At 43.9% G+C, this 104,184-nt stretch overlaps 1 protein-coding gene across 1 annotated transcript; it reads left to right on the top strand.

The window, feature by feature from the left end:
• The first annotated feature begins 25,301 nt into the window (after positions 1-25,301).
• Positions 25,302-102,272, top strand: ALOX5 (arachidonate 5-lipoxygenase). Its single transcript, XM_043986151.1, has 14 exons — positions 25,302-25,452; positions 44,813-45,011; positions 46,240-46,321; positions 54,009-54,131; positions 77,825-77,931; positions 79,260-79,432; positions 83,878-84,024; positions 88,350-88,553; positions 90,271-90,357; positions 90,744-90,922; positions 91,290-91,411; positions 92,991-93,091; positions 99,136-99,306; positions 101,250-102,272. The coding sequence occupies exons 1-14, from the start codon at positions 25,303-25,305 to the stop codon at positions 101,427-101,429; spliced, it is 2,025 nt and encodes a 674-aa protein (XP_043842086.1). The 5' UTR covers position 25,302; the 3' UTR covers positions 101,430-102,272.
• Positions 102,273-104,184: the final 1,912 nt, after the last annotated feature.

Raw genomic sequence — 104,184 nt, 5'->3', positions numbered from 1 at the left:
TTCTGGGGGCAAAGATGTTCATTATCCATCCAATGTCAATGTGGTGCCTCGTCCATAACTAGCCTGGGCTAATGACATGTGCAGTTGCACCCTCCCCATCTTGGTAAGTGCTGCTGCAGCGTTCACTAGGCTACTAGGGAGTACAGGCGGATCCCCGCTGCGTCCCAGAGGCAGACATCATTTAAGACTGGCAATAACACTGGCCTAGAAAGTGATTGCAGCTCCCTTGAGGAGGCCCCTTCTGGGAGTGCAGTGTGCCATCAGCCAGGAGGGAAAGATCAGGGAAGGGCAGGCGTATTGCTTAGTGTTGCTAAAACACTTTTTCCCTTGAGGTCCAGAGGTAGGAGGATGGATGTGCTTGGAAATGACAGATGTAAAAACAAAAGGAACAAGTTCCACCTGGGGAAAAGAGAATTTAGTTCAGTCGCTGATCATTAAGCACCTACTATGTGCTAGGTACTGGGTAGAAAGAAGCATCCCCTGCCCTTGTGCTAATGTTCTCCTAGGGATACTCAGTGCATGATGCCAGCTTTAGGTAGAAATGATGTCTAATGATTTCTGAAGTTTTTAATCTAGGGAATGGTGTCATTTTCCCCAAAAACATTACTATTAGTGAGGAGAAGCTTTACATTCCTGGAGCTTTGACAAACACTAAAGATAGGGTTTTGTGACAGTATGCACAGGAAGTGTGTGTGTGTGTGTGTGTGTGTGTGTGCGCGCGCGCGTGCGCACATGCGTAAGGGGCGGGAGGGAGGGAGGGAAGGGACATTTACAAATAGACCTAGATGATATCTTCAGGGGTTTAGTGTGTTCTTGGAGACACAATGATAAACTAGCTACTGCTTTTTGGTTTTGGTTTGGTTTGGTTTGGTTTTTTGGTGAGGCAATTGGGGTTAAGTGACTTGCCCAGGGTCACACAGCTAGTAAGTGTGTCAAGTGTCTGAGGCCAGATTTGAATTCTGGTACTCCTGACTCCAGGGCCGGTGCTCTATCCACTGTGCCACCTAGCTGCCCCTGCTACTGCTTTTTTCCTGACTTTCCAGGCTTGGTTTCATGCCCTGGTGTGGTTTACAGAAGACTCCATCTAAGGATTCTGTACCTCCTGGGAATGAGAGTAATTTCTGGCTAAAAGTCATCCTGGCCCTCAGTTGGGGGTGAGCATTTCATTTCATTTTCAAGAATGTTCACAAGTGACGGCAGAGCTTTTCCCTTGTACCTGAAGGTTATCAGCTGGTTCTTTACCCACTAGGGAGAAACTCATTCTGAGTGTTGACTTGAGATAGCAATCCCTGAGGAGATGACATCCTGGAAGCAGTAGGTTGTGTTTGGGATTAATGTTGGTTTTAGGGGGCAGCTAGGTGGCGCAGTGGTTAGAGGGCCGGCCCTGGATTCAGGAGGACCTGAGTTCAAATCCTGCCTCAGACACTTAACACTTACTAGCTGTGTGACCCTGGGCAAGTCACTTAACCCCAATTGCCTCACTAAAAAAAAAAAAAAGTTGGTTTTAGTCTGGAGAGACTTGATCTTGGGCCCCAAATATGATGCTAAATTAACTGGACAGCCCTAGATAAATCTTAAACCTCAATTTCCTCATCTGTTAAAGGGGGCTTCGTATCTTACAGGATGGCTGTGAAGAAAGAAATGTGAGCTGTTATTACTCCAGGCTAAAAAGGCTCCAATTACCAAAAAAAGCAACTTTAGAAATTAGATCTCTAACTTAAGAACTCTGATCAACACAATGTCCAACCACAATTCCAAAGGACTTATGCTCCCTACCTCCAGATAGAGAACCAAGGAATTCAGAGTACACAGGGATGGAGTTCAAATTCAGCCTCAGACACTTGCTAGCTGTATGATCCAAGCTTAACCTCTTATTTGCCTGTTTCCTCAACTGTTAAATGGGGATTATAATAGCACCTACCTCCCAGGGTCGTTGTGAGGATCAAGTGAGATATTTGTAAAGCACTTCGTTCAGATACATAGTAAGCACTACGTAATATCTTCCCTTTTTTGGACAGGGCTAATGTCAAAATTTGTTGTGCATGACTATACACGTTTACAGTGTAATAATTTGTCATGTTTTTCTTACCTTCTCAAGGGTCGGAGGAAGGAAGAAGGATGGGAGGGGGAAGAATTTGGAAGTGAAAATAAAACTGAAATCTAAAAACAACTTGAAAAGCGAGAGTTCTAAAAGATTTTAACATTTTACATTTGAGTTGGCAATAGCCTTTGGGTTGGTCTCCTTGCCTCCAGTCTCTACTCACTCCAGGCCATCCTTTACTTAGTTAATAAATCCTAAAATACTCATCTTACTCTGTCACCCACCCCATTCAGTAAACTCCCATCAGTTCTCTGTAGGTTCAAACATAAAGTCATCTATTTGTGGTTTTTTGTTTTGTTTTGCAGGGCAATAGGGGTTAAGTGACTTGCCCATGGTCACACAGTAAGTGTCAAGCGTCTGAGGCTGGATTTGAACGGAGGTCCTCCTGAATCCAGGGCCGGTGCTTTATCCACTGCGCCACCTAGCCGCCCCTTTGGCTATTTGTTTTTAAAGCCTTATATCACCTGGCCTCTTTCCACCTCCCTGGCCTTCCAGTCACCATGGCATTCCCTCTCCTGACTCCATGCATGCATGAATACATTTGGGGGGGGGAGGCAACAATTGGAGTTGAGTGACGTGCCCAGGGTCACACAGCTAGTAAATGTCAAGTGTCTGAGGCAGTATTTGAACTCAGGTCCTCCTGACTCCAGGGCCAGTGCTCTATCCACTGCGCCACCTAACTGCCCCACATGCATGCATTTTTCCTAGTTGTCCTCCATACCTAGAATTCACTTCCTCATTTCTGATTCCTCAAGTCTCTGGCTTCCTGCAAGTCCCAACTAAAATCCCACATTTTACAGGAAGCCTTTCCCAAATCCCCCTTAATGCTAGTGCCTTCCCTCTGTCAATTATCCCCAATTTATCTTGTATAAGTCTTGTTTGTACATAGTCATTTGCATGTCATTTCCCTCACATTAGACTATAAGCTCCTTGATGATAGGGACTATTTTTGCCTTTCACTGCATACTCATCACTTAACACGGGGACTGGTGAGCAGATTCTTAATAAATGCTTGTTGGCTGGATTCTTTTTTTTTTTTTTTTTTTTTGGTGAGGCAACTGGGGTTAAGTGACTTGCCCAGGGTCACACAGCTAGTAAGTGTCAAGTGTCTGAGGCTGGATTTGAACTCAGGTCCTCCTGAATCCAGGGCCAGTCCTTTATCCACAGCGCCACCTAGCTGCCCCCTGGATTCTTACTTAGATCTTGAACTTAGCAGAGGTAAAAATAAATAGGAATTTTTAAATCCCCTCACGCACCAAGTGCAACATAATTGTAGAGATGAGTTGAATTGAATTGGATTCAATCAGCTGGCTCAATGTGCTTCCCGGTGGGCCTTATCGAAGGTCCTGAAACAGGGCAGCCAATAAAGGGTTTTGGCTACGTTCTGCTTTAGAAATGACCTAAGACTCAAACTCCTAGAAAAATGAAGCAATTTACCCCAAATCACTCAGGGTGCAATTAACAGCTAAGGTTTCATCCTGGGTCTCCTGACTCTAAACCCATACCTCTCCCTGTTGCTGGCACCTAGCCAGCCACGTAAGCTCATCTCACAGGTGATTGTCATCCAAATAGCAACCTCGGAGATCTCAAGAAATTTGCTTTGATTTGGTTGTAGTAATGGCACAAACGGGTTCCTTTCGGAGCTTTAAGGTTAGCCCTGTCAGCATGGAGGTCATTGATAGTCATACCCTTGGATGCCACCCCCCCCATCATTATTGGGACCCTGGACTTGGGCATAACCAATCAATCCTTTCAAGACCAACTTCCTAGATAGGTATAGACTCTTTGTTCCTACTGGTCTTGGGGATCTGTTTGAACAACACTCCATGATGATCCACACCCCTGAGTTTGAGTCACTTCACCCTCATTGCCCCACCAAAAAAAAAAGAAAATTTTTTAAAGGAGTAGAGAATTCCAACTCCAGAAGAGGCTAACTATTGGGTCCTTCATACCATTACTGCTGCCCGTGGCTCTGAGACAGTAGCAGCCCTTTGTTTCATCTTGAAGCTGGAACCATCAAGGGGATAGTGGGTTCAGATAGCTTAACGAACTTTCGTATTTCACAGTCCCAAGTAGATGTGCTCTAAGTCAGTGGGGAGCCAGAGATGGGAATAGCTAAGTATTCAGGTGCAGGAAATCCCACATCAGCAGGTGGCAACTGGCTGCTACTAATTACAGAACAGGGACCCTAGGGGAAGGATGACTCATTGATACAGTGCTTCTAAGTTGTACAGGACAAAGCGCTTGCCTCAAAGCAACCCTGTGAGCTAAGTATTGCAAGTATAATAATCATCCTTGTACTGACAAGGAATCCCAGGACAAAGAAGTCGTGACTTGCCCAAGATCACACAAGATTTGACAAAGTCAGTGCTACTTCTGCCATGCCATCCTGCCTGCCTTCAACCCAGAAAGGATGATAGAGACAAGAGGTTGCGGTTAAGGGATGCTTCTGGGCATCCTTGACCCATCGGATCATTTCTGAGGGCTGGGTGGAGTGCAAAACTGTCTGCTAGAGGTGATAGAGATGTTAGGAACACATAATGATGCTTTCCACTGTCTTCAGAGTACCAGGTTTCGACTGTTCATGTCCAAGCTCTTTGGGGGTCAGGGTGAGGTGATTCTCGATCAGCAGCAGTTAATCACTCCGTCATAATGGAGAAGAGGCAAGGGCCCATGCAAATGAAGGTAGGCGGATGTTCTGATTTTTCAAAAAAGAGAAAGGTGAATTCTTTAAAACTCTAGTGGATATGAGCTTGACTTCAGTTCTTGGCAAAATTCAGAAATGATTCGTTAAATGGGCTATGATTCCTAGGAAGGGGAAGTGTCAATCATTAAATATTAAGTTCATTAAATCAAGTCACATCCTGGGGCAGCTAGGTGGCGCAGTGGCTAAAGCACCGGCCCTGGAGTCAGGAGGACCTGAGTTCAAATCCGAACTCAGACACTTGAAACTAGTTGTGTGACCCTGGGCCTTAACCCTCATTGCCTCACCAAAAATGTCACATCCCATTTCTCTCTCTCTCTCTCTCTCTCTCTCTCTCTCTCTCTCTCCCCCCTCCCTTCCTTTCTTCTTGGACAGGATTAGTAGACCAGTAGATTAGGGGAATACTGGGATTCAGCAAAGGATTAAATAAAGTGTCAGCTGTAGCCTCATGGACGAGATATGGAGCTGTGAATATATTACCATACAACTATTGCTCAGTTAGACAGCTTTTCCTATCTCTTGTACTGGAGACCTAAGACACACATGTTGACTCTTCATTTAAATCTCGCTCTTCTATTTTTGTGGAAAATAAATAAATTTTGTGGCACGTAGGACCTCATTTGTCTTTGAAAAGGCTTTAAAATCCTGGATTAAATTCCTCAGATAGTGAGTTCTCTATCCCCTTTCATCTCAGGCCATTCGTAAGAGGGAAATCTAAAAGACGGATGAGAAATTCCCAGTCCCTCATCTTGCTGGGGTTTTCGTTGTTTCTCTGAAAAAGGAGCACTCCTTCCTTCGGTTACTTGTGTGACGGTGGCACCAGTTCCTGTGGACCTTCCCGCAAATTCCACACCATGAATCAGACGGGCAGTCACGAGACAGAAGAGAAGGAACTAACAGCTTCTCCCCAAGCCTTGATCTAACACATCCTGTCTGCTTTAACAACCACAAACAGCACCATGTTTTCCTGCCCAGTCACACGTTTCTTTCAAAGTCTTGTTTCTCTTGATAATGATATGAGTTTAAGTATAAAGACATAAAGCCCAAAGCAGATTAACCTTAAATTGGTCCTGAGAGAACATCCTATCAGTATCACCTAATCCAAAGTAGGCCCCCTGGCCCCACTTAAAGTATTCTTTGAGTAACAAGGTAACAAGGGAGTGTTCTTAGGACCTCAATCTGTGTCAGTCTAAATACGCCCCCTAACATTTATTCCTTGTCACCAATCATTTGATCCCAGGAATAATTGTGTGTATGTTTGGTTATTTTTTTTTTCCTTTGAGTGAGTCATACCCCACAGTTTTGGAATTAGCAGCATCTCTCTATTGTGCTGCCCTTAGGATGGTAGGGTCATAGATTTAGGGCTAGAAGGGGCTTAAGTGATCTAGTTAATTTTCATTTTATAGGTGAGGAAACAGAGGCCCAGATAGATAAGTGACTTACCCAAGACCACACAAATAATAAGTGAAAGAGCCAAGATCTGAACTCAGATCCTCTGACTCCAAATGTTTTCCATGGAAAGGAGGTACCTTTCCATGGTATTACGCTACCTCTTAGGAATTTGGAATCCCACTCTGATTCTCTTGGCCTTGGTGGAGGGGTCCTCTTCTTCTAGATCACAGAGGTTGGGCTACTTTAAAAGGAATTTACCAGTGACTTAAAGGGAAAAGGTAAACTAAGAGCACAGGCCTTCAGGAATTTGGCCATGAGCTCAGCCAAGCACTGAAGTTAACAGAGTAGTGGGAGAGAACTGTAGGGGATGTGATAGAAGGTGAGGTAGCAGGTATCTTGGATCAGGAAGAAGTGTGAGAGACAATAAAATAAATCAAAGCAGTCACCTCCACCAAGGTCTTAGCCAGAGCCAGCACTAGCAATTATAGTGCCCAGGGCAAGTAGCACGAAGCATGTTCTCAAATCAAATGTTTAAGACAAATTCATTTCAGGAGTAGAATAGAAACTTTTGAGGAGAGGGACTGTTTTATCTTGTTTTATCTTTTATATCCTCAGGACCTAGCATGGAATCTTGTATAAAGGAAGAGCTAAACAAATGTTTGTTTAATTAAATTGAATTGAAAGCTCTGTGTAGGAAGAGATTCTTAACACATCACCCCATGGTGAGAGCCCAGGAAGAAAGAAGCCTTGAGACATATGGAAGTCAAAGTTGTGGCGAAGCACCCCCACCCCCTCAGCTGAGTTAGGTAGAACTGCTACTGAAGAAAAGTACTATCTGGTAGCTTCTCATTTTATCTAATTATTCTTGCTACCTGTATATACCTGTATAAACACCTAGGGTATTTCTAGTACTATTGAAGGAGGGCAAGTGCTTTCTGAGTCCTTTAAATTTTAGTGACACAAGTCAAAAAGCCCCCATTGCATTGACCTAGTTACACCTTTAGGGCAGTAAGGTTGCTCAATGGATAGAACACCAGGCCTGGAGTCAGGAAGACTCATCTTCCTGAATTCAAATCTGACCTCAGACACTAACCAGCTCTGTGACCCTGGGCAAGTCACTTCACCCTGTTTGCCTCAGTTTCCTCATCTGTAAAATGAGTTGGAGAAGAAATGGCAAACTATTCTAGATCTTTGCCAAGAAAACCCTAAATGGGGTCAAAAGAGTCGGACGTGACTGAAACTATTGAACAACAAAATTCTATTAAGCAGCAAGAGACTATGGCATACTATTGGCCACCAGGTGGTGGTATCTGCGAGCCACCAGCCTAGTGTCTGCCGAAACCGTGACATTTCTGATTTTTTTCATCTCTGACTAGAGTGCTACAACCACACACACAAGTAACCAGCTCTGCTCCTGGCCTTGGGTTATATGGAAATGAAGGAATATCACCTGGGAAATGCTCAGAATTACCCAAATTATGGAAACCTCTTATTTCTACTCTTAAGCCCCCAGCCCACATTTTGGGATCTCCCCTTCTCATTCATAGAACTCAGACATCTTGCTTTTTAAGTGAATTGTCTAAATATAATAAAGTAACTTTAAAAAAGAAATACCTGGGCAGCTAGGTGGCGCCGTGGATAGCGTACTAGCTTTGGAGTCAGGAGTACCTGAGTTCAAATCCCGCCTCAGACACTTAACACTTACTAGCTGTGTGATCCTGGGCAAGTCACTTAACCCCAATTGCCTCACTTAAAAAAAAAAAGAAAAGAAAAGAAATACCGTGCCTAAACAAACTGTAAAGAGCTTTTGAACAAACAGCTGCAATGGAACTGCACGCAGAGTTGACTCGCCTTCTCCCCCTAATGTCTCTCAACTGATAAATGGTGGGGTTGAAAGTTTTGGTAACTTGTCATGAAACACTCTGAGAAAGTGGACTAGAGAGAGAAGGGGAAACACTGAGGTACCATCTCCCATTCATTGCCTTCCCTAACTAGTCTGATTCCATTGGTCAACAATTACATGACTCAACCCCCACAGTTTTCAAGAAATAAATCCAAGCTCTTGTATCCCAGCCAAAGCAGGTAGCAGTTTTTAGATCTTGAGTGACTCCCCACCCAAAAAGGTCTATTTGAGCACATATGCTGAGGGTTCTCTGTGGCCAGAATGACCAAGAAAGTGAGACACTATGCCTCTGCTATTCCCTGAATCTTGAAACTCATGGCAGGAAGTTTCTTCAAGGACAAAGGTGAACAGCAGCCGAAGGACTCTAGGAAATGTTTAACTACACACCTTTCCTGCCTTTGCCATGCTTTGCCAATCCATTATTCCCTGGTTCTTTGGGGAAGCATGAGAAATGCCTGTGGCCCATGATTTGTTTCTTCTGAGATGACTTTCCCTTTTTAAGGGGGAGTTATCATACAACTAGTGGGAAGTGGAGTATGCTTGCCTTATTTCAGGAGCATATGGTGTTAGAACTAAGGGAAACTAATCCCCAGATAATAAAAATGAAAGTATAAAAGGGAAATTTAAGGCATTTAGGGTATATTGTCATTGTTCAGTCGTTTTTCAGTCATATTGAACCCTTTATGACTCCATTTGGGGTTTTCTTGGCAGAGACACTGGAGGAGTTTGCTGTTTCCTTCTCCTGCTCATTTTACAGAGGAAGAAACTGAGGGAAACAGGGTTCAATGACTTCCCCAGGGTCACACAACTAGAAAGTATCTGAGGCCAGATTTGAACTCATGAAGATGAGTCTTCCTGACTGCAGGTATATGTCTACCACTTAATAATAGCTAATATAAAGCTCTTTAAGGTTTGCAAAATGCTTTACATATATTATGTTACTTGATCCCCACAATGACTTTGTGAAGTAGGTGCTATTATTATCCCCACTTTACAGATAAGGAGACTGAGATCAATGGACATTAAATGACTTTTATCAGTATGACCATTTCAGAAAGCAATGTGGAATTATGCAAATATAGGGACTAAAACCTCCATTCTTTAACCCAGAGATTATGTTACTGAGCATAAACCCTAAGGAAGTCATTGACAAGTTCCCATATACACCAAAATATTTATAAAAGTACTTTTTGTGGGGGTGGCTAGGTGGCACGGTGGATAAAGCACCGGCCCTGGATTCAGGAGTACCTGAGTTCAAATCAGGCCTCAGACACTTGACACTTACTAGCTGTGTGACCCTGGGCAAGTCACACAGCTTGTAAGTCTTAGGCTGGATTTGAACTCAAGTCTTCCTGACTCCAGGTCAGCCGCTCTATCTACTGTGCCACCTTGCTGCCCATACACAATTACAACAATGTAAATAAAAAGAATAATCAACACAAAGCAATAAAAAAGAATGCTACAAAATTACAAAAACCAAGTATAACCCTAAAGAAGAGACTAGAGAAAATCTCCCCTCTTCACTCCACTCCTTGGCAGAGGAGGAAGATCTATAGAGGTGGAATATGACATAATTTTCAGAATTTTTGGATGTATTGATTAGTTTTGCTGCTTTTTCTCATCCTCCTTTTTTTTGGGGGGGGGGGGGTTTGAGGCAATGAGGGTCAAGTGACTTGCCCAGGGTCACACAGTTAGTAAGTGTCAAGTGTCTGAGGTCACATTGGAACTCAAATCCTCCTGAATCCAGGGCCAGTGCTTTATCCACTGCGCCACCTAGCTGCCCCCTCTTCCTTTTATTTTCTTTAAAATAATTCTTTGTTATAATGACTCTTTGGGAGAGGAGTTACATTGGGAAATTTTGTGATATATCAAGATTTTGTTTAAAAACATTTATAATGACATGTTAGATTTCTGAGGCGGAATTCCACCTCAAGTTTTTCTGACTTTAAGGTGCAGCACAATGCCACCTCCCTGCTTCTGGTTACAACATAGAAGATTCAGTGCTTGTTTGGGTCCTTTCAATAAAAAATACAGCTGTTCCATGCTGTACATTAAGGGGATAACAGATATTCACAGGGGAAAAGTCTAAGTCTTGAATCAAAAGGATATCCAGAATACTGAGCAGGAATCAAGCCGGTTCAGACAAGAGCCATGTAATGGATGCCACCAACGCTAGAGGGTGCCGTGGGTATCAACCAGCCTGCCTAGTCTGGTCAGACTTTCAGAGCAAGGGTTGTCGAGCTTCTCTTAGCTCTGCTCCCTGACCAGGTGGTGCTATGACAGAACGCATAAGCCCCATGCAGAAATATAACATGCATATACATTAATAACACATGCATATCATCAACATATAAGCACACATACTGAAAAGCATAGCAGTAAAAGACATTGTGCAGTAAACACATAATTGCACAAACAACACATAAGACCATACAACCAAAGTACACATTACATATATTTCAACAATGGTCATCATTTGGTGACAGGTTTCTCATCTGTATTTTAGGAGATTGTGTTTGTGTCATTGTCAAGGCTCACTCTCCCAACCCCACCTCCTACCCACAACCGTTCTCACTTCATTATGTCTCTGGCATATACTTTACTGAATGACCTCTAGCAATTGAATTTACTTTAGAAAATCACTTAAGCAAAATGGTAGAATAAATATAGCCTTAATACCAAACCAATAGCCAAATAGATTACAAACCAAGAGCTTTTTTATTCTTGGTCTCTGAAAGTAGAGATCCTCTCTGCACTTGCCTTTATTTCTTCACCAAGTGGGGACTGAGTCACAGGATGGCAAGAATCTGTCTATAACCAGTTTAGCTCTCCAGTAAAACTAAAGCTGTGTACTTGTGATTGACTCACTGGCTTATTCTGCTATATAAACCTGGGTTATTTTTATAGGTTGCAGCCGCATCAGCAAATAGGAGAGCAGCAGCCTTGCTAGATGCCACAAGACCTGTCAGAGGGCTGGACTCCCCTGATTTCACTTTGTAGGAGATCAGATGTGGGCTTTCATCTGTACTACTGTCCCTTCAGCATGGGATATAAGTCTATTGGAGGGGCAGCTAGGTGGCTCAGTGGATAGAGCACCAGCCCTGGAGTCAGGAGGACCTGAGTTCAAATCCGGCCTCAGACCCTTGACACTTACTAGCTGTGTGACCCTGGGCAAGTCACTTAACCCCAATTGCCTCACCAAAAAAAAAAAAAAAAAAAGTCTGTTGGATTTCCCAACAGAGAGGAAGTTTCTGCTTGCTATCAGAGTACCTTCGAGTTCAAATAGAAAAATTTTTCATGCTGGAGCCATAAGCCCTCATGTCACCGTGTTCTGCAAGGCCATCAGCTGGGAGGGACTTAGCCTTATTTCTTCCTCCCATACATCCTCCTCCCAGCAGAGAATTTGTAGTCCCTGTGAATACATTGCAGTACACTTGAACATCTGCAAACACACCTCATGAGCATTTGTGCTCTGAATTGGTCCTCCTCTGTGCTGAAACCTTATGGGGAATATAAGTCTCTGCCTCCCACCCAGTCATTGTAGTTCAGTTGTGTCCAACTTTTCATGATCCCATTTGGGGTTTTCTTGGCAAAGATAGTAGAGTCATTTGCCATTTCCTTCTCTAGCTCATTTTACAGATGAGGAAATGGAAGCAAAAAGGATTAAGTGACTTGTCCAGGGTTACAGAGCTAGCAAGTGTCTGAGGCTGGATTTGAACTCAGGTCTTTCTGACTCCAAGCCCATGCTCTATCCACTGTGTTTGCTACCCACTCAATCACGTTGTATTTATTTATTTGAAGCATTTTTTATTTAATTTTGAATTCTAAATTCTATCCCTCCTTTCCTCTCCTCCTTTCTCCTTTTGTGAGGCGGTAAGCAGATATGGGTTATACATGTATAATTATGTAAAACATTTCCATATTAGTTATTGTGTATAAGACTCTAATAAAAGGAAAAAAATGAAAGAAAGTGAAAAATAGCATGCTTCCGCCTGTGTTCAATAAATATTAGTTCTCTTTTTTTGGAGGTGGATAGTATACTTTATCATTAGTCCTTTGGGATTGTCTTGAATCATTGTATTACTGAGAATAGCTAAGTCTTTCTCAGTTCCTCATCGGACAATATTGCTGTCACTGTGTAAAACGTTCTCCTGGTTCTGCTCACTTCACTATACATCAGTTCATGTAAATTTCCAGGTTTTTCTGAAATCATCCTGCTTGCCACTTCTTTTTTTTTTTCTGCTTGCCACTTCTTACAGCACAATAATATTCCATTGCAATCATATACTTTGTATTTACTTTGAACATATCCTGTACTTATGTGTAAATCTGTGTGTCCTTCCCTAATCACTAGATTGTAAATTCCTTGAGGGCAGACATGATCTTGCCTTTTTTTTTTCCTCTCTCTCTCTTTTTTTTTTTTTTTTTAGTGAGGCAATTGGGGTTAAGTGACTTGCCCGGGGTCACACAACTAGTAAATGCTAAGTGTCTGAGGCTGGATTTGAACTCAGGTCCTCCTGACTCCAGGGCTGGTGCTCTATCCACTGCGCCACCTAGCTGCCCCATGATCTTGCTTTTTTATTTGTATCCTTAGCCCCCAGCCCCAGGCTCTTAGTTTATGCTTGTTGATTAGTGACCTAATCGTAATTTAACATATAATATCGTCACAGGTAATCTTCTCAACCACCTAGTATAGGACCTATGCAATTCACATTAGAATAGCGTATAGCATGCTAACATTGTCTATAGCATATGAGCAGCATACTTTAACTAAATACACAGGTCCCATGCAGAAGTAGAATACATGTACACATCTCAATAGCATGTATATATCACTAATATATGAGCACATATAATGAAAAGTGTCGCATAAGAAAACTCATCAGTCATAAACAACACATAAGGCCATGTTATAGTTACATGCAAAACACACATTATGTGTCCTCAGCAATGAGTATCACTTGGTGACATAGCTAAAAATGTCCCCTGTTCAGGGGCAGCTAGGTGGCGCAGTGGATAGAGCACCGGCCCTGGAGTCAGGAGGACCTGAGTTCAAATCCAGCCTCAGACACTTGACACTACAATCACTAGCTGTGTGACCCTGAGCAAGTCACTTAACCCCAATTGCCTCACCCCCCAAAAATGTGTCCTGTTCTCTGGAAGCATCCTCATTTAGTCTGCTCCCTCATTTAGTAGCTCTTCTACAGTGACCTCCTAAGCTTGTGGGTGGCTCAGGATGGCTCTCTGGTATCTGTTGATACTCCGTTCCTTTGGGACCTCCACCACTGGGGGAGCAGGAGAGGAAAAGAGGACACTCTGGGTTCAGCCTTCCTGGCATTGGTGTTTGGGATCACAAGATGGTGGGAATCAGTATCGGTTCTAAACCATCCTGGCTCCAGAAAACTGCAGCTAGATCCTGGAATCTAACTCGTGACTGGAGCACTATGGAAATTGTGTTCTCCTAATCATTACTGAAAGGTCATACCACACAGCAAGGTCCTCCAGGGCACCCTGGCAGCAGCTATGCATCTCAACATCCTTGGCTCTGCATCAGCTTGTCCTGCTGTGGAGATCAGGTGCATGGATGCATCTTTCCCTCTGTCCTTTTAGGAGCAGAACAAATCCACCAAGTTTTTTTTCCATGAGAAGGAGCCATTGATCAGAGTCTTCCCGAAACACAGGAGAGGGACCAGGGAAATGAATTGTCACATGCTCGGTTGCCAATTTTTCCTTCCCAATGTCCTTGAGGTGTGGCAGGCTGCATGGTACAGTGGATAGAGAGCAAGCCTCAAAGCCAGGGAGACTTGGATAAGTTCCACCCCTGACCTTAGGAAAATCACTTAACTTCCCAGTGCTCTTGGAAGCTCTCTCTGACCAGAAGTGCTAACATACATTAGTAGAGGCAGTTTCCTCACACGGGAGTTCCCTGTACCAAAGGAGTCACTAGCCTAGTTCCTATCCTTATCCCCAATGTCCTTGAGAAGTGGACAGGTCAGAAATGTGAACCTTAGTAGACCAGCGTCTGACATAGAGTAGGTGCTTAATAAATGCTTCTTCACTTCATATGACCATGCCCAGTGAGTCTATCAGCTGGGGGTGAGGTTGGAGCCACACCTCCCAATCATCCATAAAGTTGAGGTTGTAGCAGTTCTCCAATGGCAGAGAAATGGAGTAGATCCTATAAGGCAATGGAGGAAACAGCATATGGTCTCTTGTCATAAACACCATTCTCACTCAAGGCTCCAAGCCGAGATGGCACCTCTCCCAGCAGGCAAACAAGAGCCACCTCTCCAGCTCACTTGTCCGTGTCAGCACCACTGTGGGTCTCAATAAGGTGCCTTTGTCTGAGACCACATCGTCAGAGGATATTTTTAATGGAAGGTTGTTTATTACCTCTATGCTGCCTGCTGTGCTCTCTCCTTGGGGCCAGAGCCATGTTTAGTTATGGGGTACTGCTACAGCTCTGTCAGGACCCAGGGGATCACATGTATTCCTGTCTATTTATGATCATCAATGGTAGATGGAGGCTCCATGGATCCAGTTCAGGGTTGAGCTAAGGCTGAGAGGGGGGTAGATACAGAGCAAGGAAGGGAGGCAGAAGGAGGGAGGGCTCACCACCTGTGCTGTAACCTCCATGAAGATGGAGACAGACTGGACTGTGTAGTGCAGCGAGAGTTCCTAAAGCCCTTGGTGTGTTTCTGTGAAAGCAGCCTGAAGGAAAGTTGAAGTCCCCATATCACCTGGGTGGGGGTTGTGAGTCAGAAAAATGAGAGGATCCCCAAATGAACCCAGGCCCTTTGTGTTAGGAGGGAGCCCGGGACCCTAGTACTAGATCTCAGTATTCAAAGGATGGGTGATTTTCTCCTTGACAGCACCCACTCTTTCTTTCTTTTTTTTTTTTTTTGCGGGGTAATGGGGGTTAAGTGACTTGCCCAGGGTCACACAGCTAGTAAGTGTCAAGTGTCTGAGGCTGGATTTGAACTCAGGTACTCCTGAATCCAGGGCCAGTGCTTTATCCACTGCGCCACCTAGCCACCCCAGCACCCCCTCTTTCAATGCAGATCACAACCCCGCCACCACACCTTAGCAGAGGATCTCCTTGGTCCCTCAATTAAAGTGTTAAAGTGCAGTGGACTCTGCACTCCTTGAAGTGAAGATGTCCCCCACTTCCCATAAAATAACCTCTCTCCAGTTTCACTTCTTGGATTTGGTCAACAAGTCTGTGTTCACCCTGTCAGTAGCCCTCATGATTTCACAGGGGAACTGGACCTTGAATGATGTCATAGCAGGTAAGGGTAAACGCCAAGAGGAAAACAAGCTCCCATTTCACAGAGAGCCCCTTCATGAATAAAGGAGGTTCAACAGAGGGTCCCATATTCCTGTGAATTTTTCTTTTTTTCTTCTATCACTGTTATCACCTCTGTTCTTTCTCCAGTTCATCTCCTCTTTTGTCTCAGAATCTTTCAGGATTCCTCAAAATCTTCACTCTCAAAGATACACTCATCCCTCTGGTATCAGGCTTTCATTCCACAAGGCCCCTGAAAGTCTCCCAGTTCCTGTAATTCTCAGCACATAATTATACTCCATCTTCAACTGCTGCATAAAAACATCACCTCAGGGACAGCTAGGTGGCTCAGTGGATAAAGCACTGGCCCTGGATTCAGGAGTTCCTGAGTTCAAATCTGGCCTCAGACACTTGACACATACTAGCTGTATGACCCTGGGCAAGTCACTTAGCCCCCATTGCCCTGCCAAAAACAAACAAAAAACATCACCTCTGTGGATCATGTCTATCCAGCTAAATCACAAGCTCTTTGAGAGCCAGACCTTCAGTAAGAGCCCCCATAGTGGCCAGTTCATGATTTGTCTAGTGGATGGTAAAAATGAAAACCCCTCTGGCCATGATGTCCCTACTAAGTCCTTTCTCTCATATCTGCACTGATTGGTCCGGTTGCTAGCATGAAGAGTCTTCTGATTTCTATTCTCTTCTTTTGTCTTTCCCATTTCCTCATTGACAAACATTCTCTTGTGCACAACCCTAGAGAAAGCTCAAGAGCCTTCACTTTTAGCCACAGAACTTTCTTTGAACTATTCTTTGTCTTCTGTCATAGAATTTTTAAAGTTCATAGAATTAATTTTTTTGGTTAAATCAATACTATGTGTAAGGCATTTTTCTAAGTACTTGGACAAATACAAAGGAAAATAACGTGTGTCCCCAACCTAAAGGAGCTTAAAGGAATCCAGTAGAGTCATAGAACCTTAGAATCTCAATATTGAAAGAGACCTTAGAGTCCCGTCTACCTCTCCATAGAGAACTCCCCTCTCCGGCATCCCTGATTAATGGTCATCTAGCTCTTGTTTGAGTATCACATAACTTCTTATATAGAGCCAGAATAAATGGGTGAATAAATGAATGTATAAACATTTTAGAAAGTTTACTATGTGTCAAGCAATATGCTAGATGCTAGGGATACAAAAATATGAGTAAGATAGTCCAAAATGTAAAAGTGAGATGGTCCCTGCTCTCACATTCTTTTTTTTTTTTTTTTTTTTGCAGGGCAAAGGGGGTTAAGTGACTTGCCCAGGGTCACACAGCTGGTGTCAAGTATCTGAGGCCGGATTTGAATTCAGGTACTCCTGAATTCAGGGCCGGTGCTTTATCCACTGAGCCACCTAGCTGCCCCCCACCTGCTCTCACATTCTAATGGAGTAGGAGTCTCTCTCTCTCTCCCTCTCTCTCTCTATCTCTCTCTCTCTCTTTCTCTCCTTTGTGTGTGTGTGTGTAAATGATGTCTGGGGAAGGGTGTTTTGGTTTGGGAAGTAATGAAGATGGTGAGTAAAATCATAGGGGAGTTGATGGACATGTCCTTTCTAATACCAATGGCAAATACTGATTTGATTACAGTTCCAGAGATGGAAAGAAGGGGTGAGGTAGGGAGGTCCCATACATTGGCAGGGCAGATGGTCAGAAGATAGCTATGTCAAACTTGAAGAGGGTTTGCTAGATATGATGGTCCACGTGATATACTCACCAATGACCTGACATAATAGGTACTTAATCGAATCACTTGTCGAAACACATTTAATACTCTTAAAAATTTTTTTTTAATTTTTGCAGGGCAATGAGGGGTATGTGACTTGCCCAGGGTCACACAGCTAGTAAGTGTCAAGTGTCTGAGGCTGGATTTGAACTCAGATCCTCCTGAATCCAGGGCCAGTGCTTTATCCACTGCACCACCTAGGTGCCCCCACATTTAATACTCTTAACAAGCCTGTGAGGTAGTTATTACAGGTATTGTTGACCCCACTTTACAGGTGAGGAAATAGAACTTCAAAGCTAGAGAAGCAGGATTCAAATTCAGGGATCTCCCAACTCCAAGTCTGCAGAGCACAACTTGTCCTTAATGTAGCTATTTATCTATATTTATATCTATATACATGTGTGTATATAGATATAGACATGACAAATCAGCTACCAAATAAAGACAGTATCTTCAAAGTCATGTGATATTGGGTTGTTCAAATGATAACACCAGACTGAGGATTTAATCGTCCAAAATTCTTCCAATTTATTTCCTGGGGCTTTTGTGATTTAAAGTATATTTGAAATAATGATTAAAAAGATATGATATGTGATATGATATTTTCATAATGTAAACACAATGGCCAAAGTAAAACAAATCATAATACAATGGGATGTTTTAAATGAAGCTAGTATGATCCACATCTCTCCACAGACTTTGGAAGTGCAAATGTCTGGTGGTGCCCAAAGCCTGGGCGTGTGTGCTATGTGGCCAGTCCAATGTCCACCATGGCTGCATTGCTTTTTGAGCTTGCTCAAGAGGATAAATCTCCCAGTTCCAAGAAACATGTTATGCTCATCTGTTACTAGCTCAGCCTCTGGATGTGACCTAGAATGTAGACTTGGAAGGACCTGAGAGTTCATCCAGTCCCACTCCCTCATTTTTGAGACTTAGAGCTATGTATCCTGTCATATGAATGGGCTTTGTTTCCTCATCTTGTTTGTAATTTCCTTTTTGGTAGAAGCCACCTTATGCTTTTCATCTTCCTCAGCGTCTGGTAGTAACACATGGTAGTAGATCTAGAAATGGCTACTCAAAAATAATATTATGTGGGGCAGCTCGGTGGCGCTGTGGATAGAGCACCGGCCCTGGAATCAGGAGGACCTGAGTTCAAATCCGGTCTCAGACACTTAACACACACTAGCTGTGTGACCCTGGGCAAGTCACTTAACCCCAATTGCCTCACTAAATATATATATATATATATATATATATATAGTGAGAAATGGGTAGTTGTCTCCTCTCAATGTGGATATAGCAGTCAGTCATACTCCCCCTGACCTATTTGTAGGACAAAGGTCTCAGATCCCCTCCTCCCCTCAGGTTAGCAAGGTCACATGGTTCAAGGAGCCCTGGTCTCAATAAGGTCCGCTCCAGAGTTGTGTCCATATAAGGAAGTATAAGGTCCACTCCTGAGTTATGCCCATACAAGGAAGAAGGGTGGGAATACTGCATTCTGATTAGCTAGTTTTTGCAGGTAGATTGTAACCCCACCAGTGATGAAAAAGGGGAGAGTCCATTCTCGTTAGGGACTAGGGTATAAAACAGGGCCTTCGAGCCCCCTTTCTGGGCACCCACTAGCTGCACACTAGGGTGCCTCCTTCTCATGAGAAGAAAATAAAGCCTTTGTCACTTCGCTGCTGAGTTCCTGAGAATTATTGAGAAGAGGATGGATTTTTCCCTCACAAATATCATACTCAAATATCTCTTATGAATTCACATGATAAGGTGTTGCAATCAGTACATGCAGATTTATCGCCTTCAACCTACCTTCTCTCACTTTATGCGGTACCCAATGAAAACTCAGATATTTGAATGGAATTATTTTAATGCATTGTAGAGGATGGTGTTCAGTTCCTGGCAGTACCATTTTTTAAAATACTATTTTATTTTTCCCTAGTTAAATGTGAAACGATTTTTAACATTTAGAAAAAGTATTGAATTCCAAATTTGATTCTGTCCTCCCTCCCCTCCTCCTTCCCCGAGCTGTAAGCGGTCTGAGAGCGGTTATACATGTAGGCAGCACCATTTTGAAAGGACTTTGATAAGATAGGAATGTACCCTAAGAAGGGGCTTTGAGATCATGCCACATGAGAACCAGTTGAAGCTTCTGAGGACATTTAGCTCAGAGGAGAGAACACTTAGGGCTACTGATAACTATCTTCCAGTCTTTGAAGAGCTATGACATGGGAGAAAAAAATGGACTTGTTTGGCTTAGCCTCAGAGGGCAGAATCAGGAGCAATGACTAGGCAAAAGTCACAGGGGCTTGATGTCAGGAAAAATTCCCTAGCAATTAGAGCAGTATAAAAGTAAACTGAGCTGCCGCAGGAGGTGGTGTGCTGCCCCTTCATTTGGGTCTTCAAACAGGAGCTAAAGGGCTCTTTATCAGGTATGTTTTAGATAAAAGGAGTCTTGGTTGAGTACAGAACAAAGTTAATCGTTCTTTACCACCCTTTCCAGCTCTGAGGTTCTGTGATAAAATTAGTAGCTCATTCTGTGCAATTTCTAATTGAGCTCATGTGAGACATAATTTCTCCTGTGATGTTAAAATCAATGAGTGAAGTTTCAACTAATATTTCACAAATAAGAAGACTGAACATAATTAAGACAAAATCAGCTTAACTTAGAAAAATAGTATAATTTACATCTGGGAAATTTTTTGTAAGAATAGTGTCATATTGTAGGTAGTGAAAATGTTTTATTCCATTTTCTAATAAGTCAACAAAGGTTTATTAAGCACTAACTGGAAACCAGGCACTGTGCTAAGTTCTTGGGGATACAAAAAAAGGCAAAAGACAAGTGCTTGCTCTCAAGGATCAGTCTAATGGGAGAGATGATGTGCAAACAAGTGCTTACAGATGAGCCAGATACAGAATAAATTTGGTTTAATCAACAGAGGCAAGGCACAAACATTAAACAGGACCAAAAGACAGATTAAATTGAACAGATATAGTGTATCAGGTGATATAGAGTTGGGTTTTTTTAAATTCCAATTGATTTTTTTATGAACTAGAAATTCATCAACAAATATCACATACACAAAGGTCTAGAAAATGGAGCTTGTCCATGAAATTGCAAACTCCACTCCATGGAGCTTATGTTTTAATATATTATATATACATATATATATAATATATAATATAGTTATATAATAATTAAATATAGCTTGTTTCCTTTTAATATATATGTTAAGTTTAATGTGGTAGTATAAATATCAAGGTGGGGATTTATTGATCTCTGATTGGCCAAACCCACTTAAAAGTATTTTTGTTAGGTGGCAAAGCATTAACTAGGAGCAAAGGAAGCTTGCTCCATATGAGTATGAGGACTTGGTCATCTTTTGAGAAATTTGTAGGAAAGCAAAAAGGAGCCAAAAATCAAGAGACATTTCCAGGGTCTGGCAGTGGAGAGAAAGGGGACATCAAGAGCTGAGCAAGAAAGGATAGGCAGTGAAGGAGAAACCAGCAGAATGGAGAAAGAGAAAGTAGGACTGGGGAAGCCAGATTGCACAGTGGATAAAGCACTGGCCCTAGATTCAGGAGGACCAGAGTTCAAATCTGGCCTCAGACACTTGACACTTACTAGCTGTGTGACCCTGGGCAAGTCACTTAACCTTCATTGCCCCGAAAAAGAGAGAGAGAGAGAGAGAGAGAGAGAGAGAGAGAGAGAGAGAGAGAGAGAGAGAGAGAGAGAAAAGGACTGAGCTGTGGCAGGGAAGGGAGATGTTTGGGAGGGCCATCAGTTCTACAGGCATCTGAGAGCAACAGATTCTAGCTGATGCCACCAGTTGTGCCAACTTCCTCAATAACAGAGGGTAGTTCTAGAGTAAGTCTGTTCTTTCTCCAATTTTCCCTTCCTTGTGCCTGATAATTAATAGACTCTGGAACAGATGTAAACACAGCTGTTTCTTTACCCAAATTTCCTTGGTAATCTGAATTTTGCCTTAACCATAAAGGAGCCAGGGGTTAGTCAAAGATAAGTATAAATGGAAATTAAGTTAGAGAGCCAAACTTCTGCTTAAATATTAGAAATTTTCCTGAGGACTTGGAGTGATGTTATTCCTAGCTTTTCATTTAACATAAACTCCCTAAAACAGCAGAAGGAGTAATTTACTCAGATCTGAGAAGTGGTCATATTTTCCATAGGCTTAAAAGAGCTAATTTTGGTATCAGTGGGTTACACTGACATTGTCCACTCGTGTGTGTCCCCTTCTGAAGCCCCATCTCATCTTCTTTGTGAGTTTCATTGACATTTCTTTTTTTATCATCACTTTTTTCCCCCACTGTACACTACCCCACTCTCAAACCCTCCCAACCTAAAAAACTGTCTCTTGTAACCAAAGTATAGTCAAGTGAAACAAAGTTGTCCTGAAATAGTTGTGTCCAGAAATGTGCATCTCATCCTGTTTTTGCCATTTTGCCTTAACTCTCCATCGAGTTCAGAGGCATGCTTTATTATCAGTCTTTCAAAGTTGCTTTCCTTTATGTTGTTATTATATCAATTATTCTGATTCTGCTCACTTTACTCTGTATCAGTTCATATAACTTTCCCTAGGTTTTTCTGCAATGCCTTTCATCATTTCTTTTTTTATTATTATTATTTCTTTATTTCTTTTCTTTTCTTTTTCATTTTTTGCAGGGCAATGAAGGTTAAGTGACTTGCCCAGGGTCACACAGCTAGTAAGTGTCAAGTGTCTGAGGCCAGATTTGAACTCAGGTCCTTCTGAATCTAGGGCCAGTGCTTTATCCACTGTGCCACCTAGCTGCCCCCCATTTCATCATTTCTTAATGGCACAATACTATTCTATTACATTCACATACAATTTTGTTCAGCCATTCTACAGTTGATGAGCAACGCACTTAGTTTTCAGTTCTTTGCTATGAAAAAAATCCTGCTACAAATATTTTATACATATTGTTAAGGGCTAAAATTCTAGCTAGTCTGTCTAAAATATCTAATGAGTGGTCGCCAATAAATTATAAGCTTTAGCAAGAGTTAGACTTTTAAGCATTTATTAAGGAGAATAAGAATTTGGTAAAGAGAGAGAAAAAGGCCTAAATTCCTAGCTATTAAAGGGAGAGCACATTTCTAGCTCCGCTCTCCACCAGAGTCCAAAGGAAAGAGAGCGAGACTGAGCGCCAGTCTCTTCCTTCCTCCTCCCACTAGCCCGCGTCACTTCCTGACTCCTGGTCTTGCCCTCAAAGACCTTCCCTTCATGGGCAGAACTCCTCTACAGTAAGTATCCAGCAGGTGGCGTCATTCCAATCGTTACAATATGGATCCTTTACCTCTGTCTTTGCCCTCTTTGGAATATATGTTTTGCATATGAGTGGATACTTATGGATATGCGTATGAGTGGATACCTAAGTTTTGCATGTGAATCAATCGGTGACACAGTGGATAGAGTTCAGGGCCTGGAGTTAGGAAGACTTGAGTGCAGATTCCACCTCAGACACCTACTAGCTCTGTGGCAAGTCATGTAACCTTAGTTTCCTCATCTGTAAAATGGGATAATAATAGCACCTACCTTTCAGGGATGTTGTGAGGATCAAATGAGCTAATAATTGTAAAGTGCATAGCATAGTGCCTAGTATATAATTAAGTACATATATAAATGTTAGCTATTATCTTTTTTTTTTCGGGGCAATGAGGGTTAAGTGACTTGCCCAGGGTCACACAGCTAGTAAGTGTCAAATGTCTGAGGTCAGATTTGAACTCAGGTCCTCCTGAATCCAGAGCCAGTGCTTTAGCCACTGTGCCACTTAGCTGCCCCTGTTAGCTATTATCTTATACTAGTCAGTAGTATTGCTGGGTCTGCATAGTTTAGTGACTTTTGGGGTGTCATTCCAAATTGTTTTCCAGAATGACTGGGCCAATTGACAGTTTCATGGACAATGCATGAGTGTTCCTGTTTCTCCACAGCCCCTCCAATAATCGTCATTTTCGCCACTCTAATGGGTGTGAAGTGGAACTTTAGAGCTGTTTTAATTTGCATTTCTTTTATTATGAATGATGGCATTTTTGTGGGGGGGCGGCAATGATGGTTAAGTGACTTGTCTAGGGTTACACAGCTAGTAAATGTCAAGTGTCTAATGCTGGATTTGAACTCAGGTTCTCCTGAATCCAGGGCTGGTGCTTTATCCACTGCACCACCTAGCTGCCCTGTGGAATATTTTTTATATGATTTATTGATAGCTTAGATTTCTTTCCTACAGAGCTGCCCATTCATATCATTGACTATACATCTTTTGAGGAATGACTCCTCTTCTTATAAATTTCCACAAATTCTCTCTGTATTTTGGATATCAGATGTTTATCAGAGAAATTTGCTGTGAATATTACACACACACACGCAGAGTTGATGGTTTCCACTTTAATTCTAACTGCCTTGCATCCATTTGGAAGTTATTGTGATATGCACTGCGATGATAACCGAAGTATAATTTCTCCCAGACTGCTTTCCAACTTTCTCAGCAGTTCTTGTTAAATTTTTGTTCAAAGTACTTACTTTGTAACAAATAATCTTAATAATCACATACATCTATATTTATTTCTGTAGAGAGGGTTTTGCAGTTACATTCCTATAATTCCTGTGGGCATCTTGGTAAAGTAAATTCACGGGAGAAGGTGTTGCAGTCAGTGTCTGGAATTATAATAATGTTCTATACATTCTGGAGTCATTTTAAATGGAATTTCTTATTCCATCGGTTTCAACTAGATTTTGTTGGTGATGTACGGTAAGGTAAAGGATTTTGCGCATTTATTTTTATATCCTGCTGCTTTATTGACATTATTAGTTTTGTTTTTCTGTTTTTCAGTTCTCTCCTTAAACCATCATATCATCTGCAATAAAACAACACTTTTATTTCTTTTTTGTTTATGCTTCAGTTTCTTTTCCTGTCTTATTGTTGTAGCCAGTATTTCTGAAACTATGTCAAATAATAATGGTGACAATGAACAACCCCTGATCTCAAGGGAAAGTCCTCTAGTGACTGATGCCCAGGGGCGCTCACAAGGTTAGTTACCCGTGGTCCTAAAACTGCCCTTCTCCTTTCCCTGTAGCCTGGTTAGATGACTAATTTTGTTTATTTACCCACTGACATGCCTTTCTCCTGCCTAGCGTGGAATGGGGGAGTCGTGTAATTTAGGGAGATGACAACATGAAACAGAACATTAGGACGCAGAATGAAGAACTCTGATGTATGTCGGACTTGATGTCTCCGACGCCCATTTGGAAATCGGCTCTGCAAGTCACTTGATCCTGGCCTTCCCTTTCCTCCTCTGCACAGTGAGGGGGATAGGACGGCTCTGAATCTTATGCAGGGTCTTCCTCTCCCTTTGTTTGTACCGTCTCGCTTTCCCATCATCTCCGAGTCTACTCTGTACATATCTTGTCTGCACGGAGTTGCAGGCAGGCAGGCAGTCGCCAAGATCAGAATGCAAGCTCTTTGAGGGCAGGGTTTGGGTTTTATTTATTTATTTTTTGTATCCCCGAACGTAACGAGCACTTAATAAAAACTTGTTGACTTATAGACGCCCTGGAGCTGTATGCAATCACAGCCCCGTGAATTGGAAGTTAAAAGTGTGTGTGTGTGTGTGTGTGTGTGTGTGTGACTGTAGTGGCGTATGAAGGGTGTCAAAGCTACGGGTGGGTTTTGGCTGGGGGAGTGGGGGTGTGGGGGGAGGAAGGAGATGGTTCCGATACGGTTCGCCATGAGGAATTTCCCGCAGTCGCTGGAGATCGAGGCTCCGGCTTCCTAGTCCTGCCTCTGACCCTTTCCCGGCTGTGCGCCTTCGGACAAATCGCTTAACCTCCCTGGGGCTCCGTTTTCCTCTTTGTAAACAGAAAGTCCGATTCCCTTCCAGCCCTAGCCCCTGGACCCTAATAGCCCCAGCTGCCCTGTGCACCCCTGGCTCCAGGCGATGGGAGTTCTTCCCCTGGTCCAAACCATGAGCAAGGTCGCCCCCGGGAGAAGAGGGGGGAGGTCCCGGGGTGGGGCCTCGTGTCTGGGTCTCCGCCCCCTCTCTTCTCCCCTCTCTGGGCTCCTTGTGGCCAGGGTGAGACCGCTGCAGCCCCAGTCCTGGCCAGCGTGCTCCTCCGCAGCCCTCTACCCGGCCATGCCTTCCTACACCGTGACCGTGGCCACCGGCAGCCAGTGGTTCGCCGGCACGGACGACTACATCTACCTGACCCTCGTGGGCTCGGTGCGCTGTAGCGAGAAGCACCTGCTGGACAAGCCGTTCTACAATGACTTCGAGAGGGGAGCGGTGAGTGCTTAGAGATCCCGGTGTCCCGCGCTGCAGAGAAGAGCCCTCTGGGGCACCCCCAGAGCCCTGGGAGCCTGGCTCCTGGACAGTAAGCCCCGAGCTGGAAAAGACCTCCGAGGTCATGGGGGGGGGGGGGAGGCTTAAGCACAAAGCTCCTCATCTTAGAGGGAGGGAAACGGAGGCCCATATGGGGTGACAGGACTCTCAGCATCACACAGGTAGCAAGTAGCACAGTCAGGATTCGAACCCTGGACCCCAGACTGGAGATCCAGCACTTCGACCCCTGGCACCACACTTTTGAGGATAAGGTTTCCCTTTCTCTTCACCATCATGACCACTTCTTTTTGGGGTAACCCTTTATATGCCACTTACAGAGAGGGCTTGGGTTCTAATCCCACTTCCACTGCTCACAGAGCATAGAGGATGGCCCATAAAGGTGGGGTGACTTATCCGGGGCGACAAGGTCTAATACACCCAAGAGCAGTATGGCTTAGTGGATAGAGGCCAGAGGACTCGGCTGGGTTCGAATCCTGACTCTGCTACTTAATACTTGAGTAATTCAAGATAATTTAACTCACTTTACTGTGCCTCATTTTCCTCATCTGGAAAATGAGGGGGTTGGTAGAGATGTTCTCTGAGAATCTTTTCAACTCTAATCCTAGGAGCACACGAGCCCCTGACACCCCCAGCTATTTATTCAGTATGTTCATTCTAGGACCAGATTGGCAGAGAGAGGCCAAGCTATGGAATTGAGCTATATCAGGGCTTCTTAAACTTTTTCCACTCACGACCCCTTTTCTACTGAGGAATTTTTACACTACCCTGGGTGTATAAGTATATAAAATAGGGATTAGCAGCCTTTTACTGTTGCCAAATTTTTCTTGACCTCCACATTCAGTTATGTGACTCCATATAGAGTTGAGATCTGCAGTTTAAGAAGGGGGGGGGGGCGCAGCTAGGTGGCATAGTGGATAGAGCATTGACCCTAGAGTCAGGAGTACCTGAGTTCAAATCCAGCCTCAGACACTTGACACTTACTAGCTGTGTGACCCTGGGCAAGTCACTTAACCCCAATTGCCTCACTTTAAAAAAAAAAAAAAAGAAGAAGCCAGGGTCTGGTTGACCTCCAAGGGACCTCCCAACTCTAAAATCTTGGGAAGGTGTCACCATGTAAAAGTCATTATCACCTTCACAGATATAGCAACATCTCATTGAAAACTCAGCTGTCCCTCCCTTGAGTATTTAGTAAATAGCCACCACCCCAGCCAGTGACCATAGGAAGGAAGAAGCAATAGTGATTGCCCCTTCCTGAGGATTGGCAGGTGGGTTGATGGCCTGCAGTGGACTGGATCCCACAAATGTCTTTGTCTTGCCTAAGCCACTCATGACAATGCAGAGGGCTGGATCTGAAGTGTAAAAATCTGGGTTTGGACTCTGCCTTGACATTTGCTTAGCTGTGTGACTACAGACAAATTATTTAACCTCTCTGAGCCTGCATTTCCTGGCTCATGAGGCTGCTGCAAGAAAGTGGGAGCGATCAACATAACCATGTAGATATTTCCTAACAGTTTTGGTCGGGGAGCAAGTGGAGTGTGGAGCAGCAGGCTGAAAGTGATTCAAAATGGACTTTAAAGAAGCCCAAAGCTCTCTCATGGGAGGACAGGGAGATCAAAGGCAGAGATGGGGCCACCGAATAGTACTCTTTCCTCCGATCTGCTAGGACAATGCTGTGGGGCAGGGGATAGAGAGCAGAAAATAAGTTCCTTGTTCCTGAAGGTTTTCAAGGAAAGGTGGCCTGGCTTCCTGTTGGATGTGCGGTAGGCAAGAGTCAGACTGGACAGCTTCAAGGTGCCTTGGGATTCCATGAATCTCACCCTGGAGGCAGAGGCTACCAACTAAATCCACCTCGCTAAGAAATCATTTCCTTTTTTTTTTTTTCCTTTTCCTTTTTTTTAGCAACAAACATTTATTTTATTTTCCATTTACATGTAAGGGTACTTTTCAACATTCATTTTCATAAGATTTAGAGTTCCAAATTTTTCTCCCTCCCTCCCTCCCTTTCCTCCCCCCTCCACAAGATCGCAATCAGGTTATATATGTACAATCCACAAGTGTTCTTTTTATCAGTTCTTTCTATGGGGGTGCATAGTAAGCTTCCTCATTAGTTCCTTGGGATTGTCTTGGATCATTGCACTGCTGAGAGTAGTTAAGTCATTCACAATTGCTCATTGAACAATACTGCTGTCACTACGCACAATGTCTTCTCAGCTCTGCTCATTTCACTATACATCGATGTTCATTAGTTTTTCAAGGGTTTTCGGGGATCATCCTGTTTGTCATTTCCTGTAGCACAAGTCCATTCCACTACAATCATATAGCACAGCTTTTTCCATCATTCCTCAATTGATGGACATTCCCTTGGTTCTCAATTATTAGCCTCCACCAAGAGTTGCTATAAATATTTTTTGTACAAAATTTCCCCATTATCATCTCCTTTTTTACAGCACATTCCACAGCAGCTCCCAGTCAAGGAGAGCTTTGGAAGTTATTCAAGTCCTTTTCTGCCAGTTCAAATCTGCAAATGTTTTGCAAGCATCCACTATGTGCAAGGGCTGGTTGTTGGGGGAAGAGATGAAATTAAATAAGAGACAGGAGGCCATAGCCCTGGCCCTCAAGAAGATTACAGGCTAAAACAGGGGAAGTCATAGCAGATCTTCTGATCTGCATAAAAGTGTCTCCAGATCTTGGCAGATGGTGGTACTGAAAAAATAATTGAATGAATGAATGAATGCCATCAAAGAAAGAGGTTTTTTCCCCTCCTAGCTTGAATCCTCTCATTTGTCTGTCTTAAGAGCATAAAATAACCCATGAAAATCCTCACTCTTCATTGAGCTGTTGTTTAGTGTTTCAGTCAAGTCTGACTCTTTGTGGCCCCATTTGGGGTTTTCTTGGCAGAGATACTAGAAGGGTTTGCCATTTCCTTCTCCAGCTCATTTTTACAGATAAGGAAACTGAGGCAAACAGGGTTAAGTGGCTTGCCCATGGTCTTGAAGCTAGTAAGTGTCTGAGACCAGATTTGAACTCACAAAGAGGAGTCTTCCTGACTTCAGGCTGAGCAATCTATCCCACTGAGCCACCTAGCTGCCCATCATTGTGCTAGATGGATAGAATTAGTTGATTTATTTTCTTTTCTAGTTATTGTTCCTCTTTTCTGGCTAAAGCTTTACAAGTTTGACTCTAAATGAAATACCTGGGGCAGCTAGGTGGTGTAGTGGATAAAGCACCAGCCCTGGATTCAGGAGGACCTGACTTCAAATCTGGCCTCAGACACTTGACACTTACTAGCTGTGTGACCCTGGGCAAGTCACTTAACCCTCATTGCCTCACCAAAAAAAAAAAAAAAATGAAATACCCAAAACATCACTGGAGCCTGGCATAGTACTGACAGGGATCAAACATCATTTTGCCACTGCCTCTCGGGCTCTTATCTGAGTGGGCTAAAGGACCCCCATTTCATGATGGGCTACTCCAAGCATGAGGCGATAGTGAGGCTTCTGGGTAGTATGAGATTGAGCCTTTAAAATGGTCCATTTTATTTATTCTTGAATTGATCTCCTTTGTTTTTTGATTTTTGTTTTTTGGGGTTTTTGCGGGACAATGGGGGTTAAGTGACTTGCCCAGGGTCACACAGCTAGTAAGTGTCAAGTGTCTGAGGCCGGATTTGAACTCAGGTACTCCTGAATCCAGGGCCGGTGCTTTATCCACTGCGCCACCTAGCCGCCCCGATCTCCTTTGTTTTTGACATCACCTTCATTTCTGAATGTATCACTCCCCTCTTTCCTGCTCTTCATAACAGAACCATATTTTATAACAGATTAAAAAAGAAAGAGAAAAAAGAAGAGCAAAATGAGCTCCAACCCCAACCAAGTCTGCCAGTACATGCCATTATATCATTCACTTTAGATGACCAGATCTTTAGAGTTGGAAGGACCCACCTCGGCCATCTAGTGGTCTCCCTCACTTTATAGATGAAGAAATTGAGGCCTAGAGAGAATTGACTTACCCAAGGTCACACACAGGTAAAAAGCAACAGAGCATATATTTAAGCCCAGATCCTCTGACTCCAAATCCAGTGTTCTAATCAATTAATCAATCAACAAACATTTTATTAAGCCTCTACTGAGTGCTTAGTACTATCCTGGGTCCTGGTTACAAGGACAAAAGTGAAGCAGTCACTCGTCTTAGGAAACTTACAGCCTATGAGGGGGAGAAAGGGGGAGGTTGAGGATGAAGATGAGAGTAATAATAACAGGTAGTATTTATATAGCACTTTAAGGTTTGCAAAGCCCTTTAAAATACCTCATTTAGTCCTCACAACAACCCTAAGATTTAGGTGCTATAATTATCTTCATTTTACAGATGAAGGAACTGAGGCAGACAGAAGTGAAGTGACTTGTCCAGAGTCACACAGCCAGTGTGTGTCCTGAAGCCACATTTGAATTCTAGTTTTCCTGACCCCCCAAGCCAGCACTCTATCCACTGCGCCACCTAGCTGTCAAATATTCAATTAAAAATATAAACTATATTTTAAAATGCCATAATTGTCAGGGGAGAGGGGAAGGGGAGGTGCACTAAAAGCCAGAGAAATCAGAAATGTCCTCTTAGCACTTTAGCTGAGCCTTGAACGGAGCTGAGTTTAATGGGAATGGGAAGTAATGAGGGAAACATTCCAGGAACCTTGAATAGCCCACTCAGAAGTATGGAGCAAAGGTGGGGGATGGAATGATGAGGCTAGGTAACAGGTATTTGGAGGGAGGATACAGTGTATGGGTCGGGGTGTAATGTGTTATCAGCTGGATCATGCCAAATTGAGCAGTTGATATTTTAACCTCAAGGCAATGGGGATTCACAGAAGGTTCTTGAGTTGAAGAGGGACATAGTCAAACTTTGATCTCCAGGAGTATCTGTCTGGCGGCTGTGTTGGGGATGGGTTGGAAAGGTGAGAGACTGACTGGATGTAGGGAGACAAATTGGGAGGCCATCACAACAGTCTAAGTGAGAGGAGGAGGAGGGCCTGGACAGGGGTGAGTGTGGTATGACTAGAGAAAAAGGGACAGACAGGAGGGAAGATGAAGTGGAATCAGCAAGACTTGGCAACTCCTAGAATCCTATTAATAGGCTCTTAGATTGAGCGATCACAGGCTCACATAGCGTCCATCTTTCTTTATAGATGAGGAAACTCTGGTCCACAGGTGGGGAAGAGACTTTCCTGAGAGTCACACACAGTACAAGTCATGTGACCTCTCTGGGCTTCCATTTCCTCAGTGACCTCTGAAGAAGCCATAGCTCTGTGTTCCCATGATCCTCTGCGGTGCCGGGCACACATGCAGGGGACCATGGTATCCTTTGAGGGTCCTTAGAGCTCATCCGGTCCCATCCCCTTCATTTTCCAGATTAAGGAACCTAATTGGTTCATGAGATTAAATTAAGTGACTTGGCTAAAGTGACACCAGGTAGCGGGGAGGATTGGCACCCAGGTCCTCAGACTCCAGCTCCAACGCTCCTGTCTCCAAGCTTCCTCCTATGCATTTTTGCATGCCTGTTGAGAGATGTCTTTTATGGACCAGACGGAGGCACCTTCCCCTTCCTCATCTCCCCTCCCTCATGCACAGCCCTCTTTCCTTGGAGCCATGAAAATGATATTGGTGAAGAGATACGCTAACAAGGCCTCCTCTAGCAGATTTTGTATGAGATTTGCATGACACATGTTCCGTTTTCACCACCTGAAGCCAGAGAAGGCAGAGTAAGACTCGCTCCCCCAAAGTCCCAGCTATGCAAAGCAGCCGGGGAGACTGAGCCACTATTGTTGGAGGGCTCATTTGTGTGGGGCTGGGGTTTGTTTGGTGTTTTTCTTTTTTCCTTCCAGCTTTTTGAGAAAGTTCCTGTTGATGCAAAAAACTTTCACATTTTCTCTTGCACAGCTGCGGAGGCCACTTCCTCTTTTGCTAGCTCTAGCACATTCCGACTCTTCTTCTCAGTGGTGGTGAAAGAGAAAGCTTCGGGAACTGCTTGCTGCGAACAGACAGTGGCTTTTCCTCTTGGGGGAGGTGTTTACTGTGGTCATGTTCAGACCCGTCAGCCCTGACCTACCTTTGGGCGCAGACTCATTGGACTCTGGGACTGATCATTCCCTGCTCACTGGTTTTTTTAGTCTGGCACTGGGATTTCAGCAGTGTGAGGAACTCTCAGCACGAAAGCCACTTCTGCCGATGATGATTTTTGCCTCTTCGAGAGGACTACCAAGGACCTTAGAAGCCATGTTGTCCAGCCTTTTCATGTTATAGATGAAGAAATGGAGGCTAAGATGTTAAGTGACTTCCCCAAGGTCACATAGCTACTGAGAGTCAGGATTTGGACCAAGGTATTCAATCCAAATCTAGCCCCTCTATCCGCTATGCCATTTGGCCTTTCTTTATGTCCTTAGGGAGTCCCCAGGGGTACTGAGAACCTAAGTGACTTGTCCTTGGTCACACAGCCAGCATTTATCCAAGGCGGGGCTTAAACTCCACCTGGCTCCAAGGCAAGCCCCCTCTCTTCATTATACTTTTTTTTTTTTTAGTGAGGCAATTGGGGTTAAGTGACTTGCCCAGGGTCACACAGCTAGTAAGTGTCAAGTGTCTGAGGCTGGATTTGAACTCAGGTACTCCTGACTCCAGGGCCGGTGCTCTATCCACTGTGCCACCTAGCTGCCCCTCTCCATTATACTTTGCTGACTCTGCTGTTTTTTCTAGAGGCTATGAGGTGTCATTGTGGCTAGAGTTTTAGTAGTTAGAGTCAGGAAGACGAGAGTTGAATCCTACCTCAGACACTTATTAGCTGTGTGACCCTCAGCAAGTCACTTAATCTCTCTGTGCCTCCGTTTCCTTATCTCTGTAATGATGTTCTTGAAGGGGAATATCTTGAAGTGGAGTAATTCATAACTCCAGGTCTTCAGTTTTTTTCCATCTTTCTTCTTCAAAGCTTAAATATATAATTGGTTTTCACCATGCCCCTGGTTACAACCAAGGGAAATGATATCCGGTTTCAATCCAGTCAGGTGCCCACAGTTCTGGTCTTCTTCCCCTAGCCTTTTCTTTCTTCTCGGTCAGATTCTTCATGACCTGAGCCCATACCATGTGCTCACTATTTTTCTCCTCTTTTTCCTCCGCCTCTTTCTACTCATTTTCCCCTACATCCTCTGCTTCTTTCTCTTCCTTCTTCCTGTTCTTCTTCCTCCTTTCCCCCTTCCTTTTTCTCCTCTATTTCTCCTCTTCTTCCTCTCCTTCCTCCTCTCCTTCCTCCTCCTCTTCCCCCTTCTTCAATCCTTCCTTTCCCTCTTTCCCTGGTACCTTTTGCTTTCCTATAGTTTGAGGGCTTTTTGGACTTCCTGATACTTAACAGGGTCAGAATAAAGTTCGGTATTAGTGAGAGCTTACTTGTCATTTGCCTGTGAACAACATAAGAATACTCATTATTAACAAAACGAAACAATACCAATAGATTTTCTAACTCTTCTAAGGCCACCTGTGATCTCTCCACTGCTAAATCACTGACCTCTTTTCAAGCCACTTGCTTGACCTTCCCGTGCACAGTGGACCACCCCTTCCTGCAGGGACACTCTCCTTCTCTTCCTCTTCCTCCTCTATTGGCTTGTCTCATAGGTCTCCTTCTACCCATATAGTGGCTTTTTCTCAGTCTCCCTGCTGGTTAACATTCCTCTTTCCCTAAGCATGGACGACCTGGGCCCTCTTCTCTTCTTTGTCTATACTCTACCTTGATGAGGATTCTCCAACGTATATTGTATTAGCTCATGTTTTCAAATGGCTGTGTTTTATCATATTAAGATTATCTTTGAGGGGGCAGCTAGGTGGTGCAGTGGATAAAGCACCAGCTCTGGATTCAGGAGGATCTGAATTCAAATGTGGCCTCAGAGACTTGACACTTACTAGTGTGAAATTTAAAATTGGATATTAGATCATAAATCTCCCCTACTTAACTTTTCCCTTAATTTATCTCCCAGACTAGTAAATGGAAGAAGCTTCTGGTTTTCTAGATAGAGCCTTTATTGTAAATAAGGTGTTGTTGATTAGAAGGATAGGAAAGTAGAAATACAGTAGAAATCGTCTTAAATCTAGGCTTAGTCTATATTTCTTATAAAAACTCACCAAACCAAAAAAGGCCACCTTTGGAGTGAGGGAGACCGTCTGTGCTGCGCCGCCAGGAGTCCCGCCAAGCAGGCAAAAAGGCCTACTCCCGTTCTCTCCACCCCGGAAGTCAAAAAACCCGGCAGGCAGTCTGACATGCGCAGCAGGCGGACTGTACCCGGCAGGCAGTCTGACATGCGCAGCAGGCGGACTGTTCATCTCCTCCCCAAAAGGGTGGTCCTTGAAAAACTGGCGTCTTTCAGTTATCCTAACCGACTGTTAAAAACTTTCATATTTTACCACATTTCCCCCCTTTGCTTCCTCAAGAAACGGAATGTTTCCTTGATGGAACAGTAAAAAGAATATAATAACTTTTGCTGACTAATAATATGCGAACAACAATACAGAAAAGGAAGAGAGGAAAGTTTTGTCCAGAGGGGCGATTTTTTTTTTTTCCTCATGAACCGACGCTTTGACATTAGTCTTGCAAAGGGAGAGCCTCTGCAGAGAGTACATGTTACAGATAGTATATAACAGAAAGGAGATAGTAAAAGCTAATAAAGCAAAACAGTTCATATAAAGTCTCTGAGTTCTCTTGTCTTCTTGAAGTGGTAAGATGTCATCAGGAGGAAACTGGATTCTGGTCTGGAAAACTGGATTCTGGACTCTGGTCTGGATTCTGGACTCTGGACTCTGGTCTGGAAAGCTGGATTTCTTCTTTAACTGTTTGAATTGCTGTATTTTTTTTTACTAAACCTTAGCATAGCATTTTGCAATCAGTAACACTTTTTACCACCATGTGTCTGGATCAAAGTCAAATTTAGTATGTGTTCATGACACCTGAAAATGTTATGGAAAGGTTATCATACCATATCTCATGGTTCCGAGACAGCCAGTGATTGTGCTAGGCCACAGGTGAATTCAACTGAGTGAGATAAAAAGATAAGTAAGTTCAGTTAAATTAGGTTAAATTAGGAGGGAGAGAGGATGAATACTGGACTGTGCCTAGTAATTGTGCTCTACATAGTCACCATCATAAGCAAACCATGGACTTATGTATACCTGTCTCTCCTTTTGTTGCACATATATTCTCTCCAGGGCCTGCATCAGAGTTCACAGCAAGTTAGTCTCTGAAATGATAAGTTTCCATATTTCTGAAATCTCAGTTTTCCGGTTTTCTAGAGCAAGATTCCATTCCCTTCAGAAGTGTTTCTCTAGCATCTTTTAATCTTTGGAAATCCCTATCATCATTATAATTCCACTCTGGATCCTTTAGAGGCCATTCCACATTGGCCTTACCTTTCGCAACAAGGGCATTTCCTGCTGAGATAATATCTGTAATCTCAGTTGGGGACAGTAAAGTTTCCAAAAGGCAAGTAACATCAGCCCAACTGGGTTGATATGCATTAAATATAGTCCTTAACTGTGAAATTACAGTGTTTGGATTTTTCTCAAAACTAGGGATGAAAGATTTCCATGCGCTCAAGTCACTTGGTCTAAAGGGGCTATATTTTCTGACTTGAATTGGCACTCCCTTTTTACTATGTTCTATAGCTTCCTGCAGAGGGAGTAGTTTCTGTTGATCTGATTCTAAACTTGGATCATCTCTAGTAGAAACAGCCATTTTGAGGTCTCTCTCCATATGTGAGAATTTCATTTCGAGGTCTCTCTCCATATGTGAGAATTTCATTTTGAGGTCTCTCTCCATATGTGAGTATTTCATTTTGAGGACTCTCTCCATATGTGAGAATTTCCCCCATATCATAACAATGATAATAACAAAAACAAAACAAGACAAAAAAAACCCAAAAAAAATAAAATCCTTAGTCGTATGAACTATGGATGTGGTATTAAAAGGTATTTCAATTGCAGGCATAAAATTTCTACTTATATTAAACGTATTTTCCCAAAGATTCTCACTTATACTATTATACAAAAAACTTTTTGCTGCCTGAATGAGGAAAAAACCAATAATGTTTTGAAGGACCATTGAGTAAACTATTCCTCTAAGTCGGGACGTTATGCTGTCCCAATACATTCCGATGAGAAAAATCAAAGGGATAGTAGAATATTCGAGCATCTTGCCCTTTAAACTGGGCTGGCTTTTCTGTTTAAAGCAAGACTTTTAGAGGCTTAAAGTCTTTAAGGGAGATTAGACAAAGGGAAAGTCCGTGGCGGGGGGGGGGGGGGGGGGGGGGGGGTATTCGGAAAATCCACCGAATTAGCCGGCTTATGGCCAAACTAGGGAGGGTGGGAGGGTCCTTAAGGTCCCTTCGGGGTCGCCAAACTGTGAAATTTAAAATTGGATATTAGATCATAAATCTCCCCTACTTAACTTTTCCCTTAATTTATCTCCCAGACTAGTAAATGGAAGAAGCTTCTGGTTTTCTAGATAGAGCCTTTATTGTAAATAAGGTGTTGTTGATTAGAAGGATAGGAAAGTAGAAATACAGTAGAAATCGTCTTAAATCTAGGCTTAGTCTATATTTCTTATAAAAACTCACCAAACCAAAAAAGGCCACCTTTGGAGTGAGGGAGACCGTCTGTGCTGCGCCGCCAGGAGTCCCGCCAAGCAGGCAAAAAGGCCTACTCTGCTTCTCTCCACCCCGGAAGTCAAAAAACCCGGCAGGCAGTCTGACATGCGCAGCAGGCGGACTGTACCCGGCAGGCAGTCTGACATGCGCAGCAGGCGGACTGTACCTGGCAGGCAGTCTGACATGCGCAGCAGGCGGACTGTTCATCTCCTCCCCAAAAGGGTGGTCCTTGAAAAACTGGCGTCTTTCAGTTATCCTAACCGACTGTTAAAAACTTTCATATTTTACCACACTAGCTGTGTGACCCTGGGCAAGTCACTTAACCCTTATTGCCCCCCCCCCAAGATTATCTTTGAGGAACCACTCAGCTGAGTCCTCAAGAACTAAGACATTCACCTTTCCATGCCTTATTCCTGGTTTGGACCAGATTTAGTGCTGGAGAGCTTGCCTCTGCTGGAAGGGGGCTTCCTTTTTTCTCATACTCATTGACTTGTTGAATCCCCACCTCCCTCTCTCTCCCCAGCTCCCAAGGGATAATTTTAATGATAATAATTAGATTATGGCTCACAAAGCTAAGAAGACTTCTAAAGGGAAGAAGTAAAAGTTCTCATTATTAGTCATGGGGCAGCTAGATGGCATAGTGGATAGAGCCCTGGCCCTGGATTCAGGAGGACCTGAGTTCAAATCCGGCCTTAGACCCTTGACACTTACTAGCTGTGTGACCCTGGACAAGTCACTTAACCCCAATTGCCTCGCGAAAAAAAAAGGTTAGGAAGGTCAGTGCCTTCCAATGAAGAATTAGTCATGCAACAGGTAATTTATATTAAACACACAAGGAACACTAATTTTTAAAAAGTCCCAAGCATCAATTAACAGAGCAAGGATCCATAAGAACTTAAAACTATTTGTATAATATACAAGGATCATGACACTTGTGCTTCATCAGAACATAAAGGAGTAAGCAGAATAGCTAGATACTTTAGATTTCCTCTAGGCTGGGCAGTGTCAAAATAACTCCTGGTATTTGTCTGTTGGTAAAATGGGCCAGGATCCTCTGTAAGGTAGAGGCTTCCCCTCTGTCTTCCAGACTTTTTGAACCCACAAGCCCTCCAGCCCTGAACATCCATCCTAGGATCCGTGTTCTTGCCTAAGATCAGGAAAAAACAAACATCAAAGGGACAGAGGCATCCAGGTATCCCCCAAGTCTTCCTAGTTGAGTCTTTGCCACACAGGAAGTGGCAATAGAATTGCCATGATAGCGGAGTAAATAAGGGCCCATTCTTCCCCAGACCTTTATTGGAGTCACATGATACCTCTTAAGAGTTATGGTCCAGAGAGCTCCATCTATACTTTGTAAAAGGTCCATTAGCCAATGAGGGCACTTATCTTGTCCATTCTGCCTCTTCTAGGTCCCAAAGCAGCTGTAATGGATTTGGACAAACAAATGTAAAAATCTCTTAGTATCAAGAAACCAACAAACATGACGAATGGTATCATGGGTGGGAACTGGACTGCTTATTTTAGTTTGTACATCTACTCTTTCAAGAAAAAACTCGAATGTGATTGTTCCTTCCAGGGCTTAGCACAGTCTCTGGAATATAGCAGGCAATTTATGTTTACTGACTATCTTTTCCTCAGAGAAACACATTTGAAACCAGCGGGATGTTTTCTAAACCCAAAGCAAGGGCTTAGTTCCTCGGTCCTTGGAAAAATTGCTTAAGTAAGGACCATACAAGACCCATGGTCTACAGAAAGGCAATTTCCTCTTTTCTACCTCAGTGGCACGCTGGTTGATAGGAATGCTGGAAGTGCTTACCTTTTGTGTAAACTACACGACAAGGAACTGCTTATCCATGTTCAGAACTAGAGGGATATTTCAAAATTTCACATATCAAGTGAGTTTACACTTAGATTTCACACAATATACAGAAATATCCAGAAGGATCACTGAGCTAAACAGAAAACAACAGGCCACAAAATATTGGGAGACAATGGAATGGCATCTATAGCCATTGTAGAAAGGTGGACAATGTTTAACTAGTCAACAAATAGAATTATAGAAGATAGGTGAATTTGAATATCTAAAAATGAAGAATTTTTGCACAGCCCAGAGCAATGTACATATAGTACTACCTTACAGTGCTGTTATGAGGATATAATGAGCTCACAAAACACTACAAATCCTAAAACAATATAAAACAAGAACAATGATAGCTAAAATATAAAAAACACTTGAAGGTTTGCAAAGTGCTTTACAGATACAATCTCACAGGAGCCTTACAACTGTGTGAAATAGGTATTACAAGTGTTATGATCCCCATTTTACATATAGGGAAACTGAGGTACAGAACACAGAGCAATCTTTTGACATGACAATGAGTTTTTCTTTCCCAAAAAGTTCAACGCAATCCTCTCAATATTCATAGCACCATCTCATGATTTGGATCTACATCAGAAAGTAAATCTAATTTGGGGTTGACTGTATAAGGAGTAGCCGTCCCCTTAGACGTGTGTCCAAATAACTAACTTGAAAGAACTAGGTCTTCTCTTGGCAGGGTATTGGCTGAACTCACCCCTTGGGACAAAAAAAAAAAGTGTGATTTAACTTCCCTCCACAATGCATATAGCAGGCACTTAATAAATGCTTATTGATTGATTGCCCTGAGCAGTTGATGCCTTTTTTCTTTTGTTAATAATAAACATTTTTATTTATAGTTTTAAGTTCCAAATTTTATCCCTCCTTCCCTCTGTCCCCCCACACTTCCTGAGTCAGTAAGCAATCAGATGTGGGTTATACATGTGCAATTAGGTAAAACATTACCATACTAGGCATTTTGTATGAGAAAACTTGAATAAAGGGGAAAATGAAAGAAAGTGAAAAATAGCATGCTTCAGTCTATATTCAGTCAACTATCAGTTCTTTCTCTGGAGGTGGATAGGATGCTTCCTCATTAGTTCTTTGGGATTGTCTTAAATCATTGTATTGCTGAGAATAACTAAGTCATTCACAGTTCTTCAAGTTGATACCTTTCTTGAGCAAAATTAGAAGGTTTTTATCTCTCCTTTTTCAGTGGTATGATTATTTTTTTTTTAAAGAAACTGCTTGGGGGCAGCTAGGTGGTGCAGTGGATAAAGCACCAGCCCTGGATTCAGGAGGACCTGAGTTCAAATCCAGCCTGAGACACTTGACACTTACTAGCTGTGTGACCCTGGGCAAGTCACTTAACCCTCATTGCCCCACTAAAATAAAATTAAAATTCAATTCAAAGAAACTGCTTATATTTTCTGGATAATCTCAGTTCAGTCCAACATATAACTATTTTTAATCACCTACTATGTGCCAGGTCCTATGCTAGCACTGGGATACAAAGACAAAATTAATAGTCCCTGCCCTCAAGGGACTTACATTCTACTTGGGGCCAGAGGATCATTTATTTTAGAACTGGAAGAGAGTTTCCACATCATCTAGTCTAAATCCCCCATTTACTGATGAGAAAACTAAAATCTAGGGATGTGAAGGGATTTGACCAAGTCTTGCAGGTAGTAAATGGTAGGTCAGGATTTGAATCTCGGTGCTCTTGACCCTCATGAATAATACTTTTTAAAAAAAAATACTCTTGGGGGCAGCTAGGTGGCGCAGTGGATAAAGCACTGGCCCTGGATTCAGGAGGACCTGAGTTCAAATTCGACCTCAGACACTTGACACTTACTAGCTGTGTGACCCTGGGCAAGTCACTTAACCCCCATTGCCCCACAAAAACAAACAAACAAAATAATACTCTTTTAAAATATGATATGACACAAACCCAGACAAGTATAATCCAAGGTAAGCAGTAAGGAGAGCAAAGGAGAGCTTCAGAGAAAGTGCACTAGGCATCTTTGAGCTTGGAGGGGAGCTTTTGACTTGGAAGAATAAGGAAGTCTAAATAGAGGAGGAGGTGACACTTGAGTTGAGCCCGGGAGGAAGAGAAGCAAGTAAATTCTAGACCTGTATAAATGAATGGAGATAGAAATTTGACTCTACCTAGAGTTTGTGAAGCAGCTAATGGTGCAGTTTGGCTGGAATGTTGTCGTTTGTCTTTTGTTCTTGAAGAAGACCACAACATTATCCTGATGTCATGACTTGCAATGAATTGGATTGAAGTGAGGGAGGGCTGTTCAAGGTCACCAGCCTCACTCTCTCCTCCAGAGCCACGTGGGGCCAGTGGCAAGATATACATCAGGATGACTGGAGATGACCCTGGATGTTTGAGGTTATTGGGGTTGTGTGACTTGCCCAGTGTCACAGATAATAAGTGTCTGAGGTGAGATTTGAACGCAGGTCCTCCCAACATCAGGGCCAGTGCTCTATCCACTGAGTCGCCTAGCTGCCCCATCTGGAATGTAGTGTGTATGAAAGGATGGAAATACAGGTTGGAACTAGATCATAGGGGACCTTCAATGCCAGGCTAAGGAATTTGTATCTGATCCTAGAAGCAGTAGGGAATCACTAAATAGTTTTGAGTAGAGAGTGACTAGATCATTAGAAAAATTATTTTGAAAGTGGCATGAGGGACGGCTAGGTGGCGCAGTGGATAGAGCACCGGCCCTGGAGTCAGGAGGACCTGAGTTCAAATCCGGCCTCAGACACTTGACACTTACTAGCTGTGTGACCCTGGGCAAGTCACTTAACCCCAATTGCCTCACTAAAAAAAAAAAAAAGTGGCATGAAAGACAGATTGGAGAGGGGGGCATTGGAGGAAGATAGAATGATTAGGAGGCTATAATAGTTCTGTTCAAGTGAAAGAAGTGATGTGGACCTGAATTAGGATGATAGCTATGTGAATGGACAAAAGTAGAGGGTTCAGAAATGTTATTATGGAGGTAGAAAAGATGGGACTTGGCAAGTGATCAGCATTAAAATGAGTGACTGCAAGGATCTTGGTGCCATCACTAAATTTGATCCTCTCAATGGGATGGATTGAATTTCTTTGATGACTAGAGAAGTTGAACACTTTGCATGTGGGCATTGATGTAATGGAGAGAACACTGGGCTTGGGTGCTGAAATGACCCAAGTTCGAATCCCTCCTCTGGCACCAGAAGGGTCACTTTGGACAAATCCTTTCATATCTCTGTGCCTCAATTTCCTTATTGTGATGAGTAAAATCTAATGTGTGTGTCCTTACCTGCCCCCCAGTGTAGGGGGGAGAGCTAGCTAAGGTTTACTTATAAATTCAGCAACAGTTTAGGCTTTTAAGCATTTATCCAAGTATATTAGGGATTAGCAAAGAGAGAGAGAGAGAGAGAGAGAGAGAGAGAGAGCCCCCTTCACCAAGAGCCTGAATTCCCTTTAGTTCCACCAGAGCGGTCAAACTGGAAGAGGGCGGTCCCCACACACAGCTCAAAGCTAATTGGCTGGTATCATTCAAGTCCATTGATTGACATGACTTACAGGCGGTCCATGAACTTCTGAGACACCAGATGACCTTCAAAATCTCAGAAAGGTCACCTCATGCTTTCTCAGTTCTCACATTATCTATAATGAGTTAAAAATATTTGTGGTTACCTACATCATAAGTTTGTGAAAAACAAATGCAATAATGTGTATAAAGTGCTTTGTAAACCTCAAAGCACCATGTAAATCAGCTATTATTAGTTTCCTTTGAGAACAAGAGATCTAACTGCTAAATGCAGCCATTTTCCATTCCTGATCCATCTACAGGTTTTTATATTGATGACTCCCCCCCCCCTCCCGCCACTAACTCTTACCCCCAGCTCTTGAACACTAGCTCTACTCTTGGCTTCCCTAACTTGCTTTCTCTGTGTTCTCTTCTTACCTGGCTGACTATTCATTCCTTCTCAGTCTCCTTTGCTGGGTCATCATCCTTCTCTCATCTAACTAATGGGTATTTCCCAAAGTTCTGCTAAGGGTCTTCTCTTCTTTCTCTATACTCCCTTAGTAATATCATCAATTTCCATTGGTTAAATTACTACCTCTATCCAAATAGACTCACACACACACACACACACACACACACACACACACACACTTAACCCTAATCACCATCCTGAGCTCCAGTACTGTTCATCTCCTTCAATTTCTTTATCCAGTCACTTGTTCATTCAATCTCCATAAAATCTGTCAAAGCTGTCACTTCTGTACTCATCTCTTCTTGCCTGTACTATTACAATACCTTATTAATTGGCCTCCCTGCTTCTAGTCTCTCCTCTTTCTAATCCATTCATTCTCTGTATAGTAGCCAAATTAATACTCCTAAATTACAGGTCTAGCTATGTCAGCCCCATACACAAAAATCTGCAGACTTCTTATTTCCTCTAGGATAAAATACAAATTTCTCAGCTTAGTATTTATTTAAGACTCCTGAAAATCTGGCTCCTCTCTACTTTTCCAGTTTGATTTTATATTAGCAGCAGCTAGATGGCACCATGAATAGAGAGACTGGACATGAAGTGAAGAAGACCTGAGTTTGAATTCTGACTAGTTGTGTGAACTTGGACAAATCATTTAACCTCTATTTACCTCAGTTTTCTCATCTGGAAAAGAGAATAATAACAATACCTACCTCCCAGGGTTGCTGTGAGAATCAAATGAGATAATATTTGGAATATAGATGCTATTATTATTATCACTATCATTTTTATTCACACACTTTGCATTTTAGTTAGATTGTTCTGTTATCTATTATCTTCATTTGCAACATTTCATTTCTTAACCCCTTTTCTTTGCATCATGTCATGGAATCTATTCTTCCTCTTCAATTCAATCCAATAAACATTTATTAAGTGCCTATTTAAGTGTCCGTGAGGCAGTTAGGTGCTACAGTAGCTAGAGTGGTGGACCTGGAGTCAGGAAGACCTGCAATTCAGACACTTAACTAGCTGTGTGACCCTGGGCAAGTCACTTAACCCTGTTTGCCTCAGTTTTCTCATCTGTAAAATGACCTGAAGAAGGAAATGGCAAATCATTCCAGTATTTTTGTCAAGAAAACCCCAAATGGGGTCACAAAGAGTCAGACATGACTGAAATGACTGAACAACAACAACAAAGTGCCTACTATGTGCCAGGCACTGTGTTAAGCACTGGGGATACAAATGGGGAAAAGAGACAGTTTTTGCTCCTAAGAAGCTTACAATTTAATGGTAGACGACAGCATACAAAAAAGAAAGTAAAAAAAGGGAGGGGTGGAGGGAGGAGCCAACAGGAGTACCCATCTCAGTAGAAACCAAGCAGAGTCAATGATGCAAAATGGACACTTATCTGCAAAGTTCTGAACCCTCTATAAAGGAAAGCTTTATTACTCTGAACTCCAGAGGGGAGAGAGAGTTGAAAAGGTGTTGAGTATCAATAGCTGAGTCAGTCTTCATGGAAATGAGATTTCAAGTGATCATCTCATCCTGAGGATGGCATGATGTTCAATGGAGTAAAGCTGATGGAAAAGGGAGAGTGAACTGAATTGAGAGAAATTGAATGGAAAGGAAATTGAACTGAATTGAATTGAATCATAATGTATTGAATTGTTCCCCTGAGCCACAATTCATCACTTGCTCCATTGTTTTGGTATCAGATCTGGAATCTATTTCCTCCTCATAAGACCACTAACTTCTCTACAACTCTATAGCTCACTCAGCACCCTTTCCTAGTTCCTCCAGGGGCTAGCACTCCCTTCTTTTTTAAAGGATTTTGTATTCTTTATGCAGACTCTGTGTGTGTGTGTGTGTGTGTGTGTGTGTGTGTGTGTGTGTGTACGTACGCGCGCGCATGGGTGTGTATGATATGTATATGTAGTGTATTTCATAAGTCTGCTTATTTTCTTCTTTATTCTTTTTAAGGAATTTCATTATTTCTCTGTGTCTCCTTTATTTCTTTTACCTTCATGTGAAGTTTATTGGGTAATTTTCAGTTGTGTTGATTTTTTAAACTTTTTTCCCCTGATTGTTCTGCTACCTATACTAGGTATAGGTATGGGACTTCCACTAGAACAATTCTATTTCTTGCCCACATTTTTTTATGTTGTCCATGGATAATTCCTAGTTGTTCAAATTTTATTATCCTATTGTTGTGTGCCTTTTTTCTAGTTCTACCTTTATTTAATTTAGCACAATTATTACCCACAGTTATATCCTGTAATAGTTTCATCTCCATTGATGGTGAACATTGTTGGTTTTTAAATTAAGCTTTTCCCTCAGTTTATGTCTCCCCTTACATTTTGTTTAATCTCTAATATTTATTCATTGCTTGAAGGCTTCTCTCTCTCTCTCTCTCTCTCTCTTTCAATTTGCTATACCTTTTTCTTTTCTGCAAGTTTCCTTTGGCAATCTATTCCTACCTTTTTAAAGGAAGATAGGAGTTCTAAGCTCCTTGTGTCCTTACTCTATTATCTTACCAGAAGTCAGATACTTTTATTAAGTTTACCAAATGAAGAATAAAAAAGATTAAAATTTGTATATCCCTTGACAAGGGAATTGAATAACCCTCAGGACAGGGGAGAGAGTGGAGTCTACAAATACATCATCGATCTTCTATTTGTTCTATAAAGCAAGAAAATTTCAAATGATTTCTTAGTATTGGTTGACATAGATCTGTTAGAAACTTGAATATGTTTATTAGATTGTAAATTGGATTCGCCTTTTATTCTATACAGGTAGATTCTTATGATGTGACTGTGGATGAAGAACTTGGAGAGATCCTTCTGATAAAAATTGAAAAACGAAAGTATTGGCTCCATGATGACTGGTATCTTAAGTATATCACTTTGAAAACTCCCTATGGAGAATACATTGAGTTCCCCTGCTACCGCTGGTTCACTGGAGAGGGTGAAATTATCCTCAGAGACGGGAGAGGTGAGTGCTAGAAGACTTGTTTCAAGGACCTAGATTGCAATGTAATTATGTCCTAAGGGATGCTGTGACTACCAGAGAACCAAGATCATAGGAAGGAAGGGACCTTAGACCATCGTTTGGTAGATAAAGAGATCCAGAGGAGGGGGCAGCTAGGTTGCCCAGTGGATAGAGCACCGGCCCTGGAGTCAGGAGTACCTGAGTTCAAATCCGGCCTCAGACACTTAACACTAACTAGCTGTGTGACCCTGGGCAAGTCCCCAATTGCCTCACTAAAAAACAAAAAACAAAACAAAACAAAAAAAGAGATCCAGAGGAGTCAAATGACTAGCCCAAAGACATACAAATAATCACTACTAGGGCAGGCATTTGAGTTGAGCTCTTCTGACTCTAGATTCCATTAGATGAGGCCATTGGTTACTGGTATCTCAGTGTCCTATGAACATGTATATTTTAGATCTAGTTGGTGTGTTTGTATCTGGGCTGAGAAAACAGCTCTTGGATCATCAAAAACGCTTTCCTCAGACTTATGGGCAGCTGGGAGTGGGTTGCTAAGTGATTGTGAGACTCCAAGACTCCACATAATGAGAGTCAATTGCTGTGCCTCAGTTTCCTCACCTGTAAAATAAGGGATTTTCACCGGATACTCTCTAAGGACCCTTCCAGCTCTAAGCCTATGATGCTATGAGTATTTGAGATCCAGAGAGATTCTGCCTAATTGAATTTGAAGGATGCCCCATGAGTGGGGGTAAATCTTATTCACCTACCACTTTCGGGACTGGTGTTCATAGCTTCTAGATTCTATAATTTAATATTTTGTGCTCTTGGACACATACCTAAGTACTTTTCTGAATTCTTAGCTTGGGACCAGAAAGGCTGTTGCCTATGGAAAGCTTCCCCTCGTTGTCTCACATAAAGTGACCTCAGGACTTGCTTTTCTTGCTTGAAATCCCTCTTCTTTTATTTAAAGTGTAAGACTCCAGGGTGGGAGAACTCCCTGTTCTTAGTAACATCCCCTGCCTTGGCCATGTTCCTCTTGGTCTCCTTTAGCCAGTGATGCTAGAATTCAGCACCGAGGAGGCTCAATCTAAAGATGGCCCAGCACTTGATTGATGTACTTGCCAAGACTTCTTAGAACAGGAACTGATATCACAGGACCTCCATTCCTTCTTATAAGTTGGTGATTCCCTCTGGGTGATTCTAGACTTGTCTTCTCTTCATTCTTTCACAGCAAAGCTGGCTCGGGATGACCAAATTCACATCCTCAAGCAGCACAGACGTAAAGAACTGGAAACTCGGCAGAAACTCTATCGGTGAGTTATGGCATTAAACCAATTAGATGGAGAGATCCAGCTTCCTGCTAATGCCCTTTCCAGACTGATGGCACATTATGGTCTGTGTTCTAGTGGACATGACCTGCTTGCAACTTCAGTACAAGATACTTCATCTCTTGGCCCCAAGCCTTGGCACAGGCTGCCCCAAATACCTAGAACACACCCCCTTCTCATCTCTACCACAAAGCATCCCTAGTTTCCTTCAAAGTTCAGCTCACCTCCCCGTCCTACAAGAAGTCTATCCTCTTCCCCCTCCCCCATACTGCCTCTGTTACTGCCTTCCCCTATGAAATTATTTTGTATCTATTTTGTATTGAATTTTCTATGTATGTGTTTATGAATGTGAAATTTCTATGTTTATGTATGTGTTTATTATGTTGTGTGTATATGTTTATGGATGCGATAAAATGTAAGTTATATGAGAGCAGGGACATCCATTTTTAAGTTTGCCTCCTTAGCATATAAGTACCTAGCATAAGTAGGTGGTTAATAAATGCTGGTTAAATTCAACTGGATTCCAAAAATTTTTTTTTAAATAGGCACAAACAATTAAATTGGATTCTGCACATGAGCAGCTGCCCAGGTCATTAAAAACAACCACATCCACACACACACAGTTTCTGCTTTCATGTTACCATGGAGTGAGCTCAGAGTGACTGGCTTGCTCTTTTTCCACTTCCCGTCTCATACCTCACCACTAGATATATAAAGAGATGGAAGGAGAGAAGGGAATTGAACAGAACTGACAACTGTGTTGTTATTTAGCTCCCTCAGGAGAGGAAGGAGCATCCCTGGCCTTGATGCAGGACAGGCACTGGATTCCTCAGACCTACCTGGTTTAAGATGGGGCAGCTCTTTTTCCTAAGATCAGACCCGGGTGGAAGAAAGGAAATTCCTCCCTGTAGCAGGAAATGGATGAGAGGATCTACACCTCATCCTTTTCCCAAGCTCTCTTTTTCTCTCAGCTGAAATTAGAAATATTTTGCTCAGCTGTGGACGTGATTCTTTTATGGGCACGGCTTACTGTTAGAGCCCCAGCAACCAGTGTGGCAAACAGCTGTTGGGCTTGGTAAGGGGAAGTTGCCATTGAGAGAGGTTCCCGAAGCTCTTTCCGAAGAGGGTGGGGAAAAGCTGGTCTTCCATTACGTGGGCTGGCTTTGTTTCATCAGAATAACTTAGGGTACTCCAGAGGAGGTGATATAAACAAATGAACACTGAGTTTGAAGTTAGATCGTGAAATCACAAGGTCTGGAGCATAAGGGACCTAATTCAACCACCTTATTTGACAGATGGGAAATCAGAAGAGGGCAACCCAGTTGGTGAAAGGCTGATGCCATGCGCCATGCAAAGATTGGTTGAAATGATGTGGAGAAGAATGATTTGGAAGGGAAGGAGTAAAAATCATAGAATGTTAGAGTTGGAAGTGACTTCTGAGGCCGGCTTGTCCAGGGATTCTGAAACTTTTATGTGTAATGGACACCTTTGGCAGACTGGTGAAGCCCATGCACTTCTCACAATAGTGTTTTTAAATGCATAAAATAAAGATGTAAGATTACAAAGAAAATCAATTATAAGGAAACATAACTATCAAATATTTAAACTTCATAGTCCACAGATTAAGAACTCCCTGATTTAGTTCAACCCTATCCAGAAAAAGACTTTTCAAACAGAGCCAGCATTTGCTCAAACACTATGATGACTGCTTGACTTTGGTCTCCCCTCCATGGCCCACTGTGGTTGACTCAACTTTTGGCTTTACTGTGGCTGCCCCTCAGATGTGTTACTTCTGTTTTCCTCTGACCTCTCTTGACTGAGTCAGGAAATTATACCAGCTGGTACCTGGTGGCTAGTGATATCCTTAGATTTCTCTGATTTGTTCTGAGTGACAGGTTAAAGTCTCAACTTAGCTTAGTCTCAACTCAGTGACTTTCTTCTGCTCATCAATTGGGCAGAACCCATAGCCAAAATGCTGACCTCTCCAAAGCTCCAAATGGCAAAGATGAAAATCTTTTCTGAGCTTCCACATTTCTTTTTTCTTTTCTTTTCTTTTTTTTTTTTTTTTGGTGAGGCAATTGGGGTTAAGTGACTTGCCCAGGGTCACACAGCTAGTAAGTGTTAAGTGTCTGAGTCCGGATTTGAACTCAGGTCCTCCTGACTCCAGGGCAGGTGCTCTATCCACTGTGCCACCTAGCTACCCCGAGCTTCCACATTTCTGCTCTTTGGCTGCAGTAGCTAATGCCCCTACCTTCCCCTGAATTGCTTGCCCGGTGCCACAATCATGCCCTCAGGTCATAGTCTTTTAAGCTCTTTCCATTTTCCTGGCATAGAAAGATGAGCACCTGTCACCTCATATGTAGTTATTGCCCTTATTTAGATGAACATGCAGGAATTGACAAGATGGTGGGCATCCAGAAGGGGGCAACCCAGCTGGCAAAGGGCCTTGAGACCATGCTGTGTAAAGACTGATGATGTTAGCCTGAAGAAAAGACTGAAGGAGGGAGAGAATCACAGAGTTGGAGGGAAGAAGAAAGGGAATGCTTTGCCCCTGCCCCCCGCCCCTGCCAAGGATAACTTCTACAGTATACATGACAATTTGTTGTCCAGCCTTTGCTAGAAGACTTTGAGTGATGGGAAGTCTCCTGACTTCCACAGAACCCCATTCTACTTTGGGATTGTTCTGATTGTTAAGAATTTTTTACTAAAATCCAATCCAAATTTGCCTCTTTGCAACCTCTACCCATTGGTCCAAGTTCTGCCCTCTAGAGCCAAGAAGAGCATGTCTAAGCCCTCTCCCACATGACTGCTTCAAGTACTCAAAGATAACTATAATGTCCAGCCTCTACCATTTCCCACACACACACACCAAGCATAGGGAGAATTCCCCAGCTCTTTCAACTGATCCTTGTGTGTGTGATAATGCAGTGGAAAGATAACTGGATTTTGAGTCAGAGGACTGAGTCTTAAATCCATCTCCTAGTTGGGTAATGATGTGTGTGTTATTTAACCTTCCAGTGCCCTAGGTAGCTCTGGCTGGTGGGCATCAGTAGAAGGAGGTTCCACACCAAGATTACCCCACAACAATGCATTCATAGCTCCAGTACTCCTTCCACAGAAATTACCCTTCGAAGCCTATTTTGGTCTTTGGTCTCATCCTACTGGATCTCCATAATACTTATAAGGTTAAATTTACCTCAGTAAGTTGGAATCACTCATTTACCCCATTTCCTGTTCACTCTGTGTATTTCCACATTGCAGTCTTTTTGTGGATTTTATTCCATGTGAATTTCTGAGCCTCTTTCTTACTATTCATCTTCCTACATTTCCATGTCATGCTGTGTCTCAGCTTGATGATCCCTTCAGGCCACTGTCTACCTGAGTGCCAAACATTCAGGTGTTACTCTGCCTCATTTCAATTAATGCACAACATCTTTGAAAACAAAGGACAAACAAAAAGCACAACAACCAAAAACTCACATCCTTTACTACCAAGACCCTGCTACCTTTTAAGATGCATGTATTGAGGGGCAGCTAGGTGGCACAGTGGATAGAGCACCAGCCCTGGATTCAGAAGGACCTGAGTTCAAATCCGACCTCAGACACTTAACACTTACTAGCTCTGTGACCTTGGGCAAGTCACTTAACCCCAATTGCCTCTCCAAAAAAAAAAAAAAAAAAGATGCAAGTATGCAAGTATCACAGAACCATAAAATCTCAGAGATAGAAGAGACCTAAAAGCCATCCCATCTACTTTAACCCGTGCCCCTAAAACAATCTTCTCCACAGCATACCTGATATATATATATATACACACATATATATATATATATATATATATATTTGCGGGGCAATGGGGGTTAAGTGACTTGCCCAGGGTCACACAGCTAGTTAAGTGTAAAGTGTCTGAGGCCGGATTTGAACTCAGGTACTCCTGAATCCAGGGCTAGTGCTTTATCCACTGTGCCACCTAGCTGCCCCCATACCTGATATTTCTAAGACCTCCAGTGAGGGGGGACCTATTACTTCCCAAAACAAGTCCAATTCTCCTTTATTAGTAGCCTTCAGCTTCTGCCCATTGCTTCCTAGGACTAAACAGAACAAGTCTCTTTTTATTTTGGAGATGGGGCAGGGCAATGAAGGTTAAGTGACTTGTCCAGGGTCACACAGCTAGTATCAAGTGTCTGAACTCAGGTCCTTCTGAATCCAGGGCCAGTGCTTTATCCACTGCGCCACCTAGCTGCCTCCAAACAGAACAAGTCTCAACCCTCTTCCCAATGGGAGCCCATCAAATACCTGATGACAGTGATTTTGAGCTCCCTAAGCTCTTTCTCAGGCTAAACACTTCTAGTTCCTTTCATCAATTCTCCTCTTACATGAATTGGACAAGAATGCTCACACCAAAACAGTTTAGACCCAGAGCCTTTATTACCTTTTGAAAATTCATGAATCTTCTAGTTTGAGATTAAATCTCAGGCATTCACTTACTTGAATACACCAAGGATTTTTAAAATTCTTTTCTTTGGCCACTTCCTCTCTATTTTAGTTACACTTTCCCCTCCATTTTCTTTTTCTTTCTTTTTTTTTTAAGTAGGGCAATGAGGGTTAAGTGACTTGCCCAGGGTCACACAGCTAATTAAGTGTCAAGTGTCTGAGGTTGGATTTGAACTCAGGCCTCCTAAATCCAAGGCTGGTGCTTTATCCACTATGCCACCTAGTTGCACCCCCACCCCCTCCATTTTCAAACATCGGCTTAAGGTTTTTTTTCCACTTTCAATTGCTTCCTCTTTGGATTGTTTATTCATCACATCATATTTCCTTCTTCCCATTTGGGTTTTAATTCAGGAAGCTCTGAATTTTGCACTGTTTGCAAAAAAATAATTCTTTTTAAAAAAAATCCTTAGCTCTCTGGATGTAAATATAGTGCTTTGAGGAAAAATAACTGAGGAGATGCAGTTTAAGGACAAACTCTCCATATGAAAAAGCCAAGAAACACATACACACAACTATTGATTTTTTCTTATCAGACAATGTTTTATTGCTATAAGAAGCTCCCTCCCAATAAGAAACTCCCTTTACTAATGCAAAACAATACCTGTCCCTAAACTTTTAGTCATAGAAAGTCATATGGAGTTAAGTGACTTGTCCAGGATCACACAGCTAAGATGTATCAAAGGCAAGACTCAAGACCAGGTCTTTCTGACTCTAAAGTTAGCTCTTTATCTACTATGCCAAGCTGCTGTTCTGACCTTTTATTAACTCCATAAAATTCTCTTTTCTCTAATGTGTAAGAACGTAAGCTCTTAGAGGAGACAGCATACTACAACAGAAAGAACACTGACCTTGGAGTCAGGAGACCTGAATTCTAATCCTGGCTCTGCCATTTATTACCCGTGTCACCTTGGACAAGTCACTTGGATTAGTCAGAAAGACTAGGGATGTTCAGCTTGAAGAAGAGAAGACTTGGGGGTTGAGTGGGGAACATGGCAGCGATCTTCAAGTATTGGAAGGGTTGTTTCACAGCAGAGGGATGAGATTTGTTCTGCTTGGCCCTGAAGGGTAGACCTAAGAGCAATGGGGGAGGGAGGGAGGGAGGTTTCAGGATGGTAGACTTAGGCTTGATACAGGGAGAAACTTCCGGATAATTAGAACCAGTCAAAGGTAGATTGGGTTGCTTCAGCAGGTAATGAGCTCCTCATTACTGAAGGTCTTCAAATAAATACTGGTAGTGGTGTTCAGATATGGGTTGCACCACATGGCTGCTGAAGGTACTTCCAATTCTGAGATTCAAGGGTTCTGGATGCATGTTCTTAGAGAGTTCATTCCCATAAGCATTATATTTGTGAGTAGAACTAAGCAAGACTGGACAGTACAGAAAACAAGGAAAACTGTCCCTGCTCTCCATCAGCTCTGTTCTCTCATAGGAGTCAGGTACCTCTATAAGGATGTGTCAAGTAACAACAAGGGGGAGGCACGAATAGATAGGGGTGGGGAGAGGGGTCAGGAGGCACTTTATGTAGAATGTGACCTTTGAGCTGAGCCTTGAAGGAAGAGACAAGAAAGGGGTAGATTCCAGGCAGCTTTTTCAGGGAATTTGGCTGAAAAAATAAAGACAGATATATAGCTTGAAGTAATACTAATAGTAGTGGAATTGTAATCGTAATAGTCATTGAAGTAGGTAGTAGGGTCTAGTGAAGGTTTTGTTTTTATGGATGAGAGCGACACATTTGAAATCAGTAGAGAAGGAGTCAGTGTATAGGAAGAGACTGAAGATTAGAGAGAGGAGGGGATGATTGAGATGGCTTTCTTCTGGAAAAGAAGGAAAGACTCAAAGGTACATGTAATGGACAAGGAAACAAAAATGGTCACCTCATTGTCAGAGACTAGGGGAAAGAAAGAGAGAGTAGGGGATGATGTCACGGGATTTAGAGATGGAGAGAGAGAGAGAGAGAGAGAGAGAGAGAGAGAGAGAGAGAGAGAGAGAGAGAGAGAGAGAGGGAGACAGAGTGGGCGCTCACATCAAGTGTCCTCAATTTTCTCAGGAAAGTAAAAGGTGAGGGCTTCAACTGAGGTGGGGGGAGCCATGGCAAGATTAAAGAGAGGAAAGTAGGTTTAGAAAACCTCTTGTGGGGAGTGACTCAAAGAATCAAACAGGGAAGAATAAAAGGATTGCCTCACTGTGGTGAGGGCCCAGTTGATGGCCGTTGACAAGAAATATTAACATATACAGTTAATATGGTTGTGTGACTTTTCCAACTTGGTTGAGTAGCAGATTCATAGGAATAGAGGAAGTGGATAGTTTTGTGTGGGCTGAAGTTACAAGCAAGGGATGAGCTGTGATCGTACAAAGGGCAAAGGGATTCCAGAATAGAAGAAAAAAAAAGAGTTGAATAGGCTAACTATAGAATCGAGATTGGAGAGGGAAGGAAGTGAAGTCTGAATAGAGGTAATGGCCTGAGAAATACTAAGGAGAAGAGGGGTCGGAGATTGTCAGGGATTGTCACCTGACAATCAGACTGAAGAATAGATTTAGAAGTGTGAGGAGAGAGAGAGAGAGAGAGAGAGAGAGAGAGAGAGAGAGAGAGAGAGAGAGAGAGAGAGAGAGAGAGAGATTCGGTGATAGGAAGCTGTAGTAGTCAGGTTGCAGAATATCAAAATTTTGAATGAAGCAAATGGAACGTTTGTGGGTGATAGTGAGATATAGTGTGTGATGATGGTTTAGGTGTGATTGACAGAGGTTGGGGAATTTGAGAGAATGTCAGCATGGATATTGAAGTCCTGTAGTATAATGGTGGGAGTTGGGGAGAAGAGGAAGATAGTGAGGCAGGTCCTGAACTTGATAAAGGAGGGAGAATGACACTGGGGGCAGAAGACAACCATTATCTCAATTGGGTAGGAAATGTGAAGACCTTGATCAATATTAGCATTGGATAGTAGGGATAGAAAGGTGGTTTGGAGCCAGATGGTGAAGGGCTTTACATCCCAGATATTTGATCTTAGAGGTAATAGGGAGCCACTGGAGTTTATTGAGTAGAGTAGTGACATGGTCAGATCCATGCTTTAAGAAAGTCACTTTGGCACATCTTGGTTTCATTCTTTTGATTAACAGTTTCTCTTGAACTTCCCTACAGTTTTTCTCAGCTCCATTTTCCTTCTTCTTCTTCCTACTCAGGTGGATGGAGTGGAACCCTGGATTCCCCTTAAGCATCGATGCCAAATGTCACAGTGATTTGCCACGTGACATCCAATTTGATAGTGAGAAAGGAGTGGACTTTGTTCTGAACTACTCCAAAGCGTAAGTCTTTAAGTGCCTAAGAGCTTGACAACAGCTCAGACCTACAAGCCCAGGGGGCAACCCCCTCTTTTTTCTTTACATACAGTTGGCTTTTTGAAAGCAATCACATTAGTCTTTAGGGAGCATGATGCTGATAGATCAGTTATGAGCCAAACTCAAAGGCTGGTCTGTAAGAAGGGCTAACTGAACAGCTGCATCTCTGATACTCTCAACCAGATTCCCTCAATGTTTGTGGCTTGGTTAGCAAAGGTAAGCCTCCTCTAGTCAGCCCTCAAAACACCCATATGAGAACAACTCAAAAGGGATTCTGGCCTCTGCCTTATGAACTCATGCACTTGTGACACCACCTGCCCCCTTCAGTTTTGTACTAAGTTGATCCATTGGGTATCTAAAAAGTTTTATTTTTTATCCCAATGTGTCACTTTTCCCTTCCCCTATTAGGATTAAAAAACAAGGAATAAAGGAACTTTTAAAAAGAGGGATAAAAACAGGGAATAAGAAAAAAGATAAGGCAACAAGCACTTACAGAGCAGTTATTTATATGCCAAGCACTGGGCTAAGTCCTAGGGATATAAACACAAGCAGAAAGAAAGACAGTCCTGCTCTCAGGAATCTCCATTTGGATGGGGGAAGTGAACAGCTCAGAATGTAGGACAGGGAAGTACCCATTTTGGGGGAATGGTGTCAGAGTCTGGAAAATAGCACAGCTGGGAGGGCAATGAAGCATTGGTGGCCCAGGCCTGGGTCCAAAATGGAGGCCACAAAAGGACCTCACCAATGGGAGAAGGGTATGACATGACAGAGTGATCAGTTCCAGCATGAGAAGGCCCCAGATACTGAGGGAACTTCTAAAGGGAGAAGGAAACTGAGTCATGGTGGTGAAGACCATGGGAGGGGGAGGGGAAAGAGGGAACAAAACAGGCCAACAGAACTGAGCAACACATCACCAAATCCAACATTATGTTTAGTGTTCCGCACCCATAGTTTTCTACTTCAGCAGAGAAAGGAGGTAGGAGAATTCTTCTGCCTTTAATATGGGATCAAGCTTGGTCATCATAATTTTGTAGCTGTCTGTTTCTGTGGTTTTACTGCTGTTCTTTCTGGTAACCATGGTGTATGTTGTTTTTCTGGTACTGCTTACATCATTCTCCATCAGTTCATATAACCTGTAGGATGTTATAAATGATTAGTTAGGCAAGGTTGATCTCCACCCCCACCCCCTTAGTCTTTTTTGGGGGGGTGGGGCAATGAGAATTAAGTGACTTGCCCAGGGTCACACAGCCAGTAAGTATCAAGTGTCTGAGGTCGGATTTGAACTCAGATCCTCCTGAATCCAGGGCCGGTGCTTTATCTACTGCACCACCTAGCTGCCTCCCCCCTTAGTTTTTTTTTTTTTTTTGGTTTTTGGTGAGGCCATTGGGGTTAAGTGACTTGCCCAGGGTCACATAGCTAGTAAGTGTCAAGAGTCTGAGGCCGGACTTGAACTCAGGTACTCCTGAATCCAGGGCCGGTGCTCTATCCACTGCGCCACCTAGCTGCCCCCCTTAGTCTTTTTAAAAAACTTTCTTAGTGGTAATATCTATATATATCACAGTCACCATAACCCCTCTGAACTCTCAAAATGGATGGACAAATCATCCACGACTAACAGCACACTGCAATAGTCCCCATCCAGCTCCTGGGGAAGAGGTGTCCACAGCACCCAGCCATGACCTGTGGCCTGTTTAGCCATTGGGGCAGTTCCCTTTTGACTTTCCTTTCTAACCATCGAGTAGCAGCCTCATAAGCCTTAGAGACAGAATTCTCCCTTCCCCACTAGGCTACATCTAAATGATGCCAAACATCCAGATGAAAGCTAGAAAAAAATCAGTCCCACAACTTCCATGATGTCCCTATTCTTCTGACCTTACCCCAGGAGGCTGGGCCCAAGAGCTCCTTCCAGGGCCATTATAGCTCTACTGTCACTTGGGCCACACGGTGCTCCTACAGAGAACCCCTCTGCTTGGCCACATCTGGGTGGGACCACATGGATGATCATATTTCTTCCTCCCCAGAGACCAAAGTCTATGCTCAGATCTCTTAGCTCTGGATTTAGGCTCCCAAGTGTCAGGGCTCGGCTCATACACATAGTGACCATTACAATCATTCATAGTCTAGTATACATGGCCCCAGACTTTGAGTTAGGAAGACCTGGGTTCAAATCCTGCCTCAGAAACTTACTAGCTAGGTGATCCTGGGCAAGTTACTCAGCCTGTCTCAGCCTTAATTTCCTCATCTGTAATAATAGCTTGCATTTATAGAACACTTTAAGATTTGCCAAGTGCTATATGTACGTCATCTCATTTGATCCTCACAACAACCGTGGGAGACAGGTGCTGTTGGTAATCTCCATTTTACAGATGGGAAAACCAAGGCTGAGAGGAGTAAAAAGACTTGCCCAGGGTTCCACAGCCAGTAAGTATCTGAGTCAGGGTTTCATCTCAGTCTTCTTGACTCTGTGTCTAGTGCTCTCTAAACTGTCACCGAGCTACAGTCATCCCTTCTACAACTGTGGCTTTGATATATCACAGGTTAGTGAAAGAAATTAAATGGGAATTTGGCAGGGGGGAGTTTTGTAGAAGCCACAGATGACACGCAAAGGCCAGCAGATGACACAGAAAAAGTTTAGAAACTCAGAAATGCATAAAATATGTGTACAGAACTGTATAATATCAACATATTTTATCTTTTAAAACCATAAATATGCACAGTTCTTAAAAAATTTAAAATACGGAAAAAGTTAAAGTTTGCAAAAAAGAACGTGAGAGCCAGCACTCAACAAAGGCTAGAAATGGAGAGATAATCTAAAGTTTAGTAATTCATAAATGCATAAGATGTATGTACTATTATATATAATATTACCTGTACAGTATGTATTTTGCTGTTTAATAACATAAATGAACAGCTACACATTTTAGGTATTTTTTTGGGGGGGGGAGCAGGGTAATGAGGGTTAAGTGACTTGCCCAGGGTCACACAGCTAGTAACTGTCAAGTGTCTGAGGCCGGACTTGAACTGAGGTCCTCCTGAATCCAGGGCCAATGCTTTATCTATTGCGCCACCTAGCTGCCCCCCCCCATTTTGTTTTTCTTAAAATTAAATCAATAGTAAAAACCTGCAGTTCTGTGCACCGGTTTGAGGATGTCAAGCATGTTTACCGCAATGTCTCATGTGACATCTTGCGGTGACTCTCAGTGATCTTTACATCTCGAGTTTCTCCTATCCTGTATTATTTAAATGCCACAAACTCTATTAAAATCATGGGTCCCAATCATAATATTCCTAGTGGTTCAGAAAGTATTCTTTCATACAGTATTTTTACTTAACATTGACCTACATATAGCTTTCTAACAAATACTTAACCCAAATTTTACAACAAGGTACAGTAAACAGCCCATAAAAGAAAAAGAAAAGTCAGACTTCTTCTCTGGTATGAAGGGGGGGCCAAAAAAAATTGGGGTGGGGTGGGGCAATGGGGGCTAAGTGACTTGCCCAGGGTCACACAGCTAGTAAGTGTCAAGTGTCTGAGGCCGAATTTGAACTCAGGTCCTCCTGAATCCAGGGCTGGTGCTTTATTCACTGTGCCACCTAGCTGGCCCCTAGGGCCAAAAAATTTTATGTGGATTTTCTAGATCGTGGGGGTGCCATGTCCCTAACCCTCTGTGATGTGGAAGGGACCACTGTACTTCTTGGTATAAAATGAGTTGGATTGGACTGGATGGTCTCTCAGATCCTTTTAGCACTAAACTGATTATCATGTGGTCCTTCATAGCATGACAGGCATCCAGGGCAGGAGGTGAATAGAGAGGAAGACTTGGAGTTGGGAAGACCTGAGTTCCAATGCAGCCTCAGCCATTCATTAGTTAGTGCGACTCCGGACTCAGGGTCCTCTCAGCCTCAGGTTTCTCATCTATAAATAAGAAGAATAACAGGGTTGTGAGGATCAAATTAGAGCATTTCCGCAAAGTGCTTTGTAAACCTTACAAGCTCTATCTATTTGTTAGCTCTTGTTATGATCATCCTGACGTGGTATTTATTAAATTGACCATACTTCCCCTTGTAACATCTCTCACATACACAACTCAGTTGAACAAAATGGTTATTAAATGCCTATCTATCACTACATTGGTGTAGCATTTTAAAATTTACAAAATGCTGTCACCACAACAACCTCATGAGGCAGCTGGGTAGTGCAAATATTATAACTCTTTTACAGAATAGGAAACTGAGGCTGGGAACTGTTAACTTGTCCGAGGTCATGTAGCTAATACTTGACAGAGCCAAGGTTTGAGGTCAGGCCTTTTGTGTGCAAATACTCATGCCAGGCACTCAGATGATTAAGATATTGTGGGTAGAACTTACACTCTAGTAGGGAGATGGTAGACAGAGAGCCTGGAAGATGATGTCAGTTATTTCCTGGTCAGTTATTCATCACTGGTGCAAGACAGAGCATAAAGCACAGCTCCTCACCAAGCACTGGGTGTTGTCTGAGCAAGTAAAATTCATTTCCAGCTGTGGGAGGAAGCATAATTTAAGCTGGATCTTTAAGGGAAGAGAAGAGGAGGAAGCCAAGGATAGATCTGGAACAAATAGAGGAAGGGAATAGAGATAGGCACTTTCTAAATGTTGTTTGAAATTATCAACATCTGTTTGTTTGGAATCCTGAAATGATTGTTAGAGACTTTGACTAGAACCCTCAGAACATGGTGGAGAGTGGTATATGATAAAGCTGGAAAAATGAGAGTGGGCATCAGATTGATCATAGGAAGATAGATTTAGAACTGAACAATCATAAACAAATAAAAATATTCCAATATACAAAGAAGGAGAAAGAGGATTTGTGTAAAAGACTGGGAACTCCTGTTGCGTAGAGTTTGTTTTCTTCAAGTATGTAGAATTTAGCAAGGTAGTAACAAAATTGTTCTAATCGTGTTGCCTTCTGCACTTGTTCTTTATTTTAAGAGCAGTTGAGGGGGCAGCTAGGTGTCACAGTGGATAGAGCACCGGCCCTGGATTCAGGAGTACCTGAGTTCAAATCCAGCCTCAGACACTTAACACTTACTAGCTGTGTGACCCTGGGCAAGTCACTTAACCCCAATTGCCTCACTTAAAAAAAAAAGAGCAGTTTAAAAGTAAATTTCTTTTATGTCTTTTGTTTTCACATCACCTACATTTCTCAATTCTACCTCATCCCCATCCCCCTCACAGCAAGGAAGAGAATTATAACAAAGAAAGAAAAAAATTAACAGCTCACCAAAAGTAAGCAATATATAACAAAAGTCTTCAGTGTTCCACACCCATAGTCTCCTACTCTGCAAAGAAGCAGAAAAAGATGCCTTCTCAGATCTCATCTTTTGGGCCAGGATGCTTGGTCATAAACCTTTTACAACATTCAGTTTTATATATTTTGTCATTCTTTCCATTTCTGTTGTCAAGGTCATCGTGTATATTATTTTCCTTGTTCCGCTCATTTCACTTTGCATCAGTTCACTTAAGTCTTCCCATGCTGCTCTGTATTCATAACATTCCCTTTCTTACAGCTCAATAATATTTTATTTCATTCATGTACTGTAAGCGGTTCAGCCATTTTCTAATCTATGAGGATCTACTTTTTGGGGGGTTCTTTGTCACCACAAAAAGTGCTGCTGTGAATATTTGGGTGTATATGGGACCTTTATTTTTGTGGTTGATCTCCTTGAGGTATAGCCTAGCAGTGAGATCTCTGGGTCAAAAGGATGGAAAAATTTAATCACTTTCTTCAGGGTTTCAAATCACTTTCCAGAATGATTAGACCAACTCGCATCTCCATTAAGAGATGCCCATCTTTCTACAACCCTAACCCCAATGTTGATTATTCCCATCTTCTGTAGGTTAATATTTTTTGCAAATTTTTTGAATCCCCATAATTTGTTATGAGACATGGCTTCCTTCACTTCTTGTATCTAGTCAGTTAACACATGCTATTGATTCTAGCTCTGAACTCATCACATCCCTATATTCCCACTACTAACACTCCAGTCACAGGTTTCTACTACCATCTTCCAGGACTTTTGAAATGGCTTCCTCTGTAGATTCCCTTCTTTTAGCCTCTTCCTCTCCTTTATCTCAGTACTAGATGAATCTTTTAAAAATCTAAAATGTCACTCTAGTGCTCAAAAATAGTTTAATGATCCTTCCTACTTACTGACCAAATGTAGTTGACTGCTTACCCTCACATTCAAGACCCTCAGAGAGAGGCAACATGATGCTAAGGAAAGAGTTCTGGATTTGAAATTAGAAAGCCTAGATTCAAATCCTGCCTCTTTCACTTACTAATCTGGGTGACTTTAGGTATGCCATTTAACTTCTCTGAGACTCGGTTTTCTCATGTGTAAATGGAAGGGGTTGTGCTAAATAGATTCTAAGGTCCTTTTCAGTTCTAAATCCATCATCCTATGTTCAATCTGCTTACATTAAAATGGGGGAGATGATATGTGTGTCCCCTCAGAACACTACTACCATCAAGGGTCATAAAGGGACCTTAATTTGCCAAAGGGCGTGAGACTAGTTTTCTTGTGTTTTGGCAATCTTAAAAGAAGGATGAAAAGGGACAGGAAGATGCATATACTAGGAAGGGGAGAAGGAAGAAAAAAAGACAGGGAAAATTATGTCACAAAATTAGGGTTACAATTCATCAACAAAGGGAAGAATACACACCCAGAGTTGGGTACAGAAATACATTTTGCCCAACAGGGAAACAAAAGAGAAGATGGAAAAAGAGAATAAGAGAAAGAGTAAACTAAGGGGGAGATTAGTCTTAAGCAAACAAAGTCTAACTAAGGAGTAAAAATTTCAAAGAGGGGCTTTTGAAAAAAAGAAAGACAGAATAGAAACCTGGAAAGAAAGAAAAATATAAGGGAATAGGATGAAGGGAAATATATAGTTAACATTCACAACTGTGAATGTGAATGGGACTAACTCACCTATAAAATGGAAGAAGATAGCAGAATGGAATAGAATATGTTGCTTATAAGAAAGAGAAACAGAAAGAGGCACACGAAATTAAAATAAGGGGCTGGAGCAAAATTTCTTATGTTTCATCTGAAGTGTAAAACAAAAAGCTGGTAGCAATCACAATCTCAAGCAAAACAACAGCAAAAATGTACTTAAAAGTGACAAAACTGCATTTTTCTGAAACCATGGACAATGAATTACTATTAATACTAGACCCATATGCACTCAGTGGCAATGCATACAAATACTTAAAGGAAAAGTTAAGTGAATTTCAGAAAAAAAAGACAGTAAAACTATACTACTAGTGAGGGACTTCAATTTACCCCTTCTAAGACTTAGGTAAATCTAGCCAAAAAAAGAAAGAAAGAAAGAAAAAGAGAACCTAAATAGAATTTATAAAAGATAGATACGATAAACCTCTGAAGAATATTGAAAGAGAATTTAAAGGAGTATAAAAGTTTCTCAGCTGTACATGACACCTTCACAGAAATTGGCCATGTATTTGCACATAAAAATTTCACAAACACAGAAAAGCAGTGACATTAAGCACATTTATTATAGATCACAGTGCAATAAAATTATATTCAATAAAGGTCCACTGATGAAATAATTAAAATTGATTGGGGACTAAATAATTTAATTCTAAAAATGGATGGGCCAAAGAACAAATCATTGAAACAATCAATAATTTCATTAAAAATAGTGACAACAGTGAGATAACATAGAAATTTCTGGATTGCAGCCAGATTAATCTTTACTTGAAAATGTATATCTCTAAACACTTCCATCAATTAAAGAAAGAAAGACCAGATCAATAAATTGGCCATGCAATTAAAAATAACCTAGAAAACTAACAAATTAAACCCTTTCCAATTAGACACCAAAAGAGAAATCCTGAAAATCAAAGGGATCAGTAAAAATCTATTGAATTAATAAATAATTCTCTGAGACTCAGTTTTCTGGGTTTTCTTTTGTGAGGGGGATGGGGGTGGTAAGAAATAGCCATAAGGCGTTTTGACTTTTAAAAGAAAGAAGATTTGTAGAGAAGAGAAGATAAGGTGGTCAAGGACAGACTGAGGTTGGAAAGGAGGGCAGGTAAAGAGAAAAATAAACCAGGAGCTTAAGAAATGTTTGTTGAATTTGTCAAAAATATCTGGCTGCTAGTAACTCTGCATTAATCTTTGCATTTCATCCAGAAACTTGGTATTGTCTAGTCAGACCTCATGTTGATGTGTTTGGGACTACAACAGATAGTTTTTAAGAGGGACATCTGAAGAAGTCGTTATATAGTGAAACTGGGGCCTGGGTGTCCTGATCAGTCAGACCGACCTCTATCTGGACAGCCTCAGGCCCAATCATGCTTTGCCTCTTCCCATTCCACATTCACTTTGTGTTCTGGGAACTATAATCATATTAAGAATATAGCAACCGGGGGCAGCTAGATGGCGCAGTGGATAGAGCACCGGCCCTGGAGTCAGGAGTACCTGAGTTCAAATCCGGCCTCAGACACTTAACACTTACTAGCTGTGTGACCCTGGGCAAGTCACTTAACCCCAATTGCCTCACAAAAAAAAAAAAAAATTTAAAATAAAAAAAAAAAGAATATAGCATCCCATCTGAAATTGGAAAGCTTGTATAAACAAAAGTTGAGAACTATCTTTACATGTAACAGGAAAAAAAAAACCCTTTATTAATTAAAAAAAAAAAAGAATATGGCAACCCCTTCCTTCTGGAAAGGGTTTGTCAATGGACTTCCCTGTGGCTCTACTCACTATCTCTGTGGCTCTCCAGAACAAAATTCCCTTCTTTGGCCACAACTCCCTACATATGTTGTCTTTCCTCTGTCTTGCTTTTGTATTTGTAGGTGTTAAATTGCACCATTCATTCACAGAACTAGAGCATAGAACTAATTGAGGGAATATTATCATTGGCAGAGAGAAATGTTAGGCCATATGTACATGAAATGTGTCCTATCATAGGCCTTGGCATCCAGAGACACAGTCATGGTGCCTCTGGTGGACCTTGAAGCTCCTGTCATGGATATTAATTATTGCTGGTGTACCACAATGCCCCATTGGCTCTGAGATGCCGCTGCTTTGCCAGTGGGATCAGTGATGGATCTACCTCTAAGGTATTCCCTCTGGTAGAAGACAACGTTGGATACAGTCTTCTGGATGGCCTCTGAGGGTCTTATAGAAGGGAAGCTTCCTGAGGGGAGAGCTGTTTAAATTATCTTTTATCCTTAGCACAGTAGTGTTTAATAAATACTAATTTATTGGTTATTTTAAACCTGACTCTCAGGGGGCAGAATCAATGGTGTTCCTTTGACCGTATCTCACAGGACATCATTTTAGCTCCTCTAGCTGTGGCAGAACTGAGCTCATGACCAGAAGTTCCCTTTTTTAGGTGCACAATGATCTCTGACTTGGAGCCCGGGTATCTTCCACCCCCACTGTCCTTCCAGACATTGGGCTGTGGTTTTATGTTCTCGGAGTGTTTGGCTTTTTGTTTTCATCGGTTGGCACTTTGTTCCCAAGTTAGAAAACACCATCTTCCTTCTGTGGAGTGGTTTGTACCACAGATGACGTCACAGAATCATGGCGTCTGAAAGCTTGGGAGAGGGAGGAAAGGGGGCCGCCATCTTGTACTGAATCAGTCTTTTCTATGATATGGTGGGCAAGTGTTCATCTGGCCTATGACCTCTAGTGAGGAGAAACCCAGTGCACTGTAGGGATCTGTGTCTAGGGAGTCACAGGACCCGAGTTCAAATCCCACCTTGATTACTTATGTGTGGCCTTAGGTATATCTCAACCTCTCTGGGTTTTGATTTTCTCATCTTTACAAGGAGGTGGTTGGCACAGAAAGCCTGTGATGACCCTAGACTCTAGACCTCTGCCCCTGTGATCTTCCTTCCCAAGGCTTCCTGCTCCATTTTGGGGCACCTTTAATGGTTTAGAATTGGTTTTCTTATTCTGAGACAAAATCTGCCTCTTGGCAACTCCCTCCCCCATCCTCATTCCCATTCCTTCCTAGGTCTGTTCTTTAGAGATGGGTAGAAATAATTGTAGGCAGCTATTGCACCTGGAGTCAGGAAGACTCTCATCTTCATGAGTTCAAGCCTGGCCTCAGACACTTATTAGCTGTGTGACCCTGGGCAAGTCACCTAACCCCTGCTGGCCCATTTCCTCATTTGTAAAATGAGCTGGAGAAGGAAAAGACAAACCACTACAGGATCTTTACCAAGAAAACCCCAAAAGGGGTCATGAAAAGTCAGATATGCCTGAAAAATGACTCAACAATAAGAAACAGTCAAATCTCCTCTAGGATCATAGGTTCAGAAATTTAGAGCTAGAAAGGATGTCCAACCTTCTCACTTACAGATGAAAAATCTCAGTCCCAAAGAGGCTGAGCTACTTTTCCAAGGTCACACAGGTAGTAAGGGGTAGAGTTCAGGCCTCTCCTGCCTCCCAATTCAGCCCTCAGTTTCCTTCAGCTCTGCCTTCAAGAAACTCACAGCCTAGGAGGTAGAATGAAAAGCACACAAATAATTCCAGGGTAATTACCTCAGGAGAGGTAGGGACAGAGTGCTGTAGGGATTCAGAAGGAGCCTCAGCCAGCTGAGGATGATGGAGAGAAGGATCTTTAAAGAGTTGAGTTTGCAGCTAGAGTTGAGGGATAGACAAGATTTAAGCAAGTGGAGCTTGGGAAAGGAAAATGGAGGCATGAGAGCAGGGCATGTCTGGGAAACAGCCCATAATAATGGAATCAAAGAATATTAAGTGACCTTAGAGTCACTTGCTGCAAACTTCCCATTTTTAAATGTTTTCTTGATATCTTTTTTTTTTAATGTGACACTCATTACTGGAAATTCCTCCATCCTTTCTCTCTGCTCTTCCCTCTTGCTCTTCAGATCAAATCTTCCCTTGAAGCAAAGAGAAGTTAAACCACAACCCCTAATATAGTGACTATATATGACAACATAAACAGTATTTTATCCCAGAAGTCCCCTGCTTCTCTGCCTTGAGGGGACAGGGGGAGCAAAGCCTTCCATGTTATCCACAAGAAACTAAACCACAGAGAGGTTGGGCAAATGAAATACCCAAGATCACATGGGCTTTTTTGGACATTTTTGTCCAGCACCCTATACTTTGCTTAGAGTATAGTATGCATTATAAGGAAGTAGTAGGAGATAAGAATAATAGAAGAATTGGAAGAGATATCAGAAGTTATTTTTATTATTATTATCATCACCTAGTCCCATGCCTTATCTGAAGTATGTGCCTCATATAGCCCATCCCAAATGGACAGCCATTCAGACTGAAGACATCAAACTCAACACACCCCAAGGCAGCCCATTCCTTTAGTACAACCCTAATTGTGAAGAATTTCTTCCTTTTATTCAGTCAAAATCTGTCTCTCTAGAGCTTCTATCCATTGGTCTTAGTTCTGCTGCTTGGGCTAAACAGAATAAGTCTAATATCTTTTTGTCCATGACAATCTAGGGATATGCTGGTAAATGTCTAACACTTAGCTAGCTCAAAAAAATGTATGCATCGCATACTTTAATATTTAATCTTCTTTATTAAAATTTTCTCTATCACTCTCTTTTTTTCCTTTTCCTTTTTTTTTTTTTTTTTGGTGAGGCAATTGGGGTTAAGTGACTTGCCCAGGGTCACACAGCTAGTAAGTGTTAAGTGTCTGAGGCCAGATTTGAACTCAGGTCCTCCTGAATCCAGGGCCAGTGCTCTATCCATTGTGCCACCTAGCTGCCCCTCTCTATCACTCTTTTTTTTTTTTTTGTGAGGCAATTGGGGTTAAGTGACTTGCCCAGGGTCACACAGCTAGTAAGTGTTAAGTGTCTGAGGCCCAGATTTGAACTCAGGTCCTCCTGAATCCAGGGCCGGTGCTCTATCCACTGTGCCACCTAGATGCCCCTCTCTATCACTCTCTTAAGTCTAGTCAAGCCCTGATTTTTAGAATTGCCAATTTCTGAGGCTTAAATGCTCACATTGAAAATTTAATCATCAGATGTTATGAATAGAGTCAAGCCAACCCTTTAGATATAGGAACACAGAGAGTATCCCCCCTCCTCCACCACACCATTTCTCCCTTCAACATGTGACTTCTCATCAAAGAATTAGAAAGCGAGAGCTCGAGGGGCTGTCAAGGCCATCCATTCCAACCCTTACATTTACAGATGAGGAAACTGAGGCACACAGGGGTTAAGTGATGCCCAAGGTCACACTACATCATAGGAAGGGTTTAGACCCATGTTCTCTGAATCCATCTTCTTTCCACTGACCCCAACTGGACTCCACATGACATGAATTTGAGTCTTTTTACCATCACGTTTGCCCAAAATACTCTAGATGAAGCCTAACTAGGGCACAGTCCGACAGGACCTCATCTACACACTACTAGCCTTGGTGGAGTAGAATGAGTACTGTATTTACAGTCAGAAGGCATGGATTCCAATCCCAATTCTGTTACTTACTAGTGTGATCCTGGCTTTGTCATAAGATCTCTGGGCTTCAGTTTCCACAGCTGTAAAATGAGGAATTGAATTTTATGTCCAGCTCCAGCTGAATGATTATTTTTAAAAACACATTTTTCTCTTTTGTCTGCCATAACAATATTCTTGACTTCTATTGGACTTTGAGATTCACCAAAGTCCTTCCCCTTCCTTGTCGTTTTCCCCCAGAAAAACTCAACTCAGTCAGCATTTATTTGTGTCTTTTATGGGCCAGACACTGGAAATACAAAGACAAAAAAATAGTCCCTACCCTCAAGGAGCTTACATTCTATTGGTGTAAAAGGGCATACTTCTCTCCATGTCTGTACTTGTAGCATTCATTTTTTGAGCACAGGTGTAGTACTTTTATCCATATTAGATTTAATTTTATTTGATTCTTCCAGTTATTAAATGGTTTTTTAATTAGTTCCTGCTCTATAAAATGGGAAGCAGGATGGGCCACCTCAGGCAGGTTAAGGCCAGAGCAAGGAGAGCCAAAGATGAGCCACAGAGGTGGGATTGTTATACAGGAGACAGTGGGGATCCATTGAAGGCTTTGAGCCCTGCAGGTTACAGCACACTGACCTGGCAAAGCCTGCTTGTGCCCTGGTCACAAGCCGTGTGGGTAACCTTTGCCTTGCTTGTAGTAAGTTAGGCAATGTTCTGGTGACTTCCCAAAGGGGAGGGGAGGGGCTCTTTGGTTTCTCTGACCACTTCCAACCTGGCTGCAGTGAGTCAGCAGGGCTGATAAGAAAACACCTCCCATAAGGGGAAGTTGAGTAAAAAGACCTCCTTTCCCAAGGTAGGAAGACAATGCAGAAGTGGCGTGTGTCTGGGGATCAGCCAGCCCCCTCCCCACCACAGGCGAGGCAGCCTACAGTGGGTTCCTGCCCCAGGCCTAGATTGGCTGCCCAACATGGTCCTTGAGTCAAGTGTGACTGTGTAAAAACACCTCAAAAAGCATCAAATATAGTAAGGCAGAGTTATTGTTCCAGTGTCTCATTTCCATTCCCATTTGAGCTGCTGAGCTTTGCTCTTTGTTAACATTCTGTGTTCAGCTCTTCCCAGGCCAAGGATCATTCTCCTTGAAAGAGAAATCGGGAGCAAAATAAGCTCTGAGTAGTTCTTCCTTCTCTCTATCATCCATCAGCATTATTCTATCCAACTTGGGCAGTGGCCCCATCCTTTCTTTCCTTCTCCTGCTGCCCCCATCATAGTTATTACGAAGCCCTTTCTGTTGTCTCTAGTATTTGCTCACCTATCACATAGCTCATTCTGAACTTTAGCACTCCTGACCACTTTTACATGACTTTGCCTCTAAGTTTGTATTTGTCCTCTGTATCCTATCCTTGTTTCAAACTTCTACACATACTTTTCTTTTTAAAAAGGGGGGGGGGTGCAGCTAGGTGGCGCAGTGGATAAAACACTGGCCTTGGATTCAGGAGGACCTGAGTTCAAATCGGGCCTCAGCCACTTGACACTTACTAGCTGTGTGACCCTGGGCAAGTCACTTAACCCTCATTGCCCCGCCAAAACCAAAAACAGACTGGATCTCTCTATCTCACCTAGGCTGGCAATGTCATAGCTACCCTTGGACTCCATCCCACTCTGGTCAGCATGGGGGCTTTAAACTGGCTCCTTTTCTCACCTGGAGTTTGCCCTTTCCTTATGCAATCTGGTGACCCCTCTTCTCCTGGAAGCTCGCCATCTTAATGTTGAACTTCATGCAGATCTGATTGGCTTAGCCCACTTCAGCAAAGAACTTCAGCACTCAAGAGATCCCACCAACCTCAGTCCCCCAATGACAGATATAATTTAAAAACAAAAACATTTTTATTTAAAGTTTTGAGTTCCAAATTCTTTCTCTTCTTCCTTCCCTCCATTCCCTCCCCACTTCCTAAGGCAATAAGTAATCAGATATAGGTTATACATGTGTGATTATGTAAAACATTATCATATCAATCATTTTATATAAAATTAGTCATTTTGAATAAAAAAAATGAAAGTGAAAAATAGCATGCTTCAGTCTGTATTTAGTCAATATCACTTCTCTCTTTGGAGGTAGATAGGATGCTTCATTTGTCCTTTGGAATTGTCTTGGATCATTGTATTGCTGAGAATAATCAAGTTGTTCACAGTTCTTCATCAAACAGTATTGCTGTCACTGTGCACAGTGTTCTCCTGGTTCTTCTCACTTCACTATACATCAGTTCATACAAGCCTTTCCAGGCCTTTCTGAAATCATCGTGCTTGTCATTTCTTATGGCACAATTATATTCCATCACAATCATATACCACAACTTGTTTAGCCATTCCCCAATGGATGGTCATTCCTTTGATTTCCAATAATTAGCCACCACAAAAAGAGCTGCTAGAAATATTTTTGTACAAATAGGTCTTTCCAGGGATGACAGATATGTGTCACACCTGGCTTCTCTACATTTCTTTTTAACCCATTCATTGGTGGGCATACTTAGTAGTTTCTTGAAACAACTCTTTTTCTTAAGACAATAGATTACAAGATGGTGGTGCTGGTGTCATCTAGTCTAAGCGCCTCATGAGGAAACTAAGAAAAGAGAGGTTAAGCAACATGCCCAAGACCATAAAGGTAGTAAATGTCAGACCTGGGACTCAACTTCAGGTCCTTTCCCACTGCTCTCTCTCTCTCTTTCCTCCCCTTCCGCAGGGTTTCCTTTTGTGTTTTCAGAATTTCATTCTTGAGAACCTCTCCCTGCCCTCATCCCCTTTAAGTTCACCCCCTATAGCTTTAGGGATTGGGATTCTCTCTCTGCTTTCCCTTAATCCTGTAAAATAAGCCTTCTCAAAGCCTATCATACATATCGGAATATCCCTGACTTTCCTTTTTTTCTGTCATCAGTTAGTTCTAAGGATCATTTGCCCCTAAGGTTCCCATCATTTCTACTTCAGTAACCAGTTCCTTCTTGGTCAGAATCAGGTCCAAAATAGCAGTTCCCCTTGTTGTTTCCTCTACCTTTTGAAGAAATAGTCTGTAGTCTTGTTGGAAGACTTAAGACAACAATAGAAATAGCTAGAATATCATGCACTATTGAGTAAGTCCATCTGGGAGTTACAAAACAAGTTACTATGGTCAGTCTAAAGGGGAAACTCACTCTGAGATTAGGATCCTAGTCACCTGGATACTATCTATAGAAATAGGGAAATTGGAGATGGGGGAGTGGACAGACAGATACAGAGGAAATGATGTGTCAGGAGTTGAACATACTAGAGTTTGGGGCAGCTAACAAGGTAGCATGTAGAGTGCTGAGCCTGGAGCAAATGAATATTGACACGGTGAGCAGTGTTTTGTGATAAGTACCAATAAGAGGTAAAAGCAAAAGCTTGTGCAAAATGTCTATGTTTTCCAGTGGATTTCATTCAAGGATAAGAATTATTGAAAGATATGAGCTGCAGCTGGTTCAATCCAGATGAATAGCAAGTGTATGGAGTGTCCAAACTACCAAAGCTTCTTTGGGTATTACCAGTCCTGGGAGGCAGCTAGGTGGTGCAGTGGATAAAGCACTGGCCTTGGATTCAGGAGTACCTGAGTTCAAATCCAGCCTCAGACACTTGACACTTACTAGCTGTGTGACCCTGGGCAAGGCACTTAACCCTCATTGCCCCGCAAAACAAAACAAAACAAAAAGAAAGTAAGTAATAAGAAGAATAAGAATTTAAAAAAACAGTAATAATACTGACTTGATCCATCAATTTGCCTCACTTCTACAGGTAGAAAATCACATGTCATTAATATATTAACTGCTCTTTAAACTGGGGGGGGGGTCACAGCTGATAACTAAAGACCATCCAAGGAAGCTTCTGTCCTTTAAGACTAAGCATGGGGCCATGTCTTCAGTTGTTTCAGTCATGTCTGACTCTTCGTGACCCTGTTTGGGGTTTTCTTGGCAAAGATACTGGAGTGGTTTACCATTTCCTTCTCCAGTTCATTTTACAGATGAGGAAATTGAGACAAACAGGGTTAAGTGGCTTGCCCAGGGTCACACAGCTAGTAAGTGTCTGGGGTCAGATTTGAACTCAGGTCTTCCTGAATCTAGGTCCAGTGCTTTATCCATTGTGTCACGTAGATGCCCTATGCCCTACATGACAGCAACAATAAAAATAACACTTAAAAATTTGGTCTTCAAGGTTTGCAAAGCACTTTACACAAGCTATATCATTTAATCCTCATGATAGCCCTGTGAGTAAGGGGTGATTATTATCCCCATTTTACAGATGAGGACACTAAGGTTAAGTGACTTGCCCAGGGTCAAACAGCTAATAAGCATCTGAGGCAGGATCTGAACTCAGATCTTGCTGACTCCAAGTCTAGCACTCTAGCCACACCTTACTACCCACCTGGCAAAGCCTACCTTGATTCTCTCACCCCACCCCACTAATACCCTGCTCCCTGGAATTACTTTGTATTTTATTATCTGTGTATATCTTCCTGTCCCCCTTTATTGAAGGCAGAGGAAGTTTTCAGTTTTATATTTGAATCTTGCCAACAGCAGGTGCTTAATGAATATTTATTGAATGAATGTAGCTCAGATATTTAAGGAGCCTTTAAAAAACAAACAAACCCCAGGCCTGTGGATTTTTTCATTGGTTTGGGGAGCTCTTGGTGTGGAACTTCCAGCACCCCCTCTGAAGTTTATATCCTTAAGCACCTTAAGAAGGTGCTTGGGCCACCGGCAGGGTTAAATGGCTTTCCCAGGGCTACCCAGCCAGTGTATGTCAGAGGTGCGATTTGAACTCTGAGGGCAGCTTTCTATCCACAAGACCTGCCTGTCCATAAACATCAAGCAAAGACTTTTCGGATGCAGAGCTCTGTCTGGGAGCCTACTCAAGACCCTAAGGTTGTGGGCAGAGGTTTAAAAGGCAGGAGGGGAGAGGGAGGGAAGGAGGCCCTCTCAGATGAACTTCCTGTCTTCCTTTCATAGACTCTTAGAGCTGGAAGGTACTTCCGAGGGCATCAATCCATCCTGAAGCTAATTCCCTCTAAAAGATACTCCCAAAGTGGATAAACAGCTAAGTGTCTACATTATAAGGCAAAGCGTCCCACTTTTAGACTGCTCTCATCGTTAGGAAATTGTGGCTTCGATTAAGCAGGGATCTGCCAGTCTACAGCTTCTAGCCGCCAATCTGAGTCCTGCCCTCCGGAGCCAAAATCATCGGCCCTTCAGACCCTTGGCGTCAGCTCCCCGGGCGGTAATCGCCCCTCAGTCTTCCCTTCCCAGGCTAACCGTCCTCAGACCCTTTATGCCGTACATCCTTGTACGCCCCAGCCTCCAGTCCTCTGTTCTGGTCTCCCTCTCCCACACATGGGCCACCTGTCGTCATCCTTCCTAAAGGGGGACTCCCAGAACCTGAGCCTCTACTTCCAGGGAACTCACTCGAGCAGGGACTGACCCCACCCCGTCCTCCCTCTTGCTCAAGAAATGCTGGCGGATCAGTTGATTAGATCTCAGTGTTAACTCTTCTTGTCCTGCTTCTCCCCATCTGAAGATCATTCTCCTTGACAGAGGAAATAATAACAAGGGGTGAACAGTGCCTTCTTTTTCTCTCTCTCTGTCTCTGTTTGTCTGTGTCTGTGTCTCTCTCTGTCTCTCTGTCTCTGTCTCTGCCTCTCTCTGTCTTTCTCTGTCTTTATCTCTGTCTCTGCCTCTATCTGTCTCTGTCTTTATCTCTCTCTGTCTCTCTCTGTCTCTGCCTCTATCTCTCTCTGTCTTTATCTCTCTCCGTCTCTGTCTCTGTCAATCTCTCTGTCTGTTTCTGTCTCTCTGTCTCTGTATCTCTCTCTGTGTCTGACTCTCTCGGCATCTGTTTCCTCTGGCTCAGAAGCTGCCCTCCCCTTTGCTGATCTTCCTCTCTTCCTACTCCACTTGTTGTACACTGTGTTTCCATCTTTGCTGCTTCCATCGAACTAGGATGACATAACTATTTCTTCCAATTCTATAAAGATATAGTTCCCTTCCTGAAACCTTAGAAATCCTTCCACCCCAACTTTCTTCAGGAAGCTGTAAAACTTCCTCAACTTAAGAGCACACCCAAGTCTTGTTAGAGGAGTCACTCTCTTTTGAGGGAAAAAAAAAAGATTCTGTAGCATTGGAAGTAGGGGGAGGGGGAAATGCGATTCTATAGACTCATGGGTACCCAGGGTTGCTTCTAGTCACTCCTGCAACAATCAGGTCTTCTGATTTTCTCCAGATTCTGGATGTGTCTTGAATAGAAGCTTTTGGATATAGCAAGCCCTGCTGTCATTCTGGTAGACAGGTTTGATTCTAGAACTGTGTTATCTAGGGTTTTATCAGGTCATCTTTATTAGTATGTAGAGAAGGTGGTCACCTATATTGCATAATTTCAAGGGCACTGGGTAGTTTTCTCTATCCCTATCCCTATCCTCAGTCATTGGCTCTCCTTTCCATTGATAGATGCCTGAAATTCCACAATTAGCTATTAATTCCTTTGTTGTAAGGCCTCTAACCCATACCCATATAAGTTTCCCCCAGAGGAATGACTAAGTCAGATTTTTTTTTTTTGTACTTTATTAGTATACATAATTTATCAGGCTTTCCCTGAGTTTAGTAGGGAGAGAAGAGGACATTAGAACACTGAAGTAATTCACATCTACCAGAATGAGGAAAAAGAAGTCACTTCAGAAGACAGAAGGCCAGGCTCGAGAGACAGGCCCGCCTACCCCCCCACCCTCCCACTCCCGATAATTTGGCTATTTGCCTTTGGGTGCGGTTCCTATTAAGAGGCTTGATGTTTCCACAGAATAGGCTGGACAGACCGCAGGGCATTAGGCCAGTCAAGTGGACTGTCAGGGACAGTCCCTGCTGATTTCTCCCTGTATCCTGTAGAGATGCAGAAAATCCTGCTCTCATTAGAGGAGAGTCTGATGAAGCCGACTAGCACACTAAGCAAGAAGTGCCAGCAGTTTAAGCTGCTCAGGTAGAGAGAAGGTCTAATCTGGCCTTGACTCTGGACACCTCTGCAATCCCTCGTAAATAGCCCTTTGGACTTCTCTTTCCTTATCCATTGGTAACCAGTGAATGGGACATTCATGGCTGCTTTTAGACCTAATCATTGTATCTGATTGCAAAACATAAGGTTCTGTGTCCTAGTGTGAGGAAAGAGATCCCTCAAATCCTAATGTTATCTTTCATCTGCAGGGAGCCCATATCAGGGTGTAAGTGCTCAGAAGGAGTCATCAGGGATGCTGTTCTTGCCTCCCTCTGGTGGTGACAGCTCGTTTCAGTGTTTTTTCCTGCCCAGCACCTCAGAGAGCCTGAAGCATAATCCCATATATAAGAATGCCCCAAACATGGGGGGACAGAAACCTAGCATGGGAGGAAAGTTACCCGGCAACACTAGACACTCAGAGGAAGTGGTCGCCTGGATGGCGTATTCTCCCTCTGTCCAAGAAAATCATCTCCAGGCCGACAACATCAGGACCAGCCTAGGAGTGTGGGCACAAGGTTTGGGGTCTCGGGGCTTTTTTGGATGGTCTGAAAATAGCTCCAGAATGGGAAAAGAGCTGGTGCCCCCTTGAGGGGACCTGGCAGCAGCTGCTGCCATCTTGTTCCCACAGTGCAGTTGCCCTACCTGCCTTCTTGTGGTAAAGAGTCAAAGTTTACTGCAATCTGACCCCCCTGTAGAATTCCCAGGTGCCCATTTTGGGGGTTTGTTTGCTTGTTCAGCTCAGCTTCTAAATAGCTCCTTTTTGTATGGAGCATCTCAGAGGAAGCCCTTAACATTTAGTCCCGTAGCTTCTAACTGGCTTTGGATTTGTGGGGAGGGGGCAGTGTCTGTATATGTGGGTATGAGGGAAGCTAGTGGTCTCTTCTCCTCCTAACGAAGATATTAGGGGGATCCAGGATCATAGGAACATAGATTCAGGGTTGGAAGGGAGGACAGAGGCCATCTAACGCCCACACACACACACACACACACACACACACACACACACACACACACACATTTTACAGATGAGAAAACTGAGGCCCACAGCACGTAAATGACTTGCCTTGAGACAGATGGGATGAAAGCAGCTGATGTGGAGTTTGAAGTCAGGTCCTTTGACCCCCAAACCCGTCCTCTTTCCTTTGTATCGGTTTGCCTTCCTCCACTAAGATCCTCCAGTGTTGATTGTTGAAGATTGTTGAAGCCTCCCCAGAAGCTCACAGCACTGGCAGGCTCTACCAGTCTGGAAGGACTCTGATTATGGGCTGGCGATGGATGTGAGTCCTGTCATCTCAGGACCAGCCTGGCTGTGTATGAAAAGCATCATCTCAAGATGGGTGGCACCAAGTGATGCCCTTTGGAGCCTTGGCAACTCACGGAGCAAAGAGGGGCTGCAGCCTGCACTGGTGTGGGGGCATCCACAACCAGAGACAGCCCAGGTCCATCCTTGTAGTGTTAAAGCACGAGGAAGGAGGCAGGGTCCTTCGGACATGGGTCTTGGTGGCCCCTCTGCAGGACGTGGACATATGTTCTTTTTTGGGGGGGGGATAAAAGGAATGTTCTATAATTCTCATTTAACAGATAAAGAAACTGAGGCATGATGATCTTTCATTAAATCAGATTCAAGAGTTTCTGAATCAGAAACACATCATCTAGAATCAGATCCACAACTGGAATGAACTTCAGAGGCCATTTAAAGATTCACTCAGGTAGCTCACATCAGAGGTAGGATCTGAACCCAGGTCCTGACTCCAGAGCTACCAGGGTAAGGGCTTGGAGACACAAAGACAGAAAGGAGCAGTCCCTCGCCTCAAAAAGCTTACAGGTTTATTGGGGGCAGGGGAAAAGATGTACAAACATAAGTCAATGCAAAATCTATGCAAAATGAATACAAACTAATTTGGCCCCATGACAGGGGAAGCTCCAGCACTAGAAGAGATCAGGAAAGATCCGATGTAGGAGGTGACAAGTTGAGTTTTGGAAGAAACTAGAGATTCCAAGATGTGGAATGGAGGAGAGAGCATATTCCAAGCAGGAGGCACAGCATGTGCAAAGGTGCAGAAAGGGGAAATGAAGGAAGATAGATAGATGGATAATTTCAAATATGGACTAGTGAAGAAGATAAATAAATATATGAATAAGCAATCATTAAGCAGAACATCCTACTAAGCCCTGGGAATGCAAATACAAAAAGTGGGACAGTCTTTGTCCTCAGGGAGTTTACATTTTCATGGGGGAGTTGTGACTGGGGAGGACAGTTTTAGTCCGGGGAGTCACTGGGATGGTGAGTTACTTGATCCACAGGGCAGCTGATTGAAATCCCCTTTCCAAAAGCAATGGTAATGGTCATTTATTACTCTGCCCAATGCAAGTCATGTGTGAGGAGTGGCAAAAAGGTCAGTTTGGCAGGACCAGAGAGTGCATTAAGAAAAGTAAAGAGCAGGAGCAGCTAGGTGGTGCAGTGGATAGAGCATTGGCCCTGGACTCAGGAGGACCTGAGTTCAAATATGGCCTCAGACACTTGACACTTACTAGCTGTGTGACCCCAGGCAAGTCACTTAACCCCAACTGCCTCACCAAAAAAGAAAAAAAAAAGTAAAGAAAGAGCAGGAGCAGGTAGGTGGTACAGTGGATAGATCACTGGCCCTGATGTTGGGAGGATCTGAGCTCAAATCTCACCTCACACACTTATTAGCTGTGTGACCCTGGGTGAGTCAACCTCAATTGCCTCAAAAAGGGGAAAAAAGAAAAGCAAAGCTTGGAAATGTAGCCTGGAGCCAAGTTGTGAAGGGATATCCTCTGTCTTACGCATCCTTCACAGGACCATGGAATTTAGAGCTGGAAGAGGGGGATGTGCTGGAGGCAGCTCATACTGGCTCCAGAGAGCCCATTGTTATATTTTCAGCATTTATACCTCAGAAATTGTCAAACTACCAATCAGGGCTTTATTGATTGTTTTGTTGATTGTATAGACTTAAAAAAGTGATGGAGGGGACAGCTAGGTGGCACAATGGATAAAGCACCAGCCCAGGATTCAGGAGGACCTGAGTTCAAACCCAGCCTGAGACACTTGACACTTAGTAGCTGTGTGACCCTGGGCAAGTCACTTAACCCTCATTGCCCTGGGGGAAAAAAGTGATGGAGAAAATGTTAATATGGGGATCAAACTTTGAAGTGTGTCCTGTGTACCTTTTTTTTTTTCTTCTGGAGAGCAGATGGTTAAATACTTACCAGGGCACTTCTGGTCAGCAGGGATCTTAGAGACTCTCATTTTATAGTTGGGGGAACTGAGACTGAGGGAGAGGAAGTGTGCCCAAGGTCACACAGTTGGTCCAGGGTAATTGGGTCCCCAAGGTCAGTGCTCTTTTTAGGGCCCAGTGAAGTCACACCCTTGGCGTGGCACTCTTCCCAACTGTCCCAGGTCACGGCACTCTTCTCTTAGAATTGCTTTGGGGTACCCTTAATCATCAGCTGCCTCTCACGTCTCATCTCTGCTGTATAACGCATACCTTGTTCTCTTTGAGAACAAAAGTAATGTCATGCACCTGGCTTGTGTCCTCCCAGGTTCCAGCAGGGCCTTTAAGGGTGGCCCCCGGATGAGGAAAGCCTTCCTATTGGCCACTAGGCAACTCCCTGATGGCAAAAAGGAGAGAAGCAAGTAGAGCAAGCCTGACCAAACTCTGCCTAGCCCCTAATTCTTCTGGACATTTTTCTAATCTCTCCTGACCAGGATCAGAGATCCCCAAGACCTCAAGTGCTTAGAGTAGTTCAACTGCATGGAGAAAAGAGACTAGGCTAATGCAGTCATAGGAACTCAGACTTTCCTCCTGGGTCTAGAACTGATTGGTAGGATTAGGGCTGAAGGGGACTCAGAGGCATCTGACAAGCCCTTCAATTACAGATGAGGAAAGTGAAAACTAAGTCACACAGTGAGGAATGCCTGAGGCAGAGTTTGAATTCAGGTCTCCCAGGCTGTGGCTACAGGGTGCCCTCTCCAAGGTCAGAGTGAGCCCACTGCAGCTTGGTTGGGGCAGGTGGGAGAAGTACATGGAGAAGGCCCGTTGTTTGCTGGGGCTGAGGCCTGGGCTGTGCTGTGGGTCGTGGGCCCTTGCAAGGGCAATACTTCATCCATCCCTAACAGATGATGGTCTCTCTTTGTCTGCAGGATGGAGAATCTCTTTGTGAATCGCTTCATGCACATGTTCCAGTCTTCCTGGAGTGACTTCGCAGACTTTGAGAAGATCTTTGTCAAGATCAGTAACACCATTTCTGGTAGGCAGGCTGTCTGTCCAGGTGGGAAACATGCCTCCTCCCCCCCCCCAAGTCAGGGTGTCCCTCCTTGGCACCAAGAAGAGAAGGGGTGGTTTTCTTACCTTGACCTCTCCTGAAAATTGACAAAGGGCCTCTGGATGCCAGCTCCAGACTGGTGGATGGAATGGGATGGGCAGGCAATGATTCTTGATGAGATGGGAATCCCTATTTTCTTTGATGTTCAATTCAAGAACTATGTGCTACATGAGAACCTACCTGATCCCCGGGGCTACTGGTGCCCTCCCCTGCCCATTACTCTGTGTGTGTGTGTGTGTGTGTGTGTAGGGGGGAGATGGATGGATAGATTGACAAATAGGAAGGAAGGAAGGAAGGAAGGGGAGAGAAAGGAAGGGAGAGAGAGAAAGGAAGGAAGGGAGAAAAAGAGAAAGAAAGGAAGGAAACAAGGAAGGGAGAGAAAGGAAGGAAGGAAGAGAGAGAAAGGAAGGAAGGAATGGTAGAGAAAGGAAGGGAGAAAGGAAGGAAGGAAGGGAGGAAGGAAGGAAGGAAGGAAGGATGCTATCTACTATATGCATAGTTTCCAACAGACTATAAGCTCGCTAAGCACTGGATAGGGATAGGGATTTCATTGGTATAAGGAACATGCTGGTGAGGACGCTGCCTCTAACCGTGCAGACGGGCACCTTCTCTGCAATTTATAATCTCTGAGAGCTGCCTACAGTTCTGAGAGGTTGAGTGACTTGCCTGAGGTCACACAGGCAGTAGGTATCAGAGGCAAGTCTTGAACCCAGGTCTCAAGATCAGAAACTGTTCCATCTTTAACTTTCTTCTCACCAGCACCTAGCAAAGCGCTTGGCACATCAGAGGTGCTTAATAAATGTTTGTTGATTGTTTGATTGATAAAGACACACGCAATCATGATCAAAGATAAGCTGTAGCTGGTCAGGAGGGCTGTTTCTAAACCCTTTCCCTACCAAGGGCTTCAGTTCCCTGGAGGGTCGAGAAGAGAGTCGGGTCACATTTATCATTTCGATATGCTGGACCCCCCATAGGGCTCCTGCAGCTGAGCTCTATACCACAGTCTCGACTGGAAGCCTGGGAGCAGCCTGAGTCAAGAGATGACTGTTGGCTGTGCTCGTCCTGATCTAAACTCCTGGAGTCTCACCACAAATCATCCCCAAAAGACCCAAACCTTTGGGTCTCTCTGTATTGCTCGAGAAAGCAAGCCCGACTGGGCTATCACTGATCTGCTCCTGGATCCCAGGGGGTCTCGACTAGGGGGCTGAGCTAGGAGGTGCCAAGGACTCAGGGTGGTGTTGTTTCTCCCATAGAATATGTCATGAAGCACTGGCAGGAGGATTTCATGTTTGGCTACCAGTTTCTGAATGGATGCAACCCAGTCATGATCGAGAGATGCACCAAGATCCCAGAGAAATTCCCAGTCACCACAGAGATGGTGGAGTGCAGCCTGGAGCGGCAGCTGACCTTGGAAGAGGAGATGCAGGTAACAGCACAACCCAGCCTTCTTCTTCTTCTTCTTCTTCTTCTTATTATTATTATTATTATTTGCAGGACAATGGGGGTTAAGTGACTTGCCCAGGGTCACACAGCTAGTAAGTGTCAAGTGTCTGAGGCCGGATTTGAACTGAGGTCCTCCTGAATCCAGGGCCGGTGCTTTATCCACTGCACCACCTAGCCACCCCTCAGCCCCATTATTAATAGACAGCTCTGTTGGGGCAGGAATGGCTTCATTTTTCTCGTATTCTCAGTGCTGTGTAACTTGCCTGGTATAGAGTGGTTGCAGTTCAGTCATTTCAGTTGTGTCTGACTCTCCATGACCCCATTTGGGGTTTTCTTGGCAAAGACACTGGAGTGGTTTGCCATTTCCTTCTCCAGCTTGTTTGACAGATGAGGAAACTGAGGGAAATAGGGTTAAGTGACTTGCCCAGGGTCACACAACTAATAAGTATATGACGTCAGATTTGAACTCTGAATCTGGGCCCCAGCACTTTATCCACATGAGTCATATACTTGGTGGGGAGGGGCAGGGAATGATCTGGATCTGTGATTTCATCAGTTTAGGGAATTCCTGGCATGGAAAATATCATCCATCTATGTATATCAGCAATCCCTCTGTAGTCTTAGAGCACTGGTTGGGACCCAAAGTTGTTGAATGACTTGTCCATGGTGAAGGAGGCCCCGAATCCAGATCTTCATGATGCCAAAGCTGTCCCTCTCTCAACAATGATAAGCTCTAGAGCAGTTCTTCACTTTTTTCTGGTGTTCTGGACTCCTTCAGGAGTCTGGAGAAGCCCATGGAATCTTTTTGAGAATTGTGTTTTTAAATGCATAAAATAAAGTATTAAGAATTACAAAGGAAACTAAAGGTCACTCAAAACAGATGTCATATTTTTCCCCATCCAATTTCACAGGCCCACTGAAATCCATCCATACCTAAGGTTAAGAATCCCTGCTCTATTGCAGAGTAATATTTTAATAACTTAAGGGGCAGCTAGGTGGCGCAGTGGATAGAGCACCGGCCCTGGAGTCAGGAGTACCTGGGTTCAAATCCGGCCTCAGACACTTAACACTTACTAGCTGTGTGACCCTGGGCAAGTCACTTAACCCCAAATGCCTCACTAAAAAAAAAAAAAAAATTAATAACTTAAGACTGCACTAAGACTTTTGGTACACCCTGTGATGTTAAAAGAGAATATGATCATGTATTCATTTTATCATCATCACATCATCGTCCAATAGTAACAGCATGGTGTTGTGAATGGAGAGCTGGTCTCAGAGTTAGGAAAACCTGGATTCAGGTCTCACTGGTTCTGACACGTACTGGTTGTGTGACAAGTCTGGGCAAGTCACTTACTTTTAAACTCTGAGTATCTAAGATATTAAGTTGCACATAAGGTTCTGACCTGCATTAATAGAGGAACTTCCTTCCCCTGGGACATCTCTTACCAATGAAATGTCAGACCCAGGCTCCATCCCTCTTCCTATCCTACTATTGTCAACAGTAGCTTGTATTTCTTTTTCGTGGAGGTGAGGGGGACAGGGAAGCCAACCGGAGTTAAGTGATTTACTTGGGGTCACACAGCTAGTAAGTGTCTGAGGCTGGGTTTGAACTCAGGTCCTGCTAACTTCAAGGTCATGCTCTATCCACTGTGCCACCTGGCTGCCCCGCTAGTTCCCATTCCAATAGCACTTAGCAGCGGCTTCTCGGAAAGCTGAGGTACTTGCCCATAGTCACACATTCCAAATCTGGGCTTTGCTCCCTACTCCTCACTGATGGGAGGACCAGTCATAGACCTAGAGAGGCCATCTAGTCCAGCTTCTTTGTTTTATAGATGAGGACTCCCTAAGTCCACATGGGTGGGATTTGAACCCCCAACCTTTGACTCAAGAGTCCAACTTCTTGACTTTTGGTCCAACTTCTTACAGCCCTATGGGGCTCCATTCTGGCCCATGAACCACCTATCATTATCACCTACAATTTGGAAGAGGATATAAAAAGCAAAATAATAATTTACATTTCCATAGCACTTTAAATCTTACAAAATGCTTACCCTGCAGCAATCCTGCGGGATAGGGTGGGCCAGTATTAACATCATCCTCATTTTGCAAATGAGGAAACTGAGGCTCTGGGAAGTTATGTGTTCAGGGTCTCATCTTGGGATCTATGTATAGCTGAGTGTGTGAACCTGCTTATGTTTTGTCAACATTGGCTCCTGGCTCCTCCTTCCATTTGGCATTAGCTACTCTATTCTGTTCCTGTTCATTAGTCCCTGGTGTTCTTGATACTGGCTGACAGCAAGAGCTTTGGCATCCTATCCTTGAACCACCCAACACTATCAGAGAAACCCAGGCAAGCCTCGCCTCGGCCTCCTTGGCCCCCCTGGCTACCAGGTGATAAGACCAGACTCGGTGTCATGCCGAAGGCAGTCACTGAGCCAGCACCTGGCACTATGCCAACAGCAGGGGCTACAAAGAGGCAAAAAAAAAATCCCTGCTCTCCTGGATCCTCCAGTCTGATGGGAGAGACAATATGCAAACAGCTATGGACAAACCAGACATAGATAGGACAAACAGGAAATATCAGCGGAGGGAAGGCACCAGCATGGAGGGCATTGGGAAAAGCTGCTTGTAGAAGGTGGTATTTTAGCTAGAACATAAAGACAGCCTGTCTCTGAGGAGGCCAAGTTGAGGAGAGAGAGCATTCCACAAAGTGGGGGACAGCCAGAGAAAATGCCCCGAGATCGGGAGATGGAGTATCTTGTTCAAGGAACAGCCAGGAGGCCAGTGGCACCAGATCACAGAGAACCAGTGGGGAGAGGAGTATGAGGAATAAGATTAGAAAAGGGGTGGGGAGGATGAGAGGGTTATGAAGGGCTTTGCATGCCAGAGGATTTTATATTGGATCTTGGAGGTAATAGGGAGCCACTGGTTTATTGAGTCGGCAGGGAGGGTAGGCGACTTGGTGAGACCTGTTCTCTAAAAAGCAAACATTCTGTCTAGCGTCAGGAGGCAGAATTAGGACCAATTGGACAGAACTGGACAATTGGGACCCAGGGGTGAAAGCCACAGCCTGGAAGATTTCTGCTCCGTATAAAAGAAACACTTTCTAATAATTAGAATTGCCCAGTAACGGAACACACTCCATCACTGGCAGTGGTCAGGCAGAGGAAGAGACTAGATGATAGTTTTCCCTATCAGGAGAGAATTTCAGGAAGGAAGTTCAGGGTTGTCCTGATGAAAGTGAAGGAAGTGTGAGAGCTAATGAATCGCATGTTAAAATAATGCTCCGAAGTTGACAAAGTCCCTTTCTCACAAATACCCTCCTAGAGGGCCAATGTGCGTGTTATTAATCCCATTTTACAGATGAGGAAACTGAGGCTCAGTGAGCTTAATGACTCATCCATGGACGCAGAACTAGGAAGTGTCAAAGCTGGGGTTTAAAGCCCAGGCTCCTGGGGCCTCTGCTCTTTCTACTTACACCTTCCTGCCACTGGGCAAATAAAACTCAGCTTGGTGCTTGTGCTCATTGTACACAAATCTCTCAGAGAAACCAAACAACTCCCTGAGACCTTGAATAAAGGCAGCCACAGCTCATTGGCAGAGCCTGCCCTCAGGGCCAGGACAACTCCTTACCTGATGCCAATTGCCTCATCACTCCAGGGATGCCAGCTTGTCTGCAGTGCCCAGAACTGAATACAGCTGCCCGTTGTGGTCTGAGCAAGGCCAAGGAGAGACGGCAGGATATTCACTCCCCTGGCCTTGGTCACGGTTCCTTTCTCAGTACGGCCTAGGACAGCGTTATCCTATTTTGGGTTGCCTGTGTTATCTCCCGACCTCTTCCACTGCATTGGTGCTGGACTGAGGGGTCAGGATGAGAGGGTAGGATAGGGATGGTAGGGATACTGGAGGGTGAGGCAAAGCCTGAGCTCAGGGTTCCACTGTGACCCCTCCCATGATCTGTCAAGCTAGGGCCCTGAGAGAACTCCACTGCCTAAATACTTTGGAGATGGGGAGGGGGAGATGGAGAGAGTGGTCTGGCCTAGTCACTTCTCCATTGACCAAGACACAATGTTATTGGATTGTTGGTCAAGCTTCGAGGCTCCTTCTCAGCTGAATATGAGTAGAAAAATTGGTTTCTAGTTGAGAAAATACACCTGTCTCCCATCATCACAGAGGTGGAGATTGTGGATGCTGGAAATTAAATACCCTGTTAGTCATTGGGGTGGTTAGTTTCACTAAACTGCTTTTTTTGGTTTTTTTAAAGTTTCCTCTTTTAATCTTTGTTGTAGCACGAGGTGACAGTGGGTGGGGAATAGGGCAGGGCTAGAGTCAGAAACGAAGGTGATGTGAAAACAAAAGTTATCAATATAAACAGGACTAACATTTTAAATAGAAGAAAGAAAATGTGGCTTCTCTTCTTTTTGGCAGCAAGGGAACATCTTCCTAGTGGACTATGAAATTCTGGATGGCATCGATGCCAACAAAACTGACCCATGCACCCTGCAGTACTTGGCAGCCCCCATCTGTCTGCTGTACAAGAACCTAGAGAATAAAATCGTCCCCATTGCCATCCAGGTAGGTGGGTCCTTAGATGACACTAGGCCTGTTAGTTTTCAGGGTGGGAAGTGTGCCTGCCACCTTGCCACAATTAATGGGTAATCCTTCACTAATGTCCTCCTCACACACCTTGTCTTGAGGGAGGGGTGACCCTGAGCTCTGGATGACTTTACCAGAATGGTACAAGATCTAGTAGCTCCCACCAAGCTGCAGAAACTTCAGATATGGGCCTGGTGAGGGTCTGTGCACCTCTCATTTGAGAACCAGCTTAGCTAAGTCCCAGGAGGCTCATGGACAGCTTGGCCACTGAGGAATGACATTTTTAGCCACAGTAACTCTTTTTTTTTGGTGAGGCAACTGGGGTTAAGTGACTTGCCCAGGGTCACACAGCAAATGTCAAGTATCTGAGGTTGGATTTGAACTCAGGTCCTCCTGAATCCAGGTCTGGTATGTTATCTACTGTGCCACCTAGCTGCCCCCACAGTAACTCTTGAAGGCTATTTTTGAGTTGTGGAGAGGTCTCAGTCTGTGCCAGCAGAGGGAGCGCCCACAAGGAAGGAAAAGGGGAAGAGGCATGGAACAACAGCTTGAGGGGATGGCAGTATTAAGAGGTGGGTTGGAGTTGGGTTGTTTTGGGGGGGGATTAGGAAGATTTGAGCCTGCTCGTGGGTGTATGTCAGTCTATTCTCCCATCTTTGTAACTTTCCAAACCCAAATACTCCCTCACCACCTGTGTGATCTCCCAATATTAGGACATGGTCCTTGAAGACTGGGTCCATCTTCACTTTTGTATTTGTACCCGAGCGCTTAGCATGTTGCTTAGCACTTGATAAAAGCCCCCCCTCATTCATTCAGTGATTTATTCATTCATAGGCAGAGGAGGAGATAACAGTAGAGAGGACAAGATGGAATGTGAAAGAGAGAGATGGGGTGATCCATAGAACCAAGCTCTGGAAGGGAGAAAAGGACTTGGCGCCAGGAAGGTCGTCAGTATGAATAATGGAAATTGGAAGGGATTTTGGAGAGACCAGCCAATCTCAGAGATACAAAGAGGGGGAGTGGTGCAGCACCATTCCCTTAAGTCTCCTAGAGGGGGAGTAAGCCAAGCAGTGAGTGACCAAACAAGATTAAATGAGATACGTACTCAGGGGAAGTCCTACAAAGAGGCATGAGATGTGAAGGAGGAGGGGCTGCCTTCAGTTCAGAGAATTCCGGTCTCTTTGCATCCTCCTGGACTGGAGAAAAGGGGAGTGGAAACAAGGAGGTACAGTGCTAAGTGCTTTACAGATGTTATCTCATTTGATCCCCACAACAGCCCTGAAAGGCAGGTGCTATCATGATTCCCATTTCACAGTTGAGGAAACTGAAGTAGATAGAGGTTAAGTGAGTTGTCTAGCATCACACAGCTAAGAAGTGTCTTGGGCTGGATTTGAACTCAGGTCTTCCTAAACTCTGAGTCTAATGCTCTATCCATTGAGTCATCTCACTGCCTAGGGCAAAAGAAAAGTGGAATATTCCAGAGCGGGGCAACACAGGATCTGCTCCCTAGTAGTCTCCAGGATCGAAAGAGAACTTCAAAAGGCATCTCATCTACTTCATAGCCTCTGAGATCTAGAGCTAGGAGGGTTCTCAGGAATCATCTCGTTTAACCCCCTCATTTTACAGATAAGGAACTAAGGCCTGGAGAGGTTATGACTTGTCCAAGGTCAAAGAGATAGTACAAGCCAGAGGCAGGATTTGAACCCAGATCCTCTGTCTACAGAGCCAGTGCTTTTCCCTCACATCAGATTTGATTAACACTAGTCCCCACTAAAAATTAAAAAATAAAATAAATAAATAAAGTGGGGGCAGCTAGGTGGCGCAGTGGATAGAGCACCGGCCCTGGAGTCAGGAGTACTTGAGTTCAGGTCCAGTCTCAGACACTTAACACTAGCTGTGTGACCCTGGGCAAGTCACTTAGCCCCAATTGCCTCACTAAAAATAAAAAAATAAAATAAAATTTAAAAATAAATAAAAATAAACACTAGTCCCAGGAGCTTTTTTTTTTAAGTGAGGCAATTGGGGTTAAGTGACTTGCCCAGGGTCACGCAGCTAGTAAGTGTTAAGTGTCTGAGGCTGGATTTGAACTCAGGTACTCCTGACTACAGGGCCGGTGCTCTATCCACTGTGCCACCTAGCTACCCCCCAGGAGCTTTTCTTCTCCTTACTTCGTTTAAATAATAGTAACAATAGTATAGATTTGTAAAATACTTTATACTTTCTCAGACCACCCAAAGAGGGGGTCAGGGAAGGTTTTATATGAGGTCTGCCTGAGAAATAGTTGAACCAAGCAGGGAAGGATGGTATTGAATGTCACAGTAGCTCAGGTCCAGAAAGTTGGTGGCATCATGATACATATCTCCCTCCCCACACCCGAACACCCACAGTCATATATACACATGCATTCATGCACACACCCCACCTGGCTGTCACCATTTCTTATGTCAGTAAAAGAAGTGCTAGAGAGCAAGAAATTGGAGGCTACTGGAGGAGTGGGGAGAAGAAGCCAGCCAAGGACCCAGATTTGTGGGGCTCAGTCATACCTTTCTATCTTGATGTCTTCTCCCTGCCCCACCAGGGGATTCTTTTTTTTTCCGGGTCAATGGGAGTTAAGTGACTTGCCCAGGGTCACACAGCTAGTGTCAAGTGTCTGAGGTCAGATTTGAACTCAGGTCCTCCTGAATCCAGGGCCAGTGCTTTATCCACTGTGCCACCTAGCTGCCCCCTCCCACCACGGGATTCTACTAGAGTGGCCGTTTCCCCCTCCTCTCCTCAATCCTATGACTCAACTCCCTCACCCAGTAAAATGTACAATTAAGATCTTAAAGCTTGTGTTTAGGTGTGACTGAAGGGACCAACTTTAGATCAGCCAATGGAGAACATGGAGAGTGACTGGTCCAGAAGCAAGGCCCTTCCTTTTGAAACCAGAGGCCACGTGAGAAGTGGTGACATGACTGGCCCACGCTCACAGAGACTGTGGCAAAACTGAGACTAGAAGGCAGGGTTTCCTGCCTCCCAGTCAAAGCTCCATTCCCTGAACCAAATGCTCCCATCTATTAATAATTAAACCTTAGAGGACAGGTTGAGTCAGGAGAGGCCATTGTAACCAGCCACAAAATTTCCCTGATGGATGAAATAAGGGAGTATTTTAGCATTAGTAAGCAAGTGTGACACATTGAGTCAGGGACAAAAGAAAGGCAATGAGGAACTTAACACTTACTAGCTGTGTGATCCTGGGCAAGTCAATTAACCCCAATTGCCTCACTTAAAAAAAAAAAAAGAAATAGTTACCAAAAACATTTCAAAAACCAATTCACTGACCCTCTTAAATCTAGCTATGCACTCCAGGTTAAGAACCCTTGGTCTAGAATTTAGACTGAATTTGTTCCTCTTGGGTCACAGCTAAAAATCTGGGAATATTATTCAGAAGGGGGAATTGTAGGACTGGAGAGGCAGTGAAGTTTAGCAGGAGGGCCAGTGGGGTGGGAAGTCATCAGGGGAGCTCCCTGGGCTCTAGTTCTGAATCTCAGGAGAAACTGCTTTGAGGAGCTTTTTGTCCTTCTTCTTAATCTTTGAGAGACACAAACCTGAGTTAAGGAGGCATTTGGTGCAAGGGCTGGGATGTTAGACTGAGAGGCCAGAAACCTGGGTCTTGGTCCTGCTTTGTGTGAGCTTGGACACATTTGGAGAGTCCAGACCAGGGCAGCCAAGATCCGGAAAGGCCTCGGTTGAGTTCATGTCATATGAGGGTCACTGGAAGGAAAGGGAGATGTTATCCTATAGAACTGAAGACTCAGGCGGGGATGTGAGAGCTATCCTCAAGCGATGGGAGGGCTGCCAAGTAGAAAAGGGATTTGCTTTGTTCTGCTTGACCCCAGAAGACAGACACAGGATCCGTGGGGGGAAGAGACATAAAGAAACAATTTCTATCAATTTGGGCTGTCCAAAGTAGAGTGGACAACCTCAACAGATGATGGGCTTCCCCTTCTTTGGAGGTCTTCATCCAGGCACTGGATGACTCCTCCTCAAGCAGGTAATAGTGAAGATTCTCTTTGGGGTATGGCTGAGCTGGTGCCCAGGGTCTTTTCCAACTCCTCAATTTTGTAATTCTGTTAACCATTTCCCCCTCTTTGGACCACAGGTTTTCCACTTGTATGAATACAGGGTTAAACCAGATGTTGGCCAAGCTCGGACCTTCTGTGGTTCTAAATCTTTCCAGACTTGCCCTGTAACACCAGATCATTAGCAGGTGGACCCCAGGAGCCAAGCATCCTAGCCTTTTTTTTCTTTTCCAAACTTTTCAGATTAATCAAACTCCAGGAGATGATAATCCCATTTTCCTCCCTTGTGATGCAAAGTATGACTGGCTTCTGGCCAAAATCTGGGTTCGATCTTCTGACTTCCACGTCCACCAGACCATCACCCACCTCCTACGAACACATCTCATGTCCGAGGTGTTTGGCATTGCCATGTTCCGGCAGCTTCCAGCCGTGCACCCCATTTTCAAGGTATAACAAGTTGTCTACCTCTCTTCCAGGGGAACTCAGGTGAGAAGGGGCCTCAAATAGAGAAGGGGAGGAGGAAGGGGAAAAGAGGAGGTAAGAGGGACAAGAGAAAAATGAAAGTAGACAAATCAAAGCAGGCAAGATTGAGGTTGACATAAACAAGGACTTCTTGGCTGATGGATGCGAATGGGCTCCTAGGGAGGATATGGAGGGTCTCACATTCCTATACTCCAGAGATTTAAAAACATTTTTTCAATCAAAAGGCACTTATTTGGGGCAGCTAGGTGGCGCAGTGGATAAAGCACCGGCTCTGGATTCAGGAGTACCTGAGTTCAAATCCAGCCTCAGACACTTAACACTTACTAGCTGTGTGACCCTGGGCAAGTCACTTAACCCCAATTGCCTCATTTAAAAAAAAAAAAAGGCACTTATTTTCTCTACCTCCCCCCTCCAAAGAAAAACAAAATCCTCGTTACAAGTATGCATAGTCAAACAAGATAAAATTCCTACCTGACCACATCCAAAAATATCTGTCTCCTGCATATTTGGTCCATCCTGTCTCTGTCAGGAGGTTGGTAGCATTTTTCATCACTGGTCCTCTGGAATCATGTTTGGTCATTGCACTGATCGGCGTTCTTAAGTCTTTCAAAGATTTCTGACTTGACAAAGTTGTTGTCATTGTATAAACTGTTTTCCTGGCTCTTCTCACTCCCCTTTGCATCTACTTTGCTTTCATCATTTCCTGCAGCACAGGAGGATCCTGTTATATCCCTATGTCATCTTGCTGGGAACTCCTTCAGTTTCCAGTTCTTTGCCGTGACAGAAAGCGTCTATAAATATTGTTGTTCATCTGGGTGCTTCTCCTCTTTCTTTGGTCTCCTTGGCATCCCAAAGACTCCAGGGAGGAGAAGAGATTACCCTCTATCTTTTATAGGTTAGCTGCCTGAAGGCCGGGGGGGAAAATTTGGGAATTCCTTCCCAGCCTCAGGTTGCTCCCTTAATTTTAGTTCTTCGTTTCATGAGATTCAGAAAAGAGGCATTTCCTATATTAAGTGATTCGTTCAGTAATTAGACACACATATCAAGCCTCTGCCATTCTGGGCATTGTGTCAGGCTCTAAGAATTCATAGAGAAAAATCAAACCAGTCCAGGCCTTTGAGCTGGCAGATCGATGGTGCCCTGAGGATCCCAGGATAGAAGAAGCAGGACAAAAGGAAAGCCAGGTTTGCTGGCCTGCACATGAAGAGTATGGCATGCTTCAATAGACCAGCAGTGATCCCTGACGGTTAAAAATTAAATTTTAGACCCTTCTGATTATGCCTTAGTATCATCCCGTGTCACTTCAGTGCCCAAGGGAGAATATAGTGTACTCAAATCAATAGGCACTGAGGTTTTTGGGCAGGTGTCTGAACCCTTTACAGCCCACAAGTCATACTATGTTGCCCTTTTGTTTAGGGGAATAGGTAACTGGACTGGAGTCTTTGTGAAGAGAAATAAAGGCTTAGATGATAGTGTAAAGAAATGAGTTCAATCCATTTAAAACAAATATGCAAAGTGAGTTTGAGGCAGCTGCTCTAGCATGCCCATCAGGGCTTAGATTCTGCTGGGAAGCATCGGCTGGCCCAGGCACCAGCCTGAGGGGTGGGAGAAGGGTCACTAACTCATGTGATATCATTATGGTGGACCCTAGGTCTGACTTGGTTTCTCTTCTCCTCCACAGCTCCTGGTGGCTCATGTGCGCTACACCATTGCCATCAACACGAAAGCCAGAGAACAGCTCATCTGTGAGTGTGGTCTCTTTGATAAGGTAGGCTTCTCCTTCCTCCTCTCCTTCTACTTCTTTTTTTTTTTTTTTTTTGGTAGGGCAATGAGGGTTAAGTGACTTGCCCAGGGTCACACAGTTAGTAAGTGCCAAGTGTCTGAGACTGGATTTGAACTCAGGTCCTCCTGAATCCAGGGTCGGTGCTTTATCCACTGTGCCACCTAGCTGCTCCTCAGGTACTTATTAGCTGTGTGACCCTAGGTAAGTCACTTAACCTCTGTATGCCTCAGTTTCTCCACTTATAAAATTGGGATACCAATAGCACATACCTCACAGGACTGTTACAAGGATCAGATGTCACGTATGTAAAGTACTTTACAAACCTTTGAGCCCTATGCAAATGTGAGTGATGAGTATTTCTCCTGTTCAAGGCCAATGCCACTGGGGGTGGAGGACACGTGCAGATGGTGCAGCGGGCCATGAAGACTCTGACTTACGAATCCCTGCTCTTCCCTGAGTATATCAAGGCCAAAGGCATGGATAGCAAAGAAGATATTCCATATTACTTCTACCGGGATGATGGCCTCAAGGTCTGGGAAGCCATACAGAGGTGAGAAGGTTGGCCTTGTGGGACCCCAGAGAATGGCTGGGTTTCTTCTTTTGTGACCCTTCCCAGCCTTAGGAGAGGAAAGAGAAAGAGCGCCGGCTGACCAAAGATCAGCTGTCTATGCCGGAGGGCCCTCTGAGGTCTTCTCGTGCAGCCGTCTGGTTTTATAGATGAGGACACCGGAGGCTAAGTGAGGTGCTGAAGGTCCCCCATGCCCAGCCACCTCCCTTCTTGTTGAGCGAGGGCCAGTGGCCCAAAGGAAGCGTGGGACGTGACCCCTCTCAGGTCCAGGGGCCCGTCCCAATCTACCATCACGTGGGGAATTGAGTGTCACGCTCTCGGGACATGACGGCTTCTCCTTCATCTCCAGTTTCACAATGGACATCGTGGAGATCTACTATGAGAACGATGAGGTGGTGCTAGAGGACACGGAGCTCCAAGACTTTGTGAATGATGTTTATGTCTATGGCATGAGGGGCAAGAAGGCTTCAGGTAGGAGGGCTCTGTCTTCTCTCAGTCTCCCCATCCCATGAGTCATCCCTCTCAAATCTGCCCCCTTCCCACTGTCTTGCTTCCACAGACCTTCCCCTCCTTCCCTCCCCTCCCCTCCCCTCAGCGGCTGGAGACCAAAGCCTCTTCCAGCTCATAGGTAGAAGTGGTTTTTCCTCTACTGTTGGCTTCTTCCTCCACTCTTTACCCATCCAGCTCTATGGTGGCAGTGTTCATGTTCCTGAGAGGTAAGGCCAAAGCTGAGTCAGCTCTAATACAGCTTCTTTTTTGTTGCGGGACAATGGGGGTTAAGTGACTTGCCCAGGGTCACACAGCTAGTGTCAAGTGTCTGAGGCGAGATTTGAACTCAGGTCCTCCTGAATCCAAGGCCAGTGCTTTATCCACTGCGCCACCCGGCTGCCCCTTCTAATACAGCTTCTTTGAACCCACACACACACACACACACACCTGTCCCCCAGGAGACTTTTCTGGAGAGTCTGTGATGCCCCAGGTATCAATCACTTGTATTTGTATCTTTGATGATGAGGACTGGTCTTTACTACTATGAACACCAGCAAAATGAACACTCTACCTAAGATCCCAACCCCCTTTCCCCAACTTTCATAGCCTGGTCCACAGCAGCCAGGCCAAGCCGGAGGACACTGCTCCAAACGAGAATGGTCCCAAAAGTTCTGTCTGGAATAACTCCAAAAGATCCAGTCCTAGCCTCATTCCAGACATCCCCGGGTGCTGGCTCAATTCAGCGAAGAGTATTAGAGTATAATTCTGTTTGAGATTTTTTGGTACCCCTCTCAGACAGTACCTGAATACCAAATATGACCTAAGAACTCTGACCGGTCCTAGAAACAAATGTCAGGTAGGCCAGGCTAGACCCCTGGGACTTCTGGTCTAAACTCATGTCCTTGGGGTAGCAAAGGGAAGTTCCCAAAATTGACTCAGTCTCTGAGACGAGTTGGTGTATACCTGGGAGGAATGAACAGCAAGGCCTGAATCACCTGGAATATTCCAGGAGCTCATATATATTCAGCCATTAGGTGACTAAACAAGAAATAAAAACTTGTACCTAGTCTTCATCCTGATCACCTCCTCTGGGCAGCAAGGATCCCCAGGCACTATTTCATATAAGCTGAGTCATTAGATCCTTGGACCCCCCCCTTCCTAAGGGGACCCAGATCATAGTGAGCGGGGGGGGGGGGGGGGGGGAAGGCTTAAGGAAACAAGAAGTTATGCCTGTTCTTTAGCCAATTTTATCTAGTTATATGCCTATTTAATTCACCACTTCCTGAGGTAACCCAGACCACTTCTGGAGGGCTGAGGAATTTCTTCTTGATCTCGAGCTGAAATTCACTTCCCTGTGATTTCCCACTGGTCCCAGTGTTGACTGGGTCAGGCACCTCCCCATTCCTGTCTCTGCCTATTGGATATGAGATTTTCTCGACATGCCCTTTGTGAAGCACACACCTGCTCCAATCGCAGTAGGTCTTGGCTCCCTTCATCAATGGGATTGGGGAAATGATCCAGAGCTCAGTGCTCACCAGCCGTCTTTATCTTCTCTCTGCAGGATTCCCCAAATCCATCAAGACCAGGGAAAAACTGGCAGAGTATCTAACAGTGGTGATCTTTACTGCTTCTGCTCAGCACGCTGCAGTGAATTTTGGCCAGGTAGAGAATATTCACTTAACAGGCACATGGAGGGGAAGGTACTAAATCTACTGGAGGCCACAGTGGCTCATGTAGCAGAGGATGGAGTGTGGAGAAGAAATGCTGCCAGGGTGGGGGTGGGGGGTGGTGGCAAAGTGGGAGACTCAATGTGTCAATCACTCACCACACAACATTGCAGTTGGTGCTTGTGTGTGTGTGTGTGGGGGTGGAATTTGTTCATGATTCAGTCCTTATCTTCAAACCTTTAGGGAGTAGTAGGCTTATACAGGCCAAACAATTTGAAAGCAAAACAGGACAATATGTCCCCCAGAAGGCATGGCATATATCAGTAGGGGGGAGTAAGACCACACTAATGAAATCCCAGAGCCCCCAAAGCAGCCCAGCACAAGTGAACCTGCGCATGTAGACTCACTGGTGTAAATCAATATGGGCTAGAGTTATCAGGGAAGGCTTCTCGGAGGAAGGCGCTATCACGGTGCATTTTAAGAGAGTGTTGATGACTTTATGGAAGCAGAAGGGGTCAGAGGAGGCATACCTAAGAGGGGAATGACGTAAGTAAAGGTACAAACGTAGAAATAAGGGGTTTTCGCACAATCGGGGAGATAAGGCTGTTGGATTGTAGGGTCATCAGAGGAAGGTCTTGTTGTCTGCTGCCTGGGGCCGTAACGAGGGTCCTATGAGGCTACGTGTGAGCAGAGAGACTTCAGTCCTCAGGTGCCATCTCTCAACTCGTCCTTATCCTTGTCTCTAGAGCTGATTGTGTTGGAAAGGAGCAGATTAAACGAGCCAGACAAACCCTCTTGGCAGCACAGCAAGGCAGCTCTGGGGATCTATGTTCTTGGGTGACTTGCTCTATGTGAATCTGTTCTCCCATATTTTGTGTGCTCCTGGTAAAGTCTTGTGTATCAAACAATGCTAGAGGTTGCAGGTGGAACTGGTCACAGAGAACATCAAAGGCTGGGCATCACCCAATCAATTAATAAGCATTTATTAAACACCTCCTATGCCCTATGCACTACAGATACAAATAGAAAGATGAGGCAGGGCCTATCCTCAAGGTCAAGGAGCTTACATTCTCCTGTTCCTGGATATTACATAATCCACAAATGGATGCACGCCAAATATTTGGACCTTTGGGAGGGCTTAGTGACTGCTTTCTGTTCATTGACCCATTTGGGTCTAGACTAAGAAAGAATGAGGAAGCTGACACTATCTAGGATCTGACTCAGAGACAAGGGCTTCCTGGAGAAACAATGAATCCAGATCAGCTGTGAGCCAGTGGGCCCATGAGTCCAGAGGGTCATAACCAACTGTCCTGGGAGGCACTCCAGCTTCTTGGGCTGACCATTGGAAAGGCTGCTTGCCCAGGGTCATTTGGGGCCTGAGAAGATTCCCTAAGTCCATCCCAAGGCAAACCCCAGTGAAGACCACTTTGGCAATACCAAAGCCACCCAGAGTTGGGGTTCTAATTACTTCTTTGAGCACTGAGTGGCTACCAGAAAGGGCCATACCTGCAGTTCACCATAGGGCTGTTTGGCCCAGCCATGCTATTCCCCAGCTCACTTCATCTTCTGTCTCCTCAATCCAGCTGCTGGCCTCAGACCCTCAGATTCTAGCTCTCACCCTGGGGCCCTGGGCTCCTGATTGGGGAGAAATCTCCATACCTAGCTGATAGTCAGACCCAGTTCTCTTCTGCTTTCCACCTTTAACTCTGGAAACAGGAATCAAACCAACATTATCATTATTGGAAAGGATAAGTCAATCAATTGCCCAACAGCTTCACTTACCATCCCAAAACTTCCCAGACCAGAATACCCTTCTTGGGCATCTATCCCTTCTCTCCATGTGTTGATTTCCCCCATTCAAATGTAAGCTCCTGGAGGGCAGGAATTGTCCTGCTTTTGTATTTGCATCCCCAAGACTGCACAGTGCTGGGCACATAAGGACCTGAAACATTCTTTTTCATTCATTCATTCATTCATTCAACAAGCTACCTGAAGAGTGAGCTAGTGTGAAACTCTATAATGGCTCTTCCACCATAACTGGTCAAACAGACTTGCTGGAGGCTCCATTCAGTGAATTCTGTCTGGCTAAAGCCAATAGTACCAGCTGCTATGAGGGCTGGAGTTAGATAACTCAAAGGTGGGAGGGGGAAGCTGTTTGGCACAAAGGACAGATAAGCATTAGAATAGGTTAGTAATGGCCATAAACTTATGAATTGTGGACTTCACGGATGGCTCTGAAATTTGCTATTTGTGTGACCTTGGGCAAACCACTTAAAACTCCAGGGACCAGAGGCAGCTAGGTGGTGCAGTGGATAAAGCACTGGCCCTGCATTCAGGAGGACCTGAGTTCAAATCCGGCCTCAGACACTTGACACTTACTAGATGTGTGACCCTGGGCAAGTCACTTCACCCCCACTGCCTCACAAAAAACAGACAAAAAACTCCAGGGACCTCAGTTTCCTTGTCTGTAAAATGAGGGAGTTGGACTACTTGAAGCTGAGGTCTCTTCCAACTCTAGATCTATGGTCTCTGCCCAATGATGTGGTGCCCTTGACTGCAAATACTCCTTTATTTAAAGTTTTGAGTTCCAAATTTTATCCCTCCTTCCCCTCCCCACTCCCCAAGGCAGTAAGCAATCAGATATAGGTTATACATGAACTATGTCCTTAATAAGTCATCCAACCTCCAATTCTATTGAATTCACTACTTCCTGGGGCAGCCCAGTTCACTTTTGGATTGCTGAGAGATTTCTTCCTTATCTTGAGCTGAAATTCCTATCTTTGGGACTTTCTTTTGGACCCAGTTCTATTTCCTTTCCCCCATGAGAACCCTTCAAATATTTGCTTATAGTGATATCTAGAGGCTCTGGGTTCTACTCTTGACTCTGCTGCCAATTAGATGCAAGACTTTGGGCAAATCCCTTCATTTTCTGGAGCTGCAGTTTCCTCATCTGATACTTTCCCAGCCCGTCCCCACCCAAAGAACCCTTCCTTGTAATCAAAGCAGTTAATCATAATTAAGGGCCAACAGAGCCAATTCTAACAGTTACACAACCAGAGCATCCCATCGCTGCCAAGAGAAAGCAAGTGAATTGCATTTTTCACTCTTCCCAGAGAAGATATTATCTACAGTTAATCAATGTCGTTTTGATTCACATTATTGTAGCCACTGTGGTTCTGCTTTCTTCACCCCATATCACATCATACGTCTTCTCATGTTTCTTTGAATGCCTCATAGTTGTAGTTTCTAACAGTTCAATAATATTCCATTAAATTCATGTGCCACAATTTATTCAGCCATTTCCAGATGATGAGCAGCCACTGTGAGTCCAGTTTTTTGCTACCACAGAAAGTGCTACTGTAAGATATGAGGCCTTTCTTGCAGTCCTTGTCCTCCTTGGGGTATATGCCTCTTAAGGGTGTTGCTGGGTCAAAGAGAATTTTCAAGGCGTTTAGTCACTTGTTTTTCAGAAGGAAGGTTGGACCAATTTCAGCCAGTCAGTCAATTACTGTATAATAAGCACTAACTATGTCACAACTGCTCATGTCCTTTGAATACTTCTGCACTGGGGAATGGCTCTTGGTTTTATACATTTGTTAGTTTCCTTCATTTTTTTTATGTCAGACTCTTATCAGAGATACTTGATGCAGAGATTTTTCCCCCCTATGGGCTTCATTCTTTTTTTTTGGGGGGGGAACCTTCATTCTTGACCTGGTTTGTTCTACCTTTTCCAATTTAAAAATCATTCTCGAATAGGAGGCAGAAGTAAAAACTGGATGACATAGTTCTGCTTTCTCTTGGTCTTTTGGGAACATCAGACCATTTGCTGCAAAAAACAGACCCACATCGCCCTTCCTTGTTTTTCTTCTTGCTCCAAAGGTCTTTAAAAAGCTCTTTTTTTTTTTTTTTTTGCGGGGCAATGGGGTTAAGTGACTTGTCCAGGGTCACACAGCTAGTAAGTGTCAAGTGTCTGAGGCTGGATTTGAACTCAGGTCCTCCTGAATCCAGGGCCAGCACTTTAACCACTGCGCCATCTAGCTGCCCCCTTAAAAAGTTCTTTTTATGGGGGGCAGCTAGGTGGCGCAGTGGATAGAGCACCGGCCCTGGATTCAGGAGGACCTGAGTTCAAATCCAGCCTCAGACACTTGACACTTACTAGCTGTGTGACCCTGGGCAAGTCATTTAACCCTCATGGCCTCTTTTTAAAAAAAAAGAAAAAAAAGCTCTTTTTATTGTCCTTATCGTTTTCACAAGCTTCAGCTAATTCTGAGCTTTAGCTTTGCTGACATTTTTTCCTAACAGTGTCATGCTACAGTTTTGTATTTGCCTTTTGGCTCCCACCTCTCAACTTGTGTGTGCCCATATTTATCAGAGCTCACTGTGCAGCCATATCGGTGAGATTCCTACTCATTTTCTTCCCTCTCAAGATCACATTCACTATTTGATTGTCAGAATGATTCCTTTTTAAGAGCCTCTCATCCTTTTAGAGCATAAGACTAAACCAATCACTTCTCTGAACCTTTAGAAAGAGTTTTAGTACTCTCCGATGCCTCCTTACATTATTATGTAAATACTGATCTGTCTACATGTCATATCCCTCTCCTGTCAAAAAAGAAAATGTGGGGGGCAGCTAGGTGGTGCAGTGAATAAAGCACTGGTCCTGGATTCAGGAGGACCTGAGTTCAAATCCAGCCTCAGACACTTAATACTTACTAGTTGTGTGACCCTGGGCAAGTCACTTAACCCTTATTGCCCCCCCCCCCAAAAGGAAATGTGATTAGTCTGGATTGGCTTGCTTATGATGAGCCCATTCTAAGTGCTCACAAATTATCCTAAGACACTGTTTAGAATTTTGCCAAGAATTTGTCAGTTTATCCAACTAGCTTAGTATATAGACTTCACCATTTTTTCTTTTCACATAGAAAGTGCTTAGGGGCAGCTAGGTGGCACAGTAGATAAAGCACCCGCCCTGGGTTCAGGAGGATCTGAGTTCAAATCCAGCCTCAGACATTTGATAACTTACTAGTTGTGTGACCCTGTGCAAGTCACTTAACCCTCATTACCACCACCACCCCCCACACACACACAAAGTGCTTATACATTTTTCAGTCATTCCTTCATTGTCTTTTTTGGAAGTTGGGATATTTGCCATTCTCCAGTCCACTGCCACTGGCACCTCTCCTATTCCTCATTTAATTCATATCTCTCCATCTTGTCCCTCAGGAGAGACTGGCAAATGCCAAGCTGAAATCCAGGGATGCCCTGTCTCCAGCATTCCTTTGATCTATTCCTATTCCGTAGAACTTTTTTCAAAGATCAACAATAACTGCTCAGCAATCACATTGACCAATACTTTTAGTATTCTGGGATATTGCTCAGGACAGCCTGGTGCCCTGAAATCACTAGACACTCTCCTCGCTTATCTTAGGGGTCAATTCTCTCTTAACCATTTTTGGTTTATCCTTGGCAGTCTGATAATCGATCCCCTTCGTAGAAAAAAAAATTTATCTAAACAGAATTCTTCCTTTTCTGCCATCCGTTATTCATTCATTGGAACAGCAGCATCCCCAAACCAATGGTCCTGCTTCCGCCAAGCTCACAAAGCCAACATTCCAGGGGAGCAATTCCTGTGGAGAAGGGGCCAACCATCTCTACTAACTGCCAACTCACTGCTGCCTCTAGGGGGCAGGTGAGCCAGCCTAGCTGAAGCAGCTAGGCATAGCAAGGGAGAGACAGGAGATGGCATTTACCACGTTATCACCATTACTTCAACCATTATCTCCTCTGATCCCAGAGGAGATATCGCCAGCTGCTGTCTCTCCTCAGATGATCATGGTTATACTTAGCTGTTGCGTTCTCTGGGGGAAGGGACTGCTTCCTGTTTTGTCTTTGTACCCCCAACCCCCTAAATAACAGAGCAACTTGCTTGCAGATAGTAGGTACTTTACAAAAACCTGTTCAATTGAATTAGAAGGTGGGAGTTCCTCAAATGAGAACTCGAGTGTCTTCACGTCCTCCTGTCTGTCTCTTGGTGAACAGTATGACTGGTGTTCCTGGATTCCTAATGCGCCGCCAACCATGCGGGCGCCTCCCCCGACCGAAAAGGGCGTGGTCACCATTGAGCAGATAGTGGAAACTCTGCCAGACCGGGGGCGCTCCTGTTGGCATCTGGGAGCTGTCTGGGCACTGAGCCAGTTCCAGGAAAATGAGGTGGGTCTAAGATTGTTGTTGTTCTTTATATATTGGGGAGAGGCGGCACATGGCAGAGTGGAGGGCATAGAGGAAGACCAGGTTTCAGGTGCTGCTGCTGACATATGCTGCCCATGGGACCTCGGGCACCTTACCCTTTCACTGATCCAGGCGCCAGTAGTAGCAAACTCAAATAGAAATGGGGCCATGAAGCTGTCAGGAAGGATCGCTGAGGGCGTATTAACTCGGAGAACCACATATCAACATCGTCTGTGTTTTGCAATACGTTCATTATCTGGTTCAACACTTCCCAGTGACATTTTAATCTGGTTCAGGCTGCACTGGGGAGCGGCAGGCCTCCTCTTTGATGCCTCTGCTTTCGGCAGCCCGCCAAGACAACTTTCTGAGCAGCTGAGGGTGTCCTGGGAGAGGGAGCTTCCTCATTGAGGCTTCCCCACTGTCAGCAAGTGACCAGTTTGTACAAAAGCAAAAATGGCATTTGGGACGAGTCAGGCAGTTGGTATGAGAGAAACTATTATGATTGACAATAGGAATAGCCAGCATTTATATTGCACTTTAAAGTTTGTAAAGTGCTTTGCAACGATTGTCTCACTTGATCCTCACAACCACCCTGGGAGGAAGGTGCTGTAGAGATCTTAATTTTACACATGAGGAAACTGAGGCTGACTGAGGTTAGATGACTTGCCCAAGGGGAAGCTAGGTGGCGCAGTGGATAAAGCACTGGCCTTGGTTTCAGGAGGACCTGAGTTCAAATCCAACCTCAGACCCTTGACACTTAACTAGCTGTGTGACCCTGGGCAAGTCACTTAACCCTCATTGCCCCGCAAAAACCAAAAACCAAAAACCAAAAAAAAAAAGATGATTTGCCCAGGGTCCCACAGTTAGAAAGTGTCTGAGGCAGCAGGATTCACACTCAGGTCTTCCTGCCTCCAGAACCAGTGATGCTTTGTAGGTTTTTTTGTTGTTGTTCAGTCGTTTCAGTCACATCTGATTCTTCATGACCCTGTTTGGGGTTTTCTTGGCAAAGATATTGGAGTAGTTTGCCATTTCCTTCTCCAGCTTATTTTTATGACTGAGGAAACTGAGGCAGACAGGGTAAAGTGAATTGCCCAGTGTCACACAGCTAAGTGTCAGACGCCAGATTTGAACTCATAAAGATGAGAGCTCTGACTCCAGGCCACACCCTCTAACCATTATGCCACCTAGCTGCCCACACTTTATGGTTTACAAAGTCCTTGATGTCCATTAGCTCATAGACCTCTCAGCCATCTACCTTGTGAGGTATCATACCCCTCATTTTACACCTGAGTGTAAAATTTAAGTGTAAAATCTTTTGGTGACCCAAAAGAGGAATGAACTTCCACAGGAGGTAATGAGTTCCCTATCACTAGAAGACGCTTAGTGACCACTTGGGGGATGCATTGCAGTGGATATTCCTTTTTAGGAATTGTTTGATTTAATGGCCACTTAAGTTCCTTCTGATTATGTGATCTTGAGGTGCCCAGGTTAAGGGGCAGTGTGGTTCAATGACTTGCCCAAGGTCACACAGCCTATGTTGGACCCAGACTAGGTCTTTGGGATCTAACTTCGGTTCTCTTTCCCCTATAACTTACATTTGACTTTCACTAGAAGATAAAGTCCTTGAAGACAATTACAAGTGATTCAGCACCATGGATTTGGGGCTTTATGGTCCCACCATTTTCCTCATTTTGAGGAACTGAAGCCCAGAGAAGATGACTTGGCTGGGGCCCCAAGGGCCCATTTCATTTTTTATTTTTGTGTCCCCAGTGGTGAGCACCATGGCAGGCCCAGAGGAGGCACTAAATGAATATCTGACTTACTGCCTGGGAGTTCAGAGAAAGGGGTGACTGGGCTTGCCCAGGTGGGGTGGGGGTGGGCAGAGAGGCTCTGCTAACCTGTGCGTGTGTCTCTTGGCCCATCAGCTGTTCCTGGGCATGTACCCAGAGGAGCATTTCATCGAGAAGCCAGTCAAGGAGGCCATGGTCCGGTTCCGTAAGAACCTCGACGTCATCGTCAGCGGCATCTCGGAGCGGAACAAGAATAAGAAGCTGCCCTATTACTACCTGTCCCCAGACAGGATCCCCAATAGTGTGGCCATATGACCCAGCCTCCAGCCCCAGCTTTGGGGTCACTGCATCAGAGGGAGGGCCCTGGTCTCCTCTGGGGTCAGCAGGGATGGGGTAGGGCAGCTTCTGTGATGTGTCTACACCTGAGTGCTCCTCTCTTTAGAAAGAACCTCTCCAGACCTCATCCAGGCCAAGTAGCTTATTCTGCACAGCCCCCATTGTGGCTGACAAGGGCCTTCCCTTGGGGGGCCTTTGTGGCCCAGCAAAGTATAGAGATTGTGACCCTCCCTCTCAGTTCCCATCATGTGCCACTCTTCGCCAAGGCATTTGTACCTTCCCTGTATGTAGCCCCATGAAATCCGAGTGATCACAAAATAAACTCCTGCTTGCCGTGGAAAATGGAATTTTCTGGCACCGAAAAGATAGGCCTTTATGGAAATAATGAAAATCCCTCTAGCCCCACCCTGCGTGCTGCACACTGGACAGCTGCCTGGTTACCCAGGCCTGGCTCTGCTTCCAGGACTTCTGGTAACTGAGCCCCTTTGAATGAGGTCCAGGATCAATTGGCACAAGCCCGTGGTGAGTCATGTCGTGACGGTGTTCAGTCATTTACCCAAAATGTCAAGTTTAATCGAATCACCTGGTGACCCATGGTTCTGTTTAGAACTCCTGGCTGACGTCTGGCTGTGTGGCCTTCTCACTGCCCCCACCCGCCATCCCCCCAGTGATCAGCAGGGAACTGGCAGGAATGGTAAACAATCCCTTTCAGAATGAGCAGCAGCAAAGCTAGGACCCAAGCAGGTGGGCTTTAGAATGTAGAACGGTTCCTTACAGGGGTTTTCTCTTGTATTTGATCAAAGTAAAAGATCCCTACGTTTCCATCATTTGTTTGGACATGATTATTTTGAAGGGAGCAGAAGGGGACATTCCCATGCTATCCATCATCACCAGGTTAGGGGGTGAGCCTGGGAGAGATAAGGTGGGGCTAGGACTGAGAGCAGGCCTGAGCCCCACATTGTTACCACCTTCTCTCTCCCTCCCTCCCCCATATCAGTAATAACAATAAAGGAGCAGCCAGGTGGCGCAGTGGATAGAGCACTGACTATGGAGTCAGGAGGACCCGAGTTCAAATCCAGCCTCAGACACTTGACACTTACTAGCTGTGTGACCCTGGGCAAGTCACTTAATCCCAATTGCCTCCAAACATCCGGGGCCATCTCCAGTCATCCTGATATATATCTTGCCACTGGACTCCAGTGACCAGAGGAGAGAGTGAGCTTGGTGACCTTGCACAGCCCTGCCTCACTTAAATTCAATTCACTGCAACTCATGACATCACCCTCATGTCATGGCCCTCTTCAAGAACAAACAACAATAACAATCATAGTAATAGCTAGCATGTAAATACAGCTTGAAGTTTTGCAAAATGCTTTACAAATATTAACTCTTTTTCTCTTCAAAACAACCTGGGGAGGCAAGTGCTGCTATTATACTGAGGGTTTAAGTGACTTGCCTAAGGGTCACAGTGTGTGTCTGGAATGGCATTTGAATTCAAGTCTTTCTGGCTCTGAGGCCAGCACTCTATCACCTGGGCTAGCCTGTGTGTTCCTATCTCAACACTACCTTTTTGGTACGTCCATCACACCCTGTCTTCCTCCCACCTGACCTGAGTATCCATGACCAGGTCCCCATGGACTTCTCAGTAGTGAATCACCCAAGCAAGAGAACAGGTCCTCATGTTGTGCCTGGCTAATAGGCGGTCTCTAGACCAAAGGGACCGTCTCTGCCTTCCCTTTATTTCTTCAACTAGTTGTTCATTTTCTCAAGCACAAACATGGATAGTAAAGCAGAGCAAATTCCCATGTTGGCAGTGCCCAAACACGTGTCTTGTTCTGCATATTCACTCCATCTCTTCTCTGCTTAGAGGTGAGCAGCACTGTTATCGTTGTCTGGTATCATGGCTGCTCACTGCATTGAGTTAAGTCTTTCCAAGTTGTTTGTCCTGGGAAGAACTTCTGAAGCTGTTTCCTCCAAAAGCTTTGACACGATGGGTGGTTTGGTCATAAGGCTTTTTTTCTTTTCATAGAGAAGACTGCTCCAGTCTATGATTTACAAATGAATTTCAGAACTCTTACCTGCATGACGTGTCTAGTACATGAGCTTAAAATTACATTGTCTTAAAAAAAATCCAGTCACCGCTGAGGAAGCTTCACTCAGTGCCTCTGAGGATGGAGGCTGGAGGAACATGTTCTCTCTTTGCCTGGATGACCAGCCCAGGGCCAGCCCACGGGGCCCTGACCCCAGGCTTCAAGGAGGAGGTAGGGCTGCTGGGCCACAAGACCATAGGGGTGAAGGCTTTGTACTCTCCTCCCCTGGCTTCCTGCCAGAGGAGGGCAGAAAATGGCATCCAGCCAGAGTGTCTGGAATTAGAGGGGCCCCTGCTAAGAGAGAAGGACTTCTGAACCTTTAGTTCCAAGTTTCATTCAGTTTCTTCCTTGTCCTTGAATACCCTAAGTAAAACTGATACACGAGCTGCCCCATTGTCAGCCCAACAGCCCCAGTGGGGACTCCCGGGTTTCCATCAGATATCTCCATCTATTTCCATCAGGCAAAGATTGGAAAGGGAACAACCTGTCCATAGCCCCAGGATCAGGTCAGACATCCCCTTAACATCCTATGCTTTGAAAGGGCGGCTAGGCTATTCCTGAATTAAGTGGAACAAAGATCACTTGGAGTCAAGGCAATAGAAAGATGGATTTGGAGTCAGAGGGCTGAGTTCAAATCTTCCCTC

This window comes from Dromiciops gliroides, chromosome 2 (assembly GCF_019393635.1).
Source record: "Dromiciops gliroides isolate mDroGli1 chromosome 2, mDroGli1.pri, whole genome shotgun sequence".
In the NCBI taxonomy this organism is placed as follows: Eukaryota; Metazoa; Chordata; class Mammalia; order Microbiotheria; family Microbiotheriidae; genus Dromiciops; species Dromiciops gliroides.
Note: the sequence above shows the minus strand (reverse complement) of the source record. Positions and strands in the feature narration are given on the sequence as shown.

What these genes read in the sequence shown, in the direction of transcription:
- ALOX5 (XM_043986151.1), top strand. Translation starts at nt 25,303, where the DNA reads ATGCCTTCCTACACCGTGACCGTGGCCACCGGCAGCCAGTGGTTCGCC. An exon ending in GATCAGTAACACCATTTCTG is followed by an intron (nt 77,932 to 79,259) that starts GTAGGCAGGCTG and finishes TTTCTCCCATAG; the next exon opens with AATATGTCATGAAGCACTGG. An exon ending in CCGTGCACCCCATTTTCAAG is followed by an intron (nt 88,554 to 90,270) that starts GTATAACAAGTT and finishes TCTCCTCCACAG; the next exon opens with CTCCTGGTGGCTCATGTGCG.